Here is a 121,896-nt window from a genome sequence, read left to right on the forward strand (position 1 = left end):
TCGGACATCTACTGCAATGGCTTAAAAAAAAAATTCAGCAGGATCCCTAATACAGCCTCATAATGCAATGCTATTATTTTTATAAACAACATACACATTAAGAAATAAGCATCAGTTGCCTTTGTTTTGAGAACAAGTGGTTTTGATCAGAATCTTTTGCAAATCTGACAATTAGCCCCCAGATTGGGCACCCCTGGACTAGTGGTTGTAGTCTAAGTCCTAAAAGAGAGTAAAAATATTTCTTGAGTGAGATTCTTAGCAGTTGTAAGCTTGGGAAGAAAGGACAGCAGTGTGCGGATTATGAAATGTCTCTAGATATGTCTGTTTAGACATTTGTACTTTGCTCACACTTTTAGCTGAGGTAATTGCTTCCAAAAAACATTTTTCATGAAAGCAATTTAAGACCTGTTTTCCATTATTTCAAATACAGTTTTCATTACACTAAGTTAAGGTCCCACTGAGGAAATGATTTCTCTATCAATGATCTGATATTTCATATTGGATTCATACATCTTTGGATATATGGTTGTGAGCAAAAGCCTTTTAGTGTGACTGCATTTATGGATGATAGATGCACTTTGGGAGTGTTTGGTTTTCAGCCCAGATACAAATCTTTTTAGATAAATTGTAAGATGTATTGAGCAGATGGATGTTCAGGAGCAATATGTCTGACAGTACACCCTTATATAGAACTCTTTTATACTCTATGCGGACATAGGACACTACAACTATCATCATCATCAACAACAACAACAACATTTATTTAGCACCAGCAATTTCCGTAGCGCTTTACAATTGGGGTCAAACACAGTAATAAACAAACTGGGTAAAACAGACAAAGAGGTGAGGAGGCCTGCTCGCAAGTTGGATATATGAGGTTAAGTCTACATATTGCATTTCGGTCCAGCCAGATTGCAAAGGTAAAAAAAGAAACAAAAAACAAAATAAAAGAGATTAGTATGCTATATGATCCAGTCACACAGCAATGTTTGTCAGAACATGACATGACCACTGGACCTAATCAACATACTGGTTCCGTGAAATCAATATTTTATGTTGTAGATCCAACGCATTTCATCTGCACGCTTATCAGACTTCCTCAGGAAGAAGTGGTTTTGTGTCTCTGCCAGAAACTCCAGTATTTGTAGATAGGGGAGGGCTATATGTGAATGATCCAAGTCAATTTAATTGTAGCATGTTGCACTTGTTACCTTTTGCTACATTCAATTTGGTGTTATGCTAGTTACAAGTAATCCATTGTAAAAATATATTGGGGCACTATTACCATTATTACGATAATAGTGCGTGTAATTACCGTTATTGTGGTACCTTTAATGTCGGCTTTCAGGGAGCTGCGAGCTAAAATCCAGCTTAGAATTACCATAATAACGGTAATAGTTTTAACGCTGTGTTACTTTTGCAAGTAACACGGACAATCGAATATGCCCCATTACGTTTTTGTGATTTATATCACAGTCTTTCTATCACAGAAATAGGTACAGACAAACAGGATGCCTTTCCAGATTTTTTTCAAATAAATGGTTGTATTTCTAGGGCCTTGCATTAATCATAATCATCTGATGTGTCCAAATATAGATACATTGTAAGGAATTTACATTAAATTTCCAAAAAATTCCAAACAATATATTTTAAATCATCCTCCTTTGCAGTGTGTATATCGTTTTTAAAAAGTTGTGAGAAATTGTATTAATTTTTAATTCTTTTCAGTATATAACTTTAGTCTCAGTCCTTTAAAACGCTTCCAAGCTAAAAATTTACATTGAGTCCCCATGGAATGAGGGTACTTTAGTCTCTTCTTGTGATATACATGTTACATCAGTGTTTCTCAAACCCATTCCTCAGGGACCCTTAACAGTGCATCTAATGCCTCAAAAAACAAATTGATACAAGAAAGAGCTGTATTCTGGGGATCTGTGTCGGCCTGCAGCAAGGATATTACATTCTCTGCTCTTTGTTATTCCATGCCCAAAGAACAGGCCTTAACTTAAAATATAATTTGCAACTATCCTGGAAATTCCTAAATAATGTAAGGACCCCCAAGAAAAGATCCAGAAGATTAAGCTTAGGTTCCTCAGCGGCAACAGGGAAAGCATGGTTTGACCTGATTGCTTGCTTTTGCCAGTCTAGCAGTCAAGTCCTGCACTATTTCAGTTAAGACTTGTACCTAGTTGGCTAGTACTTGAGTCAGGCTAGTCTCAAAAGTATGTGGCCGGTTATAATACCAGAGGTCTGAAATGTTATAACCAACTAGCAGCCCCCAGTACTTGAGCACATAGTAGTAGAATCTTATCCTGTGTAGGACCTCGTGACGCAAACAGAGAATAAAAATATATGGAGATGCTTCAGGGGATTTGACCATAAATAGGTAGACTCACAAGTTCGGGACTGAAGATAAACTTCCAGAAAAGGGTACTGGGCAGAAGATAGAAAGGGCATGGTCAGTATTCCAGTCACAGGTTCAAGGCAGGCTGCAGACAGAGAGAGTGGTCAATGTTCCAGACAGGTCCAGGGCGGGCAGCAGACAGTGTAGTCAGTATTCCAGGCAAGGTTCATTAACAGGATCCAACAGGAGACAAGGTGCAGGAGACAGGAGTGCAAAGACACAGCAACGATAACTAGCATGGACACTCTGCTATTTTAAAGATATGGAGCTAATCAAAGTAGAGTTGCCAGGTCAAGCCTGTTCTTTCAGGATGCGTGCAGTGATGCTGTTCTCATGTGAAATACTTTGTTTTTGTCTGCAGTTGCTTGTTTGTTCTGCTGCCTTGGTGTATTGAGTATGTGTTTTGATATGTTGGTTGTGGTATGCAGCCTTCAGATTCAGATTTGTGGTTTTGTTGTGGAGATTGATGCGTCATACAAAACCACTCCACATGTTAGGTAGGTAGTTTTGTCTTCTCTTTCCTTTCTGGCAATATTTTAGGTGAATTTGGATGGAATGAGATGACTGCATCTCCAAGGCATTTGAGAGTAAATGTCAATTGGTTCCACAGCTTAAGAAAACCAGCAGGTTACATTCTTTACCACTATGTAGGGAAAGAGGAACATACAGAGGAAGAGGTTCCTGATGTGACTACAGAGCCTATAGGCCCAGAAATTAGTCCTTCAGAAGTTCTTCTTGAAAAGAAGGTCGGTCAACCCTATGAAGAGTATACAGGAAGGGAAGCTGTTCTTTTGACAACCAAGAAGATGTTTTTTGGCAGTAAGAAACTATTGTTCTAATTCCCGCATCTGATCCAAGAGTTAGGAATCTATTCTATTATTTTATTGGTGAAGAAGCTGATGGAAGATTGGAGATTGTTTTTTTTTTTTTTTTTAAAAAGAGACAACTGCTTTCTTGCTGTAAAAATTGTCCATCTGGGAGATTGGTTGATCTGCCTAGGCCTCAATGATGCCAACCTGTATGTCCCCTAAGCAGTTGAGAGAAGATAGCCCATGCATCGACACATTCAATCCAGAGGAATGTAGTATCAGGAAGAGCATTCATGCGGCTTTTGAACTTCATGGCCTCCACCATCCTAATTGTGAAATGGGTAACGTGGTATATGTGATCACCTCAATGTGTAATCACCTTTGCCCCACAGTTGAGATTATCTGTACAGTTCAGCTGTGGCCTATCTAATGAAACAGGGAGACACAGGTAGCACAAGGAATCACCAGCTTCTCCAAGAGGTAGAAACAATTCACATTTGAATTCTTTGACAACAATCTTCGCTACTGGGAGGCTCACTGTTCACGCAGACTTTTTGAGCAGGTATACCCTCAACCAGTGTGAGTGGGAACTGAGTCACAAGATTTTTTGGTAAGACAGTGTATAGATGGGGTTTTTCAGAGCCAATTGCAACTCTTCCCAACACAAAGGTTAAGTGTCTGGTCTTATTTGCTTTTATGTTCGACAAGCTCTAGCAGCATCTAATCACATTACATTCTGACTAAAATCTATTATTGTACTGTGTCTTTTTGTTAAGGCGGATAAAGAGCTTAATTTGACAGAGTTATACTGAATCTTCGTCCCGGCTGTTGCTAAGCAGCTGAGACACTATTTCCTGTCTCTGGCTGAGCATCTTTGCCTCTTCCGTCCTGGCTGGTTGACAGGTAGCTGGGACGCTCTTTTCAGGGATTTTAGGCATGTGACTGCAATCACATATTACTATGAGTGGGGCTCGCTCACAATGAGGCATTCTGATTGGCCCTCATTAGTTTAAATGGCAGGGATTGCTTAGCCTCCATACCAGTTATAGCATTTTTTTGCCTTGCATTATATGAAACCTGCTGTGTTGCTGATATTGTATATTATGTTTGATTACCTGTTGCCTGACCCTGCTTGTTCCTGGATATTCCTTGACTGCTCTCCGTCTCGACCCTTGACTTTGTTTAGAGCCTTCTTTGCTCGCTGCCTGCCCTGACCTTAGTTTTCCTGTTTACTAGCTGCCACTCGACCTTTTGCATTGGTACTGGTTATTCTGTGTATTCCATCTGGTGTACTACTGCTCCCAACCCCCATATTTCATGTCTATCTGGTTTCTAAGATAAAGTCTTACTATTTTGAGTTCGAGACCTGGGGGCATCTGAGTTCTTGTGAGAATATCGCTCTCTACTGGAAAGGTAGCTTACTGTTGGTGAAGACCTCTCATTGCCTAGTTCTAAAAGTTTATCTGGTTTCCAGTGGGAGCTGTAACATTATAACCAGCCTTGGAGAAATGGAATTCCCATGGAGACAGGACAACCAAGTCCCGCTCAAGTGCCTGGCTAGCCAAATTTAGACACTCTTGCAAGTGTTACCGCAGCCATCAGTTCATTTGGCTGCTCAGGAAGAGACCTCCAGGGCAACCCAAGCTTCCAGAAGTCTGGTAGAGGAGCCTCTCTGACTGTTTCTCCAGGGAATGAAAACTGTTCCGGAACTTCAAGGAGATTTGGAAGTTATGTTTCAGATAGAGGCCTAATTCTTCCATATCTGAACAACAAAAGGTGAAAATTGTTTTCTAAATACTCCAGGGAGACCCACAAACATGGTCTTTTGGTCTCAGCCCTAACCATCCAGCACTACCTTTTTTTGATGCATTTTTTTGAGCCATCGGTTTATTATATGATGACCCCGACAGGGTAGACTATGCTGAAAGTCATCTGTGATCTCTCAAACAAGGCCACAGGTCAGCTGAGGAATCCTGCGTGGAATTCAGCTGCTGGTCCACAGACAGAGAGTGGAATAATCCAGCCAAATCCGTTTAGGACTTTTGAAACAGATTAGAGACTTCATGGTCCAGTTCCTTGTTCCAGACACTTTGGAAAAATTAATGCAATTAGCGATAAAGATCAACAGATGCATTAATGAAATAAAATTGGAGATGGAGTCATCTTTTGATCCGTCTTCTATATATTCTCCTGTCGTGGCTGAGCCCATAGAGCCCATGCAGATTGGGGTCTACAGACTTTCTCAGGAAAAATCCATAAATTGATCTTTAGGACTTTGTATTGTGGTGCCGAAATTCACATGGCCCACTCCTGCCCCAATAAGCTGGAAAAAGACCAAGCCTAGTGGATTTGGAAGGGGTCCATATAGACTTACAATTAATATCTTCTAAAATTTCTCTCCTTGTTTCTGCTTATATCTCTTTTGACAATCAAGTTGCTGGCATCTCTTTCTTCCTGGATAGTGGAGCCGCTGGAAACCTCTTGTATATTAGGTTTACGGAGACCCGAAAAATTAATTTCCTCCAAACCATGTAATCACAGTATGGTCTTGATGGTAATCCCCTAGTTGGGGGTAAAATTCTGCACAAAACATACATTTATTATTTGGGAGTCTGCACTAGGAGCGCTTGTTCCTATAACTTATTAATTGTCCCTTGGTACCTCTCATCTTAAGCTATCCATGGTTACTCATTCACAGGGTTTTTTTTGTCATAGAATGCTCAGAACCGTATTCTGGCACCTTTTTTCCATGGGTATTCAAAGTTTAATTACCTTTTTAACATTTTTTCTCCGCGATGCTGCTACAGTGCAGCACCACATCTTAGTGTGTGTCCTGCTTCCGGCTCCGACAGCGTTGTGACGTCACAACGCTGCCAGTGACAAGAGCCGCGATCAAGCAGAGAAGCGAGAAAAGAAGCATAGAAGGAAAGTACAGACTACAGAAAGCGGGCAAGGGGGTGCAGAAAGAGAGGGCTACAGAAGAATGAGGGGGCAGAAAGAGTGGGCTACAGAAAAATGAGAGGGGCAGAAAGAGGGCTACAGAAAAATGAGGGGGGCAGAAAGAGAGGGCTACAGAAAAACAAGGGGGGCAGAAAGAGAGGGCTACAGAAAAACAAGGGGGCAGAAAGAGAGGGCTACAGAAAAACAAGGGGGGCAGAAAGAGAGGGCTACAAAAAATGAGGGTGAGTTCCGGCACCTTTTTTATTACAAAAAAAGCACTGCTCATTCATAGTCCTCCGATTAATTGGACTAATTGGTGAAATTATTCATTAGGGATCTTCATGTGCTGCCTCTTTTTTGTCCTCACCCATACGGTTGCTCCAGCCTGTTTCACCAAGTCTCCCTCATACTTACCATGAATTCCTTGATGTCTTCTCTACAAATGCAGCTGATACACTACCCTCACTTTGGAGCGACTGCACTATCAAATTAGTTCCAGGGGCCAGACTGTCTAAAGGAAGACTTTATCCACTGTCCTGAAACTAAGGCCATGGAAGTGTATGTTCAGAAGAAGCTCGGTAAAGGCTTAATACAGCCTTCCAAGTTACCGGCTGAACAGGATTTTTCTTTGTTTCTAACAAAGATTTATGTATTTAGTCTCCACGTTCTGCCTGATATAGTCTCAGACATCTCAATTTGTTGCTCAGTTCTGGAGGTCCTTTTGCTCTCTTTTGGGTATAAATTTAAGTCTTTCCTCTGCCTATCACCCTCAATCTAATGTCCAGACTTAGAGAGTTAACCAGTCTTTAAAACCTGCATTGTTCTATTTCTAAATTTCATAACTGGGTTGAATATCTACCCTGGGCAGAGTTTGCATACAACAAGTCCTGTCATTCTTATTCTAATACATCTACATTCTTTTGCATTTTTGGTCAGCATTCTATAGCAAATTCGTTGGATCATCTCATGTCTCCTAATTTCCCTGAAGTACGTTATACCACTCAACGCTTTAAATCTTTTTGGCCAAAGGTTCATTCAGCATTGTTACACACATCCTTCTACTCAAAATTATTTTCTGACCAACACCGTAGGGCATGTTCTTTTGAGGTGGGAAATAGGGTTTGGTTATCCACTTGAAACATCAGACTGCTTTAACCTCCTAGGAAGTTTGGAGTCAGATACATTGGTCCATTCAAGATCATTAGGACAGTGAACCTGGTTGCCTTCCATTTGGATCTTCCTAGATCGCTAAAAATTCCCAACACTTTTTACCGCTCCCCTTCCAAGCCTGTTGTTTTGTCTAAAAAGTTTAGGTCTAGTGTCTCTGCTAGACCTTCTCCAGGGAATATTGATAGACACCAAGAAATCATTGGAGATTTTTTTTTTTTGATAAAAATGGGTACAAGGCCTTCATTACTTAGTCCACCAGCAGGGCACGGGGGGCTCACAATGATTCTTCTTTATTTTTGGACCTTCCCTGCTTGCTGCTTGCCCCAACCTTCTGGCTTAACCTTGGTTTTCCTCTTTACTACCTGCCGTCGACCTTTTGCTACTGGTTTTGGTACTGGTTATTTTGTGTATTCGGTCTGGAGTACTGTTACTCCCAGCCTCCATATTCCATCGATATCTGGTTTCTAAGATATTCTCTTACTACTCTCAGTACAAGACCTGTGGACATCTGAGTACCTGTCAGAATAACGCTCTCTACTGGAAAGGCGGCTTACTGTAGGTGAAGACCTCTCATTGTCCAGTTCTAAGAGCTTATCTGGTTTCTAGTGGGAGCCATAACAGACAGAATGGTCTACAGTCAGGAACAATCTAAAAATTAAGCACATTATAGATTACTGGGATAGGCTTGGAGATTTGTATTTTTAGTGGTTACTCCCTCCCAATTGGTGCATTACAGAGGTAAGGGCTGACATGGGGTGGCCAGGAAAAAGGAAAATTGTAAAAATACTTACTGTAATTTTCTTTTCCTGGCCATTCCCATATCAGCCAGCACTCATTTAAGTAATCAGTTGAGTTATGGGTCTTGGGATAGGTGAACTGGGTGTTCCTTATATTTAATTAGGTAGGGTTAATATGTCCTATCAATGATGCTATACCTAGAAGTATGGGCTGGCATGGGGAATGGCCAGGGAAAGGAAACTACAGTAAGTATGATAACAATTTGTTGTTTTATTGGATTTGACAACAGATTATTTTGATTGCAAAAATCAAAATATATCATATATACAAAGATCTTCCTGTTTACCTGGCAGGAGATGCACATTGCAGTGAAGAATTGTACAATTACAGTACATACACAATTACATTGCATTCATTGAATTATATTTTTAAAATTTTTTTTTTACACCTCACCTAATATGATTTCATTGTGTACATGTCTTTCCACCAGACATATTTCTACACAATTCAATCAAAAGCAATAAGATTGTATGAACAAATTGTTACATGTGTGGCTACCAAGTGACACTGACATCAGAAAATCAATGCAATACAACGGAATACGGGATGTGAGATTTTTGTCTTAACAATGAGATGTACCTAACAACCCTGAAGCTTTATGTTGGATTCTGACATTTTTTCTATATTGCACTATTTTCTATGGAAGTTTCCAGAAGACAGAGGTCTCTGTTTCACAGGTGCAGCTGCCTGTGTGAGAGGAGCTGAGATGATGTGTTGTGTAGCAGCCTTCACGTTGGGGAGGGCCGGGTGTAAGGCTAGCAGCTGGAGCAGGTTGAGTCCTGTTTCTTGATGTACTGTTACAACACAGTATGTTTACCTGGAGTTTGAACCTCTCCTTGCGCGGGTGTTGGCCTGTTTGTGAATAGTTATTATCTGCTGGGAAAGGGAGGGAGAGGTACTCATGGTTTGTGTATGGAGAGGATCGGGGTGCGTAGGTGTAGGCTGCATTAACCCAAAAAAAATGGGCCACGGTGCTCAATACTACTGAGCTTGTATAGAGGATATTATGGCGCCTCTAGCTGAGCGAGAGTTAATCTGTCAGTGTTACCTCCCAGCCGAAAGAAGCGAAGTGCCTGTTTCAGCTTGCAGAGTGTCTATACAAAGAGCTGTACAGAATGTCTGTGCACGATACAAACACTGATCACAACAGCACCAAACCTCCATTAACTATAGTGAACATCTGCATTATTCTAAACACACACTGAACTTCCCTGAAATAGATTGCTCTCTGTACTATACTGCTCTGTCGATATATATAGTACAGCCATGCCTCATGCCTTGTATATAAATACTCCAATACCTTCCTAAAGGGATAATCGACTAGATCATACAACCTAACCTTGCCTTTTCTTTAATCGGAAGAGGGGGTGTGACACGTCACAATAGGGACATGACCACATACCTAGGAGTATACCTAGTGCTTTTGAAGTGCTAGGCTGCCACATGCTCTTCTCCAAACCCCTTCATTGCAGTGCGCACCAGGTTTGTGGGTTGTGTTTTGTCACAACGTGACAGGGCTTCTTTTCTCCTGCTTTCGGGATTCTAAATGTTGCGAGGTATGAATGAGACATATGTCCCAAATTTCCCACCCACAAACCTGTCCTGATCGGGATGGCAGGATAGAGGTCTCCAATCGGGATTGTCACGCCTAAATTGGGACAGTTGGGAAGTATGCTATATGGTATTCTACTGCCATATTGCTTTTATCAGTAGAAGTAAAATAAGATATCCTCTCTAGAATAGAAGTAAACCAAGCTACCCACCACCCAGTGGTCATGTAAGCAATGATATAATACACATGTGGTCTTTGCATATAAACTCCTGTAAATAATATCTATAAAAAGCTTAATTCTCACGTCAGTGTTTATCAGGAAATGTCATGTTTTATAGGGAATGCTGTAAATGGTCACTTTTAGGGAAAGATTCAGTTGGCGGCAATGTGGCACATGGACATGGCGCTGCACACATTGCTGACAATTACGGTACAAATCTCCGCTGCGAGGTGTGTCGCTGACTTTCCGGAGACACTTCACATTTAATTGAATCTCCCCCTTAATAGAAGTGACCTCTGATTTTGATTAGCTGTATAGAAGCATTAGCCAGGGGCCTTTTGCATTTATATAGTCACAGAACTACTCGTGGCTTATAATATTCTTATAATTTACAGTCGTCATCATCATCTCCAGTTTTTATTTATAGGGCTCAACAGATTCCATAGCGCCAGACAACCATTACAGATATGACATACATGAATACAATAAGCATAATTACTAATAAATCAATACAATTATGCTGGATGGCAATGTCAGGTACAAGATTCCATGGGTAAACAACATAGCACTCCCAAATACAGCAAGAGTCATGTGAGGTAGAACATGACCCTGCCTGTAGCAGCTTACATTCTACAGTCAGGGCTATATATCCTATATAAAATGCACTTTATGTACATAACTTTGTATGATCCTTATAGTATGCATGCATAGATAGGGTTAGTGGCAACAAAAATATTGGGCATGTTCATGCACCCACAGAGCCAGTGATGAGTCTTTATGGCATCACAGCGCATATTGAACGTTTTACTTCAGGCTTTATAACCTTATTGTACAAGTCTATTTTCTATTCAAACCTGCTTTCCTCCAGGGCCTGATTAAGATTTCTGGGGGCCCCAGGTAAAGTTGCTCCCAATGCTACAGTTTTTCTGGTGCTGTACATGTTGCTTAAGGGTTGGTGACCAATAAAAATCTGCAAGCTCCTTCTTATTCTATGCATTCATAGCTCCTTAGGCTGCATGCGCAGCAACGGCTGAACTGCCTATTGAGTTTGACTGCGCGAACAATAGGAAGTTGCAAACAGGGATTTTTTTCAGCTTCTTATTGGTCCTCACAGTCACCCCTCCCCAATGTTTTGTGGCAGTAGGGCAAGCCGTTTTTTTAATTGTGTGGCCCCTTTTCAGTGTTCACCCATCTATAATCTGTCCGTTAGCCAACATTTACTACTTATTCAGTAATTACCTAATTATTTCTATTTGTCCTTCATATTTCTCCTTTAAATGTATATAATGCCTAATACATAACTTGATTACTATTACATGATTTCTTAGTACCATCATAAATGAGAGATTATCTCTCATTTATTTTTTATTATGTAATTAAATCCTTCTTGCAACTGCTCATGTTATTCCACGCAGACCCTAAATATAACTCCTCCCATTACACCACACAATTTATACCTTAAAACGGCTATTACTCCATATAACCTCTCCCTATAACTCCTTCTATTACTTTGCGTATGTTCTCCCTATAACTCCTTATTACTCCTTATAACCTCCCCATTCCTTCTCCTATTACTACATATAACCTCTCCATATCATGCCTTTTATTACTCCATATAATCTCTTCCCATAACTCCTCCTATTACTCCATATAATCTCAACCCATAACTCTTCCTATTACTTCATATAACCTCTCCTTATATCTCCTCCTATTACTTCATATAACCTGTTCCTATATCTCCTCTTATTACTCCATATAACCTCTCTCCATGACTCATTCTATTACTCCATATAACCTCTCCCCATAATGCCTTATTACTCCATATAACCTCTCCTCATAATGCCTCTTATTACTTCATATAACCTCTCTTCATAATGCCTCTTATTACTCCATATAATCTCTTCCCATAACTCCTTCTATTACTCCATATAATCTCTCCCAGAGCCGGATTTAGACCTCATGGGGCCCTAGGCAAGATACTGGTTTGGGGCCCCCTCCCTGAAAAAATCCATAGCATTATAGTTTTTAGCATAACATATACCCCTATTCAGGGGCTGACTTGCAGACTTTAGCCCAGGGGGGCAAGCACATAGCACTGGCCCATAAGTAGCAGCCCATTTTTAAAGGTTGGTCTCACCGCCGGCCCTGGGAGGGCCCTCTGGGGACCGCTGGGCACTAGGCAATTGCCTAGTGGTAAATCCGACCTTGATCTCTCCCCATAACTCTTTCTATTACTCCATATAACCTGCCCCTATATCTCCTCTTATTACTCCATATAACCTCCCCATAACTCATCCTATTACTCCATATAACCTCTCCCCATAATGCCTCTTTTTACTCCATATAACCTCTCCTCATAATACCTTATTACGCCATATAATCTCTTCCAATAACTCCTCCTATTACTCCATATAACCTCTCTTCATAATGTCTCCTATTACTCCATATAATCTGTCCATATCATTCTTTCTATTACTCCATATAACCACTCTTTATAATGTCTCTTATTACTCTATATAACCTTTCCTCATAACTACTCCTAGTACTCCTTTAATATCACACGTTTTGACTAATTCTCCTACAGTCCACATACCCTGTTACTGTAGTTTTCTAGCACTCGTCCTAATGTCTCATTTAAATACAAACAATTCCTACATCCCCTATACAAGTAAGAAAACCATTTCACGACGTTGATTCCACCACAGTCCCCAAACAATTCACCCCGGAGGACTGTGCAGCCCAAGTTACCCCACACAATAAATAGTAGGAACCTACGTGTTTGTGCGATAAGGTGATTCACACTATACCTGGACTTGGGATAGGGGGAGGGGAACAGAAAGAAGTGGAGATGGCAGTGTAGGAGGGAATGAGAAAGCCAGGGGAAGACATACAAATTATAGAGGTGAAGTGGGGATGATACAGTGAAATAATACTGAGAGGTGATAGAATGGAGAATAGAAGGCGGAAGAGGGGGTAGGAAAAAAAACAGGGGAGTCAATCAGGAGTTATAGGGGGGAAGGTAAATGTCTGGGGACTCTAACATTGTGGCAAAGGGCTGGATAAAATAAATATAAATTGGAGACGTGAAATAGACTAGAATTGGATTAAGAGGAATACAATTAAGAGGACTAAAAATAGACATTTGGTTAATGATGAAGTGGTGAGAGTGAGAGGGAAGTGGGAGATCTGAGATGTTTGTACATGGGGACTGGGGAGGATAAAGATTGTGAGACCAGTGTGGGGGCACCTTGTGCTGGAGGAGAGGTGCACAGGAACACGCTGAGGAGGAAGCAGAGGGACAGGTAAATATAAAGGGAGGGAAGAGATCGAGGCAGCAGAGAGAAGGGAGGGACAGACGCATGCACGCAGTGACTGTCCCTGCCTCCCCCACACATCCAGGGACCTCTCATCACTGTGGGACCCTCCTCCTCTTTACAGGGAGACCCTCCTCAAAAGCTAGGGTACGACACACGCCCCCCACACTGCACACATACAACCACTCATTGCACATATATAACATTTTATTTCACACGCCGGTGGATCACACAAATCGGCTTCTGTGCTGTCAGTTTCACAGCTTTTAATTAAGCATCCCCCCTAACACCCCCTCCCACTGCCTCTCTCCCTCCCTCCTCTGAGAAGCTAGCAAAGAGGCAAAGGAAAGCAGTGGGGGAACAAAGGAGGAGGGGGCAAGGAAAGAGGGGCAGACAGGAGAGAAAAGAGGGAGACAGTGTGTGGAAGAGGAGAGGGAGCTGTCCGCTGGCAGGTGACAATCAGACAGACGGCCAGGAGAGAGCAGACACCATCAGAGCTGGCTGCGTTGTGAGACAGCAGAGGCTACGTACGATCGCAGTCCATGGAGCCGGAGACAGCTGAACATACGGGAGGATAGTGCAGAGACTGCAGCGGTAAAGGCAGGTGCTGTCTATCTTCCAGTGCGGAGAGCGTCTGGCACCTGCAGACATGGGCAGTGTGTGAGAGGGCAGTCATCTCCTGCATCCAACGAGACAGCCCCCTAATCCTCCCCAGGGAGTAACACTGCTCCACATAACAAACACATTTCCCCTTTCTTTAATTGCCCCCACTTAATTTTTTACTAGCCTCTTATATTTCACTCCTTAGCATGGGCCCATTCCTGTGACAACTGAAGGGTCCTGACCTTGCTCTGTTTTTGGTAAGAGAAGCAGGTATCTCCAGCCTCACCATTCCTGACAGTTATCCTGTCTAAACGTTTCCCCTTTTTCTATATTTTTGATAATCTGATTATCAGTTATTTTTTTTTATGGGGGCTTGGGTGTTCCATAATTTTCAACGTGCATTGATTTAACAGAGCAGGTACATTCCCTAAAGTCAGCACCTCATTGTATTTGTAAAAAATACCCCATTTTTATTTGTGCTGTGTTAATATTTTGCTTTCTATAGCCCTGTAAACCTTCTTTCAACTAGTGCCTTATTCTTTTGGGGGGCTCAGCCCCCTCTTCTTTCCATTTTCCACCTTGCTCCCTCAAACCATGAAGCCCTTGGAGAAATTCTTAAAGAAGCAGAGCTCCCATCTCTCAGGTCCTCGACACCTACATCGGAGGCAAAGTGTTTCCAAAATTTTGCCCTCCTTTCTGAGGGATACCCCAGGAGACTCCTCTGGTGGGGAAAGATGTGAGGAAGAACCACCTGGAGATCCCCAACCTTCTCATGACTGCTTGGAGCTGCCAGATGGACTGCGTTCTCCCCTCTCTTTTTCATCTGATGAACTTTCCCCTTCAGAACCTCTCACGCCACCACCAGGGTCTGGTGGATGGACACTTACACCTCCTGGGCCGCTATTTGCCCCAGATACTTCGGAGGCCCTCCTTGGAAGGGTACTGGACCAGTTACTGACTGCCCCTAGACTGAGTGATGCAGCTGGTAAGTAAAGGGTTAAGGCTGGTGAAGTAGCATTATTATATGGTTGGAGGTACCACTGGGGATGCCAAGAAATCAAAGGCTGGCATTGTTAAGGTTGGCATCAACAATATATCATGCCCATGCTATGAAATCTGTCTTTTCCAATACTGGAGTCTGAAACTTTCTTGACATCTCAAATACTAGTGAACAGGTGATCAAGAGGTACTGACATATCCTTTATTTATGTTGTAACTAACACTAATATGGTCTATGCTACTTGCTACTTGTTTTTAATTTAGTCATATGCAGATATTATACATGTAAATTGCATAATATATAACACTGATAGGGACCAGGCACATGGGTGTTTTTTCCCTGTGGCATATATATATATATATATATATATATATATATATATATATATATATTTATTTAAAAAAATGGGCCTAAAAAGTTAACAATATTATGTTATGATGAAAAATAGCAATAAATGCCCATAGACTGTTCTAGTGCCTTTTCCCACTTGTCTTTGGCCAGTTTTAAAAAAGCCACTTGCTGCAGTTTTTTTCCTTTTTGTTGACATTGAGTATAGGCCAATGGTTCAAAAAATGCAGAGTATGTATTTTCTCTCCTCTTTGACATGCATCTTACATCCGGAAATTTAATGTAAGAAAGGAACAATCCATTTTGTTTTTTAACAAAGAGTAAAATAAATGGAAACATTATGGTTTAAAATGTGTTATTTTAATAATAGAAAAACCACATGTGTGCACATAACCATACCTGTTTTTATTGTCTATAAAGTAGCCCATGCATTATGGGGCCCAAGACAGATGGATATGAGAACAGCGAATGGGTGTTTTGTTTCCTGTTTCCATGATTACTTATGGTAGTGATATAATGCATAACATCACTAACATGAAGCATGAACAGTTACAAGGTTGGGGGGTAGGACACTAATCATAGATATCCTCATGTCACCAAGATGTGTTAGAGCCCACACAGCTCTGGTTAACTTCTCCAGATGTGATGAAGTTTTCACATCTGACAATAGTTTGGCTAACAATATATGCTGTACTAACTAGTTACAAAATGGACACTTATCAGATAAGGGTACAGAGTTTGACATAGTGCTAGAATGACAACTGGTTGCATTAGGTATATTAAGCCTGACAAATACAAAAAGGTACTGAAATACTGGTACAGAAACCTATAACATTAACAATATGGAAATAGCTAAGGACTGTTAGGCTAATTCTGATCCTAGCACTTGAAAATCCAATTTTACCAGGCCTAAGGTGTAGATTAGACCATAGATTGGTCACAAACTAGAGGACAGTTTAAGGCTGTGATGTAAAATGCCTGGCGATGTGTGGCGGATTGAAAACATCTAAACCGCTGGTGGTTTAGTCAAAACCGCCATAGAAAAGAGATTTATTTTTTTATGCTTGCTTCTGATTGGCTTGATAGCTCGGATATGCTATTTGAGCTATCTTGCCATTCAGAACATAAAAGGAGGTACCATTGACTTATACTTTATGCGAGCAATCATTATTTATTAGGGGGCAAACTAATGTATAATTAACATACAGGGGCAAATTTTATTTGTCATTTTACTAAGGGAGCAATATTATTGTATTATTATAATAGGGGGGCTCTATGTAGTGGTTTTTAGCCGCTTTATTGGCAGATTGGCCATTTCTATATCCGGAAACTGGAGATTTCATCAAAACGCCTTTTAGTAAATCTAGCCCTAAGTCTCTGTGCAAATGTTATTGTCTGCCTTGACAAGTAAATAATATGAAACCCACTGCTTGTAGCTATGCTTAGATTAGTATTATCATCCTTGATACCCATACTATACTGAGTCTGATACATATGTAGGTTGGCTGTTAGGAATGCTGATTCTGATACATATATATGACTGGCTAAGTCGGGGAAGCTTTATATACAAATATATGAGTGACTAAATATGGGATGCTGAGTCTGGTACATGTATAACTTGCTTAGTTAGGGATTACACGTCTGATACATATATATGACTGGCTAAGTTAGGAATTCTGGGTCGGATACATATATATGACTGGCTAAGTTAGGAATTCTGGGTCGGATACATATATATGACTGGCTGGGTTGGATAGATATATATGACTGGCTAAGTCAGGGATGCTGAGTCTGGTACAGACGACTGGCTAAGTCAGGGATGCTGAATATGGTACAGACGACTGGCTAAGTCAGGGATGCTGAGTCTGGTACACACGACTGGCTAAGTCAGGGATGCTGAGTCTGGTAGATACGACTGGCTAAGTCAGGGATGCTGAGTCTGGTACACACGACTGGCTAAGTCAGGGATGCTGAGTCTGGTAGATACGACTGGCTAAGTCAGGGATGCTGAGTCTGGTACATACGACCGGCTAAGTCAGGGATTCTGAGTCTGGTACAGACGACTGGTTAAGTCAGGGATGCTGAGTCTGGTACAGACGACTGGCTAAGTCAGGGATGCTGAGTCTGGTACACACGACTGGCTAAGTCAGGGATGCTGAGTCTGGTACACACGACTGGCTAAGTCAGGGATGCTGAGTCTGGTACATACGACTGGCTAAGTCAGGGATGCTGAGTCTGGTACACACGACTGGCTAAGTCAGGGATGCTGAGTCTGGTACACACGACTGGCTACGTCATGGATGCTGAGTCTGGTACATACGACTGGCTAAATCAGAGATGCTGAGTCTGGTACATACGATTGGCTAAGTCAGGGATGCTGAGTCTGGTACACACGACTGGCTACGTCAAGGATGCTGAGTCTGGTACATACGACTGGCTAAGTCAGGGATGCTGAGTCTGGTACATACGACCGGCTAAGTCAGGGATTCTGAGTCTGGTACATACGACTGGCTAAGTCAGGGATGCTGAGTCTGGTACAGACGACCGGCTAAGTCAGGGATGCTGAGTCTGGTACATACGACCGGCTAAGTCAGGGATGCTGAGTCTGGTACATACGACCGGCTAAGTCAGGGATGCTGAGTCTGGTACATACGACCGGCTAAGTCAGGGATGCTGAGTCTGGTACATACGACCGGCTAAGTCAGGGATGCTGAGTCTGGTACATACGACCGGCTAAGTCAGGGATGCTGAGTCTGGTACATACGACCGGCTAAGTTAGGGATGCTGAGTCTGGTACATACGACTGGCTAAGTCAGGGATGCTGAGTCTGGTACTTACGACTGGCTAAGTCAGGGATCCTGAGTCTGATACTTGTGTGACTAGCTAAGCTAGGGATGCTGTATCTGATACATGGAAATCACATCTAGGTCTTCTGTGACTGACTAGGTTGGTGGTGCTTCATCTGGTACAGTAGACTTGTATAATTGGCTTTTCCAGTGGTGTCAAGACTAGTACCCATCTAAGTTATGGATGTGAGTCTGTGCACCTGTTTGCTTAGTTAAGTCAGGTATGCTTGTCCTCAATTTTTCCATTGCACCATCTTGTTCACACCAATGCACTTGTAATGAGGGTTGTAAAGATTATTTTAAAAACTACAGTACACATTGGAGATCCTCCTCCTCCAACACTAAGAAATATGGGTAACTTGATCCCTTCATCCTCTGGCTATTTTGAAGATTATAGTGCTATTTGAATTAGCTGGTTAGAGTTCCAAGACACAGAGAAATATATTACTTTAATTAAATAAAGGCTATTTATTAAGATATAAAATGAAAAACCTTTTTAATCCCGCATTTCTTGCCAACATACTTTACCCTGTTTAGCCAAAGTTACTAAAGGCTGGACGGTTAATTCCTAAGACTCCCTTTTCCCATCGTCATTCCTTATCCTTCCATCTCCCCCCTTCCCCCATTCTCATCTTACCATTTTTTTAGGTAAATATATTATAAATGTGTTAATTTAATAAGGAATAGTAGTGTTTCTATAATTCAGTGGTAGCATTTTGTTTTTTTCCATGTTTTTGAGATTGCTTACTTTTGAAACAACTGTTTTCAGAATCTTCATATTCGTAGTTTGATCTTGTGACTCTTATTATAACCAAGATACCCTACATCTCTGATACATGATTTTTGATATATCTTATGTTAGCACTATCTGTTATATTGTTAATTTTTTTGTTCCACTAATTAAAACATATTGCACAAAAAAAGTACAATATAATAAAAATACATTATCATTTGTTGTCGATTTTCTGAAATGGACCACTGCCTCCTGAGTTTATTGTGAATTACAATTTAATCATGGTAGGGGTTTTGTACCTCATTTACATGAGGCTTTTTATAGGAAGTGTTCCCTGTGCAGTTGTGATCTGTGTGGCAGACTTGTTTGGCTGCTACTGCAAAATAAAGGGGTCCATCACTTCAGCCACTCAGTTGGGAAGCTACACAGTGGTCTCCAGTGCTGTGTTTGGTCCTTCTGTCCACATTCAGACAACTGTCTGGTTATCAGACAAGCAGTGCTGCCATGGTAAAGTCATGTTTTTTTCCTAATAACATGTTTTTTGGTCACTAGGCCAACCTTGGGTCTTATGTTTTCCATCCCTGATATAAATAATTATGAGCTCTGTGTGACTGGCTTGATGAAAGATGCTAGGTAGGTGTAGGCTGAACAGGGGTTTTCACTCTGATACCAAATACATTTGTCTCTTCTATGTATAATTAAGTAACTGGTATTTAGTGGAATTCTAGTGGTTACAGTGTATGATTCAGTAAGGACTTTTGTGCCTTACATGGTGTATTATCTGACCTGTTAGTCGAGCTCCTTTCTGGGGTCACATTATTTTGGGGGTTTGTCTTCCCACTACAGCTGACAAACGGCACAATACTTCTTGATAGGGTAAATCTCTAATGGCTCTGTGTTACTGGAGAGAGCCGTAGGTTGAACATGTGAGGGTTATATCATCAGGTCTCTGATATATATATATATATATATATATATATATATATATATGTTTTTTCTATTTATTGCTTTATTAATTGTAAGATTGACACTGCTGTTCTTGCACTAATTGTTTTGTGTGTTTCTTTTGGTGGGATGCAACTTTTGCAATCATTTAAAGAGGTGGAGAGTCCTGCAAAAAAATAATGTTGTCAAGCTCTGCTCATAGTGGACCTCGTTTAGAGTTGGACGCAAAGTCCATTTTAGGCGCATCCAACCAAAAAACACTACCACGCATGTGCAGAAAGCACCGAATCCTCCTGCATCTTGGACGCAATTAACACTTGCGACAGCTTGCGTCTCACTACGAGAGAATGGGAGGAACGCGGAATTGTAAAGGTGTGACCATGTAAATACATCCTAGTCGCAGTGAGGCGCAGACGCAACACACGTCAAAACAGGGCTAAAGCTGTGCGGCAGGAATTAGGTGGCGCAAGCGTTAGCTAGCTGCAGAAACTGCTCTAAGCTCAATAGGGTATTAAGAGTGGACCGCAACTGGAGTTGCTTGCCACTCATAATACCCTACCAAGCTGCGGCACACTCCCACTTCTACACTTCTTAAACGGACTTTGCGTCTGGCTCTAAATGAGGTCCAGTGTGTTTAACGATAAATCACTAGAACCTACAGCATGATTTCCCTCAATTACTTAAGTTCCATCCATCCAGAGAGACCTTTTTAAACTCTCACACAACATTGCAACACAATATTTACATTTTTTGCAAAGGTGCCTATATATATTATCTTTCATGTTAAGTAGCTGCTCCTCTTTCTCAGCAGCACAAGTATTGGATCCAAGATTCCTTATCCTCTCATGCTCGGTAGCAGTCACATATTATCAGTGATTTTGATCCTATACACCCAGATCTGGTATATTTAGCTAACCTCACATTGGTAGATACGTGCCTGGAATTCTCAATATTTACACTAATGCAAATCCTGGTACATCTAGGACTAAACATACCACTGATACCAGGCTTGGCAACTCTACACATTTACTGTGGTTCTAGAACAGATTGCACACCAGGTTGCAATAAGTCTTGAAGATGGCATGAGCATCCCCTCCCCCAAATTCTTACCCTGCCACTTAATAAGCCAAGCTGACTATTCCTTTTAAAACTGTATATATTGAGATGTAGCTGCATGTTTCATTGAGTCAAATTCCCTTAATACCAGCATCAATAAGTTACAGTGCAGGCATTTTTAGACAGGTTTGTTTGCAAGTGTACAACTAGTTTTTATTGTACAGGGTTAATTATATGGTTTACCCCAATTTTCATGTTGGCACTTGCAGTACTGAGCTATTATTATGGCCTTTACTGGTGCAGAAATGTGAGGCATAGTACTGTGGGTCTGTCCTATTCTCTTACTAATAAGGTGCGTGGGCAGCCAGGACTCTCGCTGTGTTTGCTCGCCCAGAAGCACATGGGAGAGAGAGATTTAACCTTTTCTTGTCAATAGATCTGCAATATTTTGAAGTTGGTACCGGATGACTGTTTAACTTACATATATTTTATTATATCGCTCTAACAGAGTAAAATTACATATTAAGTATCTGAGACAATGTTTCTGTATAATGTGGAGTTATCTCCTGACTGCAGATTATCAGGACAGAATAGGAGCATGCTGGGTTTTTCATATAATAACAAGTGATTTTATTCAGGGGTGGGCAAACCTGTCCTCAAGGGCCATATCCAGTTCATGTTTTTAGGATTTCTTTAATCATGTACAACTGAGTTAATCTATTTGGCTGGGTCAGTAATTATCCCACCTGTTTCTACAGACAGAAATCCTAAAAACATGAACGGGATATGGCCCTTGAGGACAGGTTTGCCCACCCCTGCAGTGTAGATTACCAGGGCAGGATCAGACACTGCTGGATTTCTATATAATGTACAGTGATCTCCTGACTGCAGATTATTAGTACAGGGTTAGACAATGTTATGTTTCTATATAATGTGGTGTGATCTGGCTGCAGATTATTAGTACAGGGTTAGACAATGTTATGTTTCTTTAATGTACAGTGATATCCTGACTGTAGATTACCAGGACAGGATCAGACAGTGCTGGATTTCTATATAATGTACAGTGATCTCCTGACTGCAGATTATCAGGACAGGGTTAGACAATGTTATGTTTCTATATAATGTGGGTGATCTGGCTGCAGATTATTAGTACAGGGTTAGACAATGTTATGTTTCTATATAATGTGGGTGATCTGGCTGCAGATTATCAGGACAGGGTTAGACAATGTTATGTTTCTATATAATGTGGAGTGATCTGGCTGCAGATTATTAGTACAGGGTTATACAATGTTATGTTTCTATATAATGTGGAGTGATCTGGCTGCAGATTATTAGTACAGGGTTAGACAATGTTATGTTTCTATATAATGTGGAGTGATCTGGCTGCAGATTATCAGGACAGGGTTAGACAATGTTATGTTTCTATATAATGTGGAGTGATCTCGCTGCAGATTATTAGTACAGGGTTAGACAACGTTATGTTTCTTTAATGTACAGTGATATCCTGACTGCAGATTACCAGGATAGGATCAGACAGTGCTGGATTTCTATATAATGTACAGTGATCTCCTGACTGCAGATTATCAGGACAGGGTTAGACAATGTTATGTTTCTATATAATGTGGGTGATCTGGCTGCAGATTATTAGTACAGAGTTAGACAATGTTATGTTTCTATATAATGTGGAGTGATCTGGCTGCAGATTATTAGTACAGGGTTAGACAATGTTATGTTTCTATATAATGTGGAGTGATCTGGCTGCAGATTATTAGGACAGGGTTAGACAATGTTATGTTTCTATATAATGTGGAGTGATCTGGCTGCAGATTATTTGTACAGAGTTAGACAACGTTATGTTTCTATATAATGTGGAGTGATTTTACTGCAGATTATTAGTACAGGGTTAGACAATGTTATGTTTCTATATAATGTGGAGTGATCTGGCTGCAGATTGTCTAACCCTGTACTAATAATGTTATGTTTCTATATAATGTGGAGTGATCTGGCTGCAGATTATTAGTACAGGGTTAGACAACGTTATGTTTCTATATAATGTGGAGTGATCTCACTGAAGATTATCAGTACAGGGAGAGGCAGAGTTGGGCTTCTGTATAACGTGGAGTGATCTCGCTGCAGAATATCAGAACAGAATCAGACAGTGCTGGGTTTCCATGTAATCTGTAGTGATCTCCTGAATGCAGGTTATCATGACTGGACACCATTACTTGTTATATAATGTAGGAGGATTTTTGATCCTCTGCCTACAGGTGTTAATTTCTTGTTTACAACAGGCAGACATAGTGTTGTATATTTATATGGGTAATTTGGTGTGCCTTCTCTTTGCACAGTAAGACAGGGCAGGGCACATACTATAGTTGCATATTTTTGTATTTCATAACTGAAGGTGCGATATGGGAGGTTGCACAGGACTTGTACATTGCAATAAACTTTTCCTTCTCTCGTTCTTCTTCCCTCCTCCATCAGAGTTAGCGTTGGACGATTTTATACTCACCCACACCTTATTTCTACCTACGGAAGAACTCCTGGTCCAGTTACAACAGTAATATCCTTTCAGTGGTCGTCTATACTCTGCTATCCATGTACTTAATTGAAAAAAAACATATATCAATGTTATGTCTATGTGCTTGTGGCCTAAACACATGTAACAAGTCTGCAGTATTACAAAATAATGTCCAGGGACTCTGTGTTGCTGAGATAGTACCGCACATAATTAGATGCACTAACTTCTAGAACGTTGGAACACTACAATCTTCAGCATGTTTACTGAATGTGACTTTTTGGTATCTTAAATGAGCCTCCTCAATAATTATTTACTTGTAAAGCTCTGGGAATAAGACTGTCAAGGAAAAATTGCATCTACCATGCAGAAACGATAAACTATAGAATGCAGCTGGTTGGCACTAAATAAACATAGACATTGCCTGGGACAAATATTTTAAACCTGGCAGTGTCCCTGAATATTAGTGATAGTTGACAACTGTGGGCCATTAAGGAGAGCAAAGCAAAAAAAAGGAGTAAATTTGCTCCTAGACAAAACCATGTAACAATGCAAGGGGTGCAAATTATTTAATTATTTTGCACATAAGTTAAATACTGTTTGTTTTGTCATTTAGCACACAAATACGTGATCTCTTTATTTTTACACTGAAGCTTAAAGTTGATCTAGGACATGCCCTACCCCAACTATAAATCTGTCCCCACATTTTAAATTTACCTCCCCCTCCAATGCAACATGGTTTTACCAAGGTGCACATTTATTCCTTGTTTAAGCTTTGCTCTCTTTAATAGCTCAGGCCCTATGTATTCTGTCATATAGTAGGGTCTATGGCGTAAGTTATGGATGGTGGGGGCTAAAAAAAAAAAAGCCATGGACACATTCATGTGCCCCACCCGCCTACAGTTGGACAAACCTGCTTTTTTAGCCATTGCAAGGCAACAGCAAGCTAGGCATCAGCAGAGAAGGAAGTCATTCTGAAATTTATTGTAGTTTTTAGGACAGCTGGGTATATTAACACTGTGTTGGGCCAGGCTTAACACATACTTGTCTACTCTGAAGGAAAATAATTTGGGGAGTGCTCTCAGATCCTGCCTGTCCCTCGAGTAGAGTATTGGGCAGGGTCTTGGTATTTGAAGATGCTGTTAAATATACTCTGCTAGAGAGTTTATCAAACCAAAGTTGCAAGTGTTTTACATGTATATAATTTCTAAAGAAAATCAAATGTCCGCAACGGTGGACTGTTCCTTAAACGACAGGAGTGCAGCTGACACCACCAGCTTGGTTCATCAAAGTGTACCAGTGGCCCACACACAGTGGGGCATGTCATTTTGTGGGCTGTACTAATATTCCTGACAATGCAGTCTGCCTGTTCACTAGAAACCAGTGACATGTCTGAGGCATTAGGCCACATATAACAAGCCGCAGGCCGAAACATTGATTACTGTGTGAAATAAATTTCAATCCACTTCACAGAAGTTGTAAATACTGTACTCGCTCTGTGTGCTTAGATAGATAGATATTACTGCCTTAGTTTTCCTCTCATGTTTGTTTGGCATAATTTCCCTTAATATGAACACTTTCTGCGGCTGCAGCCGGCATACTTCTCCAACATGGGAAGGAAGCGATGCTCTGCAGAAGAAGCAGGCCGTGCTCTGCGCTCTTTTACATCTCCTGGACACATACAAGGATTCCTTGCAAGAAGAGGAGAGGAGCTTCCAATTAATCAAGGTGAGAGGTGACCACAGAGAAGAGTGTTGTTGGAGGAGATACAGAATTCCTCACATGAGCAGAGTACCACTGCACTACGGGTCACTCACTGCTGTACTTCAGTCCTATACTACATGATATAATGGGACAGGGGCACACATTGCTATAGTGTACATAAGGTCAAAGGGACACATACATCTGTATTTCTGGTTACAAAGCCAGAGACTACTGGACATAATGGTACAAGTTTACACACTCTCCCTGTACAGAAGGACACAGGATCATACACTGCTATAAAATATATTCAGTCACAATGTCATAAACCACACTATCACCAGGCATAACTACTGTCACAGGACGCAGTCTATATTATAGTGTACCTGTTGTCTTCGCAGAGTGGAGGCAGCCATTTTGTGGGCTTAACCAATATGAATCCTATCATTCTCATGGTGTACAAACTACTCACAAAATGGACGCCTCCACTGTAGGCAGGAGACAGGTAATCTTGAGACTCTGGGATCCCTAAAGAGAAAATTACCTTGTTGCCTTGCAGGATTTCTATGTCTTGGTGATGCGGGATGCTCCAAACCTTCCACAGCTCGAGGGAAATGTCATTAGGTTACATCGATTGGTGGAGACAGCTGAACTTAGGTAAACTAGATACATTGGAATCCGCATTAACATGTCCTGATTTTATATATTTTCAGTTTTTATCATTTTTTTTCCATAGTACCCTCATTTCCTAATGTATTTCAATGGGCTCATTTCCCTGATTTACGCTGCCTTTTCCCACATTGTACTTAAAATTTACCTGGATGCAGTAATTCAACTTACACTGCTCATTTGAGTGAAGCCACCTTGTCATGGTAGATGGAAATTCGCAATCACAATTCATATAGAATCTAATACACAAGTGTATGTTATTGGGATTAGTACGTATTTAGGTAAATATTTATCAAGCTGCGAGTTTCCAGTGTGTTTGAAAAGTGGAGATGTTGCCTATAGCAACCAATCAGATTCTAGCTATCATTTTGCAGAATGTACTAAATAAATAACTGGAATCTCCACTTTTCAAACCCGCCGGAAACTCACAGTTTGATAAATTTACCCTTTAGAGGTAGATCCAATTAGCCGCATTGTTCTTTAGAACTACTCGGCCCGCGCATTATTACCATTAAATTACCGTAGTAATGGTAATAATGCGCGGGCCGCGAACAACGCAGCTTATTGAATCTACCCCTTAGTGTCTGAAGCAGTGGTTCCCAAACTGTGTGCCTAGGCTCCCTGGGGTGCCTCGGCGATCTCACTGGGATGCTTTGGCCAGGGCCAGTGGTAAGCGAGGGACTACTTGGTAATTATTTTGGCTTAGGGGTGCCTTGAAAAAATTATGGAGACCCTAAGGGTGCCTTAAACTGAAAAAGTTTGGGATCCACTGGTCTAAAGTATACATACTCCTGCATTCTTGTCCAATATTTTGTCAAGTTAGTCACAGTGGTGATGCACCTTTCAATACATTTGACAAATTTGAGTGTGCGGACTAAATCCACACTTTATAGTACTGTACAATAATTCATGTTTTAGTTATGCATAAATGACAAAATACTGTACAGTATAAAGACCATGGGCCTGATTCATTAAGGATCTTAAATGAAGAGGATTCTTATTTCAGTCTCCTGGACAAAACCATGGACCTGATTCATCAAGGTACGCAAACTCATGTTTCATACTTTGAGTGACGCAAACCCTTATATTTGCGTTGGAGTTTGAGATTGAGTTGACTTTGAGTGCCGTATCTGCTCTGTTTGCGCTGCGTATTTGGTGTTTTACGTAGCTCAAGTCCCGTTTAGCAGATGCGTATGAGTTTGCATACCTTGATGATTCAGGCCCCATGTTACATTGCAAGGGGTGCAAATGAGTGTTCTGTTTTGCACATAAGTTAAAAACTGACTGTTTTTTCATGTAACACACATAACTTTAAATTTCAGTGTACAAATAAACTATCAAGTATTTGTGTGCTACATGAAAAAACAGTCAGTATTTAACTTATGTGCAAAACAGAACACTCATTTGCACCCCTTGCATTGTAACATGGTTTTGTCCAGGAGACTGAAATAAGGATCCTCTTCATTTAAGATCCTTAATGAATCAGGCCCTTGGATGTGTTCTCTCAGATAAGGACAGGTTTAATGTTTTTCTCAAGTTAACATTTTATGTTATATAGACATTTTATTTGCTGTAACAAAATATTGAACAAAATAATACAATGTGGTTAGTTGTAAATTGTCTGTTTTCCTGTTACTTTATCTGTCATGTTTGGTGTTTTGAGACTTCTCCTTGGACATGTTCCTATATTTTACATAAATTTTACATTGAAAATAATAAAATGGGGGTTTTACTGAATGTATAATTGTTTGTTTTACACTTTTCATGCTTTGCTCAGTATATCTTTTTCCCACAGTGTCTTTGATCCCATGTCACAAGCCAGTATAATGCAACCCAATACAAAATGACACAATGATTGAAGCTGGGTACACACTACAGAGAATTACCGCAGATGCGATTTCTGTAGTGATTTTACTAACGACTGAAAGTCCTGATGAGCATGCAGATTTATGTGTACACAACTACATGATTAAACTTCAGATCTGTGCTCTTCATCTGTCATAACCATTTGCTGAAAAGATCGTGAGATAGCTGTCTGCCTACACTGCTGGTTGTGAGTGCGTACATGCTTCCACATTTGCCCGTCATCGTTTCATCGTGATAGTTATCTTTAATCAGTTCATAAAATCAACCCTGATTTAAATAAGATTAAGATACGATGTGCTTTGGTACGATAAAACATGATCATGGGAGTGTACACACTAATGCAATATCGGACCTAACAGTCATTTATCATGTGATTGGCTCGATAATTGGTTAGAAAACATGTAGTGTGTACCCAGCTTTACATGAAATGCACAACATTTTTTTTCTCTCTTTTTATTTTAAATGCTAAAAGTAAAAAAAGTGATACTATTAATACCAAACAGGATGATGGACACTCTTAGGTCACATCACATGTAATCTTCTTCATTCAGACTTACAGATGGTAGTGCAGCTCCTTGCTCTAAACAAGTCAAGCCACTCTTCCGCCATTTCCGACGAATTGACTCCTGCCTGCAGCCACGGGTAGCATTCAGGGGCTCAGATGAAAGTAAGTTTGCCATTCTTTAGACTAATTCATTTTGATTGTAGCTCTGGAAGATATCAAATTGTAGCTGAAACTGCACATCTAAAAGCATGGCTGCTGCCTATGCCTATGGATTATTAATTAATTTATTTTTTAAATGAACGCTTATTAAATTTCTTAGCAATAAACAAAGTTAGGTGAATGGGTTAAAGGGTGGGGAATAAGTTGTACAGTCCAGGGAGAATTCTGGGGGAGGGGATAGTAACTGTGTACAAATGTATAAAAAATATGGATATAATACAATACAATATAAACCATTTGTAAAAGAGCAATTTAAAAAAATTCCGTTGCGTTTTAATTAAGATACATGTATATTAACTTTGTGGAGGATGAAACCAAAAGAATGTCCGGTACATACTCTTCCCTAAGAGTGGTATGATTGGGGAGAGGAGGCGAGGGGAGGTTAAATTTGATCGGAAAGGAAAAAAACCCTCAGTGTTCAGTGGAGATTGAGACCCACAGTAGGAGGATTAATCTGTGTAATGCGTTTACAAACGCCACCTTCTGCATTTGGGGTGTGGGCCCATTGCTTCATGCTGACTAACTGTTAAAGCCATCCCAGGATGGCAAGAGTTGGCCATTCTATAGATTCTCTGCATCTGTACCCAGTGGCAGAAAAACAGATCCTGTGGAGGGCAGTCAGGTCAGGCACCGCTCTTTCTTTGTCATACTGTGGTGGATTTATGTTATTTTAATTCATTTTATAATGACAGTGTCGTCCATTTTCTCTTGCGGTCAGTCTTCTGCAGGGTCTACATGCCTGACCATTCATATGTTACAATTCGGAGTCGCCTCTCTGCATCCGTTTCTGACATCCTCAGCTCCGTCTCAGAGAAACTGCAGTATTCGGAAGAGCAGGGGCAGAGAGAGGAGCCTCTTATCTTGGTGGCTGTTACCAGTGCTGGTGGTGAGTGGTTTTGACCTTGCTTTCCCTTTGTTGGTATGAAGAAGAGTGTCCCATTTTGTATGCATGTTACATCCCCAATATATGATATGGACGCTGGTACTGTGTATTAGGCGGGGGGGCACAATTGCTGAATGTGGTAAAGAGGCTGGCACTGTTACTATGTGTGGGAGGAAGGCTGGCAGTAAGGTTGTATGTTATTCAGGGCTGGTAAGATATTGTATGAAATGCAGAGGCTGCCGCTGTTAGTATATAGATTGCTTCTGTGCTATGTGCTATGCAGGGATATTGTGTATGTGAAGTAGAGGCTGTTTCTGTTACTATATGTGGTGAGGAGATGGACTCTTTTGCTATCCAGGGGTGGTACGATTGCTGTGTGAGGGAAGCTGATAGTATAATTGTGTGGTAGGAGACTGATTCTTGTGTTATGCAGGGGTGGTACAATTGTTGTATTATGAGGGAGACTGATACTGTAATTGTGTGGTGAGGAGACTGATTCTTGTGCTATGCATGGGTGGTATTATTGCTGTATGGGAAGGAGGCTATAGTGTAATTGTGTGGTGAGGAGACTGATTCTTGTGCTATGCATGGGTGGTATTATTGCTGTATGGGAAGGACGCTATACTGTAATTGTGTAGTGAGGAGACTGATTCTTGTGCTATGCAGGGGTGGTATTATTGCTGTATGGGAAGGACGCTATACTGTAATTGTGTAGTGAGGAGACTGATTCTTGTGCTATGCAGGGGTGGTATTATTGCTGTATGGGAAGGACGCTATACTGTAATTGTGTAGTGAGGAGACTGATTCTTGTGCTATGCAGGGGTGGTATTATTGCTGTATGGGAAGGACGCTATACTGTAATTGTGTAGTGAGGAGACTGATTCTTGTGCTATGCAGGGGTGGTATTATTGCTGTATGGGAAGGACGCTATACTGTAATTGTGTAGTGAGGAGACTGATTCTTGTGCTATGCAGGGGTGGTATTATTGCTGTATGGGAAGGACGCTATACTGTAATTGTGTAGTGAGGAGACTGATTCTTGTGCTATGCAGGGGTGGTACTATTGCTGTATGGGAAGGACGCTATACTGTAATTGTGTAGTGAGGAGACTGATTCTTGTGCTATGCAGGGGTGGTATTATTGCTGTATGGGAAGGACGCTATACTGTAATTGTGTAGTGAGGAGACTGATTCTTGTGCTATGCAGGGGTGGTATTATTGCTGTATGGGAAGGACGCTATACTGTAATTGTGTAGTGAGGAGACTGATTCTTGTGCTATGCAGGGGTGGTATTATTGCTGTATGGGAAGGACGCTATACTGTAATTGTGTAGTGAGGAGACTGATTCTTGTGCTATGCAGGGGTGGTATTATTGCTGTATGGGAAGGACGCTATACTGTAATTGTGTAGTGAGGAGACTGATTCTTGTGCTATGCAGGGGTGGTATTATTGCTGTATGTGAAGGACGCTATACTGTAATTGTGTAGTGAGGAGACTGATTCTTGTGCTATGCAGGGGTGGTATTATTGCTGTATGGGAAGGACGCTATACTGTAATTGTGTAGTGAGGAGACTGATTCTTGTGCTATGCAGGGGTGGTACGATTGCTGTATGTGAAGGACGCTATACTGTAATTGTGTAGTGAGGAGACTGATTCTTGTGCTATGCAGGGGTGGTATTATTGCTGTATGTAAAGGATGCTATACTGTAATTGTGTAGTGAGGAGACTGATTCTTATGCTATGCAGGTGTGGTATTATTGCTCTATGGGAAGGAGGCTATACTGTAATTGTGTGGTGAGGAGACTGATTCTTGTGCTATGCAGGGGTGGTACGATTGCTGTATGTAATAAGGAGGCTGGCTGTATATAGGCATAGTGAGAAGGGTAGAGCTGTGTTATGTAAGGTATGATATGGAGGCTGACATTGATGTCATATATATGTGTTATGTTGTGATAGGTAATTTGATGAATTGTGTAAAAAGCAGATGCTGACACATAGAAATATCTCTGCCTGGAAAGATCTTAGTCAGATTATGTGTACTTACCTATATGTGCATGGCTTTCCTCCAGGTGATCTATTTTCTTCTGACAGTCGAAGAAAAGGTTAATGGACCTCTGGCCTTTCTGTGGTTTATCTCAGTGCCTGTGACAGGCAGAATATGCATTCTGTGTACAGCACTGCACAATGCACAGAAGTGTTGACACTATTAAAATAAAGGATAATAAGTAACACACTATTGAAAGGCTGCACTGGATATTTAAATGATTTCTGTAACCATCCAATCAGACACTGCCTTTTATTTGGTCAAATAACTCTATATTCAATAAAACAAAGCCAAATCAAATCAACCAAATTGTAATGCAAAAAAAAAAATTGTACTGAAGCTGAGAAGATCTCGAGCATGATATTGGGGGTGGGTAACATCTCTGGAGTAGGAGTCTGTCACTGCTAGTGAGAATCTGTCATTATCTGTGCACGTGACTGAATGTGTGTGGAGTGATGGGAGGGAGGGCCTGGCACAGCATGATCATACATGTGTGCTGTGTAGGCGGAGGGAGTGCTCATAGGGCCTTTATATCTGAGGGGCAACCTGTCAATGCTTCTGAGTGTCAATGTGTCGGAGAGAGTTGTTAAAGCTGAGCAGAGTATGTTCTCCCATCTATCCTTTATAAAATAAAGAGCTTTTTAACACTTTTATGTCTGGCTAGAGGGAGGAAGAAATGGCTACTTTAACTGTCCTCTATGGCTATGTGATAAATAATTGGATAAGCTCTACTCTCCTTATGTCAGGTCCTCTGTAATCATAAGTCTTAAATACTACAATTATAGCTAGCCTCAGCCCAACATCTTAACCTATGCCATACTTTATCCATAACCCCAGCAATCCTAAGGACAAAACAAACATTTTATAACTTAAATTCTAATTCATTTTCTTAAAAGGGTTCTCCAGTTAAAAATTTATTTAAATATCTAGATTGTCATAGATCCCCTTCTCACATTACAGCGGATGGGAAGCAGACTAAGGGGTGGTCAGTGAGTGATAAGTATACTGAACAGGATTCTTAATTAGAATCTTCCACGTTGTGCCTCCCTTTTGTTCCTGTAAAAGCGGCTCTGTGGATTAGCTGAGACAGGAGCCTGTCACCTCCTCAGGTGTGAACGAGCCTGCTGTGTATCATTCTTTTCATGCTCAGTTTCCTACTCTCTCTCTTCTGTCAGACAAGGTTCTCCTGAAACCAGATGATGGCTGTATCTTCACCACGCTGGGCATCAACAGTCACCTGTTTGCGTGCAATCGGGATGAGCTGCGATCTTTGGTGAGAACACGCTTTTCACTTTGCACCGCAGAGTGTTTTGGCATTTTGCGGGGCAAGAATTGTTATATAGTAAAGTTTGTGTTGGGTGCAGGGCTTAAGCCTTGACTGCTAATTATAATAGTTACTGTGTACATATTTTGGGAATAAGATCTTTGTTGAAAGATATAGGAGTGTTGTAATGGTCTAATCTTTCTATGAATGTTGGACATAACGATGACCCGAGAAATAAATAAAATGTCTACAAAATGTATGTGCAGGATAAATGTGATGTGTGACGCTGCTAAGCTTTGAAAGATTATGTATCAAGAACCAGGCCAGTTCTTAAAACCGTACTTTTTATGTTTATATAATAAATAAGATACAAATATGCCATTGCCCCTTAGGTCCCCTTGCCGGAAGAGGTTCAGCTGCCCCCTGAGGATTCTCATATTCATCGAATCGAGGCAGAGGATCTGGCCAATCACCTCAGTGCTTTTCACTGGGAACTCTTCAGCTGTGTACATGAGGTGAGTCAATCAGGCCACAGTACAACCAGCTGTCATTCATATAATAATTTATAGTAGTTATCCCAAATAATAGTTCAGGTCTCATGTGGCTGCTCAGCAGTGAGTAAATGTCACTATATGCCAGGAGAGCAATGTGCTAATGTCTTTATTAATAAAAAATTGTCCAGTTTTGGAGGGATCTCAGTAAAGCAGCAATCCCATGAAAAGTGAGTTGTTTATTTTAACTAACTAAATCATTGTGCAAGGCTATATGAAGAAGCTTGGTAATCATTTTAATTGGTTTGATTCTTCAGGCTACTGTTAATGATTTATAGTTCTGCATATTGTCATGTGACTACTATGGCGACCACAGTCACATGATTTAGTCAGCAGAAAGACGTAGAACGGAGCTCAGTCTGCAAAATCCTCCTCCTCCTTCTTCTCTCACATAACATGATGAGAGTCCGTTAGTGTGACTGGCAGCCATACTTGTCTACCCTCCAGAGAAATTTCGAAAGTCATTTTGAAAAAAAGACAATCATCATTTATTTATATAGCGCCACTAATTCCGCAGCGCTGTACAGTGAACTCGCTCACATCAGTCCCTGCCCCATTGGAGCTTACAGTCGAAATTCCCTAACATACACACACAGACACACACACACAGACTAGGGTCAATTTGTTAGCAGCCAATTAACCTACTAGTATTTTTTGGAGTGTGGGAGGAAACTGGAGCACCCGGAGGAAACCCACGTAAACACGGGGAGAACATACAAACTCCTCACAGATAAGGCCATGGTCGGGAATCAAACTCATGACCCCAGCGCTTAATGATTTGTAAGAGGGCAGAAAAATTAGATCATGCTTAAAAGGTACTTAACTTGTTATTTAAAGGAAAAATGTTTATGGAAGATTGTTGCTTTAAGTTTTACTATAATAAAAAATACTTCCCTTGGGTTTGGTGCGCCACAGGATCAAGCAAGTACCTTGAAAGCTAATGGTCCAGCGATACTCTCCTCTCCTCCTACTACTCCTTGCCTCTGTGAACACTCCCATGCCCACAAATGGTAAATTCACAGGGAAACAACACTGTGGTTTATTTAAAATAGAAAGAGTAAGAGAGAAGTTCATCACTGGAGGGGTTAGGGGACTTACCAGATTGGGGAGAATGCCAGACACCAGGTAAGTAGCATTTTGTATTATAATAACTCCACTCAAAATTACATTTTCATTCCTGGTTGTCCTATAATAAACAAAGAATTAGGACGAAATGTTGAAAATGATTGCTGGCCAGGGAAGCCATAGGTAAAGTTTGTGATGTGAGCATGTGCCATTGCCTGCACTTCTTCTGTATTACTGTTGTACACAACCTGTACAAACCTAGAGAAAATGTCAGTTACTGCAGAGTTTTGTAGTAATAAGGTAAAAAAACTTTCATAATTCAAAAGTACAATAAAATGTGAGGTAATGTAGTGTAGAAAGGTAACACGGGGAATGCAGATCGTATGAGAAGCTGATCACAGAGCTGGAGGGGCTAAGCCATAGGATAGTTCACAAAAAGGTAACAATCTGAGACAGAAGCAGGTGGACCTCAGATCGAGTCAGGTTATTCAGAGAACAGGCCCCTGGGCAGGTGGATAGTCGGGTAACAGCACACTTATGAAATGGGGAGTGGCTGAGCTAATATCTTGGCTGTGAGTTGTAAGAAGGAATGACTAGTTTGGTAGATACAGTCTCATGACAAGGCAAGCCTCCCATTGCCTCAGGAGTCACATTTTACCTCACAAATCCCATGCAGACATTCCTCTCTGTCTCTCTCTCCTCTCTTCTCATTCTCTCTGTCTCCTTATTTCTCTCTCTCTCTTCATCCTTCTCTAAATCACATCTTATCTCTTTCTCACAGCTTCTCTCTACCTCTCTCTCTCACCTTCTCAATCTCCCCCTCTCTCTACCTCTCTCTCTCACCTTCTCAATCTCCCCCTCTCTCTCTATCTCTCTCACCTTCTCAATCTCCCCCTCTCTCTCTATCTCTCTCACCTTCTCAATTTCCCCCTCTCTCTCTATCTCTCTCACCTTCTCAATCTCCCCCTCTCTCTCTATCTCTCTCACCTTCTCAATTTCCCCCTCTCTCTCTATCTCTCTCACCTTCTCAATCTCCCCCTCTCTCTCTATCTCTCTCACCTTCTCAATCTCCCCCTCTCTCTCTATCTCTCTCACCTTCTCAATTTCCCCCTCTCTCTCTATCTCTCTCACCTTCTCAATCTCCCCCTCTCTCTCTATCTCTCTCACCTTCTCAATTTCCCCCTCTCTCTCTATCTCTCTCACCTTCTCAATCTCCCCCTCTCTCTACCTCTCTCTCTCACCTTCTCAATCTCCCCCTCTCTCTCTATCTCTCTCACCTTCTCAATCTCCCCCTCTCTCTCTATCTCTCTCACCTTCTCAATTTCCCCCTCTCTCTCTATCTCTCTCACCTTCTCAATCTCCCCCTCTCTCTACCTCTCTCTCTCACCTTCTCAATCTCCCCCTCTCTCTACCTCTCTCTCTCACCTTCTCAATTTCCCCCTCTCTCTCTATCTCTATCACCTTCTCAATTTATTTTTTTTTAAAAAAGGTTTGAATTATTTTTATTTATTGTAAAAAAGGTACTTGTTAGTTATACAGGCACCATTGTAACTCACCAGCGTTGCATCAAGTTCTTCATCTTGAACCCACTGTTTTCAAATATTCTGCCACCTGGCTCAAGTCTGTGCATAGGACATCATGTCAGCCAGGCAGTGGCTGGGTAGATTATGGGCTGGGCAACAGTGGCAGATGCCCTGTGGCCCCATCACATCAGTGGCACCTACAAACTTCCCCTTTGCATACTTGCCAACTCTCCAGGTATGTCCAGGAGACTCCTGCAATATATATTAATATTTAATAATAATTCTTTCCCTTTTCTGTCTTCTCTCTTCCCAGTAAAGATGTCTCCAGTGGGTGTGCGTTTTGGGGGATGGGAAAGGGGTTTAACAAGGAGAGCTCTACCTATGAGACCCTGCTAATGACAGTATTGGTTGCAGACTGCAAGTTCCATACTTCCAATGTTGTGATAGTAGATGACGCGTCTGTGACTAATTTTACCCAACTGTCTAAATGCCGGCTTGAGGCATTCAATAAGGGTCTAGTCTAGGAGGGTATATTTCTCTTGACCCCATGCACAGCCCACCTCTGTGTATCAGTTCCTTGCCTCTGGGGAGAGCTTACATTCGATAATGAGAATCCATTGGGATCTCAGCCACATAGTCAGCATGGCACATTGGACCACTATAAAGATACAACCAGTTTGACTTGTCGAAGGGGTTGGGACACTCCATCCCTCTTTTCTAAATAACACTAATTACTGATGCTGAAGCGTGCCATCTGCAAAGTTGGGCAGAAGAAATATTTTTCTGCTAGAGCACTCTGTAGGATTGATAATTAAAATCTGGCATGGTTGTCAGTTTGGAGTGAATGTAGCTACTGATTATATGGTGGTTACTGCTCTTCAGGCAGATGCTAAATTTCCATCCATAGCTGTATAAAGACAAAGAACAGCTCCAGTTCTGAGGCAGGAAACTTGTCATCTACCTAGCCATGCTGCAGCAAAAGTAATGTGATAATTGTGGATAGACAAACACTGAATTACAGCCGGGGGAGTTAATATATAAAATAGGTTGGATTATTTTAATTAAAACTAAAACCACTAAAATAGATTGGAGTTTTATGCAAGGCCTGCTGGGTCACTTGGTACTGGGTTCGACGGACCTTCACAGAATTCATGCATTGTACAAAATTCCCAATGGTGCTTTATCAGATCTGGTAGAAGTTACAAATGGCACCAACAGGTGTCCTCTATCATCACTTATCTTATCTGTCATTTGTATGGAAGTCCTGGCAAGGTCCATAAGGACAAATCCTGACATTTCAGATTTAGAAGTTGGTGATTCTGAACATCTTTGCAGGTTATTTTTTGGCATCAATCACCCAACCTGTAGTCTCAATTTTGAATCTGATGGGCGAGTTCCAAAAAATTGGGCGGCTTTGCAATTTTAAAGTAAATTATTCAAAGTCTGTGGCTCTCAATGTAACCACCTCCCCTATAACTCTAGAGGGTCTGAAACAAAATTTTACTGTCACATGGAACCTGACCCATATAAGGTATCTGGGGGATGCATCACCTGGGACATGTCTAAGCTCTTCAACACTAACTTCCAACCTGTTATCAGTAAAATACGTAGTGTACTGAGAGTCTGGTGAAATAAGAAAGTTTCCTGGATAGTAGGACATAATTAAAATGAAGGTCTTACCGAGAATCCTTCATCATCATCATTTATTTATATAGCGCCAACATATTCCGTAGCGCTTTACAATTGGGGACAAACATAGTAAACTAATAAAAAAACTGGGTAAAATAGACAAAGAGATGAGAAGGCCCTGCTCGCAAGCTTACAATCTATTATATCATACAAACTCTACACGTACATATCCATCTTAAATCGTTTCTTGATTTAAGCAACCAACTCCCCCACTTTGCTACTTATTATAATCTTATTATATTGCTATTATGTGTGGTTGGATTCTAGTGTATAAACACCTCAATCTCACCTCTGTTTGCCAACCCGACCTTTCCCCGAGGAAAGGTTGGGTTGTTGGTAATACAGCCTTCAGGCATTGGTCAAAGAACTATCTAGATGGTACCAATGTCCCAGCCTCCTCAACAAAACATGTACCCCTGGATCTCTAAGCCTGCTGGAGGTACAGCGTGGCCACTCTAATGCTCCTCGATATATGGTGGGAGTGGGAAGGGGTGATTTCCACATCAAAAGAAAGCAAAAGTTGCGACGTCCCGGATAACCCTAGTTTTTGGCTTTTAAGTTTGCCTAGTATGTCAAAAGCCCAATTTAAAAAACCCTACCTAACCAGTGCAGCAAATGTGTTGGTGCCGACCCACTTGAAATCCTCCTTTCCTACAACACGAAATAAAGGTTTGCTAGGCTGGAATTTTATGCAATTAGGTGCATGTGGCTGGAATTAAAAAACACAATGAAATACTGTACAATATGTAATGAGATTTATGGTGTTGCATTGATCAATTTTCCTACCTGGGCCCTTGGTAATAAGTTGGTTGACACAATCATAGACTAGGCTTTATGGTCCTATAGACCCCCCTTACTCTATGCACCCTCTTTGTTCATCCCTTACTGTTTTGTTATGTTTGCATGTGGTTAATACTTGTGGTATATTAGATCCATGTGGTTAATACTTGTGGTATATTAGATCCACCAGAATTGTCAGGGATGTATCACATGTCTCTGCTTTTTGGTTTCACCCATATCACTATATATATGTAATACCCTGTGGGGTGTTATTTAGAGTAATACATTGAAGTTGCACCTTACCAGTATTAGATAGTTCTCTTTCTGGTTTTAACACTTCAGATTTTCTATGCACCAGAGAGGTCAGGAGATTTATCCACAGAGATTTAAAATGACACAAGTGTATTCTGAACTAATTTCCTTTTATTAATAAGAATTATTCTGATATTTCTTTTAGAAACGTACAATTATTTTTAAACAATATCTTATCACTTTGAAACTATTTACAATTGACAAACCTTTAAATTTACCATACTGATAACACTGATATCTTATTGGAATTCTATGTCTATGGATGTTTCTGCCAGAATAAATTATTAATCTTCTCACACATTATATATATATATATATATATATATATATATATATATATATATATATACACAAGTTTACCCGTGCATGATACTCATGCATTCTAGTCAAATCAAGCTACTTAAGGTGTTAAAAAGGTTCTTGTCATGCATTTGGGCCATAGCCCAGGCCTCAACCACCAACCACTCCCCACTGTCACCCCCGGCAACCACCAACCACTCCCCACTGTCACCCCCGGCGACCACCAACCACTCCCAACTGTCACTTCTCCTTCAAGAAATATATATATATATTTTTTAAATCTTTATAAACACTTTTAACAATTAACAAATTAAATTAACAAATTAAAAACATCTTAGTATACCAAATTTCAGCCCTTTCTGAATTTTTTTTTCCCACACACACTAAGAATTTAGTAGGTCAGTGTATAACTCCGCCCAGCAGGTGGCGCTGCAGCTTGGTTTTATTTTTTCCACACACGCACAGACAGACTAACACACGCCACTAGACATTTATATTATAGATATATATATATATATATATATATATATATATATATTTACCTAACATTAATATATAACTTAACACGATAAAGAGATGAATTTCTCAAAACAACTTTAAGACCTACATCAAATATTTAAATAACTATTTGTAGAAGTGGTGCACGTGGTTGGGGCCCATACATTTATTTTTTTATCCCGTTGGACTTCATGAACAGTCACTTTATTAAGTGGTTGTAGACCTTCACAGGAAGATTTTGATACAACATTATTTCTGTAGTTGTCCTGAAAAACTGATTATTTTTTAGTAATCAGTTCAGGTATATAGGGATCAGTAACATGTGTCTAAGTAACTGCTGATGTTTCCAGTTGCAGTGATGTAATGATAGAGTTATACTGATCTGTGTCTGCTTAAGTGTTATTGTACAACTCCAACTTGTCTCTGTCCTCTCACACTGTCCTCAGTACATAGCTCAGTCTCTGTTGTGTACTCACAGATCTCTATACTGCTTAGTCATTTTCAGCACTTTCCTTTCTACTCATTCCTCTCTTCTTCTCACTTCTTCTCTTCTTACATTTTCTAAATTGTTCTCTGCTTATATATCACTTTGTCCGATTCTCATTCTGTTCCTATCTTTTCTCTCTCAGTCTATCCAGACACAGGTCTCTCCCAGCGGTCCAGTGTATCACACTCCTCTCTCCTGTCACCAGAGTTGCCAACTCTGAAATGAAAAACAAGCAAACAAGCCCAACACAAGCCCAAACCAATCCTAAAAAGCCCAAAAAGAAGCCCAACTTACAAGGGACCGTCCTTTTCTAGAACACATTTCTACACTGAATCTCCATTTAGAAAACCTTTATAAATACAAGAGGACACATTTATACACTGATATGGCAAATGAAAACGCAAATGCTGTAATTTAAGACACTGGTATGTCTATACCACACAGCCCCATGATATAACAGTATAAGCAGTCTTCTGACATGAGCAGCTTACTGAATGGGAGGGGGTGTGTTATACAGCAGTGTTACCTGCTATAAGTGCAGCGATCCTGTGTCTGTCACAGCACTTATCTCAGTAGGTTGCTATAGATCCGTCTTCCTGTAATTTATTCCACCTCCTCCTCTGACTCCACCCACCCACAAAGCGCCACTTCATTGGAGGAATTCTCTGCACAACCCGCCCACAAAAAAAACAATTGATTGCACCAATCATAAAATGGTAACGGAGAAAAAAAAAAAACCAAAAAACGATTTTGCAGCCTGAGGACTTGGAGAACGTGTTCAAGCCCAAAAAACAAGCTACCCGCGGCAGTGGAGAAAAACCCGCAACTTCACAAAAAAAGAAGCCCAATTCCGCTTGTTATAAGTGGAATTGGCAACTATGCCTGTCGCCCCCGGCAACCACCAACCACTCCCAACTGTCACTTCTCCCTCAAGAATCTTTTTTAAAAAGAATCTTTATAAACACTTATAAAAATTAACAAATGTAACCACATCTAAACAGGCAGATACATGAACATAGCCATGAGTACACACATATATTTACATATAGATACACCTTAGGGTACTCAGGTTTTGGGGTATCACACAGGTTAGGATGACAAACATATGGATCATTCTCATGAGCCCTGTTGCTTTGTACTAGCGCTTTAAGTCATGTCATATCTGTAATTTTTTTGCCTGTCTCCTACCAGTTCCAATAAAGAAAGTTTTGTACAAAGAAAATTGCACACAGTAGCTAGATTTTATCCTAACCCTAATTAAGTAACAAAATAGTTGCAAGAATGTTGCAAACAGCTATGCAAATAATATAACTATATACAAAATAAATGCAACAGCCCTAAATACACATTTGTTGCTTTAAAATAGTAATTTAAATACATTTTAAGCATGCTTCTGACATTTTTTTACCTGTTCTCCTACAAATCATCTCCTTTTCAAAATCTCTCAGGATGGTAGAAAAATATGGCTGCCGGTCACTCTCACAGCTCTCAGCATGTCATGTGATGGCAGAGGGGGCTCACACGGGGTTCCAAAGCTCCTCTGCTCTCTACATTAAGTGTCATGTGACTGGGGTTGCTATATTGCTATATTAGTTGCATGCCACTGTGCAAACTGCAGAACTACTATAAATCATTAATATCAGCTTCTTCTTATAGCCTGCCACAGTGATGTATATTACATAATACATCCCATTTGGCTTTTCTCTTAACTGATTAAATAAGCCTGGTGGTGTATTTCTATTTTGATTTTTCAAGGCCTCAAGTTAGACGGGGTTAATAATTAAAGTGTAAGCTGTTGTGTGTATGCATCTGTAACAGCTCTAGCGGATCTGATAAAGCACCATTGATCCTAGCATTGGTTATAGACACATGCTGCTTCTAACATGCCAAGACTGCTGCAGTGATCACTGTACCCTTGTAACAGGCTGATCAATTATAATGACTCAATCTGTCCTATATTTTATGGATATAAAGTACATATATAATAATAATGCCCTATAGGTCTGGAATACCGAACGGCAGTATGCACAACTATGTAAAGCAATATGACTAACCTATATGCATAATGCATGACATAAATATAGGATTGCATGAAAATGAAAGGATAACTACAGATGGCACAAATTCACTGAAAAGTATTTATAACATTCACACAAAAACGTATGAACATCTCCAGGACTTTCCAAAAGACATTTGCTGTGAAGATTATCCTATTATAGGAATAATTTATTCAATGCACTCTCAGCAAGTATTATCCTAAAGATTTAAAGGCACATCACAGCCAGGCCCAAAATTATTACTTTCTTCCATCTGTACAGACATGGCTTATGATTGGACAGATGTGGGCATGTGTTTCACAATAGCTATAACTCCCTCTGGACTAAACATGCCGCACAGGTAATAAAATGGATTGGTGATCACTACAGCTGGAACAGTACAATAAGAATATTGGGTTTAGAGTTCAGTGCAGGTTTATAGCACTGACTTGCCAGCAAATGACGCAGGGAATTATAAGTCTAGCACAGAATGTGTTTTAATGTGATGCAAACACTTTTAGTTTTCGACATTAGTAATGAAGTTAGTCCAATGTTTTCATGTGACTTGTTTTCAGACAATTTGGTAGAATATCCCTTCTATATAGAGTTTTGTCAACTTATGAAAGTTGTGTGAAGACGCAGAACCCTTTTAAATTCTGTCAATGCATGGGAGCCTTCTACGTAACTAGTGATGAATGTTATTTCATTTCTAAGTTTAATTTTTGCTTAGTTTAAAAAGCTGTTATAAAGTTATTGTGATAAAGGCGCTATAATGTACAATGAGTGGGAAACATACAGCAGTCTACAAACACATTTTATACATAGAGGCTTATTCAGTAACATGGAAGGAATGTGTGACTGTGCTGTAACAAATATCATACCTCCCAACATTTAGGAAATCGGGACAGGGGGCGTGGTCGCAACACAATAGGGCTTTGGCTACGTCACGGGGCGCGGGGATGGGGGGTGTGCCTTGCACTTTTGAAGCACTAGGCTTCCTGTACTCTTTTTCTCTCCCCCCAAACACCTCCACCGGTGATCGCGAACAAATCAAATCCCAAACACAGCTGTCCCAATCGGGGTAGGCTGACAGAGCCCTCAAATCGTGATGGTTGTGAAGTATACAAAAGCAACCAATCAGATAGCACTGACTCATGCTGAATTGTGCCATTGGCATACTTAGGCAGAAGCAGCGTTCCCCTGCTGGAGTATTCTATAGGATGGGTTATTCAAGTCTGGCATAGAGTGGAGTTAATGTAGTTCCTGATGATTTGTCAGTGACTGGTCTCTAGTAAATTAAAAATATATCATAATTTGATGTAGAGCTATCATTTTCAACTGTAGTTATAATAAAATGTGAAACAAAATCCACTAGTCGGGACCATCTAAAGTTAGAGGATAAGAAATGTATTGTTTAACTTGTCCTAATATTAAAATTTTTTTCAATATTTCCAGCTTTGGTGAAACACAATGCAGATTATAGGGCACTTTCACATAGGTTTATTGTAGCATATGAGCTATATTTTACTCTGCTGTGAAAGCCAGACGGCACTGTTCCATTCTCCTCTGTGTCTGTGCGAATTGACTAACAGGGATATTCAATCTGTTAAGAGCAATCCATGTACAGTGGGGTGTGGTACGGGCTAACGGAGGCGAGAATTCAGAGTTCCATTTGAATGGCAGCAGAAGAACGATGGATATAATGCCGGTTTTAATACGCCAATACTTGGACCCCACGCCTGCATTGCATTATACATGGCGTGGGCTCCGGGTATTGGCACTTTAAAACCGTAATTTTCATGAGGTCGTTACTAAATAACGTCATTTTCATGTGTAGGTGTTTACCTTAGTCGCAATTTCACACTACATGATCATTTCACTGTTTGGAAAAATGGGTGGTCACTTATATGGTAAGTAGTAATTTTTGTATTGTAGCCCTTATATCCATCGTTCTTCTGCTGTCATTCAAACGGAAGTCAGAATTGTGGTAGTCGTTAAAATGACTACCACCGGTACAGTGTCCTTCTGTGTTGGTAAATTGTGTATAGTGCTAATGTGTTTTAATGTGCTAAAAATTGTTTTTAGGAATATAGTGATTAGCGTTTTTGTAAAAAGTCAGATAGCGGTGCAAATGTGTATAAAACTAGAAAACAGTAAAATAATAAAGTTAACGTAGGCAATATTTGCAAATAAGATTTATGCTAAGGATATTTAGCAAACGTTAAATCCTAAACCTGTAGTTGCTGTATTGAACTAGTTGCTAACAACAAATTTTAACATATTTGCAGTTAGATTTCTGGTTGCCTTATTAATTAAGCATATAGATAGAATTACATCAGTGATGCCTCTTCATCATTTACAATTAGCAGTTAATCTAGTTAGATGGTGCAAATTTTGGAGGCTTTTGTTGGAGTAGCTCCTAACCCTAAATGACTCCCCGTATGCTTACTTTGGGATTGATGCTGAGTTGGAGCTCAAAAAAGTTGCATGTAAAAATACCACATTACTGTGCACATATCTAAAGATGTATCCAGCTCCGCCCCAGTAACATATGTGCTAGGCTTATGTCAGGAGTACACCAGATACACCAACCAGGTCATAAGCACGAGAATTTTTTTTTTTAACATTTTAACATTTTTTAGTACCGGAAGACAAATTCAGTATTAGGTTTTATTTTTTATTTTTAAATACCTCCATTATGAAACAGGTATAATTTTCTTTCTCTTCTAATTAAAGTACTAAACAGTTCAGGCAAAAATATGCCCACAAAATCATACAATATATGTACGAGCAATGAAAAAACCACTCCAGAGGTGAATTTGCAATCAGCCAATCAAAAGCAGCTAACCAGTGCTGGCAACCAATCATCATGAGTGTATATTTGCACCAGCCCTCAGGCACCTGCAAGTGATGCAGATACTGACAGATATCTGCGTCTCTTTGCAGTAATCTGCATATAGATGTAGGCGAACATCTTTTTTGTTGTAGGTATTCGCAGTACTAAATTGTGAATATTACACTAACAGAGATATGTCCATCTCAGCAGCAGCCTCGTCATCTTCTCACTCTTTGTGACCCATCTGAAACCCTTCGGAGTATAAGACGACTTTAGGTTGGTGATATGTTGTGTGAATAAGCCCTGCAGGTTGGTTATAAAGCTCACTAAACACAACCGCTGCACAGCACCTATGCGGGTAATGAGTCTTTACTCTCAAAGTAAAAGCAGTTGGGATAACAATATGCTTAACCCATACAAAGAGTATGAACATAACATTTTTAAATTATATACAACCATGGAGCCATTGTGATAGGAACTGGAAATATTACAAAACAGGCGGAGTCACTTGAAATAAAGTCATGTGGTAAAAGTTTGGTCTTAATAGGATGCTCTGCCAAGGTAGTAGATTTCAAAGGGGCTGCAAAATTAAGATAATTCATTTAAAAATGCTTATTTTCTGGCTGCTATAATGTACATACATGGGTGTTATTTTACTAATAGTTCATGCATTTGGCATTGTATATACCCAGGTTATTTAAAGTGATCACATTGTGTGCTCCACTGGAGGCAGACATTTTGTGGGCAGAACTATGTTTTATGAAAATGCATCTTCATGTCTCAGTGATGTCACCAGTTCCTAGTAAATTAAAGAGTGAGAGCGACAATTTCAAAATGACTGGCGCCACTGTGTGCAAGTTATTGCATAGTTGCCTACTTTTCATGTCTTGCTTCCAGTAGATGTGGAGGCGAGATATGAAAAGAAAGAGATAGGCATGACTTGACAATATTGCTCACACCATCAAATGGATGGTGCAGAGACTTTGACGTCATTATCCCCATCTGCACTTGGTGTGCGCAGGGATTGAAGACACTAGCAGGCAGGTTAGTGCTCTTCCTGGTGATTTACTTGCTCTCCTGGGAGTCTAGAAGGTCTCAATCCATGAGTCCCCCAGACATTAATGAACAGTAGGCAGCTGTGACCTATTGCGCTCTGTAACCAGGCTCCAGTTGCCTGTCTGCGGAGAGCACTTCAGCAGACTTACAGAGAGGAAGTCTGATGTGCATCAGAAAAATACTTCCTCTTGACCCACAACCTTAATTTAGATATCTGTATTTTTTTAATAAGTTCTTGAAAGCTATGAATATCTATTTGTGAAGGTTACTAGTATATCTTTTATGTAATACATTCTGTAGCTGCTCATTAGATGTATTACCATATTGAAGTACATAGGGTTAAACATATGCCTATGGATGTTTACATGGATATTTTGGGAATCACAATGATGACTTTATCTGTACATCACCAAAACGCACGTTTTCCATGTCCCCACAGCTGGAGTTTGTGGATTATGTGTTCCACGTAGAGCGAGGACGCAGAGAAACGGCCAATCTGGAATTGCTCCTACAGCGGTGTAGTGAGGTACAGCATTGGGTCAGTACACAAACCCTGCTCTGTGAGGCACCAGCACGGCGCACTCAGCTCCTCAAGAAGTTCATCAAGACGGCAGCCATGTGAGTGCGGGAGAGCGTGTGGGACAAATGTATGTGTCATTGTGTGTTTTGTCGAGAGACTCTAAGACTATGTGTGCCTTAGACACACTGGCAAGTCATGTTATAGTGCGAAGTCCAGACTGATTAGATATATTTTCTCTGGTAATCATTGAGAGATTTATTTAGAATTGGTCAGTCAATAGATATCGAGTATGACAGGCTCTATTTATTTACATCTTTTATCCTTGCATGTCCCAGTTCTCCTAAGACAGTCCTGTTTCTTTCCTACTGGAATCTTTTAGAGGAAAACACATTGGGGTTCAAAGTCCTGGACTTCATTGGTTTTATGAGCTGCTTACCCCTGACTTGCTTGTAACGGTTGCTTTTCCAGGCATAACAACTTGTAGACTTTTAAAAGTACACAGGCTGTTTAGCATCTTCAAGGGACTGACATTGTGATATACAAAGGGTTAACAATAAAAATGTATTGTTTTAATGAAGTTGCACTGATTTGAATTGTGGTTTCAGATCAGATGGGCACATGGCTGCTGCCCCACATTGGACCAATCAGCAGCTTACTGTCAGGATTAAGGGCAAAAGATGGCGGATTTATTAATCAGTCAAATTAACACTACACATTATCAGTTAGGGGGCCTTAAAATTGAGGGTCCTGGGGGGCGGTTATGCATACTGAATGGCCTTATTGGCCCTAGAGAGAGCCACGTTAAATAAGTAGGGTCCATAAATGCTGTTTAAACCTCCTGGATAAATGAAGACACTAACTTAGTTCATTCAATAAACTTTTGATTTTTATTGAGTTATATTTGTCACAAAGGACTGCAAGTATAAAACAAGCATAGATTCAATGCAGCTTGTGTACTTCAAAATATTCCGAGGCTTGTATACCTTAAGATGCAACTCTTCCACCTTGGGTGGGGGTGAAAAGCTCCACACGTGTTCTGTGCGATTTGATCTTCATGCTTCTAATTTTTGAGAGGAGGATGGGTCAGCAACTAGATATTTTCCCTTGGTTGTCTCTTCACATCATTCTGATGAACCTAGAACAGGAGAAATAGTCAGAATAAGAAGATTGGGAACAATAGGTTTCCTTTTTATTTTTTTACTTTTTGGCAACAATGTGGCAACTCTCTGCAAAGTAGCTAAGCATTAGTGGTAGAGCGGCCACATGTAAAACTTGATTTTTCAACCATAAATCCTTGCACACATGGACGTTAATTTGAAGTGCTTAAAGCTCTGTCCTATACCGAGGGTCCCAAATATAATGTAAATGAATGTAAGTGAATAGACATGTGAACCTACACTTACTTTGCATCAGTTTCAATGTTGACAGCAGCATTCAGAAGTTTTAACTCTCTGTAAGATATAAGAGTGCTCTATAGGAGCACTCAGTAAGCACATGGTGCACTATGTGGCAGAGAATCTTTGACAACGCTCTTCAAGCTCTGTTAACAAATGAGGGCAAGCTATAGGTTTTTGTCATAACTAGCATTGTTTTCAATGCCCAAGTGTAGAAGCCCTAAGGCAATAGTAAAATAAAAATATCTTATTAAGAATTGTAAAAAACTGTAAAAAAAAATGTCCTTTTACTGATAATATTTATATTGAGTTTTGTAACTATTTTTGGTTTCTTAATTATGAAATTATATTAAACATAATGTGGATAATTAAAGATTATATACAGGAATAAAAGTAAAATTGAGTATGATGGGTGGGCAGACATTGCTATGATCTATTGTAAGGCGTGCACTGGTTTGTACAGTGTGCAGTGGTGTGGATCAGTGTGTGTGCTGAAACAGTGTGGGTTTTTTTTGTCATATATGTAAATAATGTAATTCATTCTTCATTCTTTTTATTTTCTTAGCCGTCTTTTCTCAATTTTTACCATATTTACCTTCAATTGTGTTTTTCGCTTCCCCTTTCTTTCTCTCCTCTCACATTTTCATTGTGCGTGTCTGGTTTGTTTTCTCTATACATATGTTATTCCCTCAAACATTTCCATTCTCTCCCATACTGTTTACACCTTATCCTATACACACGCCAATCACTCAACCTCACTCTACATGCTACCCTGCCCTTTGTCTATCCTCACTGATCACCATATATTAATAATGCCCAAAACTTTTCCTGAATACCACCTTTCCATATTTCTCCCTCCATTGGAATCCATCATCACTGCCCACCAAATCTTCATTATTCCTTCCACCTTTTCTGAACACCACCTTTCCATATTCTCCCTCCTTTGTAATTCATCATCACTGCTCACCAAATCTTCATTATTCCTTCCACCTTTTCTGAACACCACCTTTCCATATTTCTCCCTCCTTTGTAATTCATCATCACTGCTCACCAAATCTTCATTATTCCTTCCACCTTTTCTGAACACCACCTTTCCATATTTCTACCTCCCACCTACTCCACCTTTACTGGTCACCAAATCTTTGTAATTCTCTCCCACTATTCTGAACACCACCTCTTTCTAATCACGACTCTCCACAGCTGTAAACAGAACCAGGACCTCTTATCCTTCTTTGCAATAGTGATGGGCTTGGACAATGGTGCCGTGAGCCGCCTGCGTGTTACCTGGGAGGTAAGCAATGCCAAATACAAATTTGCAATGATTCAATTACCCACTCTTATAATAGATACAAACCAGTAACACACATCTAATGACACAATTACTAAGAAACATATATTAACACACATCATAATACACAAAAAAAAGATGTACAAAAAAGCACTATTGCGAGTCCATCCAAAATGTGTGACCATCCTTGGTCTCGTGCTGGATCTATGGCATAATTTAATGGGAGCTGGCTAGTGGTCTTGCAATTATAACATATGTTTGTACAATTGTATGAAAAAATTAAACACCAGCGGACAGTGCCTTCTTGTATTCTGAGTTCCACCACTAATTTACCTTAAAATATAGATCTATTGATCATTACGAGTAACACGTACTTTTTTCAAACCCAGATGGACTGTGAACACAGTATGTTTTGTTTGTGATCTGTAAGGAGTTTGCACAATGAGTACTGACAACACTTTCACCATAGTGATCAATAGATGGCTTTTTCAAACACAGACCAGGACAACACAGGATGGGCAGATGTAACAGCCCCTGTGACGGGTTAACCCTAATGATTTTTGTCTGCTAAATAAAAACTGATCTCAAATGTTTACAGTTAATATTTTGCTCTGCTTTGTTTCCTAGAAATTACCTGGAAAGTTTAAGAACCTTTTTAGGAAGTTTGAAAATTTAACGGTGAGTTTCTGACAATGTTGGGCCATAGTAACTATAATTAGTTGGGGATATTTTAGACTTTTTTTGCTCAATGAGAAAAATATCCTCAGACATGATCCCCATCTAACCATTATTATTTGAAAAATAGCTCTATCAACTCCTGCACAGACTACTTACAAAAATCAGTGAATGATGATTACATCAAAAGAACTGCACAGAATATTGATCAATACAGTTATCATTATATGTTTTTTATTGTTTACTATTTGGCTATCTTTTCAGCACAGTTGTCTGCTACAATGCCAGATGAAGCCACTGTGAACTGTCATTTTTAACGTTAGCCACACGTAGGATGATTCTGCTTTATTGGAGCCATATAATATATATATATATAATATATAACATTGTTATCCTCCATCCCTAGGATCCATGCAGGAATCACAAGTCATACCGTGAAATGGTGTCTCGCATGCGACCCCCAGTAATCCCTTTTATCCCCCTCATCTTGAAAGGTAAGCATTCATAACTGTGAGACATGTTATACCCTTACCTTGATTTCCAGCTCCCGAGACCATCATTTTTCAGATATTTCTTAGGATCCATCCCTGTATTTTTCTTTTTGCCTCTGGATCTCTTTTCTTCTCCATTTTAATTGTTCTCAGAGACTCTTCTCTTCATCGCTCCCTTTTCTCTTCTCTCAGATCTCACATTTTTACATGAAGGCAGCAAAACATTCATCGATGGACTTGTGAATGTGGAGAAAATGGTGAGCCCCGAGTCTAGTCATCTATTTTCTCTATGTTTATGAATAATTATACCATAAATGAAGAAGGGGAAACTTTGCAGTGATAAGTTTGGTAATTTAACTGAGTGTTTTTTTCTGGTGCTTTCAGTTAAAATGGCAAAAGTCTGAAGTCTGATAGCAGGTCATGTCCATTGGCAGCATGGTGGGACCTTCACACACCCTTCTGGTACATTAGTAATGTCCCATTCCCTCTGCTACCCCACACTTACTGGATGTGCTTCTCAGTTATAGGAGCAGCGATCCACTTAGAGTTTCATCATCACCAATAATTGCAGCGGTATTGGAGCCTAAGGGGTATCCCAGCCTGTTTGGGGATCCCCTGTTAGGTTCTGTTACCACCACAATTAGTTGTGCTGATGTGGAACAGTGGTAGTAGGAGGCGGAAAGTCTCCAAATTCTGCAAAGGGCCCCTGACCGGCAATCACATTTTGGGTCTTGCAATATTAATCAAAATCACCTTTAGGAAAGCCCTCGATGGGGGTTTCTTCAGGCTTTTCCGGTTAAAATTATGGAATTCCTGATTACAATGCAAAAAAAAATCACTTTCTTAAGAATAGAGTTGAAACTTTCCTGTGTGACATTAAGGTTCATTGATGAACTGCAAAAAATTGTAAAACCGCAGCATAACTAACCGTGACATCACATGACTACTTTTGCACAATTGCACACGGTTTTACAGGTAAGCGCATGGATTTACAAGCCAAGATTATGGCCTCTGTGGCTGTGCAAAAGATTGCACTAGTCGAGGATAAGAGTGGGGCAGATTGGTGGCGTTACTTACTGAGTTTTTGGATTTGATATAAGAATGAACCTAATTTTGCACCAACATGCAAAAAACGAGATCTCATTGAGCAAGGTAAGATGATTTAAATGAGATAAAAGGCTAGTGCATTTACACTTATAATGGGATGCTGCACTTTTATGGAAAAGCACATTTCTAAGCGTGCTTTGACATAAATAATAAAGAACACAAAAGTGTTACATCGTCACCACCACCATCTATTTGTAACTCGCCACAAAACTCTGCAGTGACGGTCATTTCGAATGGTATATATAGTGTCTGAAATCCCACCTCTATACTCAATTTGAATAACAAATTATTCACAATACAAAACATAATTAAAAACACAAGTACATAAAAGGGGGACATAGGAGGTGCAGACTGGATATAGGATCGGTCCCTGCTTGTGAAAGCTTAGAGGGAAAAGCTGAGACAACAGAGCTAGTGATATGTAATAGATACAGACCAGATGTCCCCACACTCTAATGATTAATTTAAGCCATAGATGAAGCAAACCAAGGAGTATTTTAGAAAAAAAACTAAAGGCTTAGGTTAATGAAAAGGGGTGGTTATAAAATGGTAGGAGATTGGACTTTTTATCCCACATTTACACTTTTGCACAGTGCATCTCGTCAGATTTCTTTCTGCAAATTTAGGCACATTTCTAGTTTACAGAGGTGTCTTCCAAGAGCAGATAGTAGGTGTGCATCTTGATATGCCCTGTCCATACAGAGCCAGATTAAAACCCCCAGGGGTACTAGGCAAGTTACTGGTTCGGGTCCAGCAATCTCCTCTTGTGAACTCACTGAGTCCAAGTCTTCAGACAAAGTGCTGTGGTCTCTGCACCAGCCAGAGTGCAGTGCGGAGGAGAGGGGTAGAGATAGTGGTATTTGATTTATGAGGGGAAGTGCCACATATTATATAATTGGTGTCACCACTCAGACCCGTTGATCCAGACGAGCGCCCTGATTTCACTTATCTTGTCTTCTCTACCTCCACGCCGCTCCAGGCAGACGCCGCGGCTCTCCAGCGCTGGAGCCATCTTGCCAAGTTCTGCACATGTGCAAACTCGGCATTTCTTCCATTCATTCACTGCAGCCAATCAGCTGGTAGCTCTCACTATAAAAGGCACCTTCTGCTGTAGTATGGTGTCAGATCTTCAAGTCTCTCCTCCAGGTTAGACATTCTAGTTTTGGATTCTACCTTTTCCAGTTTTCTGCAGTGATTCTCACCTGAGCAGTCTCCAGTTCTTTGCTGCATGGTCCATACTTTTCTTAATGGGCTTCTTGTTAACAGCTGCTGCAGAACGTGGCAACATCTGCTGCAGAACCTCGCTCCGCTACCTTCCTGGTTCTATGGGGCTTCCCAGTTCCACAGGATCTCCATGGCAACAGCTGCTGCAGAACCTCGCTCCACTACTTTCCTGACTCTAGGGGCTTCCCAGCTCCACAGGATCTCTGTGGCAACTACTGCTACTGAACCACACTCCTGCTATCTTCTGTCTCTTCTTGTTCCAGTGTACCAGGTTCTCCCTTATGGTTTTGCCCATTACCTTCTGAGAGGACTGAGACCTGCTGTTAGGGAGCCGCTAAACCCATACTCCCTTGCAGGAGTCCCTGGTGAAAACCTCCCTCTCCGGTAGACTTCTCGCCTCTCTGAGGGTATCGTCAACCGGGCAAACCACTGGGGCATCTCCTAGAATCCTTGTGGTGTGACAATTGGTCACTCTAGATTACAATGGGAGATGGTGCCTAGTGGGGCTGTGTGATCCAATCACACAGCAAAGTTGGTGTAGAGAGTGTATGAATATAAAAGAATAATAAATGTAAGGTTTGAATGAACTGTGTAGAGGAGTGGGTGGCATTCAGGTAGAGTAAGCTAGGGAGGTCATTTGGGAGTTTGATCATATTGGCAGAGAGGTGAGTTTTCATGAAACACATTGTGGCTAAAGGAAAGTCTTGTTGTACAAAGGAGGGAATTCCACAGAGTAAGTGTAGCTTGAAAAACAATCTTGTATTTGGAAATGGGAGCATGTAACCAGTGTGGATGAGAGGTGCAGATGGTGGGCAGAGCAGAAGTCAAGTTGGGAGAAATATTGAGACGAGGGAAAAGAAATATGTTGGTGCAGTTTTGTAAATGGCTTGGTATGTTGGGAGATTTTATAGTATTTTATATTGGATTCTCTAAAATACAGACAACTTTTTAGGGACTGTGGAGTGGAGTAGCAGTAGAAGAACATTTTGGAAGGAAAATTAATTTACACACTGTATTAAAAATAGATTGTAGGGGTGAAAGTTTGGTTAGGGGAAGACCAGTGCAAGGAGAATTGTAATAGTCAGTGTGGGAAAATGAGTGCATGAAATACAGATTTTGCAGTGTCTTGTGTAAGATATGTTCGTATTCCGAAAATGGTTCTATATATCAGGGTTTAAATACAGATTATGGAAAACAGAGGATAACACCTAGGCAGCCAGCCAGATGGTACTGGTTGCCCCCTGGAGAGAATCACTTGGCTGAGGTAACTATCAGACACACCATGTCTGGCCAATCCGCTAAGTCCTATGAAGATGGCTTGTGAGAAACAAGGCAGTGGGTAAGAAAAGGTAGAATCTTGAGGGATGAAACTGAAGTCAATGAACAGGTCAAACAAAACAAGACTCTGAAGCGCTGATAGAGAAATGCAAATTCAAATCCAAAGTTTACTTTTGCAAAGCTTGTAAGAGTGAGGGCTTTATTAAGGCTGCACACAGGTGACGTCTCTTAGCCCTGATTGTCTTGACCTTTAACAGAAGTGCAGAGTATTATATAAAAGCGTTGCTTTAGTTGTGTAATTATGCAGCAGTAGCTAGTGTTGCAGCAGATCCTCAGATAGACTGTGCACTGCCAACTGTTGTTTAGAGCTGGTATTGCAGCAGATCCTCAGATGGATTTGGGTATCATTCACACAGAGGGGATTTTGAAATTCCAAAGAGCTTATGAGGAATCACAAATCAAGGTGAAGGTGTAGGTAAGGAGTTGACAGGTTGTTGCTCAGGCAAGAGGATAACATTTCAGGTTATATCTTGTCACTCTTTTTGTTTAGGTGGGAAGTAAGATCTTTGGCAGTGATGGGAGTCGGAGAGTTTGGAGTGCTGAGAAGAGATTTAAATGTATTCAAGAGGTATTTGGGAGTTAAAAGCTTAAGAGGAAATATTGGAAGTTTGTTTGGAAGTATCCAGAGTTTTTCAATAGGAGTAGATAATAATAAATGTGACGAAATCATGAGAAATCTGATATTTTCGCCAGTGTCATTCTACTTTGCAGGAGCGTTTGGTCACAATTTCACGGTCAGCGGATCCTTTTATGGGTTTACCTAGTTTGGTGCCACCTACAGGGAGGCGCAGATTCTAACGACCCGAAGGGTATTTAGTGACGCCCGCAAGGGGATATGGGCTAGGCTGCTTTCGTGCCACAAGTTGCGGTTCTCAGAGTAAGTGCTAGAGTGAAATCCAGAGGTATACACAATGGAACCTGTAGGTCTAGGAGCACAATGGCCGGAGTAACGGGTGCAATGATATGCGGCTGGTAGATGCTGAGGTCCTGGAATGCTGGTAGCAGCGGAGCTGGATCAGATAGTAGGAACTGGTAGCAGCAGAGTACACGAGATTCCTAAGAATGCCTGGAAGCACAATACAGAAATACAATAGTCTGCGGCTGGTAGATGCTGATGTCCAGAGATGCTGGCAGCAGGGTTGCAGGGAGCCAGAGGAAAATACATCCACAGAGGGTGAAAAACGACAAAAGAACTGGCAATTGAATAAATGAAAAAGGGTGCATTAAATACTGTGGCTACTAGGGGGCGTCTACCAATGAAAATGGATGGAAGGCTTCAAAAGATGGGTCTGCGCAGATTCCAAGATGGTGCCGACCAGGACCTGCGCCGCTGCACGCCGGGGACCAGCAGGGGATGATTCTGGCCGGGCAAGCCGGGACCTGAACGCAGAATCGGCGGTCCCGGCATGTGATAAGTCTTTGCAGGCAGCAAGTTTCTGTAGTGTCTAGCGGCTGAGATTGTAGTCGATGCTGAGAAGAAAGAGTAGCCACTTGATAAACGATTGTTGATTTGGTTAAGATATGGTACTATCAGATCACGACAAAAGAATGAAAAATTGGGGAGAGAAGTTGTTGCAGAAACATTGTAAGTTGTTGAAAATAAATAGAACTGAGATTTCTTTAGGTATGATGAGGCTTGACAGAGTTAGAGTGCAAAGAAGTTAAAGTGGTGGAGGAGAGCTTCTAGGTGATAAAGTGATAGTCCGAGGAGTGTTAAAGAAATCAGGAACTGAACAAAGTCTGGAGAGAGCAAAATAAAGGCAGTTGCCACTGTGATGAATAGAACACTCAGTCTTCTTGGGGGGGCAAGAGAGATGGTTAGAGAGACCAGTGGCGCACGCAGGGGGGGTTTCTGAGTCTCTAGAAACCCCCCCCTGCGCTAACTAAGTGGCCACTGTCCTATACAGCAGCCGCGGCGCTGTCAAATAAGCGTCTGCAGCGGTGCTGTATACAGCACCGCCGCAGACGCTTCTTAGACAGCGCCGCGGCTGCTGTATAGGACAGCGCTGGCGAAACGGAGCTGCTGCGCATGTGCGGGGGCATGCGCAGCAGCTCTCTCTTGTGGTTTTTTTTGTGTTTTTTTTTTTCGGTCGGCGGGGAGAAACCCCCTTCCCCCATCGACAATCCGCCGTGCGCCCCTGAGAGACAGTAGTTTGGATGTGCATAATCAATAGGGATGTCACTAAAGGTGATGGTGGGGAAGTCAGAGGATAAGAAATGAGGGAGCCAGGCAGAAAAATGTTGAAGGAGCTGTTGGTGTGGTACATAGGGGCGGTGGGGTGGGGCTGATTATGGCAACACAAAGAGAGAAGTATTTGAAAATCAGGATAGTACTTCAAAGGAAGGGAAGATGAGTGATGGAACAGTTGGCACATCTATGAATGTGCAACAAGGGGAAAGGTGGAGTCCAACCCCACCTTGTCTGCTTCTAGTCCTGGAAATGTGACTGAAGTGGAGACCACCATGTGGAAGGACTGCAGCGTAGGCAGTGCCCGATTGTGTGACTCATCTTTTGTTATTGCCAGAAGGTTGAGATTGTTTGAGAGAAAGAGGTCGTTTTACAAACCGAGCGTTCATTCAATAGGGCAAATTTGAAGGATTTTGAAAGTGATGAGTCAGGTGATGCATTTGAGGTAGTCTGGATGTCTATAGTGTTCTGAATCAGAATGACATTTATGGGAGATGTGGGGATGGGGGCTTGATTTGGTGATATATCGCCAGCTGCTACAAGCAGAAGACGAAAGTCCTTGAAAATATGATTTATATGCTCTTGTTTCTTATTTAAACATTGTCATAATAACTATCCTCTCTTCCTCTTCACAGCACGCTATAGCAGAGAAAGTGAGGACTGTGCGGAAATACCGGAGCAGCCAAATGAGTAAGTACATAGTGAGAGTTATGTTCACTGTGCTGGTCCAGTGCCATCATTTTGCATCTAGTTATGTGAACCCTTACTTATACGCCTACATAGATCATAAACTGCGTGATGGAGTTTAATCTGTGTGCTACACTTGAGCTCTTCCACAAAAATACGTCTACTCCCTATGACCTGTTACAATTCATCATTTGTCCAACAGAAATTTTTACACAACTACAAAGTGAACATCTTGGTAAGCAGAACTAGGCATAATGATAGAGTAAATGGGCAAATGGAGCCCTTGCACTACACTTACGTATATATCATAAATGACTCCAGTGTCTTTGTTATTTATGAGTGTATGTGTACAACATATTTTTAGAATTATATGATCTGGGTAGTGACAAGTAGATTGAATACTTTGGTAACTGTGTAAATCTAAAGTAGGAGATGTTCAGCTCTAAATAACTGGTCCCTAAGCTCCTTTTACATACCCATTAGTTTGCAAAAATATTACGTGCTAACAACTAAACAGTAATTTTTAATTCTGTTTAAATATTATTTGCACAGATTTCCTAACAGTTATATTTGAATAAAAATAATATACTAAGCTTGTAGCTAAGAGTAAAGTAATCAAAAGCAAATATTCTATTAATTCAGAACTGAACCTTTGGCTTCAAAGATAAGAAAAAATAGAAACCTATAATCTACTTCCTTGTTCACTGGCTTCCATTTCTGGGGGCCATTTATGGAGCGCAGGATGGGTGAGATCCTGTACTTTAATTTGCACTGATGCATCTTGATTTCTGTCAAAGTGCATGGTATGGATGTCTGCACTGGACAATGGGAGGAGGAGTAGTTGTGGCTAAGTATGGAGTAGGCGGACAAGTGCGTCTAGTGTAATGAGATTAACTGGTGAAGAGAGCACATTTTTAGGGGTGTTCTTTGCTGTGGTTAAGAGCACGCAGCCAATCTTTTCCACAAAAACACTTGAATATTCCATCAGCTCTGAGCTAGCAGAGATCAGGTTTCATTCTGCACTTTTAATGGGACATGTTTTGCGCCCTCCAGTTGTCCATTTGCACTTTGGCAGATAATCACATTTCTAGATCCACTTTGCCCAATGTAATAAAAACTTCAAAAACACAAAAGTGCTACATTCTATAAAGGTAGTGGTAAGGTAAGACATAATTAAAAGTTAAAATTAATTAAATGGGTGGTACTAAATTAGTAGGAGGTTTGACTGTTGATGTGACGTTTACACTTTGCGTCAGATGTTCTCACCCCTCTGCTAACCTAGAAGGTTTTGTGGTATGTGGAGTGGCGAGTAGGCAGCACTTTGATATTTACTGGGCACCTGTGTGCCTGGGCACCTAGGCACACAGGTGCAAAAACCAAGGCATTTTCTGCTGCTCACCCAATCTATTTCATAAATGATCTCCTGTGCAACTTCATTTGTAGCTCCATCATGTGTTTTGCACTAACTTTGCTCTGTTTCCGATTTGTCTCATGGTCCTAACAATGGTCAAAGTGGAAATTTAGAAGTGGTGTTATGAAAAATGTACATGAATGTAATTTGATAGGTTTGCAATAAAGGCAGTAGGAGAAGTGGCAGTATAGCATACCAACCAGTCCACTTCAACCACTGTTCCTAATGTGTTACGACAGCTATTGAGAGGCTAACTTTGCTGCTAATCCTTATTATCTGTCTTTCTTCAATTTCCCTTCTCCTTTATAGGGCTGGAGTCAGATGTCTCCCAGAATCATCTGCAGAATAAAGCCTACGTACGCCAGTTCCAGGTCATTGACAACCAGAATCTGCTTTTTGAGCTGTCCTACAAACTGGAGTCCAGTGCACAGTGACCACAGCAGAAAATGCTACTCAGACATAAAGATTGTGCAGAATAAAGTGTAGAGCACAGGGTACTGTGTTCTCTGTGAATGGATGAGAAACCCAGCTATATTGCTATGCTTCAAGTGTAATAGGTTATGCACTTTGTACATTACTTTGTTATTGAAGACATTGCACAAGTTGTGCTTTAATGGATGCATGGTGTCGTCAGTAATGAAACCAGGTATCTGCCCCTGCTTTAAAATAATAGCAGGAGAGACGTTTAGCACTAAAACCGCAACATACCGCCACCTACTGCACAGCAGAGAGACTGCAGAGTGTATCCGCCCAGACTGAAGAGTGGGTGGCACAGAATTGGTTATGGACATTGAAATATTTTTATAATAAGATAACGTGTACAATCCACTTTGTACTATTTTCTTATCTGGGGAATCAGAAGGTTAATAATACTATAAATAAATATATATATATACATTGGGTTGCATTCCTACATAGGAAGGTTTGCAGGCTACACATTTGTATACATAAGTATTCTTTGGAACTCAAACTTCTTGCTGTATATGATATGTGTTGTATTTTGGGAGGTGGGTGTAAAGTGGGTATATTTAAATGATAAATAGAGTATTTGCTCTCCTGTGCAGCAAAAAAAACACACCATTGTGTGTGATGTAAATGTGCGTGTTTAAGAATAGGAGATATATGGAAAGTCAGACACTGATTCAGAAGACACTTTAAGGGAGAGTTTTGCCAAAGGTGGATGGCTGCAGTGGTGAGAAAATTGTGCCACAGCTGGTTAGCCAGACCCTTCAGTAACCCTGGTTTTCTCTGAACACTCCCTCTTTTACTTTTGACAAAGGAGAGGGGTCTAGCAGTTTGGGGATATGGTCAGGACTTATTAGGTTATAGCCTAAGGACTGATTTTCCCTGCAGCAGACTTCATGGTGTGAACATCACCCAGAAGTATTTATAATCCATTTTATCTGCTAGTACCTAATTTAAAGTGTACCTATCACATTAACAGTGGAGGCGGACATATTTTAATTTAAACCAGGTTTCACCCTATCAATTCACTAGGAGCTAGCGACATCACTGAGGCATGAGTGCTTTGTGATGTCACTAGTTAGTGACTTGTTAAGCTACATTCTCAACAATATTGGTTCAGTCCAAAAAACGGTGGCCTTCACGGTGAGTATCCTGGATTGTCAAGATTATCGATATAATCCTGATTTATAGCTACATAAGCAACATCCCTAGCACACATTAATGGGGCTTATTTAATAAAATTGTTCTAAGTACACAAATGTGCCATAACCCTTAGCAACTTATCCTAATTGTCATTTTTGTAGTGCATTTCTGAAAACGATTGCAGGGGGTTTCCGTACATAGCACCATTATATTAAATAAGATCCACTGTGTGCATGAATATACACATCGTTATGTATGCAGACCTATATATTTATATAGGTAAATAAAAGTATACATACTAATCTATGTTTTTTCTCACCTGCTCAGCCATATGGCACTTACTGTGTGTACCTTTTCAGTTGTATGGTGTATTCAGATTTGAACCCGTCTGGACGGGTTCAAATAATATGTCGAAATATGTGTAAAGGTTTTTGTACTGAGAGAAACTGTATAAATGTTTTTATATCTGTTTATTTTAAGGTTGTTATGGCAAGGTGCAGGAAATTAGCACTTAAATGGGCAAACAGACCCAGAGTAGAAACACTGGATAGTCAGTATAGAGAAAGCACTCAGCCAATAAACATCGTTTACAACTTGCAGTGTGGTCAATCTTTGTGTATATACATAATAAATGGTATATATGTCTATATACCATTTAATCTCTCTAGCCAATCGTGGTATTTTCCAGTTTGATAGGTCCCGAATATGTTTGTGTAGAAGAGCTATCTGGGGGGCACACACTCACATTATGAAGTCCGTCAAGACACTAGTTCTAATGGCTAAAGGAAGAAATTGTAACACAGTCCCAGGGTAACACAGTCTCAGGTAGAAGGCAGACCTCAATCCATGTGTATAATGTAAAAAACAGCTCCCAGTCCAGTCCCAATTACTGTCCCACTGGCATAAGGCTAAATACAGAATGATTGGGGCTGTATCCACGCTGACACTTTTTTCGGGCTTATACAGAGCATGACGGAGTGCAAAAAATTATGCAAACATGATTTTTCATACTCCTTCCTGCTCCAAATTGCTGTTGCATCCTTGAAAATAGTCAATATAGGGTTTTCCAGATAAGGGATTTTCTGTTTTTAGGAACAACATACTTAAAATATACTAAATTATATTTCAAACTTACCTATTTCTTTCCTGCACACTACTCCTAGAATCCGTTTCCTCATTACTTTGTTTATCCGCCCTCCTCACAGTGACTGTAGAGCACAGGAGTGCATACTAATTATGGTGTAGTTAGTATAGTTCATATCAGTGTGACATTTTCACAATTAAGCTTCACTGCCCCACAGACATGATTTATCTCACACAAGCTCACCAATAATCCTTTAATCTTTGTTCTATGCACGGGTCCAAACATTTTGGAGTTGAGATGGCACAGGGACAAACACAAATTGGTTCATTTCATTGATGATCTATTAGCAATAATTGTAAATCCAGTGGCCCCCATTCCCCAACCTAATAGCTGAAATTCATAGTTATGGAAGATTATCCAACTCAAAAATGGTCCAAAACTTTAACACCTGCCTTGGTGTCCGGTGTGACTAAAGCAGAAGTAATGTTATGTTCTTTTACTTTCCAACTGACTGGTTTGCCTGGAGGCAGCCTTATGTGTCAGTCTGGCTTCTTCAGTATTGCCTAACTCAGTACAAAATTACCTAGGCGATTAGTAGTATACAACCTTACATAGAGAGCGCTAAAGTCGCCGCTGGTCGATGTTGCTGCCATGGCTACTGAGCACAATCTTCCACTCTTCTACCTGCTTGGTAGGGATCCAATCCAATGTCATCCCTGCTTTTTGTAGACCCAAAAAGAGCCACAAGCCACAAAGGCTTCCATGACCGTGTAACTGGCATGAACCACTGATCAGTCCAACAGGAGCCGTTACCCCTAGTCATTCCTGATTCCCATGGCGGGGTGGCTTCAATAGGGAAATCCCTAGATAACTCTTCTGCTGCCCTTGGTGTCTCCATAACAGATGGTTTATTATCACAACCACCTTCCTGGTCTCAGTTTAACCATACTTCCAGTACAACATGAAAGCTGGTGCAATAAGTCCTGCAAAGTCTCTGTCACTGGCACATGCAACTTCCTGGGGTGCCTCTGGTTGGCTGGGGACCATAAGCAGACATAGCTCCTCTAGGGGACATTTAAATTACCTCTCTGGTGCGTAGAGGACCCATCTGGTGACCTTTAAGAATTATGAAAGCATAACCTTGCAAACATCTATTACATACTACATATTTAATCCAACCTCAGTATTGACGAGAGGGAATGCCAAGTGGGCTTAACCTTTATTAGATTTTTTCGCTGGTCTTCAAAAACCATTCCCTTTCTTTTGGCACTGTTCCCAAATTAAGTGCTATGGGGTAGCTATAACTAAGGACCTCTCTCGACTCTATAACTCCAACTTTACCCCACTCTTAAAAAAAAAAAATTCATGAACTTAAAGGTGGTTGATATAAAAATTTCTCTCAGATGGGAAAGATAAATATTTTTAAAATGAATACCTACACAAAGTTCTGTTCATAGTGCACACCCTACCAATTCATACACAACAGAAATTTTTCAAGGACTTGCAGCGCTCAGTGAGGGACTTTATTGGTGATGGTGGTAGGGGGGGGGGGGGGGAGGGGGCTCATTTAGACACAATAACTCTCATAAGCGCAAACAAAGGGGCGGTTTACAACTTCCTCTCTTAATGGTCTACTACCAGGTGGATATGCTTAGTAGGATATTGGGAGTACACTCAAGCGATTGGAATCAAACAACAGGTTACCATTGGAGAATGGTCTTTGGAGATCCCAACTAACAGTATCCCCTGTATTCAATGGTTACCATGAATATCTCACCTACTATAGGTCCCACTTTGGTGCTGCAAAACCTACTCCTGAAACACATTTAATATCTGACTCTCATCCCCCCTTTTCCCCCCAACCCCACTTGTTTCTAGCGCCAGTTTTCCTCATGTAGTGCAGCACCAAAACAAGTGTACAACACAACCCTGTGCCCAGTATATAATATAGTCTCATGTAGTGTACGGACATGGTTAAAATGGCTTTTCTTTAAGGTTCAAGATGCTAGTTCGAGCTATACAATTGTATGGACATTGACAAACATGGATTAAAGATGAAGAACCTGGATGTTGGTAAGTATTACAGGGGTTGGTGTTTTTTATTTATTTCAAATAAAAATATTTAGAAAACAAGGTGTGTGGTTTATTTATTTACATTTTGTCTTGGTGCACTACAGATCCCAACGGGCCCTGTGTGCCAGGACATGTTGACACGTGGTTTCCTAAGTACTAGCATGCCCTTTCAGTCATGGGCATACTGGTGCCTGGGGGGAACCCACACTTTTTGTCTCCCTGATTTTGCTAGTACCAGCCTAGGCTGGCAGCACTACGGTTAATGTGTTTTGGGGGCTGTATTTTTTTTTTCTAGTATTAACTATTTTATGCCGGTGGCTGCCGCTGGCATTGCCGTTTGAATGTCGACATTACTACCTGTCGACAGTCACAATGTCGCCATTTTAACCATGTTAACACACTGTAAGAGACAATTCTCTGATTAAGCTGTTAATTTATCCAGGGAGTAGCAAAACCCAAATCAATTAGAAATTAGCTATAAATGTTATTATTAGTTATTGTTTATATATACACTGATATTTCTTTGGCACCATATTCCCAGAGCCTCACATCACTGCTATGTGCTGTTGGTGATCCTGATCCTTCAATCTGTGTCTTCCTGCCAAGGCATTTCCTCTAAGGAGGTGTGGTGTATGGCAGCTCCATTCTAGGGGTGGTAGAGACAAAGATCTCAACTTCAACTTGCCTCCTGGCCTACAAACTGCTTCTTCCCCCTCATCTGACACCTCGTTCATTAGCCACACTCTGAAATAACTGATTGCAGGGAGAAGCACTGTGGCACAAGTCACCTGCTCTGTTTCCTGCAATAAGTGTTTTCGTACTATGGTGAGAGCTGAGGAGCAGCAGTATTCTCTCATTCCTGCCCCTACTGAACTATCAGTCAATCACCATAGGCTTGGTGGCATGTAGACAGCATTTAGAGTTACATGCACATCAGCTGAGTTACCTCACGGAGGTGAAGACGAGAGATAGAGATGTGAGAGCTAAAATTCTATAGAGACGAGGAAAAAAATGGAGACAGCTGGGTGGTGGGAAAAAAGTGAAATGGGCAGGTGGAGCATGAGAAGAGAGTTGTTTTAAGATGGGGCTGGTAGGCAATTGTGAAAAGGTGAGTTTTGAGGGAACGTTTGAAAGTTTTGAGGTTGGTGAGCAGTGTGGGCAAAATCCTGGAGGCGAGAGTGTGAGGTCGTGATAGAAGAGGAGAGATGAAGGTCATTAACAGAATGCAGTGGGCGTATTGCAGACTATTTCTTGACAAGGTTGTAGATATAGGAGGGGGTGGCATTAAAGAGGGCTTTATAAGTGAGAGTAAGCAGCATGAATTGTATTTTGAATGTGACATGATTGCGCAAGGAACTGGATGTGGGGAGTGAAATTGAGTGCAGAATCAATGATGTCCTCTAGGCAGTGCATGAGTAGGAGGTGAGAGGGTCACATTATCAACTTTGAGAGAAACATTGGAAAGGAAGTTGACAATGGGGGAAAGAAACAAGACAAATACTTTTTGACATGCTGAGCTTGAGGTAGCACTTAGAAATCCAAGTGGTGATGGCAGAGATGCAGTCAGACATGTGAGAGAGGGTAGAAGATGAATGGTCAGGGGAGGTAAGGTAGATTAGAGTGTTATCCCCATGGAGGTTTTACTGGAGGCCAAAGTAGCGAACAGAATGTTTGGGGACCCCGACAAAGGAAATGGAGGGGAGCAAGTGCCTAAGAAAGAGACTCTGAAGTTACGAGGCAAACCAGGAAACAACGGTGTTGTAAAGGCCATGTCAGCATAAGAGGTCAAGGAAGAGGGTTTGGCCCTTCTTGGTGGCGTCGAGAAAGCGGAAGCCTGATTGTAATGGGTCATGGAAAGAGTGAACAGGAAGAAAGTGTGTGAAACAGCTGCAGATTATCTATTGAAGAAGCTTGTAATGGAATGGGAGTTGGGATATGGGGAGGTATCTAGAGAAAGAAGCAGGGTAGAGTAATGGCTTTTTAACAATGGGAGCGATGGGCCTTTTTTTGAAGGCAGATGGGAAGTTGCCAGTGTAGAGGAACAGGTTGAAGAGATGTGATTGGTGCTAGCAAGCATCAAAGGAAAGATAGCGGAGGTGGTGGGACAAAGCAGAGGTCGAGGGGACAAGTTGAGTGGGAGAAGGAAACGAGAAGTAAAATGATCTCTGATTTCGTGACAGGAGGGAATGTGGAGAGGGTGGTAGGGAGGTTGGAGTTTGGGGGCTGTGGGGGGAGAGAGAGCCATATGGATGAAATGTTATTATGGCTGAAGTCAATGTTCCCATTGTAGTAAGGAGCAAAGCCGTGGTTGATAAGAATGGGTGGAGGGGGAGAAGGTAGGGCTGCGGAATTGTAGAAGAAGAGTGTTGTGTTAGCGCAGGACAAGAAGTGGGGACAGAATAATAATTCGAGGGTATCAGACAAGTGGGAGGGGTCGAGTTCATGCAAGTTGTGTAGTGTCTGCACACTGAAGGTTGTGGTCAGATAATGGGAAGGATTATTTGTTCTAATATTGCAAGTGTGTGTGCGCTCCTACAATCATGTTTTATTGTACCAAAACACATTGCATCTGTTGACTTGGTTTTCTAAACGTCCTAAAAGTTCGATCAACGATCGAACCATGTTGGGCAAATGTGGAAGTGTGTATGCACTCACGACCAGCAGCATAGACAGATATCTGTTGTGTGTGTACAGAGTCACGATCTTTTCAGCAGATGAGTATGAGAGATAAAGATTACAGATCTGAAGGCAAACTGTGTAGGTGTGTATGCATGAATAGGTATGCTCAATGGGACTTTCATTCGTTGGTGAAATCGTTACAGACATTTCATCTGCAGTAAGATTACATAGGTGTGTACCCAGCTTTAGAGGTGAGAGAATATGAGGTCCAGGGAGTGACCATCACAGTGAGTGGGAGAAGAGATCCACTGGCTGAGACCGTGGGCGGAAGAGAGAGAAGTCCCAGTGGCTTTGTCGACTGGGATGTTAAATTCCCCAATGGTGGGGAGGTTGGAGGGAAGGAAGTGGGAATGCCAGGTGACAAAGTTGTAGAGGAAGTGGGAGTTAGGGTCCAGGGTGCGGTAGATGACTATAATACGGTGGTGAGTAGGGGAGAAATGATATATAGAATGAATCACAAAGGAAGAGAAAGAGAGGGAGGGTTCATTGTGAACAATGGTGCAGGTGCAAAATATTTGATTTTAGAATGCTGTTAGGAAATGTTAAAGTTATTTGCAAGGGCTTCCAGGGTGGGAGGAGGTAAATGGATAGCAAGGGATTCCGTTTTAGAAAAAATTATTTTATATCCCGAAAGGTTCCATAGGTAGAGAGGATATCAAACAGGAGTGAGGAGGATGTCATCTGCAAATAAACTCAGCTTTTATTCTCCAGACCCAATCGCAACTCCTTCAATACCAGGGGAAAAGCAAATTCTCACCGCCCAGGGCTCATTCACAAGAGTGAAAATCAGGGGTGACAGGGGGCATTCCTGACGTGCCATTAGTAATTGGGAGAAGAGGCAATTGTACACCATTTACAGAGACCCGGGCAGAAGTTCATGAATACAGGGCCTGAATCCCCTGAAGAAAGTTGACACCGAAGTCAAACCTCCTGAGGGTTTCTGTCATAAATGGCCAGCTAATGCGATCAAATGGTTTCTCTGCATTCAGAGAAAGCACCAAAGCTGGGGTCTTTTTAAAGATAATACAATGAATAAGGTCAATAATTCACCTGGTGTTATCCTTGGCTTGTCTACCTTTTACACTGCCCACTTAATCATTATGGATCAAGTGAGGCAGTACTACATTAAGGCTTTCCGCAAATACCTTCACATAGGGCCTGATTCATCAAGGTACGCAAACTCATGTTTCATACTTTGAGTGACGCAAACCCTTATATTTGCATTGGAGTTTGAGATTGAGTTGACTTTGAGTGCCGTATCTGCTCTGTTTGCGCTGCGTATGTGGTGTTTTACATAGCTCAAGTCCCGTTTAGCAGATGCGTATGAGTTTGCGTACCTTGATGAATCAGGCCCATAGATCTTAATGTCCGCGTTCAAGAGAGAAATAGGTCTGTAATGAACATAATCTGAGGGATCTTTGCCCTCCTTTGGAATAACATCAATATAAGCTTCGAAAGCATGGTGGCTTAGTGGTTAGCACTTCTGCCTCACAGCACTGTGGTCATTAGTTCAATTCCTGACCATGGCCTTATCTGTGTGTGGAGTTTGTATGTTCTCCCTGGGTTTGTGTGGGTTTCCTCTGGGTGCTCTAATTTCCTCCCACAATCCAAAAACATGCTGGTAGGTTAATTGACTGCTATCAAATTGACCCTAGTCTCTCCCTGTGTGTGTGTGTGTGTGTGTGTGTGTGTGTGTGTGTGTGTGTGTGTGTGTGTGTGTGTGTGTGTGTGTTTGTGTGTTAGGGAATTTAGACTGTAAGCTCCAATGGGGCAGGGACTGATGTGAGTGAGTTCTCTGTACAGCGCTGCGAAATTAATGGTGTTATATAAATAGATGATGATGATGATGATGAGAAGGATCCACCTTTTAACACACGGTTGAACACATCAAGATGAGGCGAAAGCAGCGAGTTAAACATTTTATAGAGTGTGGCTATAAAGCCATCAGGGTCTAGCACTTTCTAATAACATCAGAGATTTCTTGGGTCATCAAGTCCACACCCAGCACTTTGAGTGCACCAGGAGAAAGCCTGGTTAAATGACAATGGGAGAGGAAGACTCCACAGAAGAGGGAGAGCGTCAAACCATCTGAACTTCTCTGTAATCCAATTAGGGTCATGTATAATTTTCCCAGAAGGTGATTTAATCTGAAGGAGATTGGTTTGGGATACTTTTGACCTCAGTCTGGAAGCCTTGTCTTCTTTTTCATAAAAAGTTTGGTTTAAACATTTAAAAGAGTTCTCTGTTTTAGAGGGAAGCATGATATTTAACTGCTTTCTGCTGTCATAAATTTATTATAGCCCTCTGGTAAACCCGTAGATTTGTGGATCTCTAGTCTGGCTACCTGCTTGGACTCCTCAAGTACTTTTTGGGTCCTCATTTTTTTTTAGCATACATTGCTTACCTGATTAGACTGCCTTGAATCACAGCTTTATAGGCATCCCAGAAGAGCATAGTTGAGATTGATGGGTCAATATTAGCTGCATAATATCGGATTTCAGTTCAATTTTAGTTTTAGTTGAGGTTCTATCATTTAAGTGGCAGGTAAACTGTCCAATCTGAGAGCCCACGACATCCACTAGGCCATGGTCTAACCAGGTGCTGGAAAAATATCAACACTAAGGATATGTTGAGCCAGATCAACACTCACAAGACAATGTCCAAATGTGTGTGTACATTGTGGACAGGAGAGTAAAAGGTGGTGGTTTCTTTGACCCTCCATGCATCAAAGAGGAGGTGCTGGGTGAGGAAAGATCACAAGGCTTTAGAGTTGATAGTTGTACTTTGTACTTTGGACGGTCGATTTAAGTGGAGGTTTGGACCTGTCCAGGTGGTTATCAAGGGTGGCATTAAAATCTGCCCGGACCAATCTATACCTTTGGTACTGCGATAAGAGGTCACTCAGAGTGTGGAAGAATTGAGCTTAATTCAAATTAGGAGCATAAACATTGAGGAATGTTGTTAAGTTCACCAGTCAAAATGATATAACACCACTCTGGGATTCTAATCATGTCAGAAAGTGTGAATGTGAGGTGTTTAGTAAATAAAATTTTGACTTCTTTCTTTTTGCATACAGGATCACAAGCGTGATATGAACATGGATTTCGATTTGAATTCTGGATGGCAGGGACCAGAGGAGTGAGTCTCCTGCAAAAACACTGTCGCCCTTCATTTGTCGAAGAGTATGAAATAACATGGATCGTTTCCACGGACAATTCAGACCCTTCACGTTAAGTGCTAGGAATTTAGTAGCCATGGAAATATAGTAAAACAGCTTTGAAAAAATGGAGTAGACAAAGAGAGTCCAGGCCGCCGAGAGAACACCTCTGCATCTTGGGCGGAAAAAAAGGGAAGAAGAGGGCTGAAGATAGGATGCAAAAACAAGGGCTAGGTTCATGAACATGAATAGCCTGAGGAGTCAGACCCAGATGAGGGTAAGGCTAAAAAGCTTAAGGTGTTCAAGGCTGGTCCTAATGACCAGAGAAGTAAATAGTGACATTGGCATTAGCCACGTAGATAAGGTAGATGTGGAATTCAGGGGTCCAGGGTGCATGATAGGACTTTTACAGCAAACATTTAATCGTGTGAAATGGAACATTAGTGCAAGTGTCAATAATATCATGAAGAACAATACCAATCTGAATATAAAACAATGCATAGTAAAAGTATAAGAATATATATAAAAATAGGACTTATCCATAGTTGAACAAATACAACCAGCAGGTGAAATAAGGCTCAGAAAGCGTCTTCTTGTCTTTGCATCTGTAGCCATACCTGTTAAACTTGCTACCAAGTACTGCAGTCCACCCTTTGTGTAATATCCTGAAAATCACAGGTATATTACTGTATGGAGTCATTCAGAAAACTAGTTCCCCAGAGTGCCTCTGGGAAGTTAAATGCAAATTGTGTCGGCCATTTCTGGGTGGACAGACTGCAAACTACAGCCGAGGCTGCTTTCTAGAGCCCAAGAATGTACTAGAAGGCTTCTTGGAGTAAAGGGGAGGAGCTAAAAACAGACTGTCTAGAGAGACAAGTGATGTGTGTGGCTGCTGGCTGAACTAATGGATGATCTTCCCATTAAGAGCCAATGAATCTATGACTGAATTGTTGTCCTGAGGGATGTTTGCAGCCAGCCCAGAAAGAAGCACCTTTGCAGTATAGGAAAAGACCTAACTTGCCACTGCCCATGAGATGTAAGCAGGACTCATATGAAGACAGATAAGTTTCTTTTGCTTTGCTATGTTCAAGTTATTTTAGTCAGACATCGAACGGTGTTATTAAACTTCTGACCGGAACTGTAATATTGCTATTGAGAGGTGTTATAGCACTGGCTAAAGGAAGAGTTTGTTCCAGCCAAATCTGCTGTATTTAAAGTTATCTACAAGCTGACTAAAATGGATGCTGATGAGAGAACTGCAAGTTGTGTAACCCTACAGTTGCTGGGAGAGAGTTGCTTATTCCATTAGATGGATTGCTAAGTAGACTACTGATTTCAACTTGTACCTCGCTTAAACCTATGGATTATAATTTACCCCATTGGGTTCTGTATATCATAGAGTGAACTAGAAAGCATCTAACCTCAACAAGCTGGATTAATCCTAGTTGCATCTCTGATGATTTTTGTCTGATAAGTAAAATTGGTATAATTGAACTAAAAGTATTGTGTTGATTTATGTTTGCATATTGTTGAACCAAGATTCCTAAAATGTGATTTATTTTGTGACATATTGAATAACATTGCATGTTGACGGTATTGTGCCATTACTTTTCTACACTACCTCTACTGATCTGCTGCTGTGGTAAAGCCTTATGCCACAAGCAAAGAGAATAAACACACAAGTTTATGCAGTTTTAGCCCTGTGTTCCTTGTTTTACACTACTGGGGGGACCTTCGCCTCTCTACCATACCACCGGGCCAGTAGAATCCTTCCTTATACTACTTTTGGGGTGCTAACCATCTGCCCCGTTATATTTGTATCCTGGAATCTGCTGCTTCTTTAGTCTAAGTTTTGCCATTCACTACATCTGTGCCTCATTGTAACATCTGTATTTACCTGCTATTTCTGCTGTTTGTGACCTGCCATTCCTATGAACTGAGTTACTACTTAAAAGTTTGCTGCACCTATTGACTATTGTGTATATCTGCTATAATAAAGACACTTTGTTTTTTAATACACTATTGCCTCTTCCTGGAATTTATACTAGGAATTATAAAATTTGAGTTATGTCTCTCTTATCTCTCTTCTTTTGAGTAAAATTGAGGGGACCAGATCTTGAAAGATGAGTACTTTGGTCCCATCTATTGTAATCTCCAGGCGTCTTCTCACCTCTCTGAGTATTTGTTCCTTTGCCTTGTAGTATTGTAGATGGAGAATGACATCCCTCAGAGTGTTGGAGTCTTGAGAACAGGGGCAAAGGGCAGATACTGAGGGAGCCAGCATATGAAAAAGTTGTAAACGATAATCCTCAAGTTGAGGCCCTTCAACTGATTTTATGGTTTTGCACATGCCCCTGTTTTTAACGTCTTCCTGCTTGTCAGCTAGTGTCAGGAGACTATTCCATTTGTGGATAAATGTCACACTCTAGGGTCTGGAAGAACCCATATGGTCTGCTTGGGTTGTTGCTATCCTCCAAGAGGCGTGGAGTCTAATGGAGAGGGAGGTATTCACCCGGGACCCACGCATGGGAGTTTGGACTTTGCGGTACACAAACCACAGGTCGCGGTTCTCAAAGAGGGTCACAAGCGAGACCAAAAGGAGAACCAAGTCACAGGAGTAAGATGGTTGCTGATAGGAATAATAATGAGTATATTCTGCAGGTGGATGAAGCACAGAGGTCATGTGGAGCTAGGAGGCCCCTAGGGTCAAGATCATGAGAAAGTGCAATGTTCTGCAAGTAGATAGAGAACTGAAGCACCGATGTGCAGGAGGTGCAGACTGGTAGAAACACACCAGAGAGCTGGGAGCAGGTGTAACACTCTGCAGCCGGATGACGCTGTAACAGCGGAGAGCTGGAAGCAGGTAAAGGTTGTAATACTCTGCAGCAGGGTGATGCTGTGACACTGGTGAGCTGAGAACAGGTATTGGTGGTAACACTCTGCAGCAGGATATTGCTGACACACCAGGGAGCTGGGAGCAAGTGTAGGTGGTAACACTCTGCAGCAGGATAACACTGTATCACTGGATAGCTGGAAGCAGATATTGGTGATAGTACTCAGTAGTAGCAGGAGAACAGGAGCCAGACTGGAACACATCTAGAGAGGAGAGGAGTTCTGAAGATCTGGCACTTGGATAAGGAGACAGGTGCTTTAAATAGACAGGGCTGACAGGCAATAAATCAATCAGTTGAATTAAAGGAATTAAGGAATATTAAAAAGGGCTAGTTTTGCACAAGCACAGTTCAGACAGGCAAGATGGCGCCTTCCAGCGCAAGCCACGGGGACCCGCTGAGAGAGGAGAGTGGCGGTCAGAGGTAGGTGGGAGCGCCAGACCCCAACCAGGTGGTCAGCAGGTCTTGTACCTGACAATAAATTCTTGTTCTGAGGATTGTTGGAATTGGATGATCCCCATCCTGCGTCTTTTCAAGTGCATCTCCATGGTTGCCAATACAAGCAACTTTTGCATTAAGGATGCACATTGCTTTGGTGAACTCATCCTGGATGATTGTTTAATATTTTTCATTTCAGAGAGGAGAGTAGCATTGTCGGCCTTGGTAGAATCCTTTTTAAAGTTGCTCCCTGATGGAGATGGTGAAGGTGCCCATTTGGACGTGTTTGGTTGGCTCGAAGTAAGCTATTTGACAAGTGTCTGGGCACTAGATCTCTTATTCTTGGGCATTATGGCAAGATGTGGAGAGAGAATGAAAATGAGGAAGACAGAATCGGTATACAGATAATGTTCCAATAGCTAATGGTCCACGAACACAAGGAGAGTCATGCAATCATCCGGTAGCTACAGGTATAGCTCATTTGAGCTATTGATATAAGAATGTTATTATTAATATCGTAGATTTGTAAGGCACCACACTGTACAGTAGGTTCTACCATCATCTCCTCTTCATCCCAAGTTCGTTGCCTGGGGGTCACCCTTGACTCCTCCCTCTCCTTCACCCCTCACATACAATCCCTTGCCCAATCCTGCTGCTTCCATCTCCCCAATATAGCCCGGATGAGACCCTTCCTCTCTACTCTCCCCCAAAACTCTCATCCACTCTCTCATCTCCTGCCTGGATTACTGCAACCTCCTCCTTACTGGACTCCCTCGCACCCATCTCACTCCTCTTCAATCTGTACTGAACGCTGCAACCCAACTTATCTTCCTCTTCTACCGATCCTCATCTGCCTCCCCTCTCTGTCAAGCTCTTCACTGGCTCCCCCTCCTCTTCAGAATCCTTTTTAAACAAATCACACTTACCTACAAAGCCCTAACTCCACTGTTCCTTATCTCTCCAACCTCATCTCCACTCATACTCCTTCTCGCCCCCTACGGTCTTCCAATGACCGCCGCCTCACCTCCCAACTGGTCATCACCTCTCACTCCCACATTCAAGATTTCTCCTGTGCTGCCACTCTTCTCTGGAAAGATCTCCTCCGTTCCATAGGGCTTTTCCCCAGCCTGCCTAACTTCAAACGCTCCCTCAAAACCCATTTGTTCAAATTAGCCTATCCTTCTTCCATCTAACTCTGCCCTCCTCTAACCCTCTTCACCATCCCTCTACATTCCCCTTATTCTGCCTTCCCCTCCCTCTTCCTCTCTTCCCTTACAGCCCTTATTTCCTCATCCTATCTTCCCTCTCTGTGTCTCTTTTCAGTCTCCCCTTCTCCTTTAGATTGTAAGCTCCCTTGAGCAAGGCCATGTTTTCATTTGCCCCCTGCTCCCTCCCCCCCCCTTTTCTCATTTTCGCCACTTTACTCCTGCCGCTGTCTCTCCTATTCTCCCTTGCCTTTACATTCCTCATTGCCCTGATCCTGTTAGTGGCGCCCACACTAGTGGGCACAGGTTCAGCCTCCGTTTTTCACTCCTCAACTCCTTCCTCACTCTATCTGTGCACTGGCAGCCACTTTTGCCTCTTTACCTGTGCACCTGCTCTTTGCTTAGCCTATAATATTTATACTTTTGCACCCCACTTGTACTTTTTGTACTTGGCACTTTGTCTACTTATGGCACATTGCCTTTGTAATGCCTGTTTGCCGTGTACTGTTACCCAGTAATGTTGTCCCTTGCTCAATGTCCGGCGCTTTGGACCCTTTGTGGTGCTTCATAAATAAAAATTATTATTAATAATAATAATAATAATAATATGCAGGGGTAGTGTTGTTGGGTCTTTGTAGGTAAGGCTGAGTAATTTGAATTTGATTCTGGAGGACATAGGTAGCCAGCGTATGTGGAGCAGTGAGAGAGGAAGATCAGCCTTACAGCAGCATTTAGGATTAAAGTGTGTATATATGGGTGTCAGGAATGCCAGATATTAGAAGATTGAAATGGTTAAAGATGGGAGATGACGAGAAGTTGCAAGTTGGGCGTTTTAGATGTTTTCGCACACCTGAAAGCAATAATAGTCCCACTGTGCATACATTCCACAGATATGTTATTTTGTAGGTGCTGGGAATAAAAATATGAGTAAAAGCTCCCTCTGTTGGTGTTTCAGTTGAACAGCAGGACTCCTGTTTAATGAGTAGTAAATAAAGATTTAATTGAAAAGCAGGGAGAGGCGAAATGAATAGATGTTTAGACCCAGTGGAGGTAGTCAATAGACCCTGCAGGTGGAGGTACAGAGTATAAAGTTGGGGTGTAGAGTTCAACAGGAAATGACGGGAGTATGCTCAGTTTGCCACCCATTAGTACCCAGACTGGGTTTAGCGATAACTGTAATTTATAGCACCTAGTCACTAGGAGGTACAGATATAAAAGTGGCACAACTGCTCCTAACAATTGTCAACTTACCAGGTGTTGTAGGAGCCACAGGATGTCCAGACAGCAGGATCGCACAATCCATAGAAAGTCACTGTAAACAGGACAGCCAGCAGGTACAAATTTAAGAGGAGCTGGTTGTACTAGGTCATCCGACTCCCGGCAACAGAGCCACAACAAAGTCCCGATGCACCATAAGAGTAAGTCACTTTTTATTACAATCCGCAGTGTAATGCAAATTCAGAGCCGCAATGTTAATCCCTGGATCCCAGTGACCCCAAGGCACACTACAGAAGGTAAGAGGAACACGGTGTTGGGTTTGGGAGAGCTAGTGGTGGGAGAACAGAGCAGGTTATTGTTCATTAGGATAGGTGAGCACAAAGGGCCCGGGATTGCGCATACTTGCCAATATTTACTTTTTGTCCACCAGGAGCGGCGGTGGTAATCGGTATCAGGATGCTTGGAATACCAATACCCACTATTCCTACAAAAAATTCATTGCACTATTGCAATGAAACGCATCAGAACTCTTGATTTATATTGTAGCTTGAACAAGAACTATCATTCCGACGAAGACCTTGTTGTTATAACTCTGTGTGCGCACACCCACCCTGTCAGGACGGAGTTTATTACATTCAGCACTGGAACCTTTTTTCGTGAATCTACTAGGAGGGAGCACTTTTTCAGACACATCATCTGTCTCCACGACCTCCACGGAGCAAGTTGATTCAACGATATAAGGAGCTGAACCTCATTTTGGGTAGGGTTCTACAGTGGTCCGGTAAGATCGTTTTCAACATTTTCCCACATAGCTGGATATTCTCTAGGACCCGTGAATTCATTATTGCCTAAATATTTTCTGTTGTTTGAATAAAACATTACTGTTCGTCCCTATCATTATATGTGAGTTCCCTGGCTACAGTGTCTGTTCCACCAGTTCTTGGACGTTTTACTTTCGTCTGCACCATCACCTATCATACTCATGAATTGAGATATTGTGGTTTGCGCTACAATTTGCAACATTATTACAAGCAGGTCTACTTCGTCTCTAAGGCTGGATTATTTGCATGCCATCTAATACTCCCATTGTGATTATTCAAGCTACTATTTAGAATTGGATATTCCAGTTACTCATTGTTTTTATATTGTTATTATTTTTTATATTTTCATTTTACATATAATTTTTTGTATTGTTTTGTGATGTTAATCTCATATGAGGTTTTATATGTCAGATGTATTAAATTGCATATATAAATATTTTCTCCGCAGCTGTTTCAGTATTAGTTATTTGATCACTAGTGCATATTTTGTTTGTTTTTCACGTTTTGGGAGGCTTGCAGACCTCTCGCACTAGGTGCCCTTTAACTACTGCCATATCCACTTCCCACAGGTATTTGCTTGTTTATGTTAATCATAGGGTTAGGGATAGGCTGCGCCAAATGTCCGTTACTTACCTGACATCACAATCCAGCGCCGGCATGCAGCATGTTCGGAATTACCAGCCATCGCATAACAGATTCTTCAGAATCAACGCCGTTGCTGCGAAGCTAAGTGTATATTTTCAACACCTCGTCATTTTACTATTCGTTGTATTTTTTTGTGGGAATAGTGAGTGTCGGTATCCCAAGGATCAGGATACAGTACCCCACCCGGGATGGGGGCTCTGCGAATTGCGTCATTTTGACCCCCCCATGACGTAATGACGCAAACGCGCCATTTTACCATGGGGGGAAGGCCAAAATGATGCGATTCCTGGAGAATCGCATTATGGAGGCTCAAAATCTCAAAAAAGCGGGACAATTGCCAGCTCTCCCGGAAGTCCGTGAGACCTACCCAGAATTTGTGAGTCTCCCGGACATCCCAGGAGAGTTGGCAAGTATGGGATAGTGCCAATAACTGTATAGCACACTTATAAGGAACTTCTCCTTAGTGGAAGAATATTTTCCAGGCCATCGGCAGTGGTCTCAAAATGGCAACTGGCAATTCGTTGGGCGGGGAAGCTGTAATGCTGGCCAATCATCCCCCAATCGTCTGGCTTGTTGTGAGTTTTGGAGAGTGGGGATCTGCGATGGCCACGGAAACTCCACGCCTCAGTGTTGTCCAGTCATAGGTAGGCCGCTGTGTCTGTCAAAGCTCTCGGGGGAATCCTCCAAAGGTGGAAATTAGGGGATCTGGAGCACTACCAGGGTAGACACTTCACAACACCGCGCCAAAGAGAGTGTATTAAGAGGGGGAAATGGTTTAATTTGGATGGAAAAACAGGAGCTCAGTAGATCCACTACTGAGCGGCTCGGATGCCAAGCTATGACCCGGAATTAAACATTTATATACAGTCATACTTTAATTTAAATTTGACCTTGACAACTCCCTTCTGTAAATCTTTGTATACTTATTCTTATCTTCCTACCTTCTGCTATGTGTGTTACACTGTTCTTTCCCTTCACAGAAACACCTAACAGCCTATTTCCCTGAATCTGTTAAATTATCACTGGAACTAATATTCTATATTGATGGAAACTTTAAAACCCTTGGTCCCGCTAAATGGCTCTTGATGCCTTGCGAAAGCCGTACCAGCAAAATGCGCATTGACATTCACTGTGTGGTTATTGACTATTTAGGTTACATCCCAACCCGAATATTAGTTAAAAGTCAATAACATAATGGCATGTCAGATTATATTGTAGGCATAATTTTATTTGTCGCCATCCCTGACCCCTGGATTTATTGTCCTCCTAACAAGATTTCTCAGATTGCCGGGGCGCAACAGAATTCATTTTGGTGTCCGGCAGTTGCCCTGGCAATGGTCGGGCCGAATACCCAGAAGTGACGTCCCGGTCATCATGGAGACGGCCGGGACACCAGAGAGAGAGAGGCAGTGAGTCGCGGCGGTGCCCACGACCCCTATCACTTTCTAGGTGATTTCAACATTCCTATTGATAAGTACACTATTTGTTCTACCACTAAACTTCTTTCACCTACTTCCTCCTTTGGTCTTTCCCAGTGGAACTCATCTCCCACCTACTGTGATAGACACTCCCTTGACCTTGTCTTCTCCCGCTACTGCTCTATCTCTAGTTTCTCCAATTTAGAATTCCCACTCTCTGACCACAACCTCCTTTCCTTCAGCCTCACATTACCTCATGCCCTCCCCCCTGCACCCAAATACACACATACACAATGACACCTAAATATCTTAAATCAACCCACATCACATCTTCATTAAAAACAACTATTTTCTATTACCTATTTCTGGATGTCTTGCATTATTCAGGCCACCTCTTTCTACAACAAAACACTCACTTCAGCACTAGACAGGGCCGGACTGGGACTAAAAATCAGCCCTGGCATTTAAACTACACAGGCCCACCTCAGTTCCAGCAGGAAAGAAACTATGTGCTGCTGCTGGCGAAGAGGGCGTGACCACATTGTGTTCTGGGTGTGGCCAACATGGGCCATTGATACATACATTATAATAAAACATTACATTTATCACGCCCATCCAGCCACATCACGCCATCCCCCCAGGCACATTAGGACACCCCCAGCCCACTGTACTTATCTATGCTTCTGGTGCTGCTGACATCCATAAGGGTGGGAACATCCTGCAGAGTGAGTAGGGAAGCTCTTTGTCTCACGACATTACCAAATCTTGTGATACTTAGAACTCCTTGGCTTGCTCTACAGTCTGTGTCCTTCCGGGAACTGGCAGCAGCTATCAGTTCCCTTCCCCTTAACGGAGGTGGATTAAGGCTCAGGGGGCCCAGGGTATTTAAGACAGCAGGGCCCCTATTATGTAACATGGTTATCATTTTAGACAAATACACAGGCACTACTGTTAGAAGCACACAGCTCTGCCTTCACAAGCAGTACATTGTGAAGCGGGACATACCTCCCAACTGTCCTTGCAGTCGGACCAAATCCTGACTAAGTGCGACAGTCACCCAAATTCAGGACTGTCCCACCAGATTCAGGACAGTTGTCAGACTGTCCTGCTCTCTCCTACCTGTCACTTTCACCACTTATAGCTGCTGGTTTCTATAGCTCAGTTCATTCTTGTATTGATCCTGGAATATTTGATGCCCTATTTTGAAAAAACAATGGGTACATGAGATTTAGAAAACTCCAACCAGCCCTGGTTTTAAAACAATAGAATTCACGTTTTATAATTAGTCCTCCCTCCAGTCCCCACAAAAATAATATTCACATTTAATAAGAAGACCTATTTCCCTCCAACCAGCCCCAACATTAAATTAACAGTATGCCCATTTACTCAAAACATACTTCCCTCCCTCCAAACAGTCCCAGCAATAAATTAAATAGCATTAAAGTTTAATAAATATAACCATTTTCCACAACCATCCCCGGCAATAAATAATTCATATTCACATTTAATAAATAGTCCTCCTCCCCAGCCTCATATTCAATTGATAGCCCTAAACCACCCCAGCATTAAATTAAAGGTTCCTTCACCTCACCTTAAATAATTAGCCCCCACCTGCACTCCACCATTAACTAGCCTACCTCCCACACTATATTAAGATCCTCCCTTCCCTCACATATTATATTAAAATACTGTGCGCGCGCACACAGGCACGCACACTATATAAACATGGCCAAACACAGGCACGCACACTATATAAACATGGCCAAACACAGGCACGCACACTATATGAACATGGCCAAACACACACACACGCACACTATAGCAACATGGGGCCACACAAGCACACTATAGCAACATGGGGCCGCACAAGTACACTATAACCACACAGACACACTATAGCCACACAAACACTTACCTTGTTACATCTGATCCCGAGGAGCAGCACCTCCTTCCTGCACGCTGGTCAGCGAACGGACAGTCAGTGACAGCCGCCTATGCAAGTAATCACATGGGACGGCAACTGTCACGTGGTGCCATCCCATGTGATTACTTGCATAGGCGGCACGTCACTGACTCTCTGTCCGCCGAGCAGCGCGCAGCTCAGCAGGCTTGCGGACCGGCCCATCAAGCCATCGACCCTTCTTGCATTTGCCAGAAGTGCCAAATGGCCAGTCCGGCCCTGGCACTAGACAATGCAGCTCCAGCGATTCAAACACCAACCATGGCACACCAAACAGACCCGCTACCTAAAAAAAGTGCTTATGCACTGCAGAGCGCCACTGGCAGAAATCTCATTCCTATCCCGATTTTCACTACTATAAATTTATCCTTTCATCTTACTGCACTGCTCTTTCAATTGCCAAACAGACATTCTTCAAATCTCTGGTTAAATCATTGTTATTGTTACAGCAACATAAACAACATTACAGTTAACAAACACTTCATAATCAAATTCAAGGGATCAATTACAGTAGAGCCATAAAACACAGCATATATAACATCCTCCCTATCCCTTGCTTAACTTAAATTCAGTTAATGTTCCAATTAATGTTCCAGGCATAGTCAACACCATATAAATCAATAGGAATGCCCTGAAACCCCCCTAACAAAGAGCATATCTCAGCAGTTTCCAAAGTGTGCGCCGCGGCTCCCAGGGGTGCCACGGCGCTGTCACATGGGTGCCACAGCCAGGAAGAGAAAAAAAACCAAAAAACGTACCAATCCGCCAGCACCCGGGACCCAGCATCCTCCCTCCTCGCTGAATGTCGGGTGTGATGTCATCACGCCCAACTTTCAGTGGCAAGCAGCAGGAGAGAGGAGGATGCTGGGTCCCAGGTACCACCGAATTGGTAAGTTGTTTTTTTTTTTTGTTTTTTTCTCTTCCTGGCCCCCAGGATGCAGAGGGAGCAGAGTGAGGATATGCAAAGGGGGCAGAGTGAGGGGATGCAGAGGGGGCAGAGTGAGGGGATGCAGAGGGGGCAGAGTGAAGGGATGCAGAGGGGGGCAGAGTGTGTGGATGCAGGGGCGGCAGAGTGTGTGGCTGCAGGGGCGGCAGAGTGTGTGGCTGCAGGAGCACAGAGTGTGTGGAAATGAAGGAGGACACAGAGTGTGTGGAGATGAAGGAGGGCACAGTGTGAGTTAGCTGTAAATTATACTTTGACAGAAATATAATTGAAAAAAATATACATATATATATATATTCTTTTCCCTTGGATTTATGCATATTATTTTTGCATACAACAAAATAAGTATTTCTGTCCTGACCCTAATAATTATTACATATTTTTGACCCAACTACTCATAAAACGGGGCTGCTCAGTAATTATTTTGGAGGGGTGCCTTGAAAAAATTATGGAGACTCTAAGGGTGCCGCAAACTGCAAAAGTTTGGGAACCACTGGCATAGCTAAAAAAAAAACATGTACAAAAATACAGCAGTGAAGAAAAGCAGAGAGAGGAAATAGGGGAGGGAAAACTGCTACACTAAAAGCATAGAGGGAAAAGGATGGGAAAGACTGGAGGCACCGCATCCAACATAGCTGTTAGCTCAGTCTGAGATTTCCAATCAAAGTGGAGGATCTTCTAACAATATTCTCGTTTTGTACCAAATGGTATAGTGGACACACTGAAGAAGAAGACGTTTTGTTGAAATCGGCAAACTGTTGATAAAGTTTTCCCAAATAAGAAAAAACTTTTCAGTATAAATGTCTTTGTGTAGCAATGTCTCCAGCCAGTCCATCCTAAATACAAAAACATAATTTATTTTTGAATAAAGTAAGGGTAGGAGGCTGTTTATAAATCCACTGGTGTAATATGCATTTTTTTAGCCACTGCATAAATAATAAACAGTAGCTTCCTGCTACCTTTAAACACTTTTAAAGAGGGGTCAAACACCCAAAGTACCACCCATTCAGGAGTAAGTGGGCTAAAATTCAGAAGGTAGTCAAAAGGTAGTCAGAGGCATATTGTTGAATGTGCCCTCACAAAAATGTAATTTGGGGGCACTTCCACATGCAATGCATGAAAGAAGCTCAGAAAGAACCATATTTCCAGCATACATCCATTTCAGATCAACTCAATATGTGTTGAGGTGACAAATATCCCTGATGAAAAATATTTAAGCCAATGAGATAGACCAAATGAGACTTTACTATGGTCAAATGGTCTACAGATGAGTTGGTAATGTGAGGATAGACAATACATCATCAAGTTCATTGGACCAGTCACGTGAGGTTAATTGCACATAGTAGAAGCGTAGTGCTGAGCTTGATAAAATACAAACCAATGTGTTGCTGGTATCTGTAACGAAAACCGAAGGTACATAAGGATGAAAACAACCCACCTGGGAGACCCATGGTCTCTGAGATGGGAAGTCTCATTGAAAACGCAAGTAAATTTGTGGATAGGTTGCTCCAACACCATGTTACTAGTCTTGACTCATGTGTCCGAAACACACAAGCCAGCCCGGTTGTGTGGATCTGGTGGGGAAACGTCCACTCTTAATTAGTTAGCCCCAATATAGTGACACTCATGAACACAGCTGGATCGGCTTCTCCCAGCAAGTTGTGCTCCGGTCTTATTCCCAGTACTGCTATGTGGGCATCCAATTATGGAGAGTTTGTGACTGAATCCAGCATTCCGTTGGACTCCTATACAGATAAGCTCAAAAGAACATACTTTTGGTACGCACATATACACACAAGAGTGGCGGGTGTGACCTTTTTGGACTAATCACTGCACCTAGATCTCTGGTTTACTTCCTTTATTTGGTGATAAGGTTTGGACCTATATTGGTCCTAATATACATCTTCAGTACAATACTACACTATTGTGCGCCTTGTCCTCCTTTATTTCATTCTAGATTATTTGCACGTCACACCGTTTGGTTTGTGGAGGACTGGCAGCTGCCTGTACAGGGGAAGTGTTTTCCAAAAGAATTCCTTCATATTATTGAACTTTGATACTCTTGTATTTTATATTGCTGGTAATCTGTTGAAGCGCCCTTGTGTATCTTGTTTTTTCTATAAATATATATATACGATATATATATATATATATATATATATATATATATATATATATATATATATATATATAAAAATATATGAAATACAAAAAGACAGGGGGCGCCAAACATAGTGTATTAAAAGTGATATATGACACTCTCCACAGATGTATAGTGCTCGTACCGAATATTCAGTAAATCTGGGCCAAGATTAGCAGTCACTCTGATGGTACCGGATAAGATAGAAATCCTCTCAGCGAGCCCTTTATTCAGATGGCACATCCAGTTTTATTCTCCACTGCACATCACAGGAACCAGGTACGAGCACTATACATCTGTGGAGAGTGTCATATATCACTTTTAATACACTATGTTTGGCGCCCCCTGTCTTTTTGTATTTCATTCATTAGGCTTGACACTTGCAGACAGGTGTTGAATGACTGGGGAGCTGCCTATTGGAAAATTTAAGTATACTTCTGTTTAATATTTGCACTTGGTGTTAATAAGCGCTTTTTAGCTTAAAGACTTTTTTGGTGTCATATATAAATATATATATAAAAAAACCATATGGTATATAAATTCATAAGATTAGTACTGTGGTACAGACTTCTGCTCCGTCTCCTCCCCTCCACTCACTGACACTAGTGAGTGGAGGGGAGGAGACGGAGCAGAGAGGCGGCGGTGGTGAGCAATAGCCTCTTCCCCCCTCCCCGTGCATCTGAATGCTGTGCGGTGGCCGTGACAGGTATGGTCAGCGGTCGCCGCACAGTTTTAAAGTAATTTACCATTCTGTGGCGCCCTCCAGAGCCCGGCGCCCTAGGCAAGTGCCTAACCTTGCCTAATGGGAGCGCCGGGCCTGGTTATAGGTGGCTTGCGTTAGCAGTTTGTTACTGCTATCTTAACAGCTTATTAGTTTTCATCATTTAAATACAATTTTTCTTTGTTTTTAAAAAATATTTCGCTATGAACATTTGGATAATATGTATTGCATAATATAAATATTTTTAATGCATATCAATAAAGTTGTTTTTATGTTTTACAAAAAACATTGAACTTAACCTTTGAGTGCCCATATAGACACATTTTCTTTCTTTCATTATTGGACTTGACAACGCCCTCTGCCTTATTCCTCACCTTAAAAACATTGCCAGAATACGCCCTTTTCTTACTCAACATGTTACCAAAGCTCTTATACATTTCTCATCATCTCTCGTCTTGATTTCTGCAACCTCCTGCTACCTGGTATTTCCAATACCCATATATCCACACATCGAGCTCCATGGGTGAACGAGGAAACAAGAGTCCTACAAAATATCAGTAAGGAAATTACATAAAAAAATAAAATAAAAATGAGCATCAGTCCACCTGGAAGTCTGGGAGAAGGATGGGGAGCGGGTAGGGGTGCCACAGGTAAGAAGAAGATAAGAAGGAGAAAGAGAAGAAGGCCTGAATAGGCCAAAATCCTCGGAGAGGAGAGCCTCGGGCAGGGCCATCAATGAAATAATCTAACAGTGAAGAAAAAACATTGTAGTACAAATAAGGGTGCCTATGGGGGATGTTAAGTTTAGTGAGACACTGGTGGTCCATATGAGGGACCGTGTTTAACTGCCCAGCATAATAGGTTGGAGTAACCAGAACATAGTTGGACTGAATAACTGACCAGAGGGAGGGATGGTGGATGGTGGGAGAAGAGGAGAGGATAGTAGAGAGGAGTGGATGGGTGGGGAAGGAGGGGGGGGGGGGTGGAGAAGTGAGGAAGGAGAGGTTGTGGAGGAAAAGGGAGGAGGAAAAGGGAGGAAATGCGGGGAGATAAGGGAGTGTTAGAGGAGGTGGAATGAGGCATTGAGAACATTTATGCAACATTGAAATTGTAAGGTCAACCTCATAATTAATCAGATAACATCAGGCCAAGTCACTAATAAAGTTGCCAGATATACAGTCAGTTATTTGGCTACACTCTTATTTCCATAAGGGGATATAATATATGGGCGTGTGTAGCGGAAGGTAGTTTGGTTATTACACAACAATTAGGTAAACAGAAAAAGCAAAAACCCTCAGCAACAAAGGACACTGGATTCGCAGTGTGTGGGAACCTGAGTCCACAAAAGGATATGGATGCTTTAGAGAGCTCTCAGACTCAAACAATCAGTCCGGTGTAGTGGGCATTTTTGCAGGTCGACGTTCCACCATTGTCCAGTCAGGAGGAGGCGTTGAATCTCTGGGAGGTCTCGAGGAATTGTTACAGGTTGTGGACAAAACCGCTTCCGGAAAAATTTTCGAACTTAGAACTTGGTCTAAGGATTTGGAATAAAGGACAGAATTCCATTTGAAGACTCATAGGTAACAAAAGTTATGTTGACGGAGTATTCGTGTCACCTGTTGGAGGTCTCTATGCTTCTGGATGGTGGAGGGAGCTAAATCTTGAAATATGTGAAGTTGCATATCTTTAAAATCGATAGTGTCTAATTGCAATAAGTAGTTTTTCTTTCGTTTGTTAGTAATGAATGCGTACTATGATGTCTCGTTGCCTCTGGTCAGCAGCAGGTTTAGCTCTAAGGGCTCCGTGAGTTTTGTCCAACAGAATTTCTCGGTCTGCGAGGTTTGGGAGCAGGTGCTTGAAGAGGGTTAAGAGGAAGTCAGGCAGAGAAGAGTTTGTCACAGACTCTGGTATATGACGAATTCTCAGATTATTTCGCCGTGACCTATTCTCTTGGTCTTCTTGTTTCTCTTTTACAGACTCCATCTCAGTATGGAGCAGTGCCAGTTCTCGCTCAAAGATCGCCTGAGCATGACAGATTTCATCAGTTTTCGATTCAAGAGTGTCAGTCCTAGTGCCGAGAGCTGCTATTTCTGATTTGAATTCGACAATAGCTTTCTTAAGTTCTTGCTAGAAAGTAAATTTAAACTCATGTGCTAGGTTAGAGATAGCCGCTTGGACTGTGGGGTCTATGTCCATGTCTGATGGAGAGAGAGAGGACTTAAAGAGCGAGGTTGATCAACTGGTAATGACGAAGTTGCCGTTTTCTTAGAGGTGGCTGTAAATATGGGTGCTGTTCCTCTCACAGTATGCCTCTTATTTTTAGTGGTCATTTTGGCTGCAACTTCTTTGTAAGATTTTAAAATCTGTGGGAGCTCTTCGTTGTTTATCTTGTCTCTCCAAATTCCCTCTCTCACCGCAGTGGAAATATTAAGAGAAGGGGGAGATGAAGGAGGGAGACTGGTCATGTATGTAGAAAAGGGGTTACAGCACTCCAACCAAAGCATCATGTTCCCTCAGGGTCAGGGACCTACTGGAGGTCTACATCCGATTGCCCAATTCAGAGTCACAGGGATATGTCACAACATCAATGTGCCCCAAGAATTGACAGGTCAGCAATTGTAATGCGAGGAAACTGTAGTAATATTAAATGACCACTGGGTGGCAGCAGACTTCCACTCAGAAAATATTATGAGCAATCTTGTTGGGTCAATAGAATTGCTATATCAGATAGAAGCAAAGGAGGGTATTCATTGTACAATGGCACTGCAGTAGAAATCAAGTGTGCAGAGTTGCCTGGAGCGCTGATACAGGTCACAAGAATGGTAAGAAGGCAAACTGTTTCTGAGCCAGGTGAGTCTAGCCTTGGAGGAATGCAGTGGAATCCAGGCAAGCCTGCAAAGAAGTGGGAGCTAGAGACAGGGAAAGAGGTTTTCCACTGAATGTGTAGCTGTCAGCAGCAACATTTTATTCTAAGTGAAGTGGTAACATGGATCTGCAGCGTGGAGGCAGGAGTGTAACGCCGGATGTCACCCCCAACTGGAAGGAGCAGGAGACTCTTCCTATGGATTGCGGAAGCAGGTAAGTGGTGGGCTCAAGAGGATGCAGCGTCTCTGGGGTCCCGGTGAAGAGAATCTTCAGACAGACTGGTACAGGGAGCCGGGGGAGCTGCTGACAACACTGTGACCACCAGATAGGAGTAGTGGCTCCAGAAAAAAGTTCTCTGCGGAGCTGGGCTCCCTCAGTCTCTGTCAGGCCTATCAATACAGCTACAGCGGGTCAGGCAAAGCTGTCGGCAGCACAGTTGTTGTCTCCATTTTACCGGTGAGTATATGTTTGTGTAGTGGGACAGGAGGGCTGCGGTAGGTGTCTCTGAGATTACTTCAGGTCCCCAGTATTGTAGTAGACGGCTCGTTTCTCCTTGTCCCGTCACAGCTCTTATGGCGAGAAGACAGGCTGGAGTATTATCACGGTGCTCAGATCACCAGATCAAGGTCAGTGGGCCAAAATAATCAGCATGAGGGTATGCTGCACTATTATCCATTGTTTTGGTGGTTAGGGCTGTGGGCTAGCAGCCCCAATTCTGCAATTTGGAGAAACGCAATGCCACAGTTGATGTAAAACACGTCTTGCAGTATTGTCGTCCCCAGATATCCACACTTCAATCCATCCTTAATGCTGCTGCAAGAATGATATTACTCGCCCTTACCTACAAAGCACTCAATAACACCACCTATTCATACATCTCAAGTTTCTTATCAAAATACTCTCCCTCCCGTCCTCTTAGATCTACAACTGACCTGTGTCTTGTCTCATCTCTGGTTATCACCTCTCACCCGCACCTACAAGACTTCTGCCATGCTGCTCCCCACTTATTGAATTCACTACAACGCTCAATCGGCCTTTCCCACGGCCTTCAAAACTTTAGACATTCTCAAAAAAACTCATGTTTTTTTAATGCATACCTTATCCCTGATGATACTATTCACACTTATACCCCCTCACAGCTGTCCTAATCTCCACTCTAAGCAGAGCCGGATTTAGACCTCATAGGGCCCTAGGCAGGATACTGTTTTTGGGCCCCCTCCCTGAAACAATCCATAGCACTATATTTTTGCAGCCTACCATATACCCCTATAGTTACGTAGAAGTGAAAGCATGTGCTGTCGCATGCCTACCATATACCCCTATAGTTACGTAGAAGTGAAAGCATGTGCTGTCGCATGCCTACCATATACCCCTATAGTTACGTAGAAGTGAAAGCATGTGCCGCCGCATGCCTACCATATACCCCTATACTGTAGTTAAGTAGATATGAAAGCATGTGCCGCCGCTACGCGGCGGCACGCCGCCGAAGGAGGTGAGGGCGTGGCTTGCATCTTTGGGGGCGTACCTAACATGTGAAAAGAGCAAGGCCACCCTGCTGCAGAAAAAGGCACCCCTAAATAATTACCAAGCAGTCCCGTTTTTTTAAGTAGTTGGGTCAAAACAACATAATAAATATTGAAGTCAGGGCAGAAATACTTACTTGCTCTTGTCACTTTTGTCCCTCTATCATCACACTGTGCACCTTCATTGTCACTTTTGCCCCTTCATAATATCACATGTGCACTTTCCCCATCACCTCTGTGCCCATCACCATCACCACCTCTGTGCCAATCACCATCACCACCAATATGCCAATCACCATCACCACCTCTGTGCCCATTACCACCTCTGTGCCCTTCACCATCACCACTTCTGTGCCAATTACCATCACCACCTCTGTGCCTCTTCACCATCACCACCTCTGTGCCTCTTCACCATCACCACCTCTGTGCCCTTCACCATCACCACCTCTGTGCCAATCACCATCACCACCTCTGTGCCAATCACCATCACCAATTCTGTGCCCCTTCACCATCACCACCTCTGTGCCCTTCACCATCACCACCTCTGTGCCCATCACCACTTCTGTGCCAATCACCATCACCACTTCTGTGCCAATCACCATCTCTGTGCCCTTCACCACCTCTGTGCCCTTCACCATCACCACCTCTGTGCCAATCACCATCACCACCTCTGTGCCAATCACCATCACCACCTCTGTGCCAATCACCATCACCAATTCTGTGCCCCTTCACCATCACCACCTCTGTGCCCTTCACCATCACCACTTCTGTGCCAATCACCATCACCACTTCTGTGCCAATCACCATCTCTGTGCCCTTCACCACCTCTGTGCCCCTTCACCATCACCACTTCTGTGCCCCTTCACCATCACCACTTATGTCCCTTGTTTTACTTACCTTTCTATTGCGCGCTGCTCCTCCTCCGTCAGTCCAGATGTAAAAAAAAAAAAAAAAAAGAAAGAGTCACGTGATCGCTCGTCGGGTCCCGGCAGCCTCTCCTCCTCTCTCTATCACTGAGACACTGAGAGGAGAAGAGGCTGCCGGGACCCGATTCGCGGCACCCCCCCCCTCCCATGATCCGCTGCACCCCCCCCCCCCCCGCACGAGTCGCGGGGGGGGGGGGGGTGCCGCGAGTCGGGGGAGGGGCCGATTTATTTTTATTTTTTTTCTTCATTTTTTTAAAAATTACTCCTGTCCCCCCCAGCTGTGCCCCCCGAGAGCCGCTAGGCCCTAGGCAGGTGCCTAGGTTGCCTAGCGGTAAATCCGGCCCTGACTCTAAGCCACACTCGCTCCTCTTGTTTCAGCTGTGCACTCTTCCACTTACAATGTAAGCTCTCTAATGAGCAGGATCCTCCATACCTATTGTTTTCATGTCTGCATATATTTTGTCTGCCTTGTAAGTCCGTGTTTTATGTATGTCCTGTTTTACCTAATATATGGCGCTCAGGGCTGTCAGGAGGAATTTGGGGGCCCGGGTACAGCAACTTTCTGGGCCCCCCTCCACACATAGTTGGAGAAGGTATGTTTGCCGCTGCTGTTCGGCGCCGCCGTCAAAGGGGGCGTGGTCACATGGACTGTGGCTGCTCCTCTTTACACATGGCATTATGGGGGCTCGTCAATTGCCACAAAGTGTCTCTGGAACGTCTGTGAGACACTTTGCCGTGGAGATTTTGTCAGAAATGTCCTCGTGCCACATCACCGGCAATTGAGTTCACCCCATTGTGTATTAAAATGGTGTTGCTCTCACCTATCTGTTATTGTAGCTTTCACAACCTAGTACTGGATTCTTGTATGGATTCTGGAATGTTGGGACCTGTTTGGACAATGTATAGGTACATGAAATATAGTAAATAATTAGTGAACACAGTACACAGCACAGATCACGCAGTATACAATATATATATAACAAGCAAAATGTGTCTGATAAAAATAAGCACAGATACCTATATGTTTGGAAATGGTCAGATAATGAAACATAATTGTAAGTGTATAAGAGAAATGGCTGCCTCTAGGGGCTCTGCAACCCCATACAAAGATAAACGCACAATAACAATTAAGAGGCGCACAAAAACTCTTAAACATAAATTCAATACTGAAAGAAAATGACATAATTCCAAACTAATTTATTCATAAAGTAACAATATGGGTGAGATTCAATTGCCGGCGATGTGGCACGCGGATATTGCACTGCGCACATTGCTGGCAATTACAGTTGGAATCGACGCTGCGTGGAGTCCCGTGGACTTTCCTATATATAAATTTATGTATTATTATAATGTATCTATTATATAAAAATGAAGAGACGCTCAAAAACCCTTAAACACACACACACACATATATATGTTAAGGGTTTCTGAGCACCTCTTAGTTTTAGCATGCAATATATAAGACAAACATTAAACTAAAACATAACATTTAACACGCCACCACCCCAGCCACATCACGCCACCCACACAGAAACATTATTCCACCGATACATTACAACCCCCAGACACATCATAAGCCCCCCCAGCAGACACATCATAACACCCCCCCACAACCCCAGCCCAGCCCACTTACCTAAGTTGAGCAGGAAATACTCCTCCTTGCTGCTGGGACAGTGTCACACACTGTCCAGGGACTGGGGGCTGCTGACAGCTCGCTCTCTCCCTCCCCCTTAACATTACCCACACCTCCAATTTGTGGCTGCACGCTAGCGCCACCTGCTGGTAGAATTTCTTTTGAAAAATAAATAAATAAATAAAGCTAGACTGCCGGGCCCCCCAGGCAGCCCAGGCCCCGGTAACTTGTACCTGCCCCCCCCCCCCCCCCTCTCGGCGCTCCTGATGGCGCTGCAGAGCACAGTGGCCCTTTACAAATCTATGATAAAATTAATGTTGATTGGAAACTTGACATCAGTAGGGAAACTGTTGTTATTCACCTACTCATGACTTATCAGAAAAAAATATCCATGTTTGCGAGGTAACAGAATTATGTTTAGTTAATGTGATTCTACTTATCTGCCAATCTGGCCAGAGTCTGGTTCATACTTGCCAACTCTCCCGGAATGTCCGGGAGACTCCCGAAATTCAGGTAGGTCTCCCGGACACCCGTGAGAGCAGGAAAGTATCCCGCATGGCCAAAATGATGCGATTCTATTGGTCCAGAGCCTTGCATCATTCCCTCAATGGCCATGGTGATTGTCAACTGACTGTCAACTGACTGCGCCATCTTCTCTGTATTCTATACTTTTTTCCATTCCTGATTTGTACCTCAGAATATCCACTTATGATATTATACCTTTTTATTTCCTGTGTACCTCTTGTTCCTGCAATTTCCTAGTTTTATATTCTTCTCTCTTACTCCTCTCATCCTGTCTACTATGCCACAACATAAGATCCTCTGTCAGCTCTCTGTTCTTTCTCTTTCTCCCGCACCATCCTGCTTTCTGCCCACCCTCCTAAAGTCCTATATCTTTGTCACTTTCTCTCACTGTCATCAGCACATATAGCAATTTCGACTGTATTATCATTTTTATTAGGTTAACTCTACCAGACATCATGAGGGATAACTTCTTCCATGGATTTATGTTATTCTTATGGAACTCCATCACAGGGTTTAAATTAAGAGCAATATACATGTTATTACTATTAGTGTACTATTTTTGTGTTATTAGTTACCCATAGACAGAGGTATTTGAATCTATCCGTCCACAGCAAAAGGTGTTGGGGCTGACTAAATGCAGCGGGAGCCCAGTAACATGAATCTCTCCATTACTCACAGCAGAGTTCTGAGATAATCACAGGCATTTACCAGCAATTAGATTATATAAAAATGAGGGACATTTCCAGAAAAAAATCTTGAAAATTATGGACAGTTGGCAACTACGGGGCGTGTGAGGTCTCAGGCTAGTATACATTATGTGCCTCATTTAGAGTGTGACTTATTTTGACACCTACGCATAAAGATTCTGCTGTTAAAAAAAAAAGTATGGAAACTTGTATATGTAGAGTTGCCTGGGATTTTTATATAAATCTGAGCTCTATTCTTTTGAGGTGGAACAAGTGCTGCTTCTGTATTTCAAAAAAATGATACATACTGATACTGTACAATATATAATGCAGAGAGCATGCACTCATTAATGAGTCGCATGTATCTAAGATACGTCCAACTACAAAACGCCAGTATTAGTGCATCAGGGGTACGTACATATCCAACAATAGCGTAGAGCTGCGGCTTGATCATGTAGGTAATAAACACGAAAGTCGTATTTTCCATATAAAATGTGATTAAAAAGAAACAATCCAGTATATTTTATTTACCACTTTAAATGTTTCTTTCCTGCAGTAGTCCAAATGGAAATAACAATTAAGTATTACAAATAGAAGCCCAATACTAATTTACACACAATGTTAATGAATTAGGCTCTGGAGGGATCAATATACAAACAGTCAATCTGAAGCGGCTAGTTAGTGCTGCAGGTATTATCATCATTGAATATCTTTACATCATGCCTCCATTACCTGCAAAAGATACACCTCCTAAAGCTAATTAGGTCACCTCTCCAGACATGTATGCGAACACTTATTCTACTCAGCTTATGATTGTCTGTCTCTCCAGGCTTTACACCTGCAAGTCTAATATACGTACAAATCTAGGTACGAACACATTTTGGTGCATATGCACACTACCATACCTCCCAAGTGTCCCGATTTCAGTGGGACAGTCCCGATTTCAGTGGACTGTCCCACTGTCTCGCCTGACTTACAATTGTCCCGGTATCGGAGCGCCATGCTCCGTTTCCATAGCAACCAGTTACCTGAGGAAGTGGGGCAGGACGTCTGTCCCAAAAGCGCTACTGCGCATGTGTGAACTCCATAGCAGCCAGTTTTCCCGGTGGTCTAGGAGGAAGTGAGGCAAGAGGTCTGTCCAAAAAAGCGCTACTGCGCAAACAGGAAGTTTTTGGGCAGTGATTGGGCTCGGGGAGCGTGGCTTATTTGTCCCTCTTTCAGAACTCCAAATGTTGAGAGTTATGCACTACAGAAATGCATATATGTATGTCACAAAATCTGATGCATGTAAAACTCCAAATGAGGCCCAGTGTGTGTACTAGTCTGTTATGTGTGTAGGCACATAGTACAATGTAGTACATAGTACAATGTGTGGGGTATAGACTGGTACAATAATCTGTGGCTTGTATATTAAGTGTTAGTGCTAGCATACTGATGATAGTAAATAAAACCGGAGGAAAACTTTAAATGACAAATTTAAGGTAAAAAAAATGTAAAGATTTTTAAAAAAAAAAAGCAGCAAAATTGAAAAAATGCAAAGCAAGAATCCAGGATATGAAGTTTTTGCTGCTTGGCATTTCAACTCTGATGTAGTCCAGCCAGAAAAAATGGTAGCAGTTCCGAATTCAGCTCAGTGCTCCTTAGATCATGTCTTCTGTTATGGGGTCAGTTTTTGATTTTTGTGATTCTCAGTGGACAATGTGAGGTCCAGAAAGTTGATCTCTGTGCTCTTGTGTTCTTCTGTGAATTTCAGGTTAAGCTGGTTGATGTCTTTCCTACATTCTTTTAGGTGTGGTTTGATAACATTCCAGATGATGAGTATATCATCAATCTTTTCCAGACCTTCTGAATAGGGCCAGATTAAGGGTTCCAGCTGCTCTAGGCTAATACACCAGCAACCCTCCCAAATGTTTTGGTGGCTGTGAGCAAAATCTAGATTGTTCACTTATATATATATATATATATATATTTGTATGTTTTCCCTGTGTTTGCGTGGGTTTCCTACAGGTGCTCCGGTTTCCTCCCACACTCCAAACATATACTGGTAGGTTAATTGACTGCTAACAAAATTGACCCTAGTCTGTGTCTGTCTGTCTGTGTGTGTGTGTGTCTGTCTATGTTAGGGAATTTAGACTGTAAGCCCCAATGGGGCAGGGACTGATGTGAGTTCTCTGTACAGCGCTGCGGAATTAGTGTCGCTATATAAATAAATAGTAATAATATATATATATATATATATATATATATATATATATATATATATATATACACATATATATACACACACACAAAGAGAGTTATTTGTCACACCTCTCCTGGTAACATCCCAAAGACTTCGCAAGTACAGGCTGCAGACAGGGTGAAAGTCCCACAGCAAACAGACACAGGTGCACAACATGGGTGTGATTGCTGTGGTGTGTTTGCTGTGAATAAAAGGAATGAGGGATCTGGTGGGCAGGCTTCCGACGCTGAATAGCAGCCAGACGATAGCTAGAGCTGGTGGACTTAGCTAGCGTCAGGAAGCCGTGGAATATTTGATAATTAGCTGTGATGAAATAAAACAGCAAATTGTTAAGAAGACCGGAGTAAGGAGTCACTTATTTGGTAATTTCTACAATATATATAGTCACAAGATCGTATTGGGGTTACCATCCTCTGGGGTAGACAGCTGCACTTCACTCACTTAAGTCAGATAAATCACAAAATGTTTTCTTTCCTTTGATTAGCTGACCAATTAGCACATCTGTAGAGTATTCCTAAATTTGCCTGACTACATCTTAGCTTCAGTCTATGGGGAGACGTATGTGGGGGTAGACGTGTGTGATTTCTACACTAAGTGGGACTTTCTCACAAAGTGGACTAAAAAGCACAGTTAGACAACTATTGGACTACATTGGAATATTTCCGGCACTAAGCTACATCAGCCACAGCCTATTTCTGTATTATTTGTCTATCTATATGGAACACTGCAAAGAGGTAATTCTTTAAAATCCCCTTACATTTTGCATTTACTCCTTTTAACACAATGTTTAACAAATTGCTTTTCTTAGTCTCTTTTCATGGCATGATCTTTAGGACTGTGTCATCTTTCACCCCTCCACCAACACACAAATTTGTTCATATTGCACCTGCATTACTCCACTCACCTCTAATTAACTGTTGTCCTATTTATTATCTCTAACAACAGCCTCCACCTGTCGCCAGAAAATAAAAAGTCACACATCTTACAATCCCCTTGCCTATCTTTCTCTCACTCTGCTTCTATTAGCTGGTGATATATCACCTAATCCAGGTCCCCCACACTCCTCACACACACATACATTAGAACACTACCGTTCTATAGCAAACCTCAAACACATCACCTGTCTCCCCTCTCTTCCAAAGTCATTTAAATGTGCCCTTTGGAATGCACGCTCTGTTTGTAACAAACTTACCTCCATTCATGATCTCTTCCTCTCAAAAAACCTCAACCTTCTGGCAATAACAGAAACATGGCTCATGTAATCAGACACTGCCTCACCTGCAGCACTTTCACATGGTGGCCTCCATCTCACCCACACCTCCAGACCTGAAGGCAGACAAGGAGGTGGGGTTGGACTACTTCTCTCCCCACAGTGCACATTCACAGTTCTACCAAATGTCCCATCACTCACGTTCACATCTTTTGAAGTACATGCTATTCGCATTTTTAATCCATTCTCTCTTCGTGTTGCGGTGATCTATCGTCCCCCTGGAGCACACCAACAATTTATTGAGGATTTCTCTGCATGGCTCCCTCACTTCCTATTTTCAGACATCCCCACCATCATCATGGGTGACTTCAACATCCCCATTGATAACCCACCTTCCAAAGCTGCTTCCAAACTACTCTCTCTAACCTCCTCACTTGACCTCTCCCAGTGGATTGAATCATCTACTCATAAGAATGGCCACTGCCTTGATCTTGTTTTCTCTAGACTATGCTCAGTTTCTAATTTTCTTAACACACCCTTCCCCCTCTCGGATCATCACCTTATCAGCTACACTCTCACCCCCACTGCTCTAACCTCTCTACTGTCTAACTCTACCAAGCCTCCTCATACCCGCAGAAATCTGAATTCTATTAATCTTCAACAATTTTCCACCTCTCTCCAACACCATCTCTCCCCTATCTCTACATTCTCATCCCCTGAGATGGCAGTACCTCATTTTCACCTAACCTTAGCAACGGCCCTTGATCAAGTGGCTCCAGTGACACTACATACTACACGTCGACTTCGATGTCAACCGTGGCACACTAAAGTAACACGAAATCTTCAAAAACTGTCCCGTAAAGCAGAACGTCACTGGCGTAAATCTCGAACCTCTAATGACTTCTTCACATATACTTCTGTCTACCGCTCCTATCGAAATGCTCTGGACACTGCAAAACAAACATACTTCCAATCTCTTATCTATGCTCAGGCTTCTAACCCCAAACGCCTTTTCAATACATTTAAACATCTTCTCAATCCTCCCACCCCAAACCCTCCATCTACTATCAGTGCTCAGGATCTTGCTTCCTACTTCAAGGACAAGATTGATAAGATCAGAATAGAAATGGTATCCTCTTCCTCGACAAGCAATCGGCTCAATTCCTTCCCACTACCCTCTGACACCCTCTCTTCATTTGACCCCACAAATGAAGAGGAGATTTCTACTCTCTTCTTATCTTCCTACTCTACCTCCTGTCCTCTTGATCCTATTCCCTCGCAAATTGGTAGATCCCTGTCTCCTGTGCTCATTTCACCTCTAACTCAAATCTGTAATCTCTCACTCTCTACTGGCATCTTTCCATCACTATACAAGCATGCAGTGATTACTCCTATTTTGAAAAAACAAAACTCCGACCCAAACTGTCTCTCAAATTACCGTCCCATCTCTCAGCTCCCTTGCCCCTTCAAGCTTCTAGAGAAAAAACTGAATGCCATTACTCTCTCCTAATTCTCCTGGATCTCTCGGCTGCATTTGACATCGTTGACCACTCTCTTCTCATACAAATGCTGCAATCCCTAGGTCTTCAAGACACTGTTCTATCCTGGTTCTCATCCTACCTCTCTAATCACTCTTTCACTGTTAATTTCTCTGGGGCCATCTCTGCTCCGCTGCCCCTATCAGTTGGAGTACCACAAGGCTCAGTGCTAGGTCCTCTGCTGTTCTCTATCTATACTGCTTCTTTAGGAAATCTAATAAGTTCCTTTGGCTTTCAGTATCATCTCTATGCGGATGATACCCAAATCTATCTATCCTCTCCTGATCTCTCGACATCTGTGTTGTCCCGTGTAACTGACTGTATTTCTGCCATATCATCTTGGATGTCCTCTCGCCAACTCAAACTTAATCTTTCTAAAACAGAGTTAATAATATTCCCACCCACCAACAAGAGCATACCTGACATTTCTATCTCTGTCGATAACATGACCATAAATTCCACCCCACAAGCTCGCTGCCTAGGTGTAATCCTTGATTCACACCTATCCTTTGTTCCCCACATTGACTCTATTTCTAAATCATGCTACATACATCTAAAGATCATTTCCAGAATCCGCACATATCTCACGCAAGACACTGCTAAAACCTTAATTCATGCACTTATCTCCCGCATTGACTATTGCAATTCCCTCCTTACTGGTCTTCCCAAAAACAGACTCAAACCCCTACAATCTATTTTGAATGCTGCGGCAAGGCTGATTTTCCTTGCAAATCGCTATTCCTCTGTTGAATCACTCTGTATGTCTCTACACTGGCTGCCTGTTTTCTACCGAATCCAATATAAAATACTTTTACTAACCTACAAGGCCATCAACAAAGCTGCACCACCATACATCTCCTCTCTTGTCTCAAAATATCTCCCAACTCGGCAACTCCGTTCTTCAAAAGATCTGTGTCTCTCATCCACCCTCATTACATCCTCCCATTCCCGGTTACAGGACTTTTTTCGGGCTGCACCCACTCTATGGAACTCTCTCCCTCGCACAATAAGACTCTCCTCTGGTCTACAAACTTTCAAGCGTTCTCTGAAAACCTACCTATTCAGACAAGCTTATAATATTCCTCAACCCCCCTCTTAACCTCACTACCTTTAGCCTGTTACCGCCTGTTACACAATTTCACACAAGACAACTACCCCCTAACCAACATTGTTGTGTGACAGGATCATTTAGCTTATGAGTCACTTTTACCTTTGCAGTCTGGCTGGGCCAAGATGCAAAATGTATACTTAACCTTATGTGTCATTCTCCCATTGTCCCATAGATTGTAAGCTTGCGAGCAGGGCCTTCTCACCTCTTTGTCTATTTTACCCAGTCTGTTTATTAGTTTATTATGTTTGTCCCCAATTGTAAAGCGCTACGGAATGTGTTGGCGCTATATAAATAAATGATGATGATGATCAGTCCAGTGCTGCAGTTTCAATAGCCTCAGCCAGTTTTATTCACTAGTATAAAAATAAAACAAAAGTCCTTGCCATCTTGCCGGCTTTTAACTATTATACAGGTACTCCCATTACTTAAACAAAACAATAGAACTTACAGCCTCTCTCTCAGGAGCCACCTGACCTTCTCTCCTAATTAGTCTGTTGTGAGACTGGCAGATCAGATGACCCGGACTGGGCCTTATGTATGGAGTCCTCCATTCTCTCTTTATACATAACACGTCTTTTGTATGGGTAGCTCCTTCCCATACAAAACAATCTCCCTGGTGTTTTAATATACAAACAACAAAAGCTCAAGACTTATATACATCATCATCATCATTTATTTATTTATATAGCGCCACAGCGCTGTACAGAGAACTCATTCACATCAGTCCCTGTCCCATTGGAGCTTACAGTCTAAATTCCCTAAGATACACACACACACACACACACACACACAGACAGACAGACTAGGGTCCATTTTGAAAGCAGCCAATTAACCTACTAGTAAGTTTTTGGAGTGTGGGAGGAAACCGGAGTACCTGGAGGAAATCCACGCAAACATGGGGAGAACATACAAACTCCACACAGATAAGGCCATCGTTGGGAATTGAACTCATGACCTCAGCGCTGTGAGGCAGAGGTGCTAACCACTGAGCCAACCGTGCTGCCCACCTGCCACCCACTACTTTTCCAGCGCTTATGTCACTATATGTGTATGTGTGTATATATATATATATATATATATATATATATATATATATATATATATATATATATATATATATATTTTATACACACACAAAATTATATCAGATGTATCAATACATAAAACACATTTCATTCTGCAAACATATTAGAATATAATTCTGGACATTGGGAGTTGGCATGTTGACAGCTCATTACTGTAAGATTCTGTTTTCAAATTTAGACAGATTGTGCCGTTCTCACTTACCTGATCTTGCAGTGTTGACTTCCTGATATTCCCTCTTGCTTGTTCTTTGTTGCCAGTTGGCTGGCTTCTGGAAACTTGGAGTCCTGTATTGAAAATGTGCAAAAATTGTATTATAAAGCAAAATGTTAACAAACCCTGAATAATTAGGCTGTTCAAACACAACACTCCATTATGATTACATAAACAAAAAAAACCTAGTATAATTATATATTGAGAATAACATATATGAAAATTATTTATAATCATATACTAACATTTACCAGCCCCTGATTAGTATTTAGCCTTCTAGAGACCACAGAGAGCATCCTTGTGAATGCCACACAATACAGAGATCATGCCCTCCCACCAGCCATTTCATCATCCCCCACAGCCCCCCCCCCCCAAGGCATTTCATAACACCTCCAGCGGACCAGTCATTTGTTCAACAACCTCCCAGGTATTTTATCAACCCCTAGCAGGCAATGTATGACCCTCCCAGCCATTCCATCACCCACTCCCCCAGCCAATTCATCTCCCTCCTCAGCTGTCAACCAGTAGACAATTCATGAACAAAAACATCTGGTCAGCAGTTCTAGAAATTTATGTCAATAGCCGTGCAACACTTGATGGCATGATTCGTGTCATTAAAACGAGCCTAGATCTCCCAAGTGGTAAGTCAAAAAAATGGGCAAGTATGCATGGACATTGATTGTCAAACCTGTCCTAAACAGTTAAAAACGAGTTAATAATTAGTTCCTCTAGTTTTAGTGAAAATTTGTATGTTTGAGCAATATTGGTAAATAACCTTTCCAGAGAGGAACTTGTTATAATTTTCCCCTATATGATATTTATTATGTATCTTATATATTTCTCCCAGGAAACGTCCCTATTTTTCAATACTGAACAACTGTACAGTACAATTTTTCTCAGTATGTGGCACTCTGTCATCTGTATGACTTGCTATGTCATAGAGTAGAACATGAGGTTTGACCTTCTCATCATGGCAGCTGTAAACATAACAGGGTTGCCCTTCCCAACATGGCCTCACATCTCCCAAAGTTGATGACGTAATGACGTACGGAGTATTGCGCCACGCCCCTTGCGGTGACTCCATTTTGTGCTACTAGACGAGGCTGCTGGTTGTATTTCCGGGTTGTCGGAGACCGGGGGGGACCGGAAACCGGAGGAAGCTGCGGAGAGAGGGTGAGGAGGATGAGTACAGCTTGGTAGTGGCTGCTATTGTCATGTTTCCTTAGTGAGTGTGGGTTAGACACCCCCTGATACACAGCAGTGCAGCTCTGCAGGGTTACCTGGATTGTACGACGTGTCTAGATACTAGGGGACACCTATTGCATATAGGCTGAGTGACCTGAATCAGGGCTCTAGCTGTGACAGGGCGTACGCTTATATGGGTCAGAGATACAGTTTGATGCAGGTCTGGGTAACCTTTTGTTACTCACTTGTTGTGGAACTATAGGTCCCCTCATTACCCTACCATCAGAGGCTTGCTGGCTATTGTAGTTCCCTATCATCTGTAGAGCCAAGTGTTGCCTACCTCTTTTTAGGTACGTCTAAAAGGGTAGTGATATGGGGAAGGTATAACACAGACTGTTCAGACACCTGATAATTGTATGCTGTAAGAATAAGAGGCGGCAGTGTTCATGGGATATATCTGGGAGGGTGTGCAGCCATATCATAGTATCTGACACCTTGCCCATGAAAAGATAAGTGACTGACTGATGGGCAGAGAGAGGCTGTGCTTTGTTTGATAGATAAATCCAGGGAGACGGCAAACATTTTGTACAGAAGAATCGTGCACCCATTTGAATTTGACAGAATATAGTCTTAATTATGCCAAGATTAGGACAAGAGTAGCTATTGCATTCTTATATCGAATATAGTTGTGTGTAAGATTTGCACACACTATCTATATAGTTAAGATGAGCCTTATTTTAGATTGTAAAATGACATTATACAATACTTAGAAATTTGTTGTGATTTCTTTTTTTCTTGCGTTCGTTCTAACCCGGTTGCTCATAACCCTAATTTACATTTCCTGACGATTCTACCTTACCTAGTTTTCTGGTAAGGTGTGACTGCATAGCTCTACTGCATACCTTGCTGGAAGGCAAGATAAAAAAAACTTTTAAAAATGTGAATTATCTAGGAAATAGGGGACATAACTGAAGAACTGCTGGGTCTGTTTGTCTAAAGCCTAACACTACCAGGAAGACAATCACATCATAGCTTTATAGATAACATTATATGATCAACATAATTATTTTGGATCCATATAGTGTTAATATATTCAGCCACACAGTGCAAACAGGTAAGTATGTAGTTTGGTATATAAGAATATTGCTGCAATTAGAAAATGTTTAATTTTAAAGGTAAAGTGTCCTGTCTCCTAGAAAGTAAAGAAAGTTATACAGTACTTACTATAATTTTGGGTTGTTATGCATACAAAATATACATTCTCTTTACCTGTAAGCTTTTGAATAACTTAAATCATGCTTTTTTGTGGATTATTTGTTTAAAAAAAAAGTTGTAAATCGCTACGGAATCTGCAGACACTATATAAATAAATATTCATGATAAATCAATATTGATTTCATTGCATCTCTCTGTTAGATATAAAATGTATACTATTATTAAATGAATGTTTGTTAGCCCACTGAACAGAGAGTATAATGCTACAAATGCCCACAAGACATGTAGCCAAGTGCTCCTCCTAGAATACCGGATACTGGAGTGAGCGTGTGCCTGCATGCATGCATGTGGGGGAAGAGGGGAGCTGGATATATCAGCTAACCCGCTTAGGGATATGATCAAGTCCATGGTGAGACCCAGAGAATGTTGATATTAATCCCAAATGTGGTCGGTATGATAATAGCCCAAAAACAGGGCGGTAATGTATAATACTAATAGAAATGATAACCGGTACACTTTCTGTTCTCCTTACAGATTAGTACTCTGCTCATTTAAGTTATGATTATAAAAAGTGCCTGCATAGTAATGTTGTAACACATTTTTACTAATGCAGCTACCAATGCTAGCGCAGTAAATTACTTTTACCTATTTTACATTCATAAATTTGATGGTTGTCATAAACGTTCAACTGCACATAGGAAAGTGAAAGCCAAGATTGTACCAATGAAGCCTTAATGGGTTTGAAGCCTTAATTTTATGTAAGGTTGGAAATAAAAGTGTAGTTTCCATTGTGTTTCTCCATTCTTCTTTACATGCAGGTGTCCATTAATGATCCTTATATGGAAAGAACCCTGGCCATTTCTACCTGAACACAGGTCAAACAGAAACACTAAAAATACTGTTTAACAAGCATTTAAGTGGGAACAGGCAATGCACTTCTATATGTAGGTCATAGGGATCCTTTTTTGTCTTTTGGACTCAAATATCCGAAATCTGCATCAAAAACAAACTTTTGTATGAATGAAAATTCACATCTGTGGACTTGTGATATATATGTCGCACAGATTTGAGTTTGTAATGTGAATTTCATGAAAATACAGATGACTATAATGATTGTTCTCATGAAAACAGCACAACCTGTTAACATGTGAACACTAGTCGAGCAACAACCCAACATAGTATATGACCATACATGGATAATAGTGACAGGTGATTCCTGTGCACAGGGTTTAAAAAAAAAAAAAAAAACTACTGTGCAAGTTGCCATGTTTTTCTGAATGTTTAAAGTATTTTTAAAGCTCGTTAAATCTTCCCAGCCAACATCTGAAGACTCTCTTTGGCAGTCTGTATAGGGCATTAATCAGAATTGCTGCTTTCGCCTGCAAAGTGGTTCCCAAATATGAAAATCCGCTAATAAAAATAACATTATTTTTAATATCTTAAGTTCCTGTGACACTAGTTTCATGTGGTCTTCAAGCACCAATCAGGGAACTGACTTGAACTCTGGAAACTTCTTCCAATTTGATGTAACAGAAAGTTTCTCAGTAGCACAGTGAGCATGAGTATGCTCCCACCAGTACATGGGCTTTTCACATTTTCATTAGTCTGGAATACTTGTCCAGAGGATTGCTGACTTCATGTAGAAAGGGGAATACAGCACGGTGGCTAAGTGGTTAGCACTTCTGCCTCACAACGCTGGGGTAATGAGTTCAATTCCCGACTGTGGAGTTTGTATGTTCTCCCCGTGTTTGCGTGGGTTTCTTCCGGGTGCTCCGGTTTCCTCCCACACTCCAAAAACATACTAGTAGGTTAATTGGCTGCTATCAAAAATTGTCCCTAGTCTCTCTCTTTGTCTGTCTGTCTCTGTGTGTGTGTGTGTGTGTGTGTGTGTGTTAGGGAATTTAGACTGTAAGCTCCAATGGGGCAGGGACTGATGTGAATGAGTTCTCTGTACAGCGCTGCGGAATCAGTGGCGCTATATAAATAAATGGTGATGATGAATATAGAAGACATTGGTCAACTGTAGCTAGGAATAATTGTAATAAGTTTGTGTTTTATTCAGATATGATTAATTTAGTTGTGTATATATGTGAGAAGTACTATAATAGTGATAGTGATTAGCAGCGAGTTGGCAGATTTACATAGGTGGACATTTTAGGGTTTGTTATTACTGCTGTCGACAAGGTGATATAAATTATTTGGGCTAATGGTTATTATAAACTGTAGTGTGAACAACTGATAAAAAAAGCTAATTCCTCTGAGATGTTGTTTGTCCCAGTTATACATGCCATCTGACTATACAAATAGATAAATATATTTTGTATGTATGTAGATCATTTTTGTTACTAGTTATTTCTTGCTCTTTAAGGTAACTTTCACTCTTGTTTCTTACATTTGTTCTCTGCTTTCAGGCCATGTTCCAAATCTGGTGGCTGTGTATTTAAGGTGAGGCCTATAATCCTCCCCCTTTTATAGTTTATCACCTTATTTGAATGTAATCTTTCCCCTGCTTGTTTTATATTATTTACTAAAAGGGAATGCAAAACATTTAAATCAGGACAAACCTGTATTTCTAGACTATCTTGTGGCATTTTTTATAACTATTTATGTAAAAATACTTTATTTTGTTGAGCTGTTTATTGGAATACTTTGGCTATTGGGGGACTGTTCCATAAGAAGATATTTTAGATGTTGCAAATATAGCCTGTATATAAGAATACAACGAAAAAGCATAGTAATACCATTTTCATATTGCCGGGGCACAGGGCAGTATAGATAAGAAGAATCCCGGGTCGGGCGGGTTCATACTGCACCTGCCCGACCCGGGTTTTAGGAGAAAAAAAAGATTTTAATTACTAAAAAATACAAAACAAATGTGTACTTAACTTATTTTCAGCCAGCGGTGTCTCCGGTGCGTTGCCGGCTGTCAGGGGGACTTCTGGGTACTAAAATGACGTCATTTCTAATAGACTAGAAATTACGTCATTTTAGTACCCAGAGGTCCCCCTGACAGCCGGCAACGCACCGGAGACACCGCTGGCTGAGAATAAGTTAAGTACACATTTGTTTTGTATTTTTTAGTAATTAAAATCTTTTTTTTTTTTACTTCACAATTTTTTTTTTTACAGTATGAATGGTGAGACCCGGGAATTACACGGGTTGCACCATTCATACTGCAGGCGAGCGGGGTCCAACATGGGAATTACCCCTCGCAAAATCCCGGGTCTAAGTCCCGGGATTTTGTGGTTGGACTATTCATACTGCACCAAGACCTGGGTTTTTCAGCGTGCCTCTGCAAAAACCCGGGTTTTTGATGCAGTATGAATGGGGTATAATTGTGTCACTCCTGCGTTTCCCATAGCAGAAAACCAGCTAGAGAAAGAAGCTTTCAGCAGCTCCTAGCACGTTATCATTAATTGTTGAGGGCCCTAAATGCATAGAAAATTTGCTTTGTGCGAGTGAACGCTAAAAATTTCTCAAATATTTGTCAAATTGGTAAAGAGGTAACTTCATAATAATTTTTTCCGCCAAAAAAACTCTTGTGCGATGCTACCCTAAGTCCTACTTGAAAATAGAGTGTATTTTCCTTTAAAGTATTCATGAAAATAGATTAACCAATACAGGCTTAACACTTTTTTTTTTTTTTTTCATAACATTGGCCTGAATGTATAAAATAAAAAAACAAGATAATTCCCTTAACTGTTCATTCACTGGATGATTCCCTCTACTATTGTTGAATTTCTGTTGTAGAGATATATTTTTTTATGTAATTTAGTTTCCTTATGACTGCTTTACCTATATCACATAAATACACAAACAGTCATAGATTAATTTATATCTTACAGTAAATGTACTGCTTTTGCTAGAAACTCTTTGCAGAGCTTTGAAAACAGGAATTGTGTTACTGGTTCTGGGAGGGAGACGTATGATTGCGGCAGTTTTAAAGCGTGTAATGTTCCTCTGTCACTGAATACCAACCCTGTTTTTAATGCTATTGGGGATGAACTTTTAACAGACTGTTAGTATGCATGTCCCTTTTACTTTGTGCTATGTTTACCCACAGGTGTTTTCTGCAAAGTCTACATGTTAAAATAACCCAAGAGTATCTGCCTTTTTAATTAGATAAGAATTAATAAATAGTGCAGTGTAAATAGAATTCGAGGTTGGTAGGTCTGGTGCTTATAGAAAAAAAGTATATATAATCCATTGATTCATTTGCTTGCCAGTAAATTGGAATTACTGGTTTATTTATACATATGCAAAAAGGGTAAAAAAAAATTCTCTAATGTTTATAAGCCAGAGAGCTACTCCTACTTTAAAGTGGAAGACAACATAGCAGAATAGCTTATTTGCTGGGTAGAAATGATGCATACAGTGTCAAATGAGAGACTTGCCAGCATATTTGTGGATATTAGAGACACCCCTCATTATTCAGTGAACTTAATATAGAATTTCATATACAATTCTATATTGTTACCTGGGTGAACAAAGTCTCATTAATCTGCAAGAATTATGTTTGTGTGTGTGTCTGTATATTGCATAGTGGACAGGTCTGTTAAACTGTGGCATGTCTGTATTGCTTTCCTACTACAGGATTTGAGTGGTTGCCGATCCGCAAAGGGACTGGCTCCAAGAGTGCTGAAGGAGTAGCCTAAATCATCAGAATGATGTCCGCTCCTCCACCTCCACCACCCCCACCGGGGCCTCCTCCACCTCCAACCTTTAGCCAGGTAAGTTTATATTGCATAACAGGAAGCAAGTGGATGGCAGAAGTGTAGCAATCAAGAGAATACTTGAATAAGTAGGTGGAAGCTGCTTCCTCCTGTCCAAACTTCCTTATGACAGAAATTCTTGTGATTCCTTAATAAAATCTTGAGTGGATGCGTTTAGTATAAGATCCGAGAGTAACTAAGTAAGAGGCTGACATATCCCTGGTTTTATCTGTTTCCCCAAGAAGCTTCAGTCAGTCAGTAAGACACAATTTATCAGGGTGTTGTAGCTGTCCTTAGTTGTCACTACAGTTCTCTATGTAACCTGCACCTTGTTTCCTGCCATTTATGCAGACTCATAACCCGTGTCTTGGCAGCCGTACTTTGTCAGACCTGTTAATCTCCAACTGTTGAGGATCGAAGTGTCCCTGCACTCTCTGCTTACTTAAAGATTGCAGGGCATGTTGGGATTCTTAGTTCTTGATGAGCTGCAGGTTGTCAATACATAGGAATTTTGCTTCTCATGGGTAGGATGTAGAGGCAGAATTTAAGGCTAGGGCAGTGGATCCCAAACTTTTTCACTTCGAGGCACCCTTAGGGTCTCCATAATTTTTTCAAGGCACCCCTAAGCCAGAATATTTACCAAGAAGTCCCCCGCCTTGCTTACAAACGGCCCTGGCCGAGGCACCCATGTGAGATCGCCGCGGCACCTCAGGAAGCCACGGCACACAGTTTGGGAACCATTGGGCTAGGGTATGTTTGTTTTCTTTATTATTATTGCTGATCGGAATGACGATTGTTCCACACAATGCATTACTCCGTATGATCCCTATTCTCTGTTTACAGGCTAATACTCAGCCTCCTAAACTGAACCGTGATGAGCAGAGAGGCCGAGGGGCACTTCTCAGTGACATCTGTAAGGGAGCAAATTTGAAGAAGACCACTGTGTTGAATGACAGGAGTGCCCCTGTGTTGGAAAGTATGTAAACTGAGTGTAACAAATGTTAAATCCAGGAACTATTCATGTAATCTAGAGGCACTGCCGATATAATAGTTAGCGCTACTCTGCCTTTTTAATCCGGGGCGTTTCTCTCGTGAGCAAAGTTAAAACTTTTTTTCGGGTAGCATCATCCTATCTCTCCATGTCCCTCTGGCCACTGGCTGCTTACTGCAGGACCAAGCATTGGTCTTGGCACTGATTTTTATTCAAACTTGCATCAATATGTAGAAAAACAATAGTTAGAATTGTGTTAAATGCTATTTTTATTAAATTTGAGTTACTTTAATAATTTTTTTACTGTTATCTACAGTTTATATAATTGTTAAAATGCACTGAAAAGAAAACTGGCTTTTTGTGCAAAGCTACAATGTAACCCTAAAAAGCTTGGGGATGAGTTTATAGGGTCCCATAGGTTAAGAGCCACTAAACCTAAAGGTATAGGTAGGTACAAATTTAGCCCAGAAAAAAAAATCAATTCCCCTCCCCCTGCTCTTTAATTTATTTTAAGTGGAGATTTCACTGCAATCTGGGTCAGTTTTTTGTTTTTTGGTTTTTTTTATATGTCAACTGCCCTAGCATGCAAGTCAGTGTTCCTTCTCACCAGTTCAAACAAAGTGTCTGACTCTGGTACTTAACTGTTGTCTGTTGTCTTTTGTAGAACCAAAAGGTGCAGGAGGTGGCCCTGGTTTTGGACCCACTCCTGGTTCTGCAATGCAGCCCATGGGCGGCCTCTTCCAGGGTGGGGTACCTAGACTGCGACCAGTGGGGACTAAGGATAGCCCAGGTATGTGATTTATTTTTAAAGTGTGTGTATATATATATATATATATATATATCTATATATATATATATATATGTATGTATGTATATGTGACCCACCCATTGCCGGAGGTGTATAAAATTAAGCTCTAGCCATGCAGTCTCCATCTGCAAACATTTGTGATACAAAATGAGTCATTCTGAAGAGCTCAGTGGTTTCAAGCATGGTACTGTGATGGGATGCCATTTGTGCAATAAGGCCGTTTGTGAAATTTCATCCTTGCTGGACACACACACACACACACACACACACACACACACACACACACACACACACACACACACACACACACACACACACACACACACACACACACACACACACACACACACACACACACACACACTTCCGATAAGCCTCAAAGCGTTTTCCATTTGCAGATTATAAAGCATTTGATTTTAAAAAAAATAAAAAAAAAATTCTAGAGTGGGATCTTCATTGACTTTGTGGCATCGTTCTAGAGAGCAAAAGCCACTAAGCCAAAATCTCGTTTACCAAATTAAGTATAGTAGATTCTAGGTACAATTAGTAGTCTCTCACCTGTGAAGTGAGAGTTGGCATATAGGGAATTGGAAGCAGCTTCAACTACCGAGGACCCTGGGCTTTGAATGAAACAGATTTGTTTTATTTCACCACAGGCAGCCAGTGAAAGGAAAGGAAAGCAGGTGTTATATGGCAAAAGCAGGGCAGGTTGGTTAACAGCCTGGCTGCTGCATTTTATATGAACTGCAGGTGATGCAAATCTTCTGAGACACCCAAGTGGAGTGCATTGTAATGGTCCAAACATGAAGACATGTGCATGTATGGGATGAGTGGGTAGGTTTTCTGAGGAAATCAAATGCTTGTTCCTCTCTGTTCTTCAGATGAAACCATGGAGATTTGATATTGTCTGAAACCTAATGTTTAAATGTCAAGCCACAATCAAATACAATATTAATATTCTGCACATAATAAGTGCTTTGCAAGTCTGATCCCCGAAGTTTAAGCTCAGTCGGTTGGCCCAGCTGCAATCTAAATTAACGTTAAGCTTCTATCATAAGAACCTCCTGTTTTTTTTGTTATTAAGATTCAATGTCAGCCAACTGACAGTCATCCGCTTCTGGAGCTCACCTAGACAGCCGTTTAAGATACAGTTGAGTATTGTCTGCATAGCAGTGGTAGTCCAGGCCATGATGTCTGCTGTATACATGCTATCTCTGGATGAAATAATCAGATGGCATGGGAGATAGGATAGAGCCCTTTGGAACGCCGAATGGGAGTTACATTTGTGAGAATGTGTATGTAACCTGCTAGTGAGATTTGATTTGGACCAGCTAAGGACTGTGCCATCCTGTCCACAGAAATTCTTTGTGCACTTTATTAGAATATCATGATCCATGGCATTAACTGCTGTAGAGAAGTCCAGGAGGATTAAAATTGCACAGTTAACTATATTACTATGTTGTCTCCTGATTCCTGACTGGAATGGATCAAAAATGTTGTGGATTGACAGACCGATTTTCAGTTAGGTTGCAACCACTTTTTACCAGTTAGTAGTTGGTCATATAGTCTGGATCTAAAGAAAGTGTTATCATTTATAATAATAACAACATTAACAAGAGGCCTCACTACTAGTTCCTTTAGGTTTGCAGGAAAAATGATTTACAAAGTGCGTTGAACTATTTTGGCAAATACAGGACCAATTCCATCAATACACTTAGGTTTGTGGGGTCTGGGTCCAGATTACAGGTGATGGAATGCAACTTTAAGGTCATTTAAATAATTGCTTCTACATCCAGGGGGGACAAAGCTAGTGCAAGAGACTAGTCCATTCTCATGCTTGGAACCTTGGCACTTATTTGATGGCACTGTGAGATTCCAGCCCAGATGGCGGATACCTTACCAGCAAAGAAAATTGCAAACTCATTGCACCTTGACTGGGAGAGGGTTGCATCAAGTTGCAGTTCCCCAATATTGTTGTCAAACCAAGGTGCTTGGCGATGTGGGTCGTATATTAACAGGAGCCATTGCATTCCTATTATAGTAATGGACAAGAGAACATGTTTCCTCATAGGCACCTGTTACACCAAAGCAATCCAGATTTGTTGTAAGAGCCTCATTAGACATGGGGTGTTCCAATCATTGGTATTTTTATTCCATGTGTTTTCTTTTATTACAGTGAGGGTCATTGGTACATCTATATATTAATAGCCTAAGTATGACTTTTATGAGTGAATTATTTCTATGATAACGCTGTATGAGCAGGGCACATCATATACCAAATTAAAGGTCTTAGTGTGTAGATTTTCAGAAAATTTTTGGTGTTGCATTGTTTCGTAGTTATTTCGCAAAACGTCCGCCCGCCATTTACAACTATGCATTACCATTGTCCACTGGAAAATGTGATCGTTGACAATACACCTGTGCACCTGGCTGGTTGCTCTGGAATCTGTGACAGTGAACGCTGCCTGTGCACCTACTGGGTGACCTAGAACATGTGAGCTACTAGGTGGTCTGGAAACTGTGGCAGTTATTTGCAGCCACATTTATCGGCGTGTCTTGCGGGGGGACCTAAATCGCGGAGTAATGTGATATTTCATTATTCACTTACCCTCCCTCTGCTTAAACAAACAAGCCAAGAGGCCGCCCTAGAGGACGTCAACGTGGTGAAACCCTTACAAGTCGTCCAGAGCACGCAGTTCAAAGATCTTACAGTCGAATATTATTGTCACAATCGACGTATAACGAAAACAACTGATATGCCACATGCAGTGGATATGACGTATTCAACACAATACTACTCTTTGGGTCCTTTGGATGTGCAATGTGTGAACTGTGGTTCCCTACACTTTTTGGTAGAGAAAGTTAACGGACATTTTTCAGACTGCTGTCACAATGGAAAGGTTTCGTTGCCCAATGTGGTTGACTGTATTTAGCAGAACTATTAATGACAAATACACTCAAATTACATACTCATTATCTCCATAATATCCTCAGTTACAACTCTGCATTTACCTTTGCATCTTTCAAAACTAATATTGCTGCGTTATCTGGCCACGGACCATATACAATTAAAGTACATGGAGCTTTACATCACTTAATAGGAAGCTTGCTTCCAGATACTGCAGTTACTCCAATTAATGCCCAACTTTATATCCCCGATACTCAACAGGCAAGTGAGCACCGTATGGCTGGATATGTAATGTATAAAAGTTATTGAATTCTGTTAATAAAGTAATTTAGTCATTACTTTTCAGTTTAATTTAAGGCAGTTACCGCTGGGTTTACCTAGTTTTTTCTTTATTCAGACATGAAAGTTTTAAAGCGTGTACTGGCCTTCAGGAGTTACCTTTATCTGCTCTGCAGAAGTTAGAACTAGTTTTGGACAGTGTTTGTCACCTCTGATTTTCTCTTGTTGGAACGATCTCTTGTGATGTCTCAGAATGTCTCTAAGTAGAATGGGAAAGCTTATTGATATAGCATTATTGTTCAAGGTATTGTAAATGCAAAATAGTATTGCAGTCACGCTTTGTCCTCATACACTTTCTTTGTCCAGCATGTTACAAAAGGAGATGCTGGGGGTAAACCCTTACTTTATATATACAGTGTATGTCCAATAAGGGGAAACATCTCTGGCTCTTTACAGTAATACATAGCACTAGTGTCTCTGCTTTAGATGCTTTGCTATTTGAGTATTCAGTAAACACCCCACTTTAATCAAGATGGCGCTGACAGCTCTGCGTCTGAAGTATCAAGCGTAGTAAGTAAATTGAGTAATTAAAGCACATTTCACAGTTAACTTGCGTTAGGTAGACTTTTAGTATTGATACTATTTTTTTTTTGTTTTCTACTCATGAATGGACCACTTTAAAACTATTTAGTGTTTTTTAAGCATAAATTGCCTGTAAATTTGAATTAAGAGAAGTTGATGGTGTTAAGGGTGCATGTCTATTTGTAATATATGTTGTAAGTCGGACACTTGCTAAATTTGTGTATCATTTATTTTAGAAGGACCATCTGGCCGCTCTCCCCTTCAGGGTTCCTCAACACGATCAGCTGCTCCCCGACCCCCAGTATCAGGAGGGAGGCCCCTTGATGATTCTGACAGCAGCAGCAACCGCTCTTCCCCTCCAGATATTGGACGAGCACACAGACCGTCCCTGCCAGACCTCACTCGGCCCCCCAGTGCCACTAGTCCTGGAATGAAGCACAGTTCATCCGCACCTCCACCACCACCTCCTGGCAGGCGCCATGCTGGGGCTGCTTCTACTCCCTCCCAGAATGCCAAACCCTACAATAGGGAGAAACCCCTACCACCAACCCCAGGGCACCGTGCCCCTGCTGCTCCTCCAGTGAGGCCTCCTCCCTCTCCTGTCAGCATTAGAGTCTCTAACTCTCAGGGACAGCCTCCTCCTCCGCCACCTTATAGGCAGTCCCCAGCTTCTTTAAATGGACCACCTAGCCCCATCAATGAGCTAGCACCAGAACTTCCACAGCGGCACAACTCACTCCATCGTAAGCAGCCTGCACCAGTACGAGGGTTGGCTCCCCCTCCGCCTCCTTCTGCTAATCTTTCTCCAGGTGGTAACAGACCGCCACCACCTGCCAGAGATCCTCCTGGGAGGGGAGCAGGTGAGACACTCTAAATATTACTTGCCTAATCTTTTTATTGTACTGGACATTTGTAAGGATCTTTTTGAGCTGGTTAACAAGAACAAAGATAAATGATTATTTTAATGTCTCCTGCCTTGTTAACCACTGTCTTCATCTTGCAGCTCCACCGCCCCCACCTCCTGTAGTGCGTAACGGGGGCCGTGATGCACCACCACCGCCACCTCCCTACAGAGTTCTTGGAAGTGAAACCATACAGAATAGGGCCAAGCCACCCCCTCCTCCCTCTCGAACTCCCTCTGGTCCTCCGCCACCTCCTCCCCCCATCAGGAATGGACACCGTGATTCTATACCTGTGGGGAGATCATTTGCAGGTAAGATGTGCATGATAAGCATTCCTACATATATAATGGCCTGCAGTGTAGTTGTTCTCGCTGCACTTGGGCAAAGCGTTCAATCCTCATTCAGGACCTATCTCAACCGTCCAGATTGTTTGTCTCCCCATGTTTGTCTTAAGTTCCCCTCTCAGTCCAAAGACAAACTAGTAATCTATATAATTCATCAATATAATGGCTATAGAACACCAGACTTGCCTCATATGGGCTACACCATATATAATCGTTTTTGACTTTACCCATATAGGTTAGCAAAGTGAGGGGCAAATCTAGTGCCCATGGCTGCACTCATTTTCTGTAAACAGATGATGGTGTCAAACAAAATTATTGTGTGAGAATATATAGAATAGACAGAAAATAACTGTCTAAATTGGTCCTTATGTATTCATGCATGTGATATTAGAATTACATTGTAAGCTTAACTGGGGCTGAGATTAATATGCCTAAATCGGATTGTTCAGCACTTTGTAATGTATTGGCAATATATAAATGAAAAATAAGTAAGCTATATTTAGCAATAGAAACTTTCCTCAAAATACGCTATGGCAGCCTTCACAATGGATTAACTCTTTTCTACCTTGAGTAGAGACGAGGGGAGGGGGGTATAATAAACTCCCCCATCTGGTTTATAGTGTCTTTAAGAAACTTCATAAACAGAAAACATAGGTAGAGAATATTAGATTGCCATGGAGTATTTAGAAAAATAATTCACTAAATCTAATTCCTTTTTTTTTCTATTCGATCCTCCTAAGGCAGCCAGCACAATGAGATGTACCCAAGCAAGCAATATATGACAAGGCTGGGCTCTAAAACCAAATCATTGAGACTGCCCAGTATTCTTTTCTTGGTTATCTGTATATAGGTTTTCTGTCTAGACTCTGAAAACCCTACAAACTGAAGCCATTGCAATACCTGATCTCAACAGTTCCCAATGAAATGTTATCCATCTTATAAAGGGATGGAGGTTTTAGCTGAAAGATATTCTGTTGGGGCAACAACTTTATGGACTGAGATCCATTCTGCAGCCTAATTATTCTGGAAAGGATACATCTTTCAATGCTAAGGACGATTGGGAATCCTCCTTAGCACACAGGAGATTCAAAGATGAGAAAATTATACTTTCCTGTTAGTGGTCAATGGGGGGAGGGTGTGTGGCTTAATGTAAACATTGGGGTGACATCAGGGCCGGACTGGGACTAAAAATCAGCCCTGGCATTTAAAGCACACAGGCCCACATGTTGTGGGCTCCATGCACTATATTGTTGCACACTGATGCTGGCGCAGTGTGCGTTGCTGGTGCAGTACAACATGATGTAGTATGAGTGTGTGTGTGGGGGGGGTATTTCTCCTAATGACCCTCAACAATACATTGTTAGCACCCCAATTACATCAATAAATACCATGACAATACATTATTAGTACGCAAATTACAGCAATAAATAACCCCCCACACACACTCATACTACATCAATACCCACCCACATTACAGCAACCGGCATCACCCCCCACATTAGAGCAACTGGCATTACCCCCCACATTAGTGTCCAGCATGACCCCCCCACATTGCAGCATCCGGCATCACATCCCACATTATATCAATACCCTCTTCTACTTATTAACAATACTAAGCCCCAAACACACTACAACATTGCCACCAGCACGCCACCTCATACTACAGTAATACCACCAATTATACAGGCGCCACTGTAGGAAACCAATGTTTTGCTTTTTCCAAATCTCCCACAAAATAGCAACAACGAACAGAATACTTACACTCACATAGGTAGTAACAGGTACCCTTTTCCCTCAATTAAATAGTAATGGCAGAATTTTCATGAATAAATGAAATAAAACTCTATCATATATCTAAAAAAAAAGATAACTATTGAATGATCATTTGAACCTACACGGCCGCATTAAAAGTATTTCCATCTACAGCAAAAGTCAGAAAAAAAATATATTTTTTTTTTACTACAGTAACTGGATATGCGTCTTTTCTATTCATTTTAAATAACACAATATATAAATTAAGGGGGATAGAGGAGGTGGGTGAGAGATAATTGGATGTGATCCATCAGTTTGATTAGATAGGAAACATTTAGATTATTTACCTGGAGACGTCTGCCCCCGATACAGCATCATCTTTGGGCTCCCATCATATTCAACAATGAAAGACTTGCCTTTGGCAGAAGTTCATATGATGCCACACCGTAGTGCGCCCAGTTCATATTATGCCACATTGTAGTGCCCCAGGGTCATTTTATGCCACATCGTATTACACTCAATTCATATTTGGTCATGCAGAAGTGCCCCCGAATCATATTATGTGACAACATTGCCTCCAAATCATATTATGCCACAACAGTGCCCCCAAATAACATTATGCCATAGTAGTGCCCCAAATCATTACTAAAGCCCAGACAAAAACTCATTCACAAATAAAAATTGGTACAGCATATCAGATACTGAGTGTGAGTCCCAAGAGCAACCTAATACACCATTTCCAATGCAAACAAAAATAGTTATATTGACACAATCACAGATAAAATTTATGACAAGCAGTGTTTTTTCCTCTTAATTAAAAATCTCTGTACAGATAAATATGCAACAAACATTACAGCGAAATAATGAGCAATGCATAGTGTTTTAAACGTTATTGGATACGGTCTAGTGCCCCCAGTTCAAGAAAGGATGATTAAAAACACATTGCACACGAGAAAATATATGAACTTACCTGATTATGGCATCCATTGTTCTGTTCTCCTACTGGGTGCGCTGGGCGAGAAGGGATCAGCAGCTGTCAGCTCACACAGGCAGCCGGGAGCAGGAGCAGAGGGCAGTGTTCGAAGCAGAAATTTAGACGTGGGGGTATGGAAAATATAAGTGAATGGAGTATGAAGGCTTGATTTTTTTTGTCCCCTCTGTGTATTCCCATTTTTCATTACTAGAAGAATGGGAATACAGTTTTATGATGGCTGCATCCCTGACATTCCCATTCTTAAGATGTCTCTCCCTTTACACTTCCTTTTACCTATGCCCCTGCGCCATCTTCTCCTTTGTCCCTCTCACTTAACCCCCTGCACCACCTTCTCCGGTGGCTCTCACACATCTTCCTGCACCACCTACTCCCCTGTCTCTCTCACATGTCTTCCTGCACCGTCTACCCCCCCCTGGCACTCTCATCCCTCTTCCTGTACCCCCTACCAGCCTGGCTCTCTCACCCCTCTTCCTGTACCCCCTACCAGCCTGGCTCTCACCCCCTCTCCCAGCACCCCCTACCCCCCGGCTCTCTCACCCCTCTCCCAGCACCCCTTTCCTCCTGGCTCTCTCACCCCTCTTCCTGCACCCCCTACCACCCTGGCTCCCTCACCCCTCTTCCTGTACCCCCTACCACCCTGGCTCTCGCCCCCTTCCCCCTGGCTCTCGCCCCTCTCCCAGCGCCCCCTTCCCCCTGGCTCTCGCCCCTCTCCCAGCGCCCCCTTCCCCCTGGCTCTCGCCCCTCTCCCAGCGCCCCCTTCCCCCTGGCTCTCGCCCCTCTCCCAGCGCCCCCTTCCCCCTGGCTCTCGCCCCTCTCCCAGCGCCCCCTTCCCCCTGGCTCTCGCCCCTCTCCCAGCGCCCCCTTCCCCTTTGGCTCTCTCACACCCCCTCTCCCAGCGCCCCCTTCCCCTTTGGCTCTCTCACACCCCCTCTCACAGCGCCCCCTTCCCCTTTGGCTCTCTCACACCCCCTCTCACAGCGCCCCCTTCCCCTTTGGCTCTCTCACACCCCCTCTCACAGCGCCCCCTTCCCCTTTGGCTCTCTCACACCCCCTCTCACAGCGCCCCCTTCCCCTTTGGCTCTCTCACACCCCCTCTCACAGCGCCCCCTTCCCCTTTGGCTCTCTCACACCCCCTCTCACAGCGCCCCCTTCCCCTTTGGCTCTCTCACACCCCCTCTCACAGCGCCCCCTTCCCCTTTGGCTCTCTCACACCCCCTCTCACAGCGCCCCCTTCCCCTTTGGCTCTCTCACACCCCCTCTCACAGCGCCCCCTTCCCCTTTGGCTCTCTCACACCCCCTCTCACAGCGCCCCCTTCCCCTTTGGCTCTCTCACACCCCCTCTCACAGCGCCCCCTTCCCCTTTGGCTCTCTCACACCCCCTCTCACAGCGCCCCCTTCCCCTTTGGCTCTCTCACACCCCCTCTCACAGCGCCCCCTTCCCCTTTGGCTCTCTCACACCCCCTCTCACAGCGCCCCCTTCCCCTTTGGCTCTCTCACACCCCCTCTCACAGCGCCCCCTTCCCCTTTGGCTCTCTCACACCCCCTCTCACAGCGCCCCCTTCCCCTTTGGCTCTCTCACACCCCCTCTCACAGCGCCCCCTTCCCCTTTGGCTCTCTCACACCCCCTCTCACAGCGCCCCCTTCCCCTTTGGCTCTCTCACACCCCCTCTCACAGCGCCCCCTTCCCCTTTGGCTCTCTCACACCCCCTCTCACAGCGCCCCCTTCCCCTTTGGCTCTCTCACACCCCCTCTCACAGCGCCCCCTTCCCCTTTGGCTCTCTCACACCCCCGCACTCGAAACCCCCCCCCCCCATTCAGATAAAAAAAAATCTGGAAACTCTCTAGTGTAGCAGTGCACAGCATAACGGGGGAGGGAGCTAATAATATGAATGGGAAAGGGAATGGGAAGAAGGCACTGAAAATGTTAATTCTTCTTTTTCCCCTCCCTGGCTCTACTCCATTTACAAAATGGAGTTAACCCATTGTGTAGGCTGCAAATAGGATTGAAGAATAGGAAATATAATGCCATTCCAGAAAGCTGTCAGGTTGGTTACTTGCTAATCATGTACATGGTCTAACAGTTAAGATAACACACCATAGATTGAAAGAATACATAATATCATCATCATCCTCCTCACCAGAAGAACTACATTGAGAGTTCCAGACAAAAGGCATTAAACATGTTTTATACCTGTTTTCAGTAGATTGATGATCTTTTAGTTTGGGGAAAGTGTACTGTGCAATGCATGTAAAAAATGCAAAAACGGCTATAAGAGCACAAGTTTTCAGTGCATATTTAAGTGTAAGGAAGCATCATACTTTCAGTTGGTTCTGGAGTACTTGATATAGAGGCTTCCTATGTGCTCTATGGGTGTATACCAAATCATAATTCCTGTCTCAGTGTAACAGTAGCCAGACATTACTACTGTTTTGGGGGCCGCTGCCCTTTCTATTGTCTTAACTCGGTACCTTCTTTATTATCTAAACACATCGTCAGAGTTTTCACCAACCGTTTATCTGGAGATATTTTGAATACACCAAGAATCTACACAAATGCCGTGTAAGTAACGGAAACCATAGCGAAATTACCTTTTAAAAAAATATGTTCAGAAGTCAGGCAATACACACCGTCACATAGATAAATAATCCTTCATAGACAGTGAGTGGAAATCACAAGGCTGTTAGAGGTGTTTCAATGATTTTTAAATATTTCTGACGTTGAATTCAGTTTAGAAATGTATTTTTTAATAAGTAGGCCTGGTCAGATTATACTTCCCCATACACCCCCTCACCCCTTCCCTGGGACTCCTTTCTATCTCTTACTGGCCCAGCTTGTGATTGGTTCCCCTACTTGCATCCCCCATCCACTGTCATTTATAGTTGGTTAACAGGTGATTTGTCAAATATGTATTACAACCATATGTCTCAGGCTCCTACTGGAGGGTGGGCTACACGATCACCTTTTAGTTTAAAAAATTTTTATCAATGGATTCTTTAAAATTATTTTTTGTTAGAAAGCAAGATCAACATGTGTCCCATTCTCGGATCAGTGTTTTGTTTTTTTTTTTAAAATGCTCACCTCGAGCGGTACTCTAAATGCCTTCCAGGGCTTACATCCTGTAGTTTGAATGAGAAGTGCTGCAGATTGGTGTTTAAATGTGATTAATTGTGCAGTCCTGGAGGATCATTGGAGTGTAGGTGCTGATGGGGGTGAATTTCTTCCAAATAAAAGAGCATGCAGGGCATTCACCTGTTTCTGCATGTAGGGGGCAAGGGCCTATTACCTAAGTTTTGTAATAAAGTTGAAGGGAAGCAGACAAGGTTCTGAGCATTACGGACTTCCTCCTGTACAGTATTCATTATACAGAGCAGATTACTTTCTTTTTTTTTTTTTTTTTTTTGCTGTTGGGCCATTTGTTTAAATAAAACAAAGACGCCCCCACAATAATTCCTTAGCAGCTTTTATTTCTAAAATAATTTATGTTATGCATGTTGGTTACAGATGCTAGTGGTGTGAGTATCTTACTAAATGCTTGATGCATTGGTCCCCTGTATGTTTGCTAAAGATATTCAGTGGCCAATAAAATCCTGGAGCTGTAAACTGTCTGTTACATTACCAGACCCAATTGGCAGTTCTATACCTTAAAATGTGCAAAAAAAACCATTTACTTGTTTAATCAAGCTCAGACACTTAATATAAATTATTATAGGAATCATTATTATTATTTTTTTTTTGTCTTGCAGAGGACTTTGAATCAAAATATTCTTTCCATTCGGTGGATGAGTTTCCTGCTCCAGAGGACTACAGACCCTTTCAAAAAATCTACCCCAGTAAATCACTTAGAGGTGAAACTTGTTAATATGCAAGATGAATGCAGTATATTTTGTAGTATATTTCTACTGATCAGCATAATTCTGTTTTTCAGGGACCCGTGGTGCTCCTCCTCTGCCTCCTATTCCAAGGTGAGCTAATACCACTGGTCTCTGCTGCCTGGACTCTTCACCCCAGCCCAACTCCACTCCTCCTCCCTCTTTCCTACAGAGTGGGGCTGCTCCCGCATGAAAGAACATTTTTGAACAAAAAGGAGCTGGGAGGCACCAGTTCTGCCTGTCTATGCATTCCATATCTTCGCCTCCGACACAGCCCTCTCCACAACTTGCACGGGAGTGGGCATTGTACGGCTTCAACTCCTGGGTCTAATCAGGAAAGGTATCGTCCGCCTCCCCCCAACCATTCTATCTGTCAGACTTAATGGATTGCTACTTTTGCTAATGCCATGAGAAACTGAGTAGTTTAATACCTTGGGTTTTGGGGAGAAAATCTCCACAATGTAGGCACTGTACAGGAGAACAAAAGTTACACTATAGGAATATACAACTGAGTAAGGATGGCCAGGTTGGTTAGCGATGACAAGCTGTCCAGTTATCCTCGGTCCCATCCTCCACACAATGCACTTTCTTTTCTTACCCATGATCTGGCAGAACTATTTTCAGGCTGTTTCAGGATAACTCATTTTGGACTCCAGATGTTAATCTAAAATGGAGGAATCTGAGCAGCCTTCAACAACACTAACATTTGTTCATCATGGCTGGAGAAGATTCAATGAGACAGGATGGTGCCAGAGTCTGAAGTGTGAACTATTTTAAAGATGGTTGTTTAATAAGGTGATGGGAATATCTTTTAGGTGGTTATGCACTTCACTGTCTATGCATATGATGAGAGAAGGGTTATTCAGAAGTGGTGGTTTCATTTTAAGGTCACTGGAATCTTGTCCCTGCCTTTTTTTTTTTTTTTTTTTTTTTTTACTCTGTTTTATGCCCACACCTGAAATCCTTCGAAATCTTTCCATCCCCTCTTTTTTTGTGTCCTGTTTATATCCATTCCTGGCTGCTTCTTCCCATGCTTATCACCATATTCAGTACATGACTGTACAATAACCCCTTGACAGACCTAGTCATAAGGAGTGCACTATGGCCACTGGTTTCCTCTTGAGATGTGTAGTATAACAATGGTAAACTGACATTTTTAATGGACCATGTTCAGGGTATTGGACCTTTCAGTGTGTTCATAACACGTCAAATTCAGCACCAGTGTAGATTCTGTGCATTGTTATACAATGCAGTGTAAACTGATATTCACTGTCCATTTCTGTTGCAGCATGTTTGTTTTCTGTGCATAGAGATTATGACAACACTATACGCTGCAGCATGTTCAGGATTGCCAATGCCCCCAGTGCTGCTTGGATCGCGGGGATTCACTTGCCTTATATCAGGGGAGATAACATCTAGTGACCTTGATTGCTAAAAATAGGCTTGGCTCTTGGGATTGCTAAAAATAGACTTGGCTCTTGGGATTATCATCACTTGTGATTTCTAGCAGTGATTCCAATCTCTGCTTTATACACACTCCCATCGAAAAGGTAATACGGGTATTCCTGCTTTACCTCATGTATACATCACCATTGCTTATTCTGCCTATGCTCATGTAGGAAAGCATGGCAATTTATTAAAAAAAACTTATGGAGACCATTCTTATACTTATGTGAATGAGATTGATTTCTCTTGTCTGGTCTGTTACATAAAATGTAGCCCTTCCCATTAGAATCCCAGAGTTGACTGTTTTTTTAATTTAGCCTGTTGAATAATACATATTTAATCTATGGTTAAGTGTAGCAATGAAATTCTGCAGTGCCAGGATTTATTTATTTTGTAAGTTTGGTTAAAAAGAGCCACAAGGATCCAGGCCTGTAAGTTGCAATCAAGGTATGAACCGTGTACCCTTCCTTTATACACTACTATGCCCTTTTTGAATGCTGATGGAAGCAAAGCTTTGGTCTACAGAGTATCAATTGGTGTGTGTATATGGTGTAAGTACATCCCCCAAGATGCACTGCTCTGTAGAGAACAGGACCTGGCCACCAAAGTTTTGCTTCGTTATTGGTCAAGAAAAGGATAAACATTGTGCAAATTTGGTACTATTCTTTTCTAATGTATATTTTACTCTAAAGTAATCCGAACTTCTAGATACTGATGTCTATTTTGTATGTTGTAAAATAGGACTATGAGAAAATGGTTGAAAAATACTAAATATAAATATATCTATATATAAAAATAATGTATAGTCTGTCTGGAGGAATATTTTACATTGGCTAGGTGGTCATGTAATAGTACTATATTGGAAAGCATCCACTGAAGAAATGAACATATCCAACTTCTTTAGTCGCAAAAATACAGTGCAGTCTGAAAAAAGTTGGTGGTATACAAGCCTCAGAGGGTGTTCCTGTCAACAGTTTTCTCTACATAGGTTTTTTTTTTTTTTTTTTCTATATCAGTTCCTGTTGTAAATAAATGTTTTACAGTAGGCTTTTGGGTTGTATAGGTTATATTCTGTAGCAGGTGCACTTGATACAGTGTATCCACTTATTAAGTAAAAGCACTATTCCTTATTTCATATTTTAGGCTTTTTCTAGAGGCACTTTAACACTGTGTTTACTTAAAAGTTGTTCTAATGGAGTTGTGCAGAATAATATAAACATTCTTTATAACTACTAATTCCTTTAGTAACTAGCAAGACTTGGAACCTCAAATAGCGATTTGAAGCACTGAAAATGTTGTTTGGTTTTATAACTTTTTTTTTTTTCTTCTCTACAGAAAGTTATCTACCCACTCTCCACGCAATTTATTACAAGCAAACACATAATTTAGGTATTAAGGTGTTCCTTCATGCTGTCTTACAGCACAGTGTACTATAATGCTGAAATCTACCTCACTACTCTGGTTAATTTAACATACTGAACTGTGAACATA

General features: G+C 41.7%; 2 protein-coding genes and 2 long non-coding RNA genes across 8 annotated transcripts; 2 read left to right on the forward strand and 2 right to left on the reverse strand.

Annotated features, from left to right (window-relative positions):
• The first annotated feature begins 12,998 nt into the window (after positions 1-12,998).
• Positions 12,999-60,066, forward strand: RAPGEFL1 (Rap guanine nucleotide exchange factor like 1). Its single transcript, XM_075177111.1, has 15 exons — positions 12,999-14,795; positions 23,223-23,301; positions 24,834-24,984; positions 25,517-25,614; positions 28,044-28,159; positions 28,935-29,102; positions 32,317-32,414; positions 32,798-32,920; positions 45,978-46,156; positions 48,653-48,743; positions 49,368-49,418; positions 49,822-49,909; positions 50,099-50,163; positions 56,399-56,453; positions 58,171-60,066. Exons 1-15 carry the CDS (start codon positions 14,405-14,407, stop codon positions 58,293-58,295), a joined length of 1,878 nt encoding a protein of 625 aa, XP_075033212.1. The 5' UTR covers positions 12,999-14,404; the 3' UTR covers positions 58,296-60,066.
• On the reverse strand, positions 27,893-37,879 carry LOC142094699 (uncharacterized). Its single transcript, XR_012677699.1, has 3 exons — positions 37,833-37,879; positions 31,142-31,300; positions 27,893-28,202 (listed from the first exon to the last, which is right to left on the reverse strand). It is a non-coding gene; the product is annotated as an uncharacterized LOC142094699 (long non-coding RNA).
• On the reverse strand, positions 46,959-99,464 carry LOC142094698 (uncharacterized). Of its 4 annotated transcripts, none has more exons than XR_012677696.1 (5): positions 99,193-99,357; positions 98,409-98,491; positions 88,998-89,063; positions 83,237-83,406; positions 46,959-47,193 (listed from the first exon to the last, which is right to left on the reverse strand). It is a non-coding gene; the product is annotated as an uncharacterized LOC142094698 (long non-coding RNA). The 4 variants fall into 4 exon arrangements; XR_012677697.1 differs by lacking the exons at positions 46,959-47,193; positions 99,193-99,357 and adding exons at positions 80,157-80,837; positions 99,379-99,464; XR_012677698.1 differs by lacking the exon at positions 46,959-47,193 and adding an exon at positions 80,157-80,837 and having other exon boundaries at positions 99,306-99,371.
• A 30-nt stretch (positions 99,465-99,494) lies between these two features.
• On the forward strand, positions 99,495-121,535 carry WIPF2 (WAS/WASL interacting protein family member 2). Of its 2 annotated transcripts, none has more exons than XM_075177112.1 (9): positions 99,495-99,590; positions 103,229-103,262; positions 105,411-105,547; positions 106,373-106,505; positions 107,185-107,310; positions 111,334-111,957; positions 112,101-112,310; positions 118,834-118,935; positions 119,016-121,535. In XM_075177112.1, exons 3-9 carry the CDS (start codon positions 105,482-105,484, stop codon positions 119,054-119,056), a joined length of 1,302 nt encoding a protein of 433 aa, XP_075033213.1. In that variant the 5' UTR covers positions 99,495-99,590; positions 103,229-103,262; positions 105,411-105,481; the 3' UTR covers positions 119,057-121,535. The 2 variants fall into 2 exon arrangements, with proteins under 2 accessions (XP_075033213.1, XP_075033214.1); XM_075177113.1 differs by lacking the exon at positions 99,495-99,590 and adding an exon at positions 99,619-99,642.
• The last annotated feature ends 361 nt before the right edge of the window (positions 121,536-121,896 follow it).

The sequence above is a fragment of the Mixophyes fleayi genome, chromosome 6 (assembly GCF_038048845.1).
Source record: "Mixophyes fleayi isolate aMixFle1 chromosome 6, aMixFle1.hap1, whole genome shotgun sequence".
Classification (NCBI taxonomy): Eukaryota; Metazoa; Chordata; class Amphibia; order Anura; family Limnodynastidae; genus Mixophyes; species Mixophyes fleayi.

What these genes read in the sequence shown, in the direction of transcription:
- RAPGEFL1 (XM_075177111.1), top strand. Translation starts at nt 14,405, where the DNA reads ATGAAGCCCTTGGAGAAATTCTTAAAGAAGCAGAGCTCCCATCTCTCA. An exon ending in ATTCAGGGGCTCAGATGAAA is followed by an intron (nt 28,160 to 28,934) that starts GTAAGTTTGCCA and finishes TCTTGCGGTCAG; the next exon opens with TCTTCTGCAGGGTCTACATG. An exon ending in ATACCGGAGCAGCCAAATGA is followed by an intron (nt 56,454 to 58,170) that starts GTAAGTACATAG and finishes TCTCCTTTATAG; the next exon opens with GGCTGGAGTCAGATGTCTCC.
- WIPF2 (XM_075177112.1), top strand. Translation starts at nt 105,482, where the DNA reads ATGATGTCCGCTCCTCCACCTCCACCACCCCCACCGGGGCCTCCTCCA. An exon ending in CACCTCCAACCTTTAGCCAG is followed by an intron (nt 105,548 to 106,372) that starts GTAAGTTTATAT and finishes CTCTGTTTACAG; the next exon opens with GCTAATACTCAGCCTCCTAA. An exon ending in TGTGGGGAGATCATTTGCAG is followed by an intron (nt 112,311 to 118,833) that starts GTAAGATGTGCA and finishes TTTGTCTTGCAG; the next exon opens with AGGACTTTGAATCAAAATAT.